The 143,689-nt window shown below is 37.2% G+C and overlaps 4 protein-coding genes across 5 annotated transcripts; all 4 read left to right on the plus strand.

Moving 5' to 3' along the window:
- Positions 1-2,503: 2,503 nt before the first annotated feature.
- Positions 2,504-6,034, plus strand: sostdc1a (sclerostin domain containing 1a). Its single transcript, XM_060888204.1, has 2 exons — positions 2,504-2,891; positions 5,041-6,034. Exons 1-2 carry the CDS (start codon positions 2,684-2,686, stop codon positions 5,466-5,468), a joined length of 636 nt encoding a protein of 211 aa, XP_060744187.1. The 5' UTR covers positions 2,504-2,683; the 3' UTR covers positions 5,469-6,034.
- A 515-nt stretch (positions 6,035-6,549) lies between these two features.
- crppa (CDP-L-ribitol pyrophosphorylase A) lies at positions 6,550-37,519 on the plus strand. Of its 2 annotated transcripts, XM_060888400.1 has the most exons (11): positions 7,024-7,154; positions 7,479-7,615; positions 7,713-7,989; positions 10,284-10,433; positions 13,696-13,800; positions 13,918-13,963; positions 14,924-15,021; positions 17,648-17,722; positions 17,852-17,944; positions 19,603-19,731; positions 37,011-37,519. In XM_060888400.1, the coding sequence occupies exons 3-11, from the start codon at positions 7,768-7,770 to the stop codon at positions 37,113-37,115; spliced, it is 1,023 nt and encodes a 340-aa protein (XP_060744383.1). In that variant the 5' UTR covers positions 7,024-7,154; positions 7,479-7,615; positions 7,713-7,767; the 3' UTR covers positions 37,116-37,519. The 2 variants fall into 2 exon arrangements, with proteins under 2 accessions (XP_060744382.1, XP_060744383.1); XM_060888399.1 differs by lacking the exon at positions 7,479-7,615 and having other exon boundaries at positions 6,550-7,154.
- Positions 37,520-56,125: 18,606 nt separating this feature from the next.
- Positions 56,126-64,917, plus strand: meox2a (mesenchyme homeobox 2a). The gene is made up of 3 exons (XM_060888129.1): positions 56,126-56,923; positions 61,827-61,999; positions 63,959-64,917. The coding sequence occupies exons 1-3, from the start codon at positions 56,410-56,412 to the stop codon at positions 64,175-64,177; spliced, it is 906 nt and encodes a 301-aa protein (XP_060744112.1). The 5' UTR covers positions 56,126-56,409; the 3' UTR covers positions 64,178-64,917.
- A 1,320-nt stretch (positions 64,918-66,237) lies between these two features.
- agmo (alkylglycerol monooxygenase) lies at positions 66,238-107,805 on the plus strand. The gene is made up of 13 exons (XM_060888371.1): positions 66,238-66,515; positions 73,299-73,429; positions 74,236-74,387; positions 86,538-86,641; positions 87,976-88,071; positions 89,431-89,497; positions 89,638-89,703; positions 90,849-90,928; positions 92,035-92,169; positions 96,174-96,290; positions 98,747-98,829; positions 99,780-99,885; positions 106,900-107,805. The coding sequence occupies exons 1-13, from the start codon at positions 66,384-66,386 to the stop codon at positions 106,975-106,977; spliced, it is 1,347 nt and encodes a 448-aa protein (XP_060744354.1). The 5' UTR covers positions 66,238-66,383; the 3' UTR covers positions 106,978-107,805.
- Positions 107,806-143,689: the final 35,884 nt, after the last annotated feature.

Here is a 143,689-nt window from a genome sequence, read left to right on the forward strand (position 1 = left end):
ACGAAAGTAAACGCCCTTTACTCATGCATTCCTCTACTACTTCATTTTGTCAGACACCATTTTACATGCACCTATTTATTTAAGGAAAATATTATAATAAGTCTGAAAATGCTTTACAGCATTTTATTATATACAGCATAAATATTATTTCACCCTTTAAGGTATAACTTTAACTCTCTCATAAAATCCACTGAGGTTTCAGCTCATTACCTGAAAACATGAATATTTTTGTTTATGTTTATGAAACAGCCGATCTTTATTAGCTTTATCGTTCGAGACCCCTACTAGTCTTGCAGCACTTGTACAGTAGGTTGGTTTGGAGAAGAGTAAAAGTACAATGGTGGTGCCTTTATGAGGCTGTGTTTTAACAGTTTTCCTGAACTCTATAATGTACATATTTCTCCTAATCCTTTAATAATGCTTCCTGGTGTGTCATAACCCAACATTCTTTAAGTAATCCACAGAGATGTATTTGCTCTCAGGTCGCATTTAGCCAGGAGGCTTGTTCTTTTGCACTGGAAGTCAGACCGGCAGTGGGTGGGTTAGCTACTGAATTCACTTGAAAAGGCAAAGTTCACATTGAGGGGAGCTTCTGTACATTTCAATAAGGTGTACAATTTGTTTCACATCTATTTTAAGGAGTTGGCAAATATCCAAACACTGCAGTGTTTTACCTGCACATCCCTTTTTTTTAACCTGTCTTAGTATTAATATAGACTTGTGATGTACTGACATCCCATTCAGGGTGTATTCTTGCCTCAGGCCCAGTGTTTCTGGTTCCACCTCAACCCTGACCAGGATAAATCGCTTACTGATGATAAATGAACAAAGAAAGTATTGATATAATAATAATAATAATATTTGCTGCTTTTAAAAATGTATAATCTACTGCAATACGCAATACATAAATAAAACTAAATGTTAAAAAATCTTTCATTGCTCAAATTAAACGTGAACACTCAACAGATCCACACACACACACAAACGCACACACACACATACACACACACAAATCCAGTTACCTGTCATTAGGAGTACTTAATTGAATATATAAATATAAATTGAACCTTTAAAGCTTGTTCCTAAATACAATGTCTTGCATAAGTATTCACCCCTCTCAATCTTTGACACATTACATATATATTGCTAAAGTCTGGTTTTGAAATGGACTTAGTTTGGAATTTTATTCATTTAATTTATACATGTCTAACATTTGAAGAAGCAAAATCATTTAATTGTTAAAAGGTCTTATTGTTCAATTGTAAAAGTTTAACTAATAGCACAAATATTCACCCCATGAGTCGTGCACATTTGAGTATTTTCGCTCTTTTATCACACCCACTACAACTACTAAAGAAGTGAACTGGCTGACAAGTTGAATAGTGTTAACCCCTCTCCACTGCTTCTCTCTTTCTACCCATCCCGAGGCATCCAGAAACTGTACCAGCTCCGATTGTCTTCCGTGCCATGGAGATTTTGGACCTCCACTGAGATGAGGCCGACTCTGTGAAAATCCTGAGGCATCTAGAGATCTACCAGCTCCAGTCAGACTCTGCGATGCTAAAGAGGAGATCTGAACTCCACGTGATCTTTTGCATCAATACAACATTTGTCAGACTGCATATTTATAATCACACCCTCCAGTGTCACCCATATGAGGATGAGGTTCTCCTTTGAGTCTGGTTCCTCTCAAGGTTTCTTCCTTTACCATCTAAGGGAGTTTTCCTTGCCACTGCTGCCTGAGTCACCTCAGACTTGCTCATAGGGGATAAATACAAACACATTGAAATACATCTAATATTAATCTTGTATTTTTGTATTATATTAATCTTTATATTATTCTTCATAATAACCTTTTGTTCTGTGTTTATGTTCTGTAAAGCTGCTTTGAGACGATATCAATTGTAAAAAGCGCTATACAAATAAATTTGAATTGAACTGAATTGTTAGAGGATTAAGAAGACATTAAAATATACAGGGACATGATTAGGAACCTGTGTCCTGGGTCAGTAGGTATAACCACCTTCAGTTGAAGTTACAGTTAAAGTCTTCTGGGTACATGCTTCTATCAGCTTTGCACATCTGGATCCTGATAATTACAAGGCTCTGTAGACTACATCCACTTTCCCAGAGGAAAATTACATCCTACAATACAAAGAGGTATCCTTCAGGATGCCACCCAAGAGAAGTGCACTGGGGTTTAGCAGTTTAGTACTTCAGTACAATAGCACAATATTATTTGGGGGAGTGATCTAAATGATGCTGGGTATCTGGAGAGTGTTTATGTGCTGTGATTTTATTTTCCTTCACAGTTTTCTACTCCCAAACATGAGCTAGTTTATACCGATGACGTCAAATAAGTCAGTAACATCAGGCCAGATGTTACGGACGCGTCCAAATCCGCACACGATATCCAATGGTGGCGTTTTGTTTAGAGGTCCTCTGTATTTCGGTTTAGGGCGTGGCCTGGATTCACATCAAAGCCAGGAGTGCCGAGTGGGCGTGGCTGCGCGAGCAACACGTCGAGCCCTTATTCACCTGAGCTGCTGCGTATATAAAGTTCAAGACATGACAGAAAAACGGTCAAGGCGAGTTGAAACTGCAGCTGCATCATCATCATCATCATCATCATCATCACTGGCACCTTGTCCAAAAGCGCCACTGATTTCCATTTCCCCAAACCATGCGCGTGCACAAGGATGAATCGCGCAACCTCTTGGTTTTGTTGTGCTTTTTGATGAAGACTGGTGCTGCTATGAAGAACGACGCCACGGAGATCGTGTATCCTCACACGATGGAGGATCCCGGAGAAGAACCCGCGGATGAAGCGGCTCTGAATCGCGCACGTGGTGGAGGCAGAGGGTCCGAGAACGCGGCGCGAGATCGAACCGGTGAGTGCGCGCGACTCTCCACAGTGCGCCTTTTACGCACATTTTAGGGCAATGAGAAGTGTTTAGGGAACCTCAAGATTCGGTAAGCAGAACAGAGTAAGTGGTCTGTGGTTTTTATTTTTATTTTTTTACAGCGATGAAAATCCTAACCCACCTAAAATGATTATTATATTTAAGGATCCAAGCACCAAAGTAATCTCAGACCTAATATCTTCTCAGAAATATTCAGAAATAGAAAAGCTCAGTGGCTCCAAAAAATATCATTTGAAAAATCTAAATAATGTGTGGAATTTATTTTACAGTTAAAGGGTCCCCTGATTACAAAACGTTTGAGAAGCACTGCCTGAATGTTCATGGTTCTCAATAGAAAAGAACCCACAGGGATCTGTAATGTAAAGCCTGGCAGCTGGGGATTCTTCTTCAACATGACCTTATTATGGTGGAGATCATGATCAAGTCAGTATAAGTCATTTTATATATATATATATATATATATATATATATATATATATATATATATATATATATATATATATATATATATATATGTATTCCCAGCTGGTTACCAGAGTTGAATAAACACAAGGCTAGACAAATATAAACCATGAGGTTTATATGATCCAAGATGTTTGGGATCCACATTTTGATGCAGTGTAACTGAGTTAGGATGACTCCAATAAATGAATATAAACATTCATATTTGCTTGTGTATCTAATGTCTGAACAGTTGGTAACATAATGGTAATGGTAACAAAATAAACCTGCTCTTAAATTATAATTATTTATATTTATATAAAGGTTTTTATTTGGTTGCAGAGTTTGGGAACCTCTGTCTTAGGGTGCAAACTTGTGGTGCCACTTTGATTAAAATAAGGGTGGAAGAAAGAAAGGTAAAGAGAAAGAAAACATTTAGTTTATCTTAGTATAGCTTATTATCTAATTAAAAATACTTTAAAAAGCACTTGGGATTTCTTCTTAAAATTAAGGTGTCACTCAAACATTAAGGAGAAAGAAGGCTTATTTTTTAATTTTTTTATTTAGATCGTTATATATATATATATATATATATATATATATATATATATATATATATATATATATATATATATATATATATATAGAGAGAGAGAGAGAGAGAGAGAGAGAGAGAGAGAGTGAGAGAGAGAGGTAGGTAGATAGACAGACAGATAGATAGATAGATAGATAGTTGTAATGATTTGCTTTATATCATTAATAAGGGCTAATAATAAGTTGAAGAGTCTAAGAGAGTCAATTATTTATAAGTTAAAAACAACCTGCTGTTCCTGCTGTTCTCTGTAAGACTTTATTCATTTCTAATCACAACATTTAGTTTCTCCCACCACTTTTAAATTTTGCCCATTGTGTTAGATATAAAGTGACAATCACGGTGAGGGTCTGAAAGAGTGAATAAGTGTATATAGATGACACACTCTTTTGGCACGCACCCATATTGACTGGCAAAGATGAGAGAATTCAGAGCACAATACCTGCTGACTGAATCCTGTCAGGTTGTGTGAATGGTGCTGCATCTCAGTTGCTCACAATGTCTCCAGTCGGCACCGTGTTCGTCTTGAATCCCTGCTACCTGAAGCAGGGATAAAAAAGGCCTCTCAGCTCTCCATTCATCACACACTGTCATAGAGAAGGGGGCTCATTGTTGCCAAGGTGTGTGTGCTTGGTGAAAGCAGCTCTGCTTAGGTTACACTGTCAGGTGGTGTAGCCTGAGGGCAGAGGAATGTTCATAGTATCAGACGGCAACGCTAATCCAACAATGGAACAGACTTTTAGACAACATCCTTCTGTGTTAAACCATTTCCTCATATGTTATAAAGAAAGGAATGGAGGTAGGACAGAGATGCACCCCATAATAGCTTTTCTTTCTAGCTAATAATATCTCACCACTGGTTCCTTAGTGGCAATAATATTGAATTCTACATGTATAGAGGTAAATAAACTGCATATATTTAATCCTATAGGGAACTGCTTGATGTCATTGTGTGTGCTATTTTTATACAAAATAAATAAATATAAATATAAAATATAATACTTATAATAATTCTACAATAAATACAATATTTTATAATAAAAATAAAATATCTAAAAATTGCTCCTCACTGTCTAATTCCAGATACTGGTCCGATGGGCTGCAGAGAACTGCGCTCCACAAAGTACATCTCGGATGGCCAGTGCACCAGCATCAACCCCATTAAAGAGCTGGTGTGTGCAGGAGAGTGTCTCGCTGCCCAGGTGCTTCCTAACTGGATAGGGGGTTATGGTAAAAAGCCAAGGAGCCGCCGGGGCAGCCAGGACTGGCGCTGTGTCAATGACAAGACCCGAACTGAGCGCATTCAGCTGCAGTGCCAGGATGGCAGCACCAGGACCTACAAGATAACAGTAGTGACCGGCTGCAAGTGCAAACGTTACCTGAAACAGCACAACGAATCCGCAAACAAATCTGAGAGCGTCACTCAACGCCAGCAGATCCACAAGCCCAAAAGCAAGCGGAAGCACCGGAATAGCAAGGTGAACGGGAACTGGCATGAGTCGGAGTCCTGAGGCATGTGGCTGTGAATGAAAAAACAAAGAAATAAAACTCTGGACTACCTGTGAAAGAAGGACTGCAGAGCTGAAGAGCTCAGGAGCAGTGGACATTGATTATAAGGATAAAAATGTTGAATGGAAATTTATGGCTATTCCACATAAGTGGCTTCAAACCAAACAGCCACACAATCACTGCTTGTGCTTCCCTTACAATCCATAATGACTTTTATGCCAGAGTTTGGCATTTCAGTATATCAAAAATATCACCTGCTCATGACTGTCTCTCTGTGAGAAATCATATCACTGGCTGTACTGTGCATTAAAGGCCAGATGACCCTGAATATCTCATGTTTGAGAAAACTATAGCTGTGTAAATAAAGTAAATACCGTCTCTGTGTGTAATGTCTGTAAATACAAAGCATTTACCTGTGTAACTGCAAGATATTTAGTTCCTGTTAGCAAGTATACATTGATGTAATATATTTTGTATTGATGTTCTCATCATGTGGTTCATCTAATCCTTCATATACATTTAGTAATTTTATGCAGGCATTATATTGCACTATTTCATATGATGGCAATTTCACTGTTTTGTCGTAAAAAGTATTAAATGGTCATAATTTGGATACAACAAATTTTTTGCAGGGTCTGATTTCTTTGGTCTCCTTTCACTGTTAGTTTGCAAAACATTCACTGTGAATGTCACTATGCACAAACATCAAGATAATGCACACTTTAATTGTTAGACATTAATTTGATAATGTCAATAATATTATACATCTTTTATTTATAGAGAACTAACAGGTCAGATAGTTCTATTACTAAATAGTACCCCAAATGTTGCAAAACACATTCATAACAGAATCCTCCTTCACCTCCGGGCTTTTGAAAGGGGGGTAACATGGGCAAGAGCACACCAACAGGTAACACCATCTTCAGTATGGTCATTATCCACATAATAACATACTTTGTTCCCTGCACAGTTGCTCCATTTAATTATATGGCTTATTATTTATGAATATGATTAGCAGGAGAAACAGAACGCTTATTGGCTGTTGCAGCTCATGAAGCCACGCCCCTTTATAATTAATAAACAAATCGACGCACAATAATAATCGTTTCTACGACGGATTCTTGGTTTGCGTCCTGAGACGAAACTAAACAAAAATGTATTTATTATAATAATACACTGCAATGAAGTGGCATACGGTGGTATTTTGGTCCCTGCGGCTTTATATCTGATACCAGGCTAAAGCTAACAGTACAGGCGTCTATGTAAAGGCTGAGTACCGAATACCTCCCTGTTCTCTTTATTAGTGCACTACATAGGCTGGAGACGCCATTATTTCATACCCTCTGAAGTGAACACTTCAAATACGTCCGGGTTTATTTAGAATTCAGTTTTAATGTTGTCCGTTCTGGTTATTAAGCGCTATTTAAAGTTGTGTTTTCGGGCTCTGCTTGCTGGTTAGCAGATTAGCCTCGAATCAAAGACTAGAGGCCTGGTGATCCGCGGCTTTTCCTGAAATTCGAAACGGATCACAGTGATCGAATGATGGGACGCGACGCTGTAGACTTCACGGTGTCTGTGGTTCTACCTGCCGCTGGTAGCGGTGAAAGGACAGGACTTCCGACCCCCAAACAGTTCTGCACCTTCCTCAACAGACCACTCATCAGCTTCACCATCGAAACTTTTGAAAGGTATCTGCACTGTAATCTGTTATAACACAATTAGTCTCTCTGTCAGTGGAACATGAAGGTAGAGTGAATTCCTAGAGCCAGTAAGCTCCCTCCCTCTGTGTGAGTGTGTGTGTGTGAGGATACTAAAAGAAAATGAACCAAAAGCTCTGGCGTGTGTGTTTTTTGAAGTCGATAAAAAAAAAAAAAACCCGCAATGTATTCTGGGATATGTAGTGAGTTGAAGTCCACAACATGGTATCGCTACTGGGGAGAAACCACCCAGTATATCAAAGACTAAAAGGACATTGATGTAAGCTAATTATTTTTTTTTGGCATGTACGACAGATTATTTGCTGTCAGCTAATGTTTCAAGGTAGAACATTTTGGATCGGAACCAAGCACAGCAGCTTGTAAGAAGAAGCAAAGCTGAGGCTGGTTTCTTTCTATCCCAGGTTGTAGAGATTTCATGACATTCATTTCAGGTGACTGACAAAATGATTCCAGTTTATTATCAGCTGAGATTGAGAAATTACTCTTTAATCCTGGACAAACATCACCTGATTTTCTTCTTTTCTTCAGAATCCCATGGATCAAAAGCATTGTTGTTGTAGTTGCTAAGGAGAGCCGTGACCCGATGCTGCAAATCGTCCAGCAGTTTTGTCATACAAAAGTGAAAGTTGTTGAAGGGGGAACCACAAGACATAGATCCATCTTCAGTGGTCTTCAGGCGTTCATTGAGAGCTCAGAGGGCCCCGAGCTTCCCAAGCCAAAAGTGGTCATCATCCACGATGCCGTGCGTCCGTTCGTTGACGAGGAGTTTCTGCTCAAAATCACGTTGGCAGCTAAAGAACAAGGGGTTAGAGTATTCTGTGTGCACAAATGTTCAGATGTGTCACTCCTCATTTACTGCTATGCATACACTTTTAATAATAACTCCTGTACATCTTTCTATTTATGAAATGATTTAATCTGTCAATCCTGTGGCATAAGCACAATGCATAGGATCATGCAGACACATGTCACAGTTAATGTTCACACCAATCATCATCTGTCTCACTGACTTTGGCTGTGGTATGTTTTTTTTGTGCTTGGTATAAGTATTTGAAAAACAAAAAGCAGACAAATAATTATTTTACAGCTGTGATGAGCAGAAAAGCATTGTGCCGCTGCCACAAGATTGGACAATTGCGTGTTCTTTTCATAAAAGAAAATGTGACTGTTTATTCTGTTTATCCAGCATTATATTAAGCCAAAATATTACTTGAATATTTGAGCATTTTACTTTTAACCTTTCTATTGCGTCTATTGTTTATGTCCAGACCAGACAACAATTTCATTCTAAACCAATTTTTGTGTGCTGTGAAAGTCTGGTAACTAAACACTCATTTATAATGGAAGACTAGGGTTATTTGTTAAGTTCAGAAATGTAACGTAAAAATATACAGACAGGTGACACATATAAGGTGCTTTATAGGTGCTGGGTCCACATCCTATTTTTCAGTAGATCACAATAATTCTTCACGACACTAATGGATGGTGTTTTTGATTTTTTTTTAACCATACTGAATGATCTTACCCATAGATAAACAAAGATGTTACTTTATTCACTGTTGCTATTGAAATACAGCCAGTCAAGCAGCCTTTGTGATGAAAGCTGCCCCATCCTTTTCTCACTAATTTCCTGCTTTCTCTATTTAAAATTGAGGTGAAACGAGCCTGTTCAGATTTCTTTGGACCTGCTACAGAGCACGATAGGATTTTATTTGCTCAGTTGTATCACGGACTGCTATTTGGAAGCATCTGCTTGTTATCTTATATAATATAATATAATATAACCATTCACCCCAAGTTCAAAACTAAGAATTAAGCTTTTAAAATCAACATTATAGACAGTATTTCCCGAGGTGGATTTATCCAAGTTTTAATGACTGTAGCATCCTGTGGTTTCAGGATGAAACCATATTTATGTTGTGCTTATTTTACAAATACCTTTGACCAAAAATTTCATGAAAGCATCCTGTACATGTTTCACATAACAGTTTATTGGCTACTCCAGAGGCCGCCCTTAGGCTTCCATTATAATTAGGCTTTATAAACTGATTTAATGTTCTTTTCTCAGTCTAGAGAAGCATGTCGGAAAAATTGTCCATGGTTATCACATATATGCTACAGATGTGGTCGATACGTTAGGTCAAAAAACATTGGAGAGTTCTTCACTCTTTAGTTCTTCAACTTTAAATGTTAAATCATTCAGGGACTAAACTAGAAGTAAAAGCAAAAGGTTTGTAGATACCATAGTGAGGAATTTAAGTCTGGACTATAAATGATATCTTTATGTCAATTGAACTGAATAGAAAGTATTTTGATGCGATTTTCTTCTGCCCTATCGTGGACCCATGTTTACACCATAATATTGCAAAATGTTAAAAGTATGCTGGTGTTTGTCCTGGTTTATCTCAAATCCTAAACAGTAATTCGGCAGCACGCACATTAAGATTAATGTTTTGACCAACTTGTTGAAACAAACCACAGTCTCAGTGGTATTGTGTCATTTTTATGAGGTGAGTGAGAACTGACCAGAAAGATCTCAGAGAGTAATTGCTGCAGGTCACAATGCTATCTATATGTCCAAGTGTGCACTTTATCGCATAAAATGCTGGTAAGTCTGTCACTTGTCTGATTTTCGTTTTCTGTTTCTTCTTCTTTAGGCTTTTACCAGATGGCCTTCATTATCTCTCCATTAGTCCTGATTATAAAGGAATGTCAGATTGAGTGCAGAGACATCCATAAAGCCTGAACAGCTTAAACAGCATTACGTTACACAAAACATACTACTTACCCACTCCTCATGGTGATCTGCTAAAATGGAGTAAAATATAAGGAGCTCAGCACGCTTCCTGTTTGGCTTATGGGTGTCATTATTTACAGGGGGGCTATGTACTTAGGCTTAAACCTTCAATTGTGATTCTAAATTCTTTTTCAAAAGCTGCTTCCTAAGGGAATCTCCCGGAAAGGCAAAGAAAATAGTAGCAAACAGGAGTTCATGTGCAGTCTCATGTCTTAGAATCCACTTTCAGTGTGTATATCTGATGAAGCATTATTCTGATGGCGCTATGAGAATTTGAGATCCGCTTTCTACTATTCCGACAGGCTTCTGGAGCCATTCGTCCTCTGGTGTCCACGGTGATTGCCACCACCTCTGAAGGCTTCCTTGACCACTCACTGGAGCGAACCAAGTACAGGGCCAGTGAAATGCCCCAAGGATTTCTCTATGACGTCATCTATCAGGCATACCAACGGGTAAGGAAGGTCTACCTCAAATCACATTAGAGTATTTCTGTTCATAGAAAAATGTACTACATTTGGATGATGTACTATTTCAGCTGTCCCATCATGCACCAGCACCAGGAACAGATTGTAGCAGGTAACAAAAGAAATGCATATGTTGTGCTGCTTCTCCTTCTAACTGTAATTCCTAATGTACTATGACAAGTCAATTGAACAGTAAATAAATAATCATTTCAAGTACAAAGCAAGCACTGAATGAATTTGGGATTGAACTGAAATTTTGAAATGAACAGATAATGTGATCCAAACTGTATCTATAGAGGAGCATTCTTTATTTTCTTTAGAATGAACACCAGAAATGTTCATAGGGCAAAAAAAGGTCACGAGGGGCAGATTTTAGGACGTTTCATTAGTTTTTTCATTCATTCATTCATCTTCTACCGCTTATCCAAACTACCTCGGGTCACGGGGAGCCTGTGCCTATCTCAGGCGTCATTGGGCATCAAGGCAGGATACACCCTGGACGGAGTGCACACACACACTCTCATTCACTCACGCAATCACACACTACGGACAATTTTCCAGAGATGCCAATCAACCTACCATGCATGTCTTTGGACTGGGGGAGGAAACTGGAGTACCCGGAGGAAACCCCCGAGGCACGGGGAGAACATGCAAACTCCACACACACAAGGCGGAGGCGGGAATCGAACCCCGACCCTGGAGGTGTGAGGCGAACGTGCTAACCACTAAGCCACCGTGCCCCCCTTCATTAGTTTTAAGTTTGTTTTAATTTCTGGAAATGGGACCAGCTAAATTTGTTCAAAAATGTTATGAGCAGGTATAAAAAAATTAAAAAATCATATGCAAAAGTAGTGGCTACTGCACATTTTTTGGTTTAGGCCACTTCAAAATTTGTGTTTGAATCTGAATACAGATATGAATATTTGAAGCATTAAACATACACAGATCATGGTATTGCGCTACACCCTGAGGTTGAATTTATCAGCTCTCACAGACATCAACTCATTCAAAATTTTCTAGATTTCTACATATAACATAAGCTGATTTCTTAATTTATAAATACTTGGTTACACCTAGGCTTGCCCAATCTGGTCAAGATTCCACCTGCCATTTGGGTTCCTGCACTTTTTAGTCCACTTTTCCACACAAATGGCATTTAGTTCGTTTGTGATGCACATTGTAATGGTTTCTCTGCTGTGTCAAATAATCCTGCAAGTTTTTTTATGAGATTAAGTGCAGTAGGTTTTCAGATCCAGTCAAAATGTCCAAGAGTTTCTTCATGTTTGTTGAGTAATTCACTCACATTTGGTTTTATGCACTCTACCATAATCATCCTGGAACGCGGGAGTGTCAGTGTTGTGTTTGGTTTGGACATGAAGTAAAGTTGGCAGTCTAACGATCTGACAAAAATAAGATGCTGCCATTGGTGGATATGACTTATATGACTTTCTCTAGGGTGCACACTTGCAGGATGTGATTAAAAACATAGCTACTGATTTTATGTGGGCCGTATAGTGCCGTTTACAAGATCTATTATCAGTGCCCTTATTCCATCTTACTTATATAACACGTTTTAGGAACATCTGAAGTTGCCAGGTTTGCTAAATTTGCACTCAGGTGATATTTTGTACTGTATGTACAGTATATTAGACATGAGATGCTCCATTAAAGCCAAAATGTCATACATATCCCAGTATAGGCTTCAGAAGAAACATTGTCATGAGATTATATAGTCAGAAAATACATAGTTGGAATACACATAAACACATAAAACCAGCTGTTATACGTTTTGTACGAAAAATACTTTTGGATATTTCCTCATCACAATGAAATTAGTTTCTGGTTACCCTGGCAGTACTGCAGAAAAAAAAAAATTCTTTTTTTTGGCACGAGTGCAACACACAGGCGTAGATTTTAACCCCCAAATTACATACGACACTGTACAATAACTACTCTTCATATGGCTGTGATACGGGTCTGCTGCGAATTCTGGATAATGTAAAAAATATGTGATATCAGCATTGTAGAGTGCAGATAACTTCTCAAAGGAAATGGAAAAAACAGCACCAACCAGCAAATTAGCAACAGAATAGCTAAGCACATCACAGTATATAAAAATTCTAGTGTTGAAAAGAAACACAGAGTAGATTTAGCTTTAGCTATTTTTAACTCTGAGTGTTCACCTCTACTACTGTCTTTGGTGTAGAACATAAGAGCTCTCGAGTACTGATTGTCTCATTGCTTTATAAACGAGAATGAAAGTCCCAAGACATCTGACATAGTGAAGAGGTATAGTCAGGCTTTCGAGGTATATACATGGCTGATCTAATGCTGATATATGATCTAACACTCCTGGGCCTTTTTGCATTCAGCTCCTACAGTGGTGAATGTATAGCTCTTTGCTTTTCAAACCAAAGCTTATACATCTTCCTGCGGTTGACATGAAGTAGTCCAGACTTCGTCTTAACTTCATTTCATCTACTTTTGCTACTCACGGTTACTGCAGTTTGTCTGTTAAATAAAAAAGAGTCAGTGACAGATTTGTAAAATGTGGCCAAGGGCCATGTGTCAAAGCTCTTACAGTGGTCCTTTCTGCTTGAATGATGTATTCACAGTGTGACATCCTTTGAGAATGATGGAGCCATTGTAGAGCCAAAAGAGACACCCAACCCCCAGTGTGTTATACTTTAAAGAAGGCTAAAATGCCAAGGGTTAAATGACTGCAGGACCTGGTCTCTCTCTCCCTCTCTCTCTCTCTCTGTGTCTGTGTGTGTGTGTGTGTGTGTGTGTGTGTGTAAAACCTTTCTCCTTTGCTGAGGATAAAATATGCCATACATATTGCATCTATAATATCTCAAGTAGCTCTCTGATGTGTGAGCTCAGAGCTGTGAGTATTTATCGGCTGTGCCAGTTCTCTCCTTAGAAAAAGAACCTAATTCCAATACAAATCTCATTATATGCCGTAATATGGTAAACAAAACAAAACTCAATTTTGATACAGAATGGTTTAAAAACTAGCATGCTACATGTCTGTGGTAACTCTGGTCTTGAGGGGAGTGGGTGAGTTTATCCTTTCATGTTTTCCATTTTGTTTTGAACGGATACTTAATTCGTACGAATGTTTACCTTTTTCCTCTTCTGGGTCCTTCTCGGTCATCCATAATAAATAAGTAAATAATTTCACTATTTCCTAAACACAAACACATGGTTCTGTTGTTGCTTTGCCTTATGTCCTGATTTTTCTCCACAGTGCAGCGAGTTTGACTTTGAGTTTGGCACCGAGTGCCTGCATTTGGCCCTGCAGTACAGCGGCACCAGTGCCAAGCTTATTGAGGGACCACCGACACTGTGGAAAGTAAGAGACAAGGCCGTCACTTTACTGGAATTTAAATCACGTCACGTTTATTCAGCCCATCCACGCAGAGTGGATTTTAGACATTTTTTTTTTAATTTGAGTTTTACTTTTTTCTAGGTGACGTACAAACGAGATTTGGCTGCCGCAGAGTCGATTATCAAAGGTATTTATTTCAATTTTGCGATCGCTCATCACACAACCCGTGCTTGGGTGAAAACAGCTACTGGTGTTCAAACTACTGGAGTTTATGCCTTAGTAAGCCAGAATCACTGGTAAATCTCTGGGAAATGTCAGCAACACGTTCTACCCCAGGTTTAGAAGGTGCTGTGTTTTATCACTGTTCAGTGATAGTTTGATTTGTGCGCATATTTATATGATGGTTTTGGATCGATGCTTTAAGGGAAATTTCCATGCTGTCAGCTTGTCCCCCTGGCTCTTCTGCCCAGGCATTACTTTGTGCTTGGAGGGCAGCCCTGTAACATAATGCCAAACTTGGTTTGGAGTGGAAAAACAACAAAAAATGCTTTAAGACCCCTTCACCAGAGTGCTTCATTTTCAGCTCCCAGTTAACTGCTTTCTCAGGTGAAGCATTTATGTTGTTGGATCTGCGGCTGCATTTTATCTTTTCGGGGGGAAGCTGTCTTTGTTATGGTCGTATTTGCATGCAATCTCATGTATGTTAAAGTGAAAGGTTGGATTAGTCGCTTGCGCTTAACTCTGCATCCTTCTGAATCCTGTGCCTGATTATTTACAGACTAAACTCTGACCCTTTGATATGTGGGAGGTATTTTGTCCACAAGCAATGCTTGCTGGGTTTTATTACTTGACCCTCTAAAAGTTTATTTTCTACACAATCCTTGATTGCTTACTTTATACTGTTTAATGTTCACTCAGAGCCCCTTGAAGAATGTTCCTTGCATGGATCAGTGCATTTCCTTAATAGACATTTCTGAATGAAATGATAAGGTATTTAAAGTGAACGATGGCATGTTTTGTATTTATTAGCTTGAAATAGACGCATTTCTGAAGGTCTTTGCTTTTCACAGGTGCATCAACTCAGAGTTAAGCACACTTCTGTTTCGTATTATTCAAGCTTAACGTTTGTGTCGTTTCTCATTTCCAGAGTCTCTCTCGCTGTCAGCGTGCCTCATCACAGGAGCCATGGCAGAAACCGTCGAGCTTTCCAGCAGGCTCCAGAAAAACCTGGAATCCCACCATATGGTAATGAGAATGATTTTGTAATACGTCAAGGTACAGTGATTATGATCATAATGTCTATATGACCTCATCTCTGTGCTCAGCAAAAGTAGCATCTGCTTGGGTGGCCTTGGTGTGTCAGATGTTCCTAGGCTAATGTATAATGCATGGAATCCCCCTCCCCAACACACACAACCAAAACACACGCTCCAAACTCCAAACGCTCTCATTCCCACACTCCTGGCTGCAAATCCAAACTGGTATACACAAAGCCGTAACTGCATCACCTGCAGACATCATGCTGAAACGGATACACTGACTTGTCCAAGTCAATCAACCACCCTTCCATTTGTTTGACTTGAAATCCTGGAGCCATCTGAGGTCCTCCACATTGTACTACAAGCTGTGGTTTTCTTGGATTTCCTACGAAATCCATCCGCTGCTGGCGACCTGAAATTAAAAACTGTCATTTTTTTGCCACCCTATTAGTTTATGTGCTTTGTACATATTGTACACCAGAGTGGCAGCGATTTAGCCTTAGACATAGTTTGAACGATTGTAGTCGTTATCTTATATTTCATTTAATAAATGAATAAAACAGATGCAAATGACAATATACTAAATGTGCAACAGTTTCTTTTTGTGATCAATGCACTGATTGTGCATTCAGTGACAACCAGGCTTTAAAATGCTAGAACTTTTCTTGTGATTAAGATCCTTTTTTGGTTTAGGAAAATATGTAGTTTTAAAATCTACTTACTTTATAGTAGAAAATGTTAAAGTGACACAATGTGAATGGTTTTTCCAGGCCGCCACTCAACAAGTATTAACCAGTATAACCAATATGCTTATTTTCTCATCCACTTCCCTCAAGCGTAAACGATTGTCCTGTTTCACGTTACAGCCAAAGAATGCATTATGATTTGTTTGACTTCATCTTTAACAGCAGACTTTTGGCAAGGAAAAAAATCTGGGTCCTCATCAGCAGCATTCTGCACCTTCAAGTTATGTGAAAATCAATCTTCTTTTTGTAATAGTTCCAAGTTTTAAATCATTAGAGCCAAGTGCACATCCTCCTTTTGATAATCTTGCATTCTGCAGAGAGCTCGGTGTCTCATAACGGATTGGCAGCAGAACTGGGACGCTCCTCAGGTGCTGGTTTGGAGTTTCGTTTGTCCTCTGTGTGCCCACAATCCTTGATGTGGTCCTCAGGACTCCAAGCAGATAAAAGAAAAGGAAGAATTGGTGGATGAGGAAGTGAATTTCTCTCAAAGCCATCAGTGATTTTTAATCCACATTACCTGATAGGGTTTCTCTGGTACGAGAAGTGCGTGATACGATCCTCTTCTCCAGGGGCAGGTGGTGTAGTTTGTCTGTGGGTACCTTTTGCTTTGCCAGGAGTTTTTCAATAACCGACTGAGAACAGAGATGAGGTCATAATGTCATTTTTACAAGCGATGTAAGGCATAAAAACAAGTCAGGACCTGCAGTTACAGGTGAATAATCAACAATGTGAAGCGCTGTTACTGAAGTTGATTCATTTCCAATAACAGAATAGAGAACAGTATTTTATTTCTCTCATACCACAGCAGATTTCCTTTATTATTAACGAAACACACCCTAGTATTTAACTATTTGTAGTTCCTTTCAAATGCTTATAGGAAAGTAAATGAGTTTGAATCCCAAGTCCATCAAGCTGCCACTGCTGGGCCCCTGAGCAAGGCCCTTAACCCTCAATTGCTCAGTTGTACAAATTGAAATAAAAAAAATGTTAGTCACTCTGGATAATGGTGTCTACTAAATGAAAGAAATGTAAATGTTATTTGCTTTTAGATGAACATAATATAGTCAAATTATTTAAATGTTAATAACTTCTATTAGACTTTGCTTATAAGCGACTCTGTCAGTGGGTCCTTTTTTCTTTTCCGAATACAGCGTAACATGTCAAAATAACTGCCTTTGGTTGTGTTTCATATAGTACAGATGTATTAGAGATCAGGTCACATATTCTTCTAATTCATTTATATTCCAAAATGTTGTTTTGTTTATTTCCCCCAAAACAGATATTTGCCCTAACAAGCTCCTGACATTAAATCAAATAATTTCTAGATCTGATTAAACATCAGTCAGAAGTTTTTCTCAATATTATCAGCATCGTAAATTGTACAGCTCTCAGCATTACGTCATTTAGTGAGGAGAAAGAACATTCCCTCCATACGTTCTTGTCATTTCTGTGTGTGCAAGCGCTACGGCGTAACAGCCTGTGACCGATCCATAATTAAGGAGGATTCTTTATGTCTAACATGGTTTAGTGCAAGTCAGCACACTTCATCTCAAAAATCTACAGAGCAGATTGAAATGCTTTACTACTTCAAACTATAATTAGTTATATTTCAAGAAGGTTTAAGCTTCCACATGTGTTTCTCATAACTATTTCATATCTACCATTTATTTTCTTATGTCACTGTTGAGTTGGTTCCCATCACAGCCTAGAGAAATGCATTTTATCACTATGTGTGTTCTTTTGACAGAGAATGCAAGAAATTTATTCGTGTTTGTATGTGTGTGTGTGTGTGTGTGAGAGAGAGATGTCCAGGTTAGCTGTAATAATAATTCTCAGTAAGCAGCTGAATCCCTTTGTGTTTTGCAGACACTGGATGTTCTCCCATGCATAAAGGAAAATAATGAACTGCTGCTAAAGACCAGGAACTTCATCCAGATATCTGTACTGAAATATTGCACTTTATATTGTTCAACAGAAACGTACATTATATATTAGATTATACAGAAACTAACCCTGCTGTTAAATAAATGAATCATAATGGAGCTTAATACAATGCATCAATTTCTGCAGATCAGTGGTGCAAGTTTATCTGAAACTGAGGAGATGGTGAAGGTTTTTGAGGAGACGAAGCATGCCCTTTTGTACCCGGTTGTTATTGTATGGGTAAGTGTTTATGCACATCAGAGACTGTATAACAGGTGTTGCAGGTTTGTTGTAATCGATTTTAAAATCACATGGACTATTACGTTTAAAATACATTTTATTGACGCAGACTTTTGAATAGTCCATACATTGTTGTAATGCTCTCTATTCCATTCAGGAAGCTATATAACTATGTACAAAATGTATGATGATTTATTCTATTAAGTGAAGACTAATTACATTAATTGAATTCTGAAAGTTTCAAATCATGTTCTGTATTGTTTGTTGGAAATTGGGCAGAACTGCTAATCCATAATATACAAATAATATAAACAAAAGATCACTGAAACTTCTGCTCAAGCTTTTTGTCACCTTTGTTGCCAGATGGCAGCAACAGGAGCTGGAAAAAAACCCTGGACAATTTGCAGCAGGGTCTTTTTCCAGCACGTCTACCTCAAAACAAATCTGTCTTAATCTTTGGAAATGTCATCTCTTTGAAACTTAATTAAATTCCCACTGTGATTTGTGAAAGGCCTCTTAAACGTGTCTTGAAAACACCCCAACCATTTGAATGTGACTGTGAGGCACAATGCCAGTGGATCTAAGGCTTAGGGAATGCGAGTGTGTGTGCGAGAGTGTGTGTGTGCATGTGTGTGTGCTTTCAACTCTTCAGTGTCTGTCTGCACACAGATGGCACCTGCTTGTCATCACATCAGCGTTTCAGTGGGTTTCATTTCAAACATGGGTCATGTGACTATTGGCAATGTGACCGGCCACTTGACCTCTGACACCAGAGTTTGACACCAGGAAGTGATGTCTGATGTTCTCAGACCACTGAAAAAGTTTCTGTACCAGTATTTCTACTTTGTAATTTGCCATTTTCTGAATATTGAAAATAAAATATGAAACTAAATTGAAAACGCACTTCATCTCTGATCCAGCTCGAATATAAATAGTTTTTTTTTTTTCACAGAGGTGGACCAACAGCGTTTGTGGATTATTGCATAGCGATTACTGTTAGGACCTGATAACCATAACTTTTCTTTGCAAAGCCAAAGGGCATGAGCGTGGAACAGTTAATCAGTTTCATGGTAGCGGTAAAACCCTGACTATAGTAAACAACCATTTTTTGATTGTAGTGTCATTTGGGGTTTCTCTGTTAGTCATTGCTTCTAAGATTGACTACAGATTCTAGTTCTTCATAAAATCTGACATTTTACGAAGAACATCCAGATTTTCAAAAGGCACGGCAAACAATGAAGCGAGCTCATGGAAAATACAGCAGAGGTTTAGTCACAGAATCCCCGGGCCTGTGTCAACTTTTAGTTAGCAACTGGGTGCAGTGGAAACTTTACTGAGCATTTTAATTGCTGCCTTTGAAGTGGTTGTGCTGTTTACACGAGCACCCGACTTTCTGAATAGCAGGAGGATACTGTTGTACATGCTGAAATGGCTTCTCTTGGAAGATGGATTATGGTCTAGACGCAGCAACCACTTATTTGTATTCTACGTTGGTGGGAATGCACATTAACACATGGTTGTTTTCCATTCTGCATTGTTCAATCACCAGATTCTAAATGTGTTTAAATAACTTCGGTTTTGTTGTTAAAAAAAATTTGAAAAATAAATGTTTGGCATCCTAACCCTGCTTTTAATAGTTCTCTTCTCCATGTCTATAGGTTCGTTTATGTACAGACGAGGCGACAGATATCCAAAAGAACGTGGAGCTGAAGGCCATCATGGAGCTTTCTATGAAGGTCAAACGGGGGAATATTTTACTCTACTGTGTGCAAATTCTTTACTCCAAGGTAGGCCACATTTTTATAAATGACATGTAAAATCATTCCAGGTATTGCTCGTTTTACAAAAACATGTTCAAGTTGTTCACTTTGAGATACGAGATCCCACAGGAATCATGTGCATTATATTAAATTGTACAACAGTGATGTTGAATTCTTGAATTTGATTGGTCAAAAGTAAAAGTGAAGTGAAAGTGACGTGACATACAGCTAAGTATGGTGACCCATACTCAGAATTCGTTCTTTGCATTTAACCCATTCAAATTGCACACACACACCATGAACACACACCCAGAGCAGTGGGCAGCCATTTATGCTGCGGCGCCCGGGGAAAAGGCAAATCTCAGGTTTATGTTAAAGCACTCATTCTGTTATGTTATAGTTTCTGTAGTAACTGTCAGTCCTGCCAGGAGCTCACAAAGTTTTTTGTGATTGTTGAAGCAAAATATTCTTTTAAGCTACTACCAGTGAAGACACATATGTTAGTTTAATCAAATTAAAATAACAAGCTTTTCTGATATTCAGTATTGCAGTGTCTGCTAGATTTTGCATTAATTTTCACGATCGAAAGTTGCTAAATCCTGCAGGGACCTAACAATACACACAGGTACTTGTTTGATGGACATGTTAAATAGCTTTAAAAACATGTCTAATTGTTGATATGCTGAAGTTTCCTATGAGGAGATGAATATGTAACATTTTTGTAAGGAGTCTCCAGTGTTAGCACTTTGTAACTCCCAAAGCGAAAGTTGTAACTCTAAAGTTGTCTTTCCATTAATGTGACGAAGGGCATTTTATTCATTATAATTTCAGGACAGAGAAAAAAGAGAGGCTGGTGAGAGAACTACTATTTATAGTTGCTATGACAGAAGTGATAACAAGAACTAACTGTAGACTTTCCATCCATATGATTTTTCTTTTATGTATAAAATACACCTGTAATCATTGACATTGCTGTGGTATTAGAGACCTTAGGGGTGTTTTGAAAATAATCAGACAATAATTAGGTTTGGGATGGGGACTATAACTCTGTAAGCATTCTTCATCATGTTATATTCCCTACATATGAAATCAGCCAAAACACGAGTTGAAATATAATCAGGATGTTTGTTGGACATGAAGAGACCACGCTGTTACAGTATGTGTGGGAAAGTCCATATCACATCACCTTGGCTCGAGCATTTGGGAGCTGTTCATGATTAGTTAGGTGTCTTTAGACGGAGGCCGAGCTTGCCAGGATGTAAGACTGTGGAAGACGGAGCGCTCGCTGCATGTGACGTCAAGGTGCAATGTAATTAAAACAAGCTCCACCCTGCATTTGTCATTTGGAGGCCTGCGTTGTCCTTAGATATGTGAGCATTCCTCAGCCGAGAGTTCATGTCCTATGGAGCACTATCGCTGTTTCCCAGTTTCCCCTTTCCAGCTGCAGTCTCATTTTGGAAAAGGGAGTGGACAGATATAATGTGCTCGGCTTGATGGAACACATCGTGCATACATCATCGCATGCAGAAGTGGCAGAGTGTAAATCTCGTGTAGGCCCAGTAATAATAAATGTGATTCCTCCCAGATGCTTCTCGATCATAGTTTAGTGCCTCTTTATCCTGTTTGCATTTTTGGTGCCACTTTTATTTGCGAACTGGTGTCTGCGTCTTATAAACTATGCTCTGAAGTGATCATGAGAAGGATGGAGAATATAACAGGAAGCAAAATTTTTCATGAGAACTGTTAAAAGACAATCCGCAGTGTTTTTCCACCAAGCCAAATGTTTATGCAGGAAGCTTTCAAGTCCACAAGATGCCCTGTTGGTTTCCATGTACATGTATCGCATAAGAATTACTAAACTCTTTTTTTTAAGAGTCTTATTAAAACCTTGTTGCACTTTGTTTACTTGAATGCTTATTTTTTGTGTCTCAGTTTCTTATAAATAAACCATGTCTAATTTGGTCCTAGGTAGAGCTCTATATCTGCTGTATCTTCTAGATGCTGAAGCATTTCATTATTCAAGGGCTTCATCGACACAGCGTTCTGAACAAGGGGCAAAGAGACGCTTTAAAATCTGCAACAACGAATTATTTTGAAATGTTTCGAATTTTCCCGAACAGATCATTGCTCTGTACCATTGATTTCAGTGACATTTAGTGAGGAACAAAAAACTTCAGTCTTTTTATATTCTTCCATCATTAGCTTTTCTGAGTGTGTTTTGTGTGCTTGCACTAGCACATTACGGATCATATAAGTTGACTTTAATGTCATGCATTTAACATTTGACTATATTGTCTTAGCACTGGATACAAAGCATGTCATCAGGTGTCTTGTATAAACATCAAACAGTTACCTGCTCGCTAAAATTACACTAACTTAAACCGACCCCCAAAAGAGAAAAGAAATAAGCAAATTACAGGCCATTATAGTCCAGAGCAAGGACTGAAAAAACTTTCCAGAAGCACACTGGAATACATCATGACATTTATAGGTTGTGGCAAATAGCTTACAAATGTGTTATATTACTTCTGAGAATTGAAATAAAATAAGGTATGTTAGTTGCTTTTTTTTAAACTCTCACATTTATGGGGTGTCTAGTAAGCTTAAATATTTATCTAAGATATATTGGGATATGGCTTGATTATCTACCATAAAGGTCCTTGAATTTTACAAGAAAGTCTGCACAAACCCTGTGGCTCGGCTGCTTAGCAACTTCTGTTATAAGTTCAATTCCTGCATATTTTTAGCAATTCATACCTTATATGTACCCTTTTTTATTTGTCATTTATGAAATGAAAGTATTGTATTTAAGTTTGTATGAAAGTATTTAAAATTATTCAAATCTACAGCCCACGAGCCAAAGTTGTTCACGAAGGCCATAGGAAATGGAACTGGCAACATTCACACCACCTGATCAGCCAGTACGATGAGTTTTGACCTGATCAATGATTCCAGTGGTGACAGGAAATGTCACCAGATCCTTATAGCTGAGGGTCCTGGTGACCCATCAGTTGCTGAAAAGGGTTGTCATGATGATATATGGGCACACTAATCCCCTGAGTGAGAGCCCTGGTGTTTACTCTCCTCTGCTTCCTTCTCCTCAAAGAGCACAACGAAGGAATCCTAAACCTGAGAGGAGATTATCCACCACTCCTTTTAAAAAAAAGAAAGAGTGAATAAGGGGGGAAACTCTTAAGAGCCATTCTCTTAGCGTTTCTGAGCCACCAGCAAATAACAAATTGTGAAACTGGACACTTAGAAAGTGGGGTCTTTTCGCAGGAATGTGAGGCATTTTGTATTTTCCAGCGTATTCTCACGGGGTTGCTTACACATTCTGTACTGTATTTACTGTTTACATATTTACATCTGTAAGACGTCCTGAATAGACGCAGTGTGTAATATCTGCCCAAGGAGTAAGCACCAGGCTCCAAGTATTTACTACATAACAACATACGGTACATAGATATCTGTGTCAGTTTTGAAATATTTACATACAAAGGTGAGAAATTAAAGGAATAATCCATCCTGAATGATCCACCTTGATAAGGTGGATCAACTTGATAAGGTTCCAAGGCTTTAACTTTCAGGCTAATAACTCAGTCATGACTAGTGAACTCGTCCCCTCGTAGATCGTTAACTAGTCGAGCTGAGTCGTGTATATATATCTACATTGCATTATTGACCTTTGACTGCACTATTTGTTGTCTCCACTACTTCTGCATTGGATTCCTCAATAATATGAAATTTACGATGGCAGACCTGAAGCTCTTGCTCTTTTGTGTTTAGGAGCCAACATCAAAACCTGACCATTATCCCTTATGTTTGATTGTTGACTCTGAACTGTATGAGTTTGAATGTGTTTTGATGAAAGTGATGCAAATGCTATGCCCTTCACTGTGACCAGATCTCTACCAAATGTAACATCTAGGGGAGATTTCAGAGTGACCTTAATGGCTTAACTTTAGGAAAGAACATACTCAATCCTGACAAGCACAAATCTGGAAGCTGTGCTTGTGGCTTATAGTGACCTTACAGAACAGTTATATGTTTTTTCTTTAAAAGATAAAGATTTTTGCATATCCAATTTATATTGACTCATTTGTCCAACGAGTTTCTTTGTAACAGTAACATTAATAGAAAGGTTAGTCTATATATTGGCAAGCCATAAGTGAGCTTTTTTTTTTTTTGTGGGAAGTCATGGCCTAATGGTTAGAGAGTCTGACTCCTAGCCCTAAGGTTGTGAGTTCGAGTCTCGGGGCGGCCACGACTGAGGTGCCCTTGAGCAAGGCACCGACCCCACCCCCCTTGTGTGTGTTCACTGCTGTGTGTGTGCACTTTGGATGGGTTAAACGCAGAGAACAAATTCTGAGTATGGGTCACCATACTTAGCTGTATGTCACGTCACTTTCACTTTTTTATTTAAATAAGGATCTGTATTTTCTCATAAGAAGCACAGCAAACAAACTGTGCACTAAGTAAACTCATTTAAAAACAAACAAAAGGATACATCATACTAATTTGGGATGCTCTGTTTCTAGCTTCAGTGGAAGCATTGCCTCTAACTATGGAATTTCTGTAGTCCTTTGTTTATGCTCCAATGGCCATTCTCTATTCGCAAAAGATTCCTACTTCTGTATTCTTGCCTACTTGTTGCACATTTGTTTTCCATCAGTTGGAAAAGCTAGATAAACCTCCTTGTTTTCCTTGTTTGAGGCTGATCTATCCATGCTGACAGTCTCCGAATCGGCCTCCCGTTCCCTGATGTGTTAACCTGGTGTTAAAGAAAAAAATCCACAGGAGGTCAAAGAAATCCATGGCAACTCGTTCTGCATGTAGCGCGTGATCTTTTTTATGCATGCAGAGCTCCAGATGTGCACTGGCATGTGCAAATGTGAGTCTGCGGGGAAAAATGTTACTCACTGAGCTGCTGTTTACCCAGCTTTGATTTGACAGATTACACAAAAAACCATCGGTGCTCATCAAGCAACTTTCACGAATACTTGTGCTGAGACTCAACATGAGACATTATTCTGACAAACAAACAGTATGTTATTATGGAAGACAGGTCCTTACCAGGTCCTCCGAATTGGTTTGTAAACAGTAAATCGGTAAAAGAACTGATTGTGATGTGTTTGGATCATAAGCCTATGCTCAGGGAACACTTGGTTTAAATTTGTGGGGACCACCCGGGCTGAAGCTTTGCGTGTCCACTGCTCGGACAGTAATGAATTAAGAGTTTAAGCATTTAATGCGGGACGTGCTTTTGGATCGTCTGAAAGGCTTTTGTTTTCCCTCGACACTGACACACCACTGACAAACCGTCAGTAAGGAGCAAGTAGGTTTCTTTAATCCATCATTAAGCAGCTTTACCAGCCCAAAGTGTTTTATTCCCCCTTATTATTCATGTTGCTATTTTTTATTAAAGAATGGCATTCTTTTTTAAACATGTACTTAACAGACTTAATAGAAAGTAAATTTATAGTTACAACTTACACAGAGACTTATATAATGGGTGGATTTAAAACCATCTGTGTACAGTAGTTGTTAATATGGTGAAGTTTTCCGTGAGCTGTTTATTCAGCCTTTTTTTGGAAGGAGTCTCCAGTGTCAGTTAATTTGCCAAAGGTGGAATTAAACTGCTGTTTTTATTGAATTCTTATATGTTACTGTACTTTTAATTTCACTGCAGATTACTCAACAGGATTTCAACATAATTAGTCCTTAACTTAGCTCACCCTGTATTAGATATTATATCGATTATGTGCCTCACGTCTACACTATTATAACTCTCACACTTTACAGAGAGAAATTCCCAGCGGACTTCCTCTTTCTTACACTCCGACCTCTGCTTGTCTGTTAAAGGCAGTTGTTTAGTCTGTGATGTAGGCTTGTTTTGACATCCGTGTAAAAACATGAACTGTACACTTTTCTGAGGAGTGGGTGCTCCTGTTTTGTCGTTACATGCAACACCATACAAGACAGTCTTTCGGCACTTCTTGAAAAGGAAATGATATACGTGACCCTGTTGACTCCTAATGTGATATTTATAGCCAGTGGTCCATTGAGATTCCGAGCTGCGGAAGTTTTGTGTTTCTATGTGGGCTTGGGGATGTCATAACACATATTTCCTCCGTTCCTTCAGACCTGCGAATGTAAGAGAGCATTGTAGTCATTATTGTTTGCAGGTGTGTCTGTCGCCAAGCCACGTACAAACACAGTAATCACTCACTTGTTCAAATAGAAATGCATTCACTCGTAATGCAACTAAAGCTTCCTGTATTTTCTTTGCTCCAGTGCTATGTGTGTGTCCGATTATGTTTAAGGTGCTCTTGAGAAGAAAGAAGAGGATATAGACCCAGACAGGACAGACAGAGCTTTGTGAAATCATGTTTAGTTAGACAGGGAAAACTCTATAGATAACCACGTTCCTTTCAAACTCAAAGCGGAAACTTGCTTTATCACTTCTTCTTTTTTTTTTTTCCTTGTTGAACCATAGTTTATCTGAGCTGCTCTTAAATCAACACCATGAAATGCAGAGTTTGAATAGAAATGCTGGCGAGATTGAGGAGAAGCACTCAAAAGGAGAAATGTGAAGTCAAACAAAACAGGATCGCTCTCTATGAGGTGAGTAGGATTAGGCATGACAGGGTCCTCATAAGATTTGGCGTAGGTCCACACATTTTCCTTTCTACAGAAAAAAGATGTTTTGTAGGGAGGAAATTAAATATGTGCAAATTGAAGTGAGTAAAGTGTATAGAGAGACAAGTTATTTAATCTTTCTGTTCCCTAAGCAGTGACCTGAGGCTAGATTCGAACTTGGAACGTTCTGTAAAAAAAAACTTGCTGATAATTTATGAAGTCAAATTAATCATAACCACTATGACAACACTGCTTTTTTGTTCCATGGCAAAAGGCTCTAGTTTCAGTTTTATGACAAAAAATATAGCGAGTCCCTAGCGGCTGGAATCAATCAAAACCACGTTCGAAAAAAAACAACTTGATTTAAGATTCGTTGTCATTTTCTATTCACCAACGCATCAAATATGAGCTCCAACCCTGCGTGACCCTGCTGCCACCTGATTTGAGCTCATCCATAATGAAAATGGCCATCTTTACATGAGAGGACACTTCACCAAGGACAGCACTAGTATTTAGGCCCATATCAAATCTCTAGAGCTGATGGTATATGAGCTGGAGATTTCTGTCATGGTCTTCCCCTCTAGCTACTGCCCACTGAATGGAGGCTGGAGATGGAAAGGGGGGGTCAGTCTGTACCCAGAGATATCATAATACCCTAAAAGAAACGCACTGTCAGAGCAAGAAACGCAATACTGCTTAGGCAGAGACAGGACTGCTTTTAAGTCTATTGTCAGGCTTTCGTTCTCATGATATAGTTTAGAAGTATGAAGTAGTATATTGCTTTATGATGATGTTTTGCAAAGAAATAATTATATTAGATTTCATCTGTTCTCAGTTTTCTTTCACAACTTTTTATAGTTTAAATAATCTGTACAACTTAATTAGTACTTCTTAATGCAATTTGTATCATACTATGTATTATGTAACTTCAATCACAACCATTAAGGTTATGGTAAATGGAAGAATTTGTAATTTTAGTTTCTTCTGAAATGGAACAACATCCACATTTTTCATGAGCTCCAGTTCACCAATATTTATCTGACTTCAGTGAAGTTCAGAATTTATTTTGCGATGTTGGAAACTTTCTCAAGACGTTAGTCTGGAAATCGTGAATCATCATATGATCATTCTCAAAAAGTCCTTGACCATACAGATTCCAAAGCAGAAAAACTATTTCAACATGCATAAAGGATTTAATACCAATCTAAATGATAACAATTTCTCTGCAATTCATTGTTTTTCATGCTTTCTTTGAGGTGGTGCCCTCTTGTGGTAGCTTGGAAACATTTCTCAAACACACTCGTAATCCAGTCATGAGCGATTTAGTCATTTGAATCAGAGAGCTAGTGCTCAGCTTACTAAATAGTCTCTTTTTCTCACATCCAAATTGTTATACATCTTCCCTTGTTTTTCCACTAAAGGTGATGTTAGGAGGTGTAAGACCTTGCAGAAGCAATGAATCTGGCCAGGGAGTGGTGCTAATAGTAGGTGTTGAGATCCTAATTGCTGAAGATCCATCTTCAAAGCTTTTGCTGCTGTAAGGCAGCGGTGGGCCGCTTGCTGCTGATGGAAAGGTTGATTGCAGCTCTGGAATTTCCAAGGACAGTTAGGCAATGGCTTCTCACTGTGTGGTCTGGCTGGCATAAGGACCATTCACTTTTCTTCAGCACATTTTCCTTTCTTGAACAAAACCAGCCCAATGAGTGCCACTGCATTTTGGTTATTGCTTGAAACAATGCCAGTGATTTTTCAACTGAACTTCTATTAAACTTCTATTCTATCTGCTTTTCTGTTAAACATGAGAAATGTCCAAGATCACTAGGAACTGTAACTTAGACTTGTCTTTTTTTTCTCTTGTTGACTGGATGGATTTAACTTTCTCCTAATGTCAATCTTAAAATACAAAACTTCTAAAATCAATCCACTGACCAGCCTTTTCACAATTGCTACTTTTCACAAACTTAACAGTAATAGTAAGTAGATGAACAAGACACCCAAAATTTGCATGCATCAAATTATAGTTCATTCATACCTTTTTCTTCGGCTTTTCATGGTAAGGGGTTGTGTTACCAACAGGCTGAGAAATTTAGTCCAGACTCTGTTCCCAGCTGAGTCTAGCTTCTTCTGGGGATATCCACAGACATTCCTAAGTCAACTAGGAGCTCTCTCCATTGTGTGTTCTAGGTCTATTCAGGGGTCTTTTTAGCCAAGGCATCATGCCTTACATAGCTCTACTGATCAGGGGCTATCCTTATAAGGTACCCAAACCACGTCAACCAGATCTTCTCAATGTGGAGGAGCCGTGGCTCTAGTCTGAGGCTCTCATTAATTGTCAAACTGTCAGGGAGGTGGGGATAAAACAGACCCAAATGCAGGATAGCTAAAATAAACAGGGTTTATTAAATAAAAAACACAGAACAGGACAAGACAACAGCAGACACGACTAGAACACGACAACAGAAGACAACAGAACAACAGAGGATTCCGCGCTGCCATAGGCAACGCCGCACGGTTAAATACACATGACAATCAACACATAAGGAACAGGTGTGCAGAGGCGGGCAGAAAGAGACAAGGGTGGGGCAGACACGTGACACAAAACATAAACAGATGCACGTTGCCAAAGTCCGGGCTCCTGACACAAACTGGGAGTCCTGACACAAACTCACAATTGTCTCAGACATTAGACCCAACAGTCGTGGGGAGAAATCACTTTCCTGTCACCTGTATTTGTCACTTGATTCTTTTGGTCCCTACCCATAGCTCATGACCATAGTTGAAGATGAGGATGGAAATGGATATTGACTGGTAAACACAGAGCTTTGTGTGCAAAGTGAGCTTTTGAAGATCAACCACTACAGACTGGTACAGCAGCTGTGACACTGCTGCCACTGACCCAAGCCAATGGTCAGTCTATCTCATAACGTTTTTCTATCACCTCTAACTAAGACCCCAAGATATTATAGAGTCCTGCGTCTGGGGAAAGGTTGCACTTTTCACCTTAACTGAATCTCTCACTATTTTCAGGAAGAGAACCATAACCTTAACAACCATAACAAATATACCTGATTAGCATACTACCCTAACTCCTCCCAAAGCTGTGCTATTCAGCTCTAAATGTGTGATTCCCCTATGATTGAGGAAATCCTTTGGATCTCATTTTTAAAACTAGTGACCACCATGATATTTTTCTAGTCCAAGAAACGACTGCCACAGATCTCCCTGCAATAAGTGTCTTAACCAAACAACCCCATCCTTAACCGGTGCCTTCAGCATCTCCAGCTGAATCTCATCTGCCTCACAACCTTGCACTATGCAGGATTACCTCCGAAAGCAAGGCATGTCCATTCCATTAAGTAGGACCTCAAGATGCCCTTCCATCTCTTGGAAATCTCTAAAATTATTCATAGTTATCTTCAGCAGATCTCACATGGAGACACATGTTTTGTTTACAAGCCCCAACTCCCAGAATCCCTGGTGGTCCAATGTATCAAATTTATCATCTTTATTAACAGCAGGTTTCTGCATTTTGGTAAAGCAGCTTCCGGGCTCGTTTATTTTATTACACCAGCAGCAAAAATTGAGTCATTTCAAGTGCTGAGCAAGAACAAAACCATTTGAAATCAAAGATGAAAATCAATTATTTTTTCAAATGCATTTTTCTCTCAAGTGCACAATTTACTTTACATTGTTTCAACAGTTTAATTTATCATCCAGTTTCCCAGCCATGTTTAAGACCGATAAAAATATTGACCAGTACATTAGCTTTGATCTCAATTCCTGCAGGATTTTGTACTGTTCACTTTACTAAAGTTTTGAGTCTAAATTCCCAGATGAATCAACCTGCACTATAAGAGGACATGTGCCCCAACTTGGAGCTGCATGAAGCACCAGCGAATGTTTTATCCATTTTAGAAAAAGCTGGAAAAGACACCAGGCATCAGTGGAAAGTTCTCTCATTACAAGTGACAAGTTATTACGTCTGCTAGATGGAGACTTTTAAGAGGAATTAAGATGTGCATATTGCATTCCCTCTTTTCTTTAAGTGCGAGCCATAACAATAGACAGAGTCGAGCTCATTAGTCGGGTTTCTGCCGCTTCCCCTGGACTGCTGTCAGTTCACAGTGGAAACGTAGTGAAGCGTGAGAGTATTGGGTGCTTCACACATCAATTCTTTTCCAACTCTGACTGATTTATGGAGCACAGAATTCTCAGTGCTGGGTCATTTCAGATTGGAGTGTTTTTCACCGCTAGCACGTTTCTCTGACTCCTGTGGGCTTCGATTTTTCTTTTATAAAGTAGTAAGGCTTTATGAGAGAACCAGAGTAGAAATCTCATTTCTGTTATTAACCAGAGAATAACATGAGAATATTTGATCACTGAGAATTGTACACCTTTAACTCGGCAGTGGATAAACATAAAATATTGGCAGGACAGGAATACTTTAATTTAAGATCTTCTGGCTTGTTCTCAATAGCTTTTTTATATTTTTACTGTTTACTTGACCATGATAGCTTGGTTAGTTTAGAGCAGAATTACAATAATCCTGTTTAAAGAACTGGGCACTTTTAAAGGCCAAACTATTTAAAAGGCCAAACTGTTTACATTTAATTAATAAATTGGCTACTATTGAACAAATTCACTGGAAAACGAAGGCAATAAGGTAAAGTCATTCAAAAAGCCAACTCTGAATCAGAACCAGGAAATTCTTACTTACTCTGACCTTTCTCATGATATATGATTCATATTCCACCATCAATATTCCTCAGTGGAAACCATTCAATATAGGATCTTATGCAGGCGTTGAATCTTTGATCCTCCTTGGTGATCTTATGCTGGCTTTCATGACTTAACTTATTTTCTTTTTTTTTTCATTTTCATTTCGCCAGTATTGATGTCGTCCCAATAACAAAACCAGCCACATGAACAGTTTTGTGTTTAGCTGCGGTTAATTTTTGCAACATTATAGACAGTACTGTAAAACATTTGCTGGTGAGCGGAAAACTTTGCACTACGCAGATATGACAGAAATTTGCAATGCCCTACCAAAAAAAGTTCTGCAACTCAGATTTTCCTCCATACATATTTGATGTATGGAAATGTCTTAAGTTGAAAATTTCAAACAGTTAGAGCTGTCAGATATAGAGACTGTGTAAAGAGGTTTGAGGTACGATGGCTTACAGTGTATTGAGTATTCCTGTTGACTGCACACAGATGTCGTGGCTTCTTAGCCAATACTTTTTAAAAATAATTATGTAAAAATATAGTGAGTGTTATGTAAGGAAAAAACAGGAAACCTTTTGGACATTTTTTTAAATTGGTGCCAAAAGTAAAAATTTAAACAGTGTTGCATGGCACGAGAAATGCTGGGATTAGATTTATGATTTCAGCTCTTCATTTGATGTGCTTAGAGAAAGCAATACTTTAATCAATAAGCAAGTAGTGAATCATCGGCAAGTTCACAAAAGGACCCTCTTGTGGAAATTCTGTGTCATGAGGCATGGATTTTAGATCATGGAGAGAATCTGCTGTAGGTGCATTTGCTACTCATTTAGTTCCCATTGTTGGTTTTTGAGACAGTGGAGATCAAAACCCATAACTGTGTGGTTCTGAAATTGTTCAGTCACGGTCAAAGTATGGCTAGTTGCCCTATAGCATGGTGTCCTGTCTTATTTGTAGAGGGACGGTGTGGCTGCAAGTTTTTCTTTGTTTAATCAAGCAATCTTGGTCATGAAATCATTCAGCATGGCTTCGATCTATCAGGGAATCAGCAGCCCAGTCCAGGATGCAGACATTACACATCAGAGTAATCAGTTTTTATTACTGACAGGCAAGTCAGCTGGTGGTCTGCAATGTTTTCTTATTCTTATTAAGGTTTAACAACCATAAAAAAACCCCAAAACTACTCACTATTGATTTTGGGAAAATAAACAGTTGTTATGTGATATGATGCAGCTCAATGCTGGAACTCATTCTGAATCGTATGCACCTCCTGCTGCACTACACACATGAGAATTTACTAGAATAAATCACACCACAGAAAATTGCAATTTTACTTTACACTTTTACAAAAGCAGGAATACAAATTTTTACATAAATAAATGTAATGAATTGAACTGAACTTGGGCCTTTTTGCCAAGGTTTCGAACATGTGCAACTTTAAACTATTTCTTAGAAATGAATAACTACTGCATGCGAGTCAGAGCCTACAATTATTTAAGGCTGTAATAATGCATTTAAATAACCGAGCAGCTCGCTCTGCTTTATTACATTACATTATTACATTATCTACAGAGATGACTGGAGGTTAACGTGCTCGTTCTAACTGATCCGCTTTACAGTAATTCACAGGGATTTGCATTGGAGACTCTCCACAAAATCGAAGCCAATCAGATTTACTGTACCAGAACAGCTAAAAGAACATTTTTTGCTCTCAGACTCCTGATTCATGGTCTTCCTTTCTTCTTTAATTTTCAGTTTCTCACCATAAGTTAAGATTAGAAGTGTAAATCTTGTGACAAAAAGCAGCTAAACTACTAGTTAAAGAAGAAAGTCAGAGCTAGCTAGCTAGAGCAAGTAAGTAAGTAAGTAAAGTTTATTTATATACTGTAGCACCTTTCTCAGATAAAATCACAAAGTGCTTTACAAAATATAACAATAAAACTTAAATGGACAATAAAACATTCTTGCAAAGTAAAAAAGAAAAATTATTAGAGACAGAAAAACTTCAACTCTAAAATAATAAAACACACTACAACAGGGATGAAACCATAAAAGCCCAGTCAGCTAAAAGCTTGTCTAAATAAGAGTGTCTTCATTTGCTTTTTAAAAGAATCAGCAGAATCAGCCACACGCAGAGACAGGGGCAACGTGTTCCACAGTCTGGGGGCCGCAGACTGAAAAGAAAGATCCCCCCCGAGTTTTAAAATGGGTTTTAGGGACCACAAGCAGATTTTGACCTGATGACCTCAATGCTCTCGAAGAGCCATAAGGGGTCAACAGGTCAGAAATGTACTCAGGAGCATTCCCATGAAGGGCTCTATAAGTGAGGACCAAAATTTTAAAATCAATTCTATATTTGATTGGTAACCAGTGAAGAGAGTATAAAACCGGTGTGATGTGGGATCTTCTGCTGGTTCCAGTTAAAAGCCTCGCTGCTGAATTCTGAACAATCTGAAGACGATTTAAAGCACGTTTGTTAAGACAAGTAAAGAGTGAGTTACAATAATCCAAACGCGAAGAGATAAAAGCATGTATAATCATCTCTAAATCTACATTAGACAACATTTTCCTCATTTTAGAAACATTCCGTAAGTGATAAAAACAGCTTTTAACCATCTGTCCTAAATGTTGATCTAAAGACATGGATTGATCAAATACAACACCGAGGTTCCTGAGGCTTGACTGAACAGAAGAGCCCAAAGAACCAAGATGTTGCCTGATCTGTGGAATTTTCTTATCAGGGGCAATGATCAAAGTTTCTGTCTTTTTCGGATTTAGTTGAAGGTAGTTACTGCCCAACCATTCCTTAATACAAGACAGACACTCCAACAAGCTAGACAGCAAGTGAAACTCAGACTCCCTGAAAGAACAATATAACTGAATATCATCAGCATATAGGTGTTAGGACACATGCTTAAAACACTGAATTTTCTGAGCAAGAGGTGTCATATACAGTAAAAACAGCAAAGGACCTAAAACTGATCCCTGTGGTACTCCACATGATAGAGGCACAGTGTCAGACATGATCTGATTTATCACAACCGAAAAAGTTCTATCAGTAAGATAAGAAGAAAACCACTGGAGTACAGACCCAGATAAACCAATAACATTTTTCAAACACTTTAGCAAAATTTTATGGTCAACTGTATCAAACGCTGAGGTTAGATCCAGTAAAACCAACACTGTGTACTGGCCCGCATCTGCTGCCATCAAAATGTCACTTGACACTTTAAGAAGAGCTGTCTCAGTTGAATGCACTTTGCGGAAACCTGATTGAAACTTGTCCAAGATTTGATGGTAATGCAGATAAGTGGAAAGTTGATTAGCTACCACTTTTTCTAAAATTTTGGAGATGAACGGCAGTTTAGATATGAGCCAGTAGTTTATAGGGTCAGAAGGATCCAGGTTTGACTTTTTTAGAGTGGGGTTCACTACAGCTTGTTTAAAAAAGGAGGGAACCGTGCCAGTAGAAAGAGACAAGTTTATCATATTTACCAGACAGGGAGCAAGCGTATCAGTAGCATTTAACAGTAGAGTCGTTGGGACAATGTCAACGGGGCTAGAAGAAGGTTTCATCTTTTTTAATAAAACCTTAATGTCCTGTAGACTGACAGGAGAAAAACGGTCCCAAGAGTGGAGAGGAGAACCTCTATTATAGGTGTGCGAGGAAGGAGAAATACTGTCCCTAATGTCCTGCACTTTACTGACAAAGAAATGCAAAAATATGTTACAGTCAGCTGATGAATAAACTGATACTTGAGGAGCTGGGGGCGAAACAATATTTTTAATTGTGTCAAACAGGACTTTAGGATTTTTCTTATTTGCAACAATAAGATTTGTGAAATAATCAGATCTGGCCTGTTTAATCATAACATTGAGAGCTATGATCAGCTCCTTAAAATGTAACCTGTGCACTTCAAAATTAGAGGTTTTCCATAAACGCTCCAGTTTACGACAATTTCTCCTGAGACTAAAGATGCTTTCATTCAGCCAAAGACAATGTTTTTGTGGGGAAATAAGACTGCGTTTAAGCGGTGCCACGTTATTTAAAACGGACACACAATGATTATTAAATGACTGAACTAATGACTCAGCATCAGTACACTCATTAAAAGAACTAGGATCAAATAAAAAACAAAACTTATCAACAGCAACTTGATTTATAATAAGTCGTTGAGGGCACACCTTAGATGGATTAGACTCCAAATAAAAAGACAGATCAAAGAAAATACAACTGTGATCACTCACTTGAATATCATTAATAGATATTTGATCCACACACAGGCCCAAACTAAAAACCAAGTCCAATGTATGGCCCTTTGTGTGTGTGTGGAACCAGAGACATGCTGTATGAAGTTAAAAGACTCGGTCAAAGATAATAGTTCTAATGCCGTGTTACAGGAAGTGTCATCTATGTGAATGTTAAAATCACCGACTATTAACACAGACTCCAATTTAATAATATTAGATAAAAACTCAGCAAACTCATCTAAAAACACACGCGCAGGGCCAGGAGGTCTATAAATTAAAACACAATGAAAAGTAGAGGGAATCAAAGTAATGTGTTATTAACGTCCTATTTAAACAGAGAGTACACAAACACCTAACAGACACTAACTGTCTAACTATTAGTGCTGCCTAGGCTTCAAATGAGAATTTGAATTATTTGATTTGCTAAAATATGAAATCACACCAAGCTTGGTTAATAGTAATTAATAGTATAAACACACATTTAGGGAAAGCCGGGTTCCAGTGTAGTCTTAAAGCAGTTTCCATCGGCCAACCAGTACATGAGACTGGGAAGCACATTAGAGCTTTCAGTGGAATAAATATATTATAAACCCACCTCTGATATATGGATAAGGTATTACACCCCTACCCTAGCAGATAATAATAAGCTTGGCAAACTATATGCTATGCATTAAGTGCATAAATCATTATAGAAAAGTAGCTATTTGTTAAAATCAAGCATTAGAGTTACTACGTGCAGTATGGACTCAATGCATTCGACCTTCTTTGAAATCAAAACATTAGTGTCAGAAGTGGGATTTCCAGCATGAGCCACATGAGACGTCACACGATTGGAATTCATTAAAAATAAACTACAGCAGGATGACACAGTTTATTCCTGAGTGAAACTGACTTGAAAGTACGCATTCCCTTTGAGTTCGACAGAACAGAGAAAGTATATTACGTGGAAAACCCAAGATTTTATCCAAATGGAATTTCCATTTCATTTCTGGATTTTCATTTTGATTTCGTTTCCACACAAAAAAGCAATTCAGGTGACAAGTTAGGAGCTGGATTGATGTTATTTGTCGCACGGCAATTAGCAGGTGGTGCAGAGCACGAAACGAGAAAGGAGCAGCACTCATTAAAACCCTAGATGTCACATGAAATACTATAGACTACGCCAAAAGACACCAAGAGACTATCCAAGGAAGATAAACAATTTCAAGAGCTTGACTGACTTAACAAATAAAAGCTCTTTTGGTGGCTTTGATGTGTTTTCTGCCTAATATCACAGGCTGTAAATTGTTAAGATTCCAAGGAGCTATCGTGTCAGACATTTTCTCCATGAAGGCCACTGGTTAAGCTAAATATTAAACATGTGTGTTACAGTAAAGAACCTGCCCAGATTATGTAATAAAGCACATTCCCCATCATTTTAACTGCTTTCTTACAGTGATGGGGTGGGTCTATTGACTCATTCAGGCTTTGTGCAAGACTCTGTGGTTATCTCTGCATTTCTTTGTGTTTTGTTGCTGGTTTTTTGTGTCTTTTATATTCGTGACTTTCTTGTCCTGAACGGAACTACGAAAAGTGGTTTGTGCTCTCTGTTTACACCCCATTTATCCTTTGCTAAAGGGCTGTTAGTTATGACACCTGTGTAACCTTTTGTAATGTGTGTGTGTGTGTGTGTGTGTCTTTGTCTGTTCCTTCAGGTCCCTGAGCTCTGGGAGAGGTCTGTAGAAAGACTCACAGAGATCACAGAATCTCTTATCAGAGACAGAAACCCAGTACTTACTGGACAGATGCTACAAGCCTGAGGCTCCGTGGTCTCTCTCACACACACACACACAAACACACGCACACAAACACATAATACAATTGTAATTTTCTTTTTGGCTTTTTTCCAGTTACATGCATGTTATTATAGCTAAACAATAAACGAGTGATATGCCTACACCTATACACTCACAGCCCCACCTCAACCTCAGTAACCCAGAAGATATTTCACCCCCCCCCCCCTTTTTTTCTCAAAGGTTGTATGTTTTGTAAAAAAAAAATAAAAAAAAAATAAAAAAAAAATCCTCCAGCTAAACATACATTTGGTACCGTTAAAAAAAAAGGCCTCTGCAACTCATCCATGGACTACATCTAATGTACTATCAAGACATTATAAAACTATAATGTGGAGGCTGGTTAATAAAAAATACATCTGTTTTAAGTACCATTTGTCCTTTTTTTGACACGTTTCATTGCTAAATTGCACTTTCACATTCTCGTGAAATATTTGTGACAAAAACTTGTATTTTCCGCCTGAATTCAACAGAAGTGTGTGGGTGTGTAAGACTGCATTATGATTACTGATGATGTTTCCCCAGGCAACCTAGACAACCCAACAACAGTGACGGAAAAATGAGACGGATGACAAAGCGTGAGGTTGCCCGTAGCTTTTGTGGTCACGCAAGTCAAAAACATCACCAGGTGCAATGTCAGTCTGAATCAGGCTAGTTTAATAAGCGGGCCATGAATAGCAAAGAAATTTATCGATGGCGTCACATCAGTGCAGATGTCATTTGGTTAAGGTTTCTTGTTTAAAATCAACTTTTAACAGTCACATTTAAGTTCTGTTTCCCTGATAGCAGCTACAGGATCATACAGGCACCCAGGTACAGGTCTGCCATTTAGCTTCATAGACACGGATTAGCTTGTTGCAGCAGATAATTTCTATTCTTTTTACAGCTTAAAATATTGAGGCCAGAACTATATTAAATTAAAACTGCATTGTATAAAAACATAAAGAATGGCCAAATCATAAAAATGATAAAATCCTTACTCAGTTAAAAGTACTGTTACTATAGTGTACTTTTCTTTTACTGTAACTACTTGAATAGAAAAGCAGAAATAAAGACTGCTGGAAAGGAAAGAAAACTTTGAGAAAGAGATGATATTTACTTTCCCTGCATTACTTATTTCACATAAACAAATGTACATTTTATGAGAAAAAGAAGCAGGGATGATGATGATGATGATGATGATGATGATGATGCAAATAGATCACAAACCATTGCATCACAATGTGATCGGATGTCTACACATGCTATTAGATGAAGGGCTCTTTTAAGGGTGTCTTTGTTTAGTTAAGGGTTGCTAAAATATACTTTCTGCTAAAGAAACCTCATTGTTGCAGGGATCTACGCAGAGCCTTTAAGGATTTGCCTCAAGAGGACAGCCTAAGAACCCTCGAGTGTTATTAATGTGACTTTTTTTTTTTAAATAGTGTATATAACAAAGTTTAGGATTTATCCACATGGTGTATTACTACTCATAATAAAACTACTCATACAATTACAAGTACAATAGGTTTAGATATACTTAAGCACATGTAAGATAATAAATGGAGCATGTTACTACACACCTCAGGATCGTGTGAGCTGATAGGAAATCACTTTAGTGGATTTCTGTGGAAATTTCAGCATTTCAGCAGGAACTGACAAGAACAATGAAAAATTTTACAGCAATTCCCAAGAAGTCAGAAGGAAATGACAGAAAAACCTCACTATCTTCAGGGTAAGACAAACTTAACATTTTCTTAAGCAGTCAGTAATAAGGTCTCTACAGAAGCTGTACTTCTGCAAAGAACTTTTATCTTTACATACTCTGTGGTCTTCAGGTTTGAGAGGACCAGAAGTTAATGAAATACTGACCTCTTGTGGGAAAGCATGAATTATTCTTTCTCTACTGTTACACAATATTATCACCACTAGGAGCAGTATAGTCATTTCTTTACAAAAACCTTTGTACCTAAAGGTAATTATATAAGGCAAAGTATTGCAGTAGCCTCCACTGATCACAAACCCATTCACTTCTCTTCTGTCCTGACCAAGTGGACAAAAAGCTGGTGCCACTCCATAATTTAATTTCTGTCTCTATTGACCATAACCATTTTTTTTACTATTTCCTTAAACACTGACAATTACAGACCAGATTACAAATTCATTCATTCATTCATTCATTCATTCACTCACTCATTTTCTACCGCTTATCTGAATTACCTCAGGTCACGGGGTGCCTGTGCCTATCTCAGGCGTCATTGGGCATCAAGGCAGGATACACCCTGGACGGAGTCAGATTACAAATTATTTTTATTTATTTTTTTGTATAAAAATTCTCTACAAGTTTGATTATTTCAATCCCATCCAGACAGACAAGTGCCTCTTTAATTGGAAATCTTTTTGACAGCTGACACATACAGTATTTAGTCACCTAGTGTGCATATCCGATTTAAACAGTTCCTGTTATTAAATCAGATTCTGATTAGAAGAGCTATTATAATGACAGCTGCAGGCATAAACCATGTGGGATATATTCACATTATAATATTATCTGTTATTATTATACATTTTCCCACTATATCACAATTGTCTTTGCTTAATAGAAAGACGAATGAACAGCCTTTATATTGCTGTGAATTCATTTAGTGCTAAATGAATATAATTGTAAATAATCCTATAATGTTTTCTATAACTGTTGAAGCAACATATCAAATGTATATGTTTGGAACAAACCTGGGTTTACAGGGCGTTCACTTCTCATCAAGAAACACTAAATGTTCCAAACAGGATTTTGCATATATATTTTTATAGCTAGAGTTTGGTTTTAAACTCTATTTTAGGACAGTGATCTGACACTCATTAGAATCACCTTCATTACTTTCTATTCATTGTTAGCTTTAAGATCTTTGCTTTTATTTCCAGTTAAAATATTAGTGTCAGAAATGGTGTTTTGCCTCATGAGCCTGTGATACTTCAGACAGTTGGCTGTTTTTTTTAACTGTAGACCGTTCTGATGACAGCAGGGTTCTGGACTAGCCCCTAAACTTGTGTCTGCACATTGGGGCCATGCAGGGACTCACACTCCTTCTGAGCCAACCGCTGATTGCTAATTGATTAAGGCTTTGGGTTTCCCGTTGGCCAAGCCAGAGTGTGAGGTAATTATGAATGGCATGATGCCAGGAGCTCTTATCCTTCCCCACCTCTTATTCTTCAGACTACTCAGGGGAAATAGCCATGAGAACAGAAATGGCCTAGATGAAGACAGGCTTTAGGACCCAGACCATGCTTCCTTGTGGTGTATTGAGAGCACTTTAATGGCTATAGCGTGGTCTCAGAAGTTACTTAAATGCCTTCTGTTTTATATCAGAGGCCCTAACCAACGTTAGCTTGGGGAAAACAGAATCTTCAGTGCTCAATGTTAATGCCAAAAATGTTCTTATGTTCTTGGTCAGCCTGTACTGCCTCACTGACTCAGATGTCAGATTGGTCAGTTGTTGTGTGTGCACTAGTTTAATTTGTTCCACATTTCCATGTGACATGCATGTGTGAAGTGCGGTTTTCTTGCCATGGTCCTGGGAATCAGCAGGACTTGACGAAAGAAGAGAACGAGTCTCAGTGTGAAGTCACACATCTTGACGGAGATTGATGAACCAGGTCTAAGATGCTCCACTTCATGAGCTGCTGAAGGCACATGGTTTTTGCCAATTTGGTATTAATGCTTAACAAGGAAATATTTCATTATAATTCAACACCAAGGCTTTGCATTAATAACAATTCAATGACACTGCCAATATTTAAACAACTGACTAAAGATGGCTTCCATTAATGGAGCACACACATCTATCTATCTATCTATCTATCTATCTATCTATCTATCTATCTATCTATCTATCTATCTATCTATCTATCTATCATTAGCTATATAAACACACACACACACACACATATATATATATATATATATATATATATATATATATATATATATATATATATATATATATATATATATATATATAAACTTTATATTTTAGGAAATCACCCATAGTATTATTGCAGTCACCTGCTGAGTAAAAATGTGTCAAAATCCTGTTAAGGCAATCTGATTCCCATGTTCTCACATTCCCCAGCTGTGTGGGGATTTTTTGAGAAATTCGGTGTGATAGCTGCTAATTGAGAACAGCTCTGAAACAGACGCTGAGCTGCTCGTGATATTTATTCATGAGAGGCGCTTCGGTCATTTTCTGATGTTAGAGCTGGTCCATGTAAAATGCATGGTGTGGAATAAAGGAAGTTCAGCTGAGGTTTTTGCTCCCTGTGGACTCATGTGTTTTGCCTTTAGCACTTTAAATTCGATTGTGTTTTCCACAAAACACTGACATATTTTGCATCTAAACTAAAAGTAATAAATAAAATACTGAGCTATGAAAATACATGAAAGCATCATTAAGCCTTATGTTTTAGGTGAGGCCTCACCATGGTGCTGGGTTCAACCTGAGCTTAGGTTACTGTCTGTGTGGAGTTTGGCATGTTCTTTCTCTGTTTGTGAAGAACACAGGTTTCCTCCTGGTTCTGATGTTTTCTTCCATGCCTGAAAAAACACGCCTAGATGGATATGCTACATTAACCAACCCTAGGTGTGATTGAGTGTGTGAACAGTGATTCCTTTTTGGGATAAAAACAGTGGGGTGATACAAATGATACAGTGAAACAAGCATTATTAGACCATCATCTACATGTCTTGTCATGTATTTATTAACTCTTTTTACCAGTGTCCAATAAAAAAAAATGTCTGCCTGTTTTGTTGTTTTCATGTTAAGCACCGGATGTCTTGGTCATATATAACTCCATATTGGTGGTTAATATGTAGCTCATATGAAAGTAGACATTAAGGGTTTTCAATATATTCAAACAAAAGTTACAAAAAACAACTCAAATTTTCTTTCCCATTTCTGCTCTGTGAGATGCCCCAATTGCTTATTACTAAGCATCAAAAATCTTATCTTCAACCACTCAGATTCTGTGTAAGGTTATCCAACAGAGGAAAAAACACACTGAAAGCCAACAGTCCTGAATCATTTTTTATATGACTCGCGGCTTTAAAAAGAAATTCATTTCTTTATACCGATTGAAAATCTCTGGTAAAAAGGGTTAAAATATTTGGTAATACTTATGAATGTTATTTCTTAGCATTTTTATTCCTACCATTAAATTGCAACTGTTATTTGCTCCATTTTACCAGCTAGTAATTATTAATAGTAAAGTAACTATTACTTTGGAACACGGGAAACTTTAAGATCCAGCATCGAAAGCATTTACAAGAAATGATGAGTCATTATCATCTACATACATATTTAATAACTGCTAGATACCGTCTAACATACCCTGTAAAATATAGGAGTGTGAATACAGACTTCCATTCTTTCTCCTGACACATGTGTTTTTTCATAAATCTAAGCTTTTTGTGACACTCTCTTTGTCTGAAATATAAAAATGTGGAGCGGAGCACGTGTGGAACGAGAGGCCGTGTGTATGAGAGATAGTCTCTGTGCAGAACATGACCATTTCTCCATGGTTGGCAGCCTCCCACTATCCTGCTGGAATGATTTATGACTGAGAATCACTCACACTCACCACTTCCTCCGAGCAGAATCTGCAGAGACATCACTCACCGTACGCCGTATTCTCTACTACACATGCACACACACACACATATGCACGCACAAACATGCACTTACCCACTTTTGTTGTTTTGGCCGGTATTTCAACACACTGGATTTGAAAATGACTAGGTTAAAGTGCAGATTGTCGACTTTAATTTGAGGATACGTACATCTATATTGGGTGAACCATGCAGGAATGATGTCTCCTTTCCACATACATTGCTTCATTTTAGTGTGTCTGTAAGTAATCGATTACTGGCTTCTAGGCTGTTTCTTGGCCCACTTTATGTCTTCAGCTCATGAACATGTGAGAGTGATATGAGACATTTTAGATGCAGTGTATAAATGTATTTTAGGCATGATGAGAAACAAATAAGTATTAGAAACTGTATCTAAATACCATATTTTCCATAACTCGCAGCCTCTGAGTTTTGTGGCCTGTGTGTATGATCATTTTTATGATGTTTCATTTTGGAAGGATTTGATGTTAGCACCTTCAACTGTACAGGCTGAAGTGTTTTCATCACCTTTCATCTTATATCACAGCAATGTGCCAACGATTACAGGTTTTTATTTATTAAAGAATGACACATCATAGTAGACATTTATTCATCTATAGACATTTATAGTCAACAGTCACTTAATAATGTGAAATGTACAAGAGACACATTGGTTCCTGTTATCACTTTCTAGTCGAAGCAATAATATAATATACATAACGTATAATCTTTACAGTTCCTTAGAGAATATATGCAGAAACTTCATAGGCAAAATTCTAATAATAAAAAGCTGAAAATATATTAAATTAATGCCACCACTTATTACATTACCTTCATTTATTATTTAAAATTCATTTTATCCTACACATATAAAAACATTTGCATTTCTGTATAATAAATAGTTCATACTAAGTCTGAAGTCCTCAGTTTAATTTTTAACTTAACCGATCAGCCAATCATGTGGCAGCAGCACAATGCATGAAATCATGCAGATACAGGTCAGTAGTTTCACTTAATAGTAACACAGAATGGTGTCAAAAACAAAAAAACGCCTTAACAGTTCTGTGGACAGCAAAGCTTTACTGATGAAAGGGACTAGTTCAAGCTGAGCGGAAGGCTACAGTTATTAAGAAAATAATGAAAATAATGAAAAAACTATGAACTATGTACTATAATAGTACACTGGGTACGAATCTGGACAGGTGATACATCATGTGTTCGACTCTGTAGGATGATTCTGTTGCTTGTCAGGACCTTGTTTCCTTTTATTATTGGAAAATGTCTATCTGGGCTCTAGCACTATTTCTTAGATTGCGTTAATGTAGTAGTACATTTGGAGCAGCAGTACGTTCTGCTGTATCATCCTCACCTTTCAGCAACCGAGCATCCTAACTGGCCGTTCTGGCCTTGACCTGGCCGTAAAAGCTCTGCCTGACTGTACCATTACCAACCACCGTGAGCCATAAATCCTGGTGAGGATTGGCGACTTCATAGAAGTGGTTGTGTCAGCACGCCATTGGGTGTAACAGACTCCTATCTGACCACCATTTAGGTCATTTCCTCTCTTTAAGGTTCCATATTACAGCTCTGAGAAGGTAGGGCTTGCCCAGAGCGGAGCCCAACGCAAAACGGAGAATCTGGGTAATCTAATTAGAGGCTAAGAATGGAAGGCCGCGAGGCCTGAGGCCCGGGTGAAGTGGGGAAACATAGGCTTTCAAAGTATGCACCGCAGCCTGGGATGTGGTAACGTCTGAGGGGCTAATTCTTCCGCAGGACAGAAAACAGGACCCTCGTCGGCTGGGGAGGACGTACTCTTCACGTCGTATGATAATGCACAGAGAGAAAATGAAAAAAAAAGAGGGAATGGTGATAATAGTGTGAGATGGAGCAAAGACGACAGACGGAGAAAGAGAACGGCTGAGGGCAAAACAGCGAGAGACAGCCGTGATTTATGCCCTGTGATTGAGACACAAAAATAAATGCAGGCCCCTTGGAGAGGAAAGCACAGGCCATAAAACAAAGTACACACTCAGGCATTTTCTCTCGCTCAACCTCAAATGACTGCAATCCCTCTCCATGATGTCAAAGTCAATCATTTTGGCTTTTGTCACACAGGCTTTTATGATAGCGAGGAGGGCATTGTTTTGCTTTTAATTCAACTATGGTACAGAGTGAGTACTTACAGGTTTGGGGAGTTCTTTATCAGGACTACAGTAAAAGTAAGGGAAATCTCATTGAAACTCTGCCTACTTTCCATCATTCTTTATTAAAGAATCTGGTTGCTTTTCTTTCCTCGTTGTAAGCTTTTGCAATCCAGAATTGTGTATCAGAGTGATGCTGAGCTGTTGGAATATTACTGCTGCATTTGGACGCCGAAGTCTTTTCAGCTGTAGTAATCAGAGAGAAGGTCCATCAGTCTTTAGGTAAACATGGTGGATAGGCAGGATACAGCCCATTTAGCAGGAAACTAACACATCAAGGCTGTTTGATCAATGTTATTTATACGACTCACCACAAGTGTGGCATCGAGAGTTTTCCAGGCTTTCATGTGCTGGCAGTCCTTAAACACACACGCATACACATGTAGTCAAACACACGCTCAACATTCCGCTTTCTCACTTTTAAAGTGTTTATTTATCACGGAAGGAAATGTAGCGATGTCCTGATTACACAGTAACAGACTTGACTTCATTTTTCTTTCATTAATGTCATGAATGTGGAAGTATGTGAGATGAAATCAGTAAATGAATCCACACAGAGAAACCAGTGACAGTCCGGACACCTTAAAAATGGAACGTAAAATTCCTCATGAAAGAGCTGTCAAGTGATTCTGCTTCATTTTGGATGCGGTTGAGTGCAAAAATTGCATAATATTGGCACATGAATAAGAGGACAAAGAAATGTACTTTGCAGCCAGATGATCTAGTGTGTTCCACAGATGTTTTTACGTCAACATAAGTTACAAATATGATGAAATGTAAATGATTTAAACAAGTACGTCTCTCTTTCTCAATTTGATAGAAATAGTTTGTAGTAATTTGTATGGCCACCGTTTGCCTTTATACCTGTTTACATCCACTTGCCTATCATCTGAACAGCTTTTTCATGCTCTCTGTTGTAATAATAACCCAATTGTCCCAATATCTCTAAGTTAATTAGTTACCTATTGCTTGGTCAAGACAATCTTCAATAAACTATTGATGTATACACACACACACACACACACACACACACACACACACACACACACATATATATATATATATATATATATATATATATATATATATATATATATATATATTATCTTTGTTTTGAGTAATTAAAAAGTTACGTTGCATGTTTAAAGGTGCACTTATTTATTTTCTTTTTAAAAAAAAAAAAAAAAAGAAAAGAAAAACTCACGGACCTGGTTTAAATCGAGGCTTCAGGACAAGAGTCTTATGTGGCTTAGAAAACTGTTTGGAAATATGTATTATAGTCTGGAGCATTTGTTTATGTTTGTTTGGGTTTCTTGTCAGTTACTGAAACTCTCTAATGCCCCTTTGTTCATCCCTGTTCTCAATCTGATCTGCAAACACCCAGTGCAGCCAAATAATCCTTCTGTGAACAAAAGACCAAATTGTGAAGCTAGAATAAACACTGGAAGCACTTTTTCATGATAGAGTAATTTATTATTTGTGTAGTGGATGAAGCTGGACACTGGACAGATATGCAAATGCAAATATATGTATTAAGCTTTGTACTGCTTATTTGTTTACATAAACAACCGATTAATCAAGTAGATAAACATTCTAAAGCATTCTCATAAATCTGTATGAGCTGAATGTCACGTGTTTATGGTGTTATAATGGGTTTCAAGACGTTTTCTGTCCTATTATGTATCTTCAAATGCTAACAATGATAATACCAGAGCTAAAACAATCGAAACCTCATTAAAAAAAAAAAAAAAAAAACAGAACATATGTACTTGTGTCTATTCTCATAAAAGTCATCGTAGTCCTAATGCTAATGCTAATGATAACTGTATTTAGCATGCTGCCTCTATTTTAACATATGGTATGTTCTGGAGTGAAGCTTACTGTACAACACCAACTATTCAGCCACCATAAATACAATTTTGACATTTTTGTTTCCTTTAAGAACTTCATTTATTACTTTTGTTTGCATATGTGTTGTATTGTAGGATTTGTTCTTCATCCTATCCCATATTGTTTCATAAAATATGGTATGATCTTATGTAACACAGTAATACAATAATTAATGTTAGTTTGGAGCAAGTGTTAGCAAGTGCAATGTTGATATAAAAAAAAAAACATGTTTAAGAAATACATGTTTAAGTCCTACAAAAGTCCAATCTCTATTTTCATATGTTTTTATGGCTAAATATAGGGTAAAATATGGCTAAATCTTTCTCTTGTCATTCTGAAATAATGAGAAAGCAAATGAACTAAACTCCATATACAACATTCTACACCTTGAAGGGATCAGAGTTTTTTAAATTAAATTATTATTATTATTATTATTATTATTTTTTTTTTTTTATGAAAACCCTTACTGATATGACCAATAGGAAGCATGACATTTATAGAAGTCTGTAAGGACTAGCTATTTAGCAGAGGAGACTATTTCAGACTGTAATAACAGCCTAATAATTACAGAGTCTTAACCAAGCCTGCTTTCTATCAGATTAGATACTGTTTGATTGTTAAAGCAAAGTTAAATAGATTCAATTAGTCTCAATTATAGGCATTAAAACAAAATCTGGGAATAATCTAAACGTGCCACAGAAGGCAATTGAAGGTGATTTGTTTTCACCAGTTGAACTGGTCAGGGTCTGTACAGCATAACGTTAACATTATCTCTGCTATTAGACTGTTAATGTGCAGTATGTTTATCTCGGCACTAACACCGATAGCTGCTGTGATCTGATACTTTTGGGAAATCAGATGAAAATCTGTTACAGTCATTTTGTACAGTAGAGTGATCTCTCTCTCTCTCTCTCTCTCTCTCTCTCTCTCTCTCTCTCACACACACACACACACACACACACACACACACACACACACACACACACACACACAGACTCTTCTACTCCATTCAGTTTAACTTACTACTTCAATTTGATGTCCAGTGACTTCAGATGAAAATGCTGCTACTGTATATTCATTTATAATTGAATGCAAAAGGTTTTAATTACAAACAAGATCTCCTCAACATTTACATCATTTTCATAATATTCTCTGCATCCTGTTTTTGATTTGAGCTGGCATGGACTCTAAACGTTTGTGTAAATCTTGATGATTAATGTTAGATCAAATCCATCGGCGTGTCAACTGAACACACTCTTAACTGGATGAAATAAAACTTAAAGGAAAATAAATAAGTTTCTTTGTAAAAAGAAGTTAACATTCAACATCAATAAGAGTGACCTAGTGCAGAATCTGAAATATGAAATATTTATGATATTGAATATAATAACATAATGAACAGCATAACATTTCCGTTTAAAAAAAACATTCTTTTTATTTCCAGTTTAAAAACAAATCCCCAGATTTTAAATGTGGTCATAAATCTACAAAGAAATAGTCCATAAATTTAAAAGGGATCCTGTTTTCTTCTCTGACTAATATGTCCTCATCTAGGCAGTGTCATGGATGCATTATTATTTCCTTATTTAATAATAAAATAAATTTGGCTCCATGAAATTTCTCAAAGTTCAGGATTTGTTTTTATATCCAAACCCTGACTGATACTTGGAACTCGGAATTAATTGAAACTAGATTTGTTTTAAAAGCTCCTTGAAAATTCAAGCTATCTGTTATTTAGATATGTATTCAGACAAGCTCAGGGCCAGAAACAGGTGTAATTATAGTGAGATATAGTGATATACTGTAGTGATATAGTTATAGTGAGAATACCTACGCAAGGCACTGTATGAGAAACCGAAGCCAGCGCATTCTTAACCCTTCCAGCATCCTCTGTTCACCTCATGGCCAAAGCTGGCAGACGATTGTGGGGACTTTCATGGAGACACCAACGCATTTCGATATCCTTCCATTGTCCCGCAGCTGCGTCATTGCCTGAGCATGTGGATGGAGGTGGGCTGAGGATGGAGCTGCTTTACTGGCCCAGGCCTGATTAGGGGCTGATGGGATTGTTGTGGAACCGTGTAGGGAAGTGCTCCAGAGTCTTGCTTCCCACTGTAAGAGAGGGAAAGGCCAGTTTAAAAGGCTCCCTTGAGCAATGTGTGTGTGAGTGTGTGAGCGTGTGCGTGACCCCAGCCAGTGAAAAATGCAGAGGTCACTGAGTTCTGTTGGTTGCATCTAAATTTGATTGACAGCACGCAGGGCGAAACTAACCATTTTAGCTTGGCTCATTCCTCACAAGCCATTACACTTTCATTTAACGGAACCTATTTTTATTTCACATGCCAGATGCATATATAGTGATACTGTTTTCCACTATAATCAGTTGACATGTATATTACATCTCATAGATCCAATCATTCAAATATTAGCTTTGTAAAACTGATTTAGACCCAATAACATACATTTTATAGTTAATGTTAAAGTACAAGTGGACTGGAACTAATTTAATTGCAAGTTTATTAAAATATACAAACATTGTGTTTTTTCTCCTAGATGGTGAAACAGTCGTGAAACAGACTGTATTGTGTGAGCGCTCAGTGGCACTGAACTTGAAGTGAAATAATCCAAACTGTTCTCTTCCACCTTGATAAAGTCTGTATAATTATTTGGCATACAAGCAAACTATAATACTAGCCGATTAAAAAGCTCATTATTAAGGCAAGATTTGTGTATCGTACAGAGGTAAATGATTGAACATATGGAAATAAAAGCACACTATTTAATTTATAGAATGCTTGCCAGAAAGGTTCACATGGGACCTGGTTGAGATGAGGGGTATGCAATGAGTCCGGGATCCTCCGAGACATACAAGAATAAAATCACATGCACAGGAGGTTTTTATTTTCTCATAGACAAGAGGTCAGTGTACATACAAAGCATTAACAGCAAAGCATTTATAGGGTTTATTCATCCTTAGTAACTGCCTGGCCAGGGACAAGGTGGTCCAGATTAGGTTTATATTTATTACTAGATATTTTTGTGTCAAAACAAAAATAATAACTGCACACATCTAAATCTAGAAAATATATAAAAATAAAAAAATATAAGCCTTTCTATTTTAAACCACACCCACATGTACATATTGTGCATTATATGCATTTGAAGAAAAAGTTCAGTTTAGTACAGAAAATAAATAAAACAAGATGTTTCCATCATCATCATCATCATCATCATCATCATCATCATCATCATCATCATCTGTGTGAGTAAAGCTGTGCTTAATTTATTCTTTAAATATTATATATAATTATTTATATATATTCTTAACCCTTCCAGCATCCTCTGTTCACCTCATGGCTAAAGCTGGCAGAAATATATATATATATATATATATATATATATATATATATATATATATATATATATATATATATATATATATATATATTTCTGCCAGCTTTGGCCATGAGGTGAACAGAGGATGCTGGAAGGGTTGCTGGATATATATATATAAATAATATAATAATATAAATAATATAAATAATTATGGAAAATACTTTATCCACTTTGAGAGCTGATCACTGATTTCCAAACATTATTTTCAGTGTTTCAGTATATTTACATTTTACATTTTGGATCCATCTGCAGTGCTGCACATAAGGATCTGAGCTATGAAGCTGAAGGTACCACATTTTTTGTATGTTTACGACAAATGGAACTTGAGATTAGTTGCTTTTTTTTTCCAAAAAAATAAAAATAAAAATACTCTTGCGTGAATATTAGACAGCAACTGGTATTTAATTCTCCATTGTGACTAATTAATATGAAAGATTGTTAGATTTGCTGGATCACCAGACACACGTTTGCTATTTCAAGTGCTGATTTAATAAACAGTTTCCTCTAAAAGACTGAAATATAGGACACACACCAGTAAGAGTGTATGCATTGTGCATGATTATAATAATGACACGTGATCTGAGCCCTTCAGCATTTAAAAGTCTTTCATGTGGTTATTTCTTCTTCTTTTCCAGTGACAGGATAAAAATGCTAATGATTACTGAAAAAAAAAAAACATTTAACGAGGTCCAGATTTTAAAATATAAAACGTTCAAAATTCAATATTTTTAGGGGGAATAATATCATATCTAATCAGTTTAAGTTTATTCTGCTCAGAACTGGCAGACACATGAATGAAGCATATGTTTAAAGACAGAAAGACGGCCGTCTCGAGATTGGATTTTCTGATGAAGTTCTGCCTCCACATTGAGAATCCATTAGTCTGCTATTGGAAGGAATGTCCCTCGCTCGACATCACTGGGACTTCCACTAAGGGACTATAGGCACCAAAAGAGAGAAGGAAGCCATTAAATCATAAAAAAGTTGACTCCACTTTTCAAATTGATTGGCCTTATTAAAGCAGTATGGAGGGGAAGCAAAAAAAAATAAGTCTCTGGTGATGTAATTACCTATTGGTGTATCATGAGTAATGGCTGCCTGTGGGCACTGGAGTTGTTTGACAGACAGCATAAAGACGAGACTACGAAGCTGCTTAATGCCAGCGTGGGCATGTACCTGAGCCTGAACCTGGGACTGCTGGCTTTAATAACGGAGCAGTTGAGTGGTACTGATGATGAGTCTGGGCTGCCAGTTGTGTGACATTCGTAGACAAAATATTTCTTTAATTTCATGCTCATAACAGTTTAACTTCCATGATTAAATCATTAATCATCAGTTTCTAAACACAACTCTAGGACTTTCCTCTTATGAATGATATAAATAAATATGTTACATATTTTCATCATCATCATCATCATCATCATCATCATCATGATTAATAATATTAAAATACTGTTCTTAGCATATATCATAACTTGTATTTTAAATAAATAAAATCCCAGAAACATTCTGGACGAAATTAAGTGTTTCTATTTAATACCTAATCCTCAGTTATTACCACATGTACACAGGCTTATATAGAAACAAGCAATCAATATACTGTATATATATAAAATCTTAGTTTCTGAAATAATTTCTTGGTAAACCTTTTTTTTCTCCAGAAATGACATCTGTACATACACAAACTCTCACAAACTCACAAACTCTCACAAGCTTCACAAATATCAATAAGATTTATTTAAATACAAACTGATGTTTTTAAACTTATAAGTTGTTATAGCTGTAGATATAGATTACTGTCCTGTCATAAAACATCTGTAACACATTCAGACTTAACCAAGAGTCTAAGACATATAGAACATATATTCTATACATCATGTAAGAACTGAATTATTACAAGAATATATTAGTAACCTTTATTAAAATTTTTATTTGAAATAAATTAATAAAACAGGGTCGATTAGAAATGACAAAGTTAAGCATGAAAGTCAATACTTTTAAATAGAAGCATTTATATAAGCCTAATAATTTGTATGTACCCAATAAACAAACAAACAATTAAATAAATGCATATATACTGTATATGTCTAAAGGTATGTTTGAGATTATGTATAAAATTTAATTCATTAAAAAAACTTAAGAATATAAAATTATATATATTAACTATATAAATAATTAAAAGTTTTGATGTTTAAACTGAGATGTAATTATTTGAATTATTATTTACTTAATTTTATTTATGGTAAAAAAAATTCCAGTGGCTGTTGTAAGTATCTAAATTAGGTACATTTTTAAATGTTTTATTTGATTTGATTTTTTTTTTCCCAGAAGATTTGTCATTGCTGGTTAAAACATCAGCCAATTCAGAAAAGGTCAAATGTAATTTCTGCAACATAAATTTTGACAGACATCTTCATGTTTTGGCTCCTTTGCTTTGTTGTTCTTCAACAGTAGCTGGCTGTAATTAAAATCTAGTTAATAGATATCTGTATGTTGATTCTATTAGCAGTCGTACTGTTCTGCAGCGAAGTCGACGCGTGCTTAACATTTCTTTCCGATATGGCTGTTCATAATTAATATACCCTATATACGTATTTCACTTTTATCCCTTTCACCTTCTATGTGTCTTAAACTACAGGTCACACATCCTGTTGCATGCTGGGAATATTAAGGTTGTGTGCTGAATAAGAGCAGGCCCACAGACTGTACTCATTTAGCACATACGCCATGGCATGAGGGAGCAATTCCACAAGCTAAACCAAATCATGTGTGTAGCAAGTGCCCAAGTTCCAGCTGATCACAATAATTAATTGGAAATGAAAGCAGAATTGCTTGTGTACTCACCTCAGCTGTGTTGTCGTGGCGCATCACAGTATGGGTGCAGATCGAATGATGATCATCTGCCGACTCTCTTTTCTCCCTCCCTGAAGCCTGGGATTGTGTCTCTCTTCTAAACGTCTGCTAAAGCCATTTCCCCAAATACAACATTTTATTTCCTCTTTCTCATGAAGACAAGACTCTGAGTCCCTGTGCTGTAGTCGCCCACGTGCGGGTGTTACTATCGATCAGGAATACGCTCAGCTGTGTGCTATCGAAACACACTGTAGGGTTATTTTTATGTGGTCAAATTAGAGCACCTGGTTTATGAGTCATCATTAAATGAAAGGAAAAGAAAAAAAAGAGAAGAAAAGAAAGAGGGTAGTGTATTTTAACTTGTGGTCCTAAGGAGATCAAGACATTTTACTGTAAATAAAATCACACTCACATGGATGATTATTATGACAGTATCATGTTTGAATGCTTGCAAGTGCATCACATAGTTATGTTTACATCACATAGACTTTAGTGAGTATTAGAATAATGTGATCACGTTAAAAAAAAAAAAACTATTTACAAACTTATTTATAGCATACATTATATATTAAAATCAACTGAGCAGATCTTAATAATATTCAGAGGTGCCAGAAAAATAAAAGTACATGCCTGACATGATGGAAAATAAACATGTAGAAATAGATTAATCTGAAAAATCAATCAATAAATAAATAAAAAAACACATGCACTATATTTGAAAATGTAAAATGTGAAAATACACAAATGATATGAAAAATCACATGAAAAATAAAAAACCCATGCAGGAAAACATGTCAAAACAGATGAATAATATGCAGAAAATCCCTCGTGTTAAAATAAAACAAACTACACGTGTGAAACAACGGGAAAAGCGTCTAAAAGTCACACGTGTAAATCATGTGATTATTCACATGTGGAAGTGTGTGTCAAAGCCTTCAACTGTTTGCACGTCTACCGCATTTCAACAGGAAACCCTGAATTTGTGCACGTCTACTTAAATAAACAAGAGACGTTATGTTATGACGTAAATATCAGTGTGAGAAAATCACATATGACAAAATGAACCCGAATAACAGCCGAACATGTGAAACTTGAATAATATTTGAGTGAAAGAAATGTGATAAAAAATTATCAAAATAAAAACATGATTTGCTGATTTTTACACACTATTCATTTTAATTAAATCCATGTGTGAAAATAATTAGAAAATGTGAAAATAAAGATACATTAACTACTTAATTACTTATGAAAAATGTTTGAAATGTGTAAAAAAAAAAAAGGTGTGAATTTTAAGTGATTATTCAGGGGTAATAAAGCAGGATCATGTCTGGTCTGATTTCATTAATTAAAAATTAAACACTTTCAAAGATAATAAAGATTGAAGTTTATCGTCTCTTGCTAGCACTTTTTAAAATAAATAAAATGACATAATGCTCTTTTAAACTGAATGAACTCCAAACAGAGTTTTGGATTGATGGTTTACTCAGTCTGTCATTTAGTGAGCAAGTAACGATGTATTCATTAAACTTCAAAAGCTCTTCTGTAAGTCACTCTGAACTGTGGCATCTACCAAATGGTGTAAATATAAATGTTAATGTTATCGGAGCTTGGTTGCACAGCAGGTAGCACTGCAATCATAGATCTGGGAAATGTTTAGTGCTGAGCCTGGTTTAATGTCTTTGTGCACATTATGTCCATGTTCTATCTGTGTCTGGGTTCTTCCAGGTTCTCTGGTTTTCTCCCATCACCTGCAAACATGCCAGTGTGTGAATTAGCCTAGTTAGATTGCTCTTAGGTATGAAAATATATATGTGCGTGTGTGTGTGTGTGTGTGTGTGTGTTTGTGTGTGTGTGTGTGTGTGTGTGTGTGTGTGTGTGTGTGTGTGTGTGTGTGTGTGTGTGTGTGTGTGTGTGTGTGTGTGTGTGTGCATGAGTGTGTGTGAGTGTGTGTGTGTGTGTGTGTGTGTGTGTGTGTGCATGTGTGCATGTGTGTGAATGTGTGTCCCATCCAGTGGATGTACTCCTGCCTCACACCCAGTGTTTCCTGTATAGGCTCTGGATCCTGGAGCCTTGACCAGACAAAGCGCTAACTGAAACTGAGTAAGTGAAGTTAAAGGTTCCTGAAATGTTGAATAATAACACTATAAAACTACAAATAGCACTAAAATATGTTTTTGATTCGTAAACTGACTCACACACTCAATTCCCAAACTGTTACAGATACTAGATAGATGTTATAGAAATCTGTAAATTAATTATTTCAACAATCCTTTTAATGAACTTAAAAATGATGTTTTAGTCTGTAAACTGTACTTCTGTACAATAAAACTCCTTTGTGTAAAATGTAAGATTAAAGACTGATGTACGATACTGACTATAGTAGTAATGTACTGTAGAAGATATGAAAGTATTGATAATAGAAAAAAGTAGCAATAACGTGTGCAGCAATAAAGCAGTAAATTTTATTCTTTTCTCCACATATGTTTCATCACAAGGAGGTGTAAACTGTCTCCTTAAGGTTAATATATACAGTCAGCACGGCTTCAGTAATAATCTCTTGCTGTGTAAATCATCTCCATAGTGAGGAGAGAGAGTAGGGAATATCACCAAACTAAGTGTTAACACTCATGCTTTCCTTCTGCCTTCCACGTCCTCCTCTTCTAAGCCCCTGTTCTTGAATAACAGCAAAAGAAAACAAGGACAAAGACAGGGCACTACAGGTCAAAATCACAAGATCGGAGATGAGCTTCCTGAGCCGTGGCCGCACATTTATCCTGCTGTATATTATGCTAAGTCTGTCATGTGGATGTGGTCAGTAGTGGCAGCGTGGGTTCTCTGACCCAGCCTCCGTCTCACATTACAGCTCTATTTATAACAACCCCCTCTTGCATGGGCTCCCCGCCCAGCATGCATCTGGAAGCCCCAGCCCAAAGCCCATAGCCCCAACTCTGAGCAATGGCAGGAAGCTCCTACCACTCCCATCTCCTCTACACTCTCCTCCAGGCCGTCATCTAAGCTCCTGCTCCTGCTCGTCTCAGCTGCTGCTGCTGTTTACCCAACGCCGCCTGGCAGCTTGTGCTCGCCGCACGCTCTGGATTATCACACACACATGGGCATGCTTAGATGCACATACACACATGCACACACATGTACATATACTCCTTGATTTTCTTCAGGTCTTTTATGAAGGAGAGGGAATTGGTTTATTCATTTTTAACATTTGCTGTGTTTGCTGTGTGGAGATAAACTTAGTAAAACACAATTTTTTTTGTTGCTTGTGATGGATCACACGCTGTTTGGCTGCCTGCGCGGCCCCCACGCTCCTCCTCAGGCCCTGCACCCGGCCTTCGCCCTGCACAGCCGCTCCGAGCACCTTTCAGCCTACCCTGATCTCTCATCTTCTTCCTCATCCTCCTCTCCCTCCTGCGTGGTCAGCTGTTACCCGGGCGATGATGGGCTCTTCGGAGGGCACGGGCACGGGCACCAGCGTGGACCCCCGATTACCCAGCAACATCACCCTGTAACACCCCAACCACAGCAAGGCAGCTGGCATATACCCCAAATGTCCAATGTGTCGAACTGCAATGTGCGCTTAGGCCTGGGAATGGCAGGGACGGACTCAGGCTCCTCAGATATGGCACCTGGTGGCCCGAGTCTCTGTGCCAGTACACCCAGTCTTGGTGGAGCCGTGCCCTCAGGGGTCTCCTGTCTGCCTGGCGGAGAGTTTGGGCGTCAAACGCTATCTCCAGCAGAGGCAGAGAAGAGGAACGGAAAGCGAAGGAGTGATAGTTCAGGTAAGAGAAAGTATGAAGCCAGACTACAAATCATTTAGCCTAGAGTATATTAAATTCATTTTAATATGTGAAACACACAAGATCGCTCTACATGCTCAGCATTTCTAAAGCTTTTTATTTTATATATGTTTCATTTTATGTCTGTTATAAATATACATATATAAAGTAAAATGTATAACTGAAATGTTATTGTAAGTTATTGTAACTTACAGGATCGGCAGCCTTTCTCTTCATTACCTTTCCCTTCATGACTCAGTGGCTATTAACACATTGCAGCAGGCTGTGGGATTATTCAGACTGAGTTTTGTAGTAGCATTTTTGGAAAATTAGTCTCCTGCTGCTCGGAAATGTGGAGCCGTATTTTTGCGAGAGAGACTTTTGTAGGTGTTGGCTGACACGCACAGAAGCAATTATTTTGACTAGAGCCAGGAGCAAAGGCCAGGCTATAACTCTGTGTGGGCATTTGACTGTTCGCATGTTTCACTTTGCACACCATCTGTTTCGTCTCGACACTTTTTAGAGAGCAGAAAATGAGGCATACTGTAAAAAAATAATACTAATTTCAAAGATTGTAAAGGAGAGAACACAACAGCTATAGAGGCCTGAGAGAAAGTAGACTCAGAATAAGCACTGTCTGGATTAACTGAGTTTATTTTATTTATTTATTTTGTGATGTCAAAATCTGAGAAATGATCATAATTAAGGCACTTTGAGAAATTAAAAAAAAAATAGATATCTATTTCTCAAATTTCTCAAAGTGCCTTAATTATGATCATTTCTCAGATTTTGACATCACAAAATAAATAAATTAAAAAACTAAGTATATAAAAAAACTAACCAACTAAATATATATATATATATATATATATATATATATATATATATATATATATATATATATATATATATATATATATAAAACTAGAAAACTAACTATATATATATAGTTATGACATTTTTGTTTTTTATTTTTTTCACATTATTATTATTATTATTATTATTATTATTATTATTATAATAAAACAAATTTATTTATTTATTTGTTTGTTTGTTTATTTATTTGTTTGTTTATTTATTTATTTTCAGCCTATAAGCCGCACTGAATGAAATGCAACAGCAGGTGTTTTCAGAAACAGGAAACTGCAATTCTATTTAATCCAGTCTGAGATTTATACATAGGGAGCGGATATACATCAATAACATTAATAGTAACAGAGCAAATATGTGTTAGAAATATTAATTGTTCAGACACCAAATTTAAGATTAAGCCACTGTATGTGTTTAGTGTGTCACCTTTAAATGAATCTACCACTCCTTTTTGCTTAATGTCAATTATTATATGACATCTAAAATATACAGAGAAATTCTAGTGTAAAATATCGGTGCATAGATTAAACCTATAGTCTTTTTTGATTGACAACAATTTTCTTAACTTTCCTAAAATAATAATTGAAGCAACGCAGGTCACTTTTTCACTGTCATCTGAGCATTTATAAATATATTTACACAGTAAGCTTAATTTAATAAGCTTATTTGAATATTTAAATCACAATTATTTCCTGTGGCTCTAACTCTCTCTAAGCTCTTTTCTGCATGTCTGTAGGTCAGTTTTAATTAGCCAGGCTGTAGGTGGAAGGACACCACTTTAGCAATGATTAAGATTTCCCCTTCATAATGACCTTTGTTGCGTTCCTGTAGTCCATCATGTAGCACAGCAAATGTTATCAGCTGTGATTTTCTGCTGGTTTTAATAGGACTTTGGGGAACTGACTGTAGAGTATGTACAGAACTGCTTTTACTAATATGTGCACTGTTTAACTCAGAGATGTGACAGCAGCCTAATTAAGATCACATCCAATTTAGGCGCTGGTACTCACTTTAAATTTTCTGTAAAATGTTAAAGTATTGTTTTTGGTTACAAAATTGTATTTTGTCCTTCAGCATTATACTTTATAAAAATGTAATATCTTGAAGAAAAGTCTTCTAAATCAATTAAGGTACTGCATTAATTGTTTGTGACTGAGTTCCATCTTCTATATGTGACTGGATCGGTAAGACAGCCCAAAGACAACAATTGCAAAATCCTATATTTTTCTTGTGTAATGGTTGGCTTGTCGCTTTCACTCAGTAACACCTCTGACCCCCGTTTTTTTTTTTTTTTTTTTTGTGTTCTTATTTAAACAGGGCCTTAATCTCTCTCTTAAAGGCTCTCTCTCTCTCTCTCTCTCTCTCTCTCTCTCTCTCTCTCTCTCTCTCTCTCTTTCTCTCACACACACACACACAAAACCATATGCATTATTTTGCTTTCGCCACATTTTTAGAGATTTAGAGACATTAAAGAATCTTCATTATAAGAGTGAGAAAAAGGGTGAGATTTTTAGATGATAGAAACTTTTATTTTATTTTATTTTTACATCAGAAGCTTTTATTTTTTCCTGTCACTTTTAGCAAAAGCTTTTAGAAACTTTTATAGATGTATTTAACATTTTATTTTTTGTAAATTATTTAAGTTCAACAAAATAACATATTTTTTTACTTTATATTGGGCTTATATCCACATACTCACATTTACTCGGTAGACAGGAATAAATCTGAGTAACTATTACGTGACACGGATATAATACGTATAGCTTGGTGCATGCTGAAAAGTAATTATTGTACACTATGGCTGGGGAATAAATAAAAAAATAAATGATTTAAGGGTTGTACAAGTGAGTTTGTACTCAATGTCAGCATATTATTAGGCCAGATAAACTATTTCCACATTGGGACATCTGGATGTGCACTGCCGTGTCAGAGTTTCTTTAATAAATCTTTACTTCTTCAAAACAGAATTCAGTGCTGGGCAACGAAAACCATATGCAACACCAAAACAAAATCGAAAAATTTACAGTTTGACACATTTTTTCAGTTAATATCTTGTATCTGAAATCAATCTCAGTAATAAGGACACTCTGTGATGCAGTTGATGACAAATATATGATAAATCAATTCTAACTAATGTAATGCATAGAGAAATCCAAACTCATCCACAGACATGTAGACTGTCACAGAAAAACACTGCGCGTTTTTTTCCAGCGCTGCTTGTGTTTTTGAAGTGAGATGAAAGTTAAGGCGCAGGCCTAATTGCTGCGGTGTAGCCACTGCATCGTAAAGCTGGGGAAAAGTTGCTTTAAGTTGTGGCACTGTTCGCAAACAACTTCACATGTTAGTCTTTCTTCTTCCACAATGGCTGTGTTTAGCCCACAGTAACTGGCTCTCTCCAGGCCTCAATCAGAGCCGAACGCAGCCAGACGCCCAGCAGCCAGAGAAGGCCCGCTAAAATTACAGACCTCTCTGTGTGCTTACAGAGGTCACAGTGAAATGTGACTGATGAAATGGGCCATGCAGAATGGAAATGGTGTAAGACATCAGTAGTTCAACAGTAGATATAATCTACTGATATAATATAATCACGATGCAATTCTAGCACTTGTTTTCTTAATATCATTATCTTTGGCTGTCTACATAGTTGCTGCTATAAGACAAATGTGACCTTATTTATTTATTTATTTATTTATTTATTTATAAGTACAAATTTGAATGTATGAGTGCAAGGTGGATGAATTTTTTTTCATCACTTAACATTAACATAATTTTGTATGTTACTATGTAGTATGCCGTTGTACTAATTAACATTTGTACCATCTTCTACAAATATATTATTACAAAAAACTAGCACACATTTTTATGAATTGACAAAAAATATCTAATCATTTATATATGAACGAAAGGTGCACATTTATTTTAATAAATAAATAAATAAACAAACAAACAAACAAACAAACAAACAAACAAACCAAACAAACAAATAAATAAATAAATAAATTTAGCCAAGCACAATAGGAAGCTGCTCATCCTAAAACAGTGTCTATTTGAAATCAGTTCCTTTTGGAAATATGTGTGTGTTGGAATAGCCGAGTTGTTCCCATGCCTTGTGGATGGGGCCTCGTTAAAGTGGGCTCTATTTACAGCTGGGTTTAGGATTGCCAGTTGGATTAGCACAGACCGGAGGTTTTGTTGCCTTGATGTGCAATTTGCCACTGAGGCATAGCCTTAAAAACATACCGCAAGATCTAGTCATGAGAAGGGCAAACAGTTCTCTGTTTCTACCAATAAAACAAACAGTAAGAACTGAATTTCTTCATTGCGGTGTAAAAAACAGCAGAGGTCCAAATTTCTTGGGACAACTTTTAGTCTTTCACTCTTAACTTTCCAGGCCGATGTTTGTCATAAGTGGTAACTCAACAGCCAAATATCAAAGAATCTTAAAAGATAATTACACACACACACACACACACACACACACACACACACACACACACACACACATATATATATATACATGTGAGAAAGTAGCATTTCATGCCAAGAAAGAAAATAAATAGCGAAATGTAAAAAAAGAGAGAAAGACAGAAACATTAACACAACTGAAATTTATTACAGCTTGTGAGTCATAGGAAAGAAGCCTGTAAAATGTTGAGGTAAATAAACTAAAGAACCATATTTTTACATGTTATCCAGAGTTGTTTTATTCCGTATTAAAACTTTAAAGGTCCCCATATTCGTTAAGAGGAACACATTGTGAACACATTGTGAGAGGTCCACCAGCCAGAATATGAAACATCACCATTGAGAACGTTATTGCTATAAAACACCAGTACTTGCCCTACTTTTATTAACAATGGCATTTTATGTCAACCACAATCTCACAAGTCAGAAATCCCTTTTTACCCCAGTTTCAGAAGGTATTAATATCTTGTCATGTGGAACTGGAAACTCTAGAGTCATTTAGCATCGCTTGGAAATTCTGTTTTTTATATATCAAGTGAAAATATTTTCCTTCTCTTTTGCTTCCCACCAGAGTCCCAGGATGGAAATTACAAATCGGACTCGAGTAGCAAGCCCCGGAAGGAGCGGACCGCCTTCACTAAAGAACAGATCCGGGAGCTCGAGGCAGAATTCGCCCATCACAACTATTTGACCCGATTGAGGCGTTATGAAATAGCGGTAAACTTGGACCTGACGGAAAGGCAGGTATGACAACATGCACCCTCGATCTTGACCATTCAACATTATGTCTCAAAAGAAGTCTTGAATTTAGTATTTAGTTTGTGTGCTTCTCTGTGCTGCTGTGGCTATGGAGTGAGATTATCATGGGGACTATCATATTCCAGATGTTTCAACAAGGTCCCTTCATCAGGCTATAGTGAAGAAATGGAGACAGGCAAGGGATATGCTCTTGTAGTTAAGCACTTCCTGCACATTCCTCCAAATTGTTCTGCGTAGGAAGACCATCTGTGTAGGCAAATAAATATCTGGAGACAGTCTGATTGGTGTGAGGGAAATTGAGATATGTAAAAAGATCGGATCAAACTTCCTGGTTTATTCTGCAAAACATCTATTCTGCAAAACATTCCGAATTTAAATTCGGTCCCAATTATATATCGAACCTTTGTGAATAAATCTCTAAAGTAAATCTTTCCAAGCCTCAATGACCGTATAACACAGCTTGCAGTGAAGGCTTGACATCTGAAGATTTAGTTTTAGGCACCTTTTCTGGGGTTACGTTCCCTCAGCATAACATTAACCTCGACACACGACGGAGTAAGTAAGCCCCCTCTTGCTATGTGATCCCTGTGTGAACCAGCAACTACTGAACTAGGCCATGAAATCTCTGGACAATTGTCACTCGACTGCAGTCACTGAGGCTAAAGCTACTAATTACATAATAATAACAGCAAACTAATACCATTCACTAATCATAATGTATGTAAATATAATTGTTACAGCTAGTGTCTTAGCTTACTCAGGTTATATTTTTTGACGACTGCCTGAGGGGATACAAAGATCACGTAATAAGTACTCAAACTTCTCAGGAGTGACGTGGAGAACTCTGCATGCTGTGGGCAAAAGTGCAAAGCTTGCAGATGTATTTTAAGAACAGTCGTCGTAGACGGATGACAGCAAGAGCCACAAGTGGCAAATCAGATGGCAAGTGGCAAATCAGATGACTTATCTCACACACCATTAACCCCAATGTTACCAAGAAAAGGTTTGATAACGTAATAAATATGTATTCAAAACAGCTAGGTTTGTTGTGTCTGTTAGCTTAGCAGTTGCCGAATAAGACAAAACAACCCTAAATAATTGATTATCAGTATTGAATGACCTCATTTGGGTTCATTTGTGCAAACTGTCTGAAGAATCTATAATGATCGATAGCACTTCATTTGCTGCCCAGGATCAACCACCAACATTTGCGCAACAGGATGACAACCACATCACATGACTCACTTTATCCACACTATGACCCACCAAAAATAAATTTTACCACAGTGTGATCTGGCCCTCAGGCACCAGCGCTCATGACCAGTGCAGCCTCCCTCCCACAGTGGTGGCCATATAAGAAACTACTTAGTCATCATTCCTGGGAAATGTAAATGATGACAAGAAAGGAAATAAGGGGAAGCATTTGATACAACTGAACAGATGCACTCTGACAAATTATTATTGCTAATATGGAAACAGTCCATTTTGGGTAATGGCAGTATCTTATTGAGTGAGCCCCTAACTGACCAGGGCATCCATGAACGTCTATTGCTACAGCTTACAGTGTCACTGTAGAAACACTCTATACAACTTGGTCTGCTTAATATCCTGAATTTAGTCCACATTTGCCAAAATTCCTCAAACAACATCAGTCACTGTCGAAAACAGGTTCAACATTTTATATTTGCAAATTTTGCTTATCAACCTGCAGAAATAAATAGCATACACTCATGTGATCATGCCAAATAAGCAACTGTCCACTGACCATGTGTTATTATCTTACTTGTGGCTGGTGAGTCATGGATGTTGTGTAGATAGCTCATACAGTACAGTACTATGCCAAAATGAAAGCTCATCGGCAAACCACATGACACAACACACCGTTCAACCGTTATTTCAGTAAGTCTGTTGCATATTTTCAGAGTTTGTTTTTCCCCTCTCCAGGTGAAAGTATGGTTTCAGAACAGACGGATGAAGTGGAAGCGAGTGAAGGGTGGACAGCAAGGGGCGGTGGCGAGGGAGAAAGAACTGGTGCATGTGAAAAAGGGGACTTTGTTGCCTTCTGAGTTTTCAGGCATCGTTGGACTCCACCACAGAGCAGATTCATTGATTAACGAGGACAGCCATGACAGCGATCAGAGCTCTGAGCATGCTCAGTTATGATATGAAGATGTCTGATTTACCCCTGGGATGCGAAACTGGGGTCCTACCGTACCCTAGTGCTATCAAAGTTGCTATTTATGAAGAGGAGCTATATATTGGGTCAGCAGTCCAGGACCTTTAATCCCCAAGGCTGCATTTCAAACCACAACTGGAAGACCTGGAGGACTAAAGGGAATGTCCCTATAAGGATTTTTGTTAGCTGATAGCTGAATGACAGTGCTCATGTATAAAGAACTGATATGTTTCAACAGACTTTTGATTATGTAAAATATGTGCATGTGCTTTATGATTAAAAAAAACAACAACAAAGTGCCTTGCTGTAAATTAACAGTTAAAAATGACAGTTTACAAGTGGAATATTGTAAGAGTTGAGACGTATAAATATGTTACATGGCTACAGGTTTTAATTCAATAAGGAATGTGGGTCTTGTCAGTGAATGTTATTTCTAATTTGGTTAAAATGTTGAACATTCCATAAAATGTGCCTTGTGTTAAAGTGGATCTACAGTATGCTTTGGTTTGCACTGTAAACCATCATTCAGTTGTTTCTACTATATATTCTGAAAATCTTAATGTATACGGAATTGGAATTCAACCCAGCTTGTATGAGAAGCAAAACCCCCCATTTAACTTCAACTTTAAGTTTTAAATTTGTGTAAATATCGGTGTGACTATTTTCTTACCAACCATCTCACGTTTGCTACTTTCATCCTAAATAAAATTGTTGCTGGTTTTTCTTTCAGTCTGTAGTTTGTCTGCAAAGTAGGCATAAAACATGATCAGCAGTGAACTACCCTGTCTCTTTGGAAAGTTAAAAGAAGTTTTAATAACAGGCTGCAAATGGATTTTGACTGCTTTGTCTGATCCTGTCTGAGCTTCATCATAACTAATATATGCCAGGACGGAGAGTGTGGCTAACATGAATAAATCATTGAGGAAGCAGCAGGGCCAGAGTGAATGCTAAACTCAATGTCTCCTCTGGGCAGGGTCAGGACTTCTGCCAGAGGCCTAAAGGGAAATGTGCAGATGGATCATATTCTATTACAAAAGTGCATTTGAGATATTGTTATGGGGTCCAACTTGTCTCACCACAGTGTGTGAGCATGCATCCTAATTGGTAAAAAAAAAAATCACAGTATCTAAACACAGGTTCACCCACCAGGACATGGGATCGAGTGCGTCAGCCACAAGAACCACATGGATGTTTGGTGGTTAGTTTCAATTAGTGAGAAGGAGAAAAATACAAGTAAAGTCAAAGTGCGAAGGAAGTATCGCATTGAGTACTGCATAGATGCAAACAGTGAAGATTAAAACTGCATGCTGTATAACTCCATGTCAGCATCTCGGTTAAATCTAAATGCATCATTGAGGTTGGCTCTGTGGTACACTGTGTACTTTATGACATGATTTTAGTCCTGTAACCCAGTCTTTTTTGTTTTAGGGAAGCATTCCTTCAATAGAAAATGTAATATTGTAAAAATGTACAAAGCCAAAAATCCTAATGTGATTCCAAACTGTGCTGAGATTTTGCCTCCCACATGTTCTTACTAAAGTGAACAAGGTACCTTAGAAGGATATGCATTCTTTTTGTGACTTTGAGGACATGACCAGTGATGAGATAATGACTAAAAATCGCAAAGTTTTAGACGTCAAAGAAATTACTTCATTTGTATTAATTTCAATTTATAGAAACTTTTAAGCAAATTAACACAACTGGTACAAATAGTATTAATTTACATCTTTATTATTATTATTAATATTATTATTATTACTACTACTACTACTACTACTATTAATAATAATAATAATAGTATTATTCCTATTCTTCTTATTATTATTATTAATCAGTGATTGATTATACTTGCTTTCTTCTTCTTCTTCTTCTTTTTTTACAGCCTGTCATAAATGATGCACACACACACACACACACACACACACACACACACACTGTAGGTAGGTTGTCTAAAGTTACGTAATACTTGTGTAATAAAAGTCTTCTAAGAAGCGGAAGTTCAGACACAGAGTTCAGTGTCAGGGTTACTTCTGATCAATGTCCTGTAATATCTGTATTTGAGCCCGTCTTATCTCTCACAGTTCACCCCGGAGGACAAAAGTCAGCTCTGTGTACAGTATGTGAACAGTCACAGCGACACAACAGCAGCTCACACACACAGACACACACTTACACACACACTGAAAGCACAACATGGCGCAGATGGAGGACACACAGGACACCACGGTCTCCTTCTCTCAGGGGACTCGCATGCTCTTCTATCTCATGTCCCCTAACGAGACCTCGTTTGCGGAAGTAGAGAAGGTTCCGGAATATGTTCAGCAGGTAGGTTCCGGTTTCACACTACAGCTCTGGTGCGCACGCGCGCGCGCGCGCGCGCACACACGCACGCACACACACACACACACACTAAATCCAGCTATACAACCTCGTTATTTATTCGTGCAATAATGCATATTAATATTAATATTCAATAATATTTGATTTGTTTATAAGAGCCATTAGAGAACTTTTGACCCATAGACACAATACACAAAACGTACCTTATTTAATGCAGAAATGTTTTTGAGTTATTGTCAAATCAGCTAATACCAGTATGAACTTATTAGCTATTATATATTTTAATCTATTCTCTAATAATCTAGTCTAATCTCTTTTTTAATTTTAATCTTTTTTATATATAATTACTTATATTGTTATATAACTTTTATTATAGTTATATAATATCATATAACATAATAATCGTCTGCAATTTCCACTTTCCACTAAAAATGAATCCTTTGGTGTCTCCAAGCCCCATGTTAGAACCATTATTGTAAAAAGGTTAATATGAAGTTCTACAAAGGGAATACAACTCTTCAGATAACCAGTGATGGGGTGGTGTAATGTGACTATTAAATTAATTTATTCCTCATCTAGCTTATGCCTAAAGTTACTGGTCATTTTTTCATGTCCCCTACCATATAAGTGCATTTTCATTTCAATTAATGATGTACATCTCTTGCTATGCGCTATGTGTTGTTTCAACGGGTTAAAGGGGAACCAACGGTGAGCAGACGTTATTAAGTGGTTGGGCATTCACTTTATAGCAGTGACACTGACATGGTACTGTGTCTGGTCCTATATACCCAACATAAGTGCTATAAATTGATATAAGACAATATACACATTTAGACAATTTAAAATGGTACTATAGGTATCTAATGAAGTGGCTTGTAAAGTACACTAAACCCACTGAACCTACTTAGCGCTTAATTGGCATAAATACCAGAATTGATCTTGATTTATTATCTTGTGACATCTTTAATTTGTTTTCATTAAGTGATTTTCATTATGTGATAAGTACTATTAGGGCTGTTCATTCAGCAACATTTGATAGACTCCTATTATAGAGGTTTGTGCTTGTCATCTTCTAATTCATATATGACTGCACTGAATATATCTCTTGCATATATGTTATATTGTATTACATTTGAAAGCAATGAAAAAACCTCCAATGATTTTTCAGGCTTAAAGGCAAGTTCTTCTGTTACAAGGTGAGGTCTAGATGCTTTTGAATCACCTTGCCTTGGTGTACTCCCATAATCTCTGAAAACCTCAGAGGTGTTAACTGCACACAGGTAATTTGCATAATCTGGAAGCTCCCAGAAAATTGACATAAGCAGCTAAGAAACCTGACTCTCAATGCACGTAACTTTCCCAAAGCAAATGTTGACATAACTTCAGTCTCCAGATCTAAATATGACCCACATTGCTTAATAAACCTCCGGTAAAGCCACTGCACCTGATTAATTTGTACCAGCACCACTCACAGGCACAAAGAGGTCACTGTTATATCAGTGTATTTGCTGTGCTGAGAACCACCTACAGTAAATAATATCTGGTATAAAAATCAAGATAGACATCATTTCAGAGGTAAATCAGAGAGACCTGAGAAACCTGGAGGTAACATACAGTGCTGCATGAATAACTCAGTAAGCAGTTTTGACAGTCTGACTTTTACTTTCTTTCCTTTTTTTGGTTGTTGAAATCATGTTAGGCTTCATTGGTTTATAATTTGTAACATCTATACCGGTTTATGCTTTAGCATTCATTTGACAAATTACAGTTTATGCTGGTTTGTAGTGAATTGGGTGAGAAAATCAGTAACTCCCCTACACCTGGACTCTCCATAATTGCAGGTGTTTGAATAAAGTCACTTGGGATATTGCAGTGTTTGTACTACGTATTATGAGAAATGAACCTGTTGAAATTTCCAAGAAAGTGGATCATAGACCATTTCCAATATGGGGTGAGGTTCACTCTTGTAGCAGTGTGGATATGTGAGCTTTCACCTATAGCTTATATTTTAGTCCCAGTCACGGCAGATCTGCCTGAACCTAACACTGTTAATAGATGTGAGAACTCACACTGAACTTTGCTTAGGGCTACAAGACCAGTGCTTTAAATTACAGGAAATTATGGCAGCGTTAGGGAAATTATGGCAGAGCAAATATGTCAGAATCTGCAAGAAATCGTTAGCAGAAATGTTACTGCTTTTACACTTTAGCTATTTAATTATTTGTTAGTCATTATCTAACAAAAAATGAGCTATTATTTAGATTTTTCATTTATGTATTATGTAGATCATTGCCAATGTAACCTCGTTGCTAATTAAACCAAATGTGTGTGTTTGGGGGAGTGTTAAGTACATTATTACAATTTTACTAATATTATCAAAATAAATTAAAATGGCCAGAAGTTTACCAATTTGAGACAATTTCTGAAAAAAGATCATTAAGGGCTTTTTGCTCTGTCAGGCCTTTGTAGTTTATTTCTTTATTAAAAGAAGGGCTTTAATTATTTATTTCAGACTGATGAGGGATTTATTTCTGTTTGACTGATTTTACATTCTGAAAATATTTCACTTTGAACTATTACAATTGTATTACAATTAATATTGTGTGTTCTGCTCACATAGCAGATCTGACGTGCATTTTCATCATTACTTTTACTCTACCTGCAATTACAAGAGACTTCATCAGCATGAGTAATTGTTGAGGACTAATAACAGGAAAATGTAAGATCTTCCAACTTCTAGTTTTCCTTTCACTTTTGGAGCAGCATACAATTAAAGTAAAATCGAACAGCAGAGTCAGTCGTATCTTTGACAGTAGAAAATGCTTGAAATGAATCTGTATGTTAGTTGTAATTGCTGGCTGCGTGTACCGGTCATAAATCGTGACACCACATCTGGGAAATGGGAGTATGGGGTTTGAAACAAAATCGTTTCTGAGTGTCAGAATATGAGCAGAGGATTCGCCCTCCAGTCCAAAACTATCTGAGGTCTGCCACAGTTGCCTTGCGTACTATCACTATTTTTAGCCTAAATTGCAATCTAATTCATTTGTTTTCAGACACTAAGACTTCTCTTGTCTGAAGCACTTTATGTTGCACTAGATGCCATAGCAAATGCAAATTTGTGTAGTTTCTCACATTTAAAGCCCCCTCACATTTTAATTGTGGGTGTGTTTTGGGTTTGGCTGTAACCAAGTCAACACATGTTTATAATTTAAGCTAGAAAGGTTAATCTTTCAATAGGCCTATATAAACACTTGGGAACGAACAATTAACCACACAGCAGGGATCTGAATTGTTGTAATGTTGCCACAAACATGCTGTGAATAACTTTACTCACTTTTGTTCAACTACTTTATTTTAATACCAGTCTGCAAGCATCTGTACTGTATGTTCACTTTTGTGTGCTGGCTTTTATAAGACAAAAAAGAAAGTCAAATACACATTGTTGTATATCATTTTACCCACATTTGAAAGTCAGACTAAATGAAATAATATAAAACATCCGGCTATTATAAAACAAATTTTGATGGGAAATGTGATCAGATCTCAAATAAAAAGATGCTTAAAAAGAACTGATCCGAAAGAAGAGAGAAAGGTTAAAAACCCCAACATCTGCTTTGCATATGTAATTTTCCTGACAAGATCGGCATCCACAGACAAAGCTTTCTATAAAACCATTAAGGTTCCCTCAACAATTTTCACAAGCCCTGAATATCTTACTGCCTGAAAAAAAGTGCTGTATAAAAGAAACTCCACACCACCCAATATAAATGATCGATGGGATAAAGTTTTTTAAGGATGAAAAAACTATGAATTGTAGAAATGTATCCCAAAAAGTTAAATCAAAACTGCTGACTTTTTCACACTGACATTTTTTCAGGTCAATATAAAACTTTAGCTCTTATAATGCAATATAATATAGAATTAATAAGTGAAAACCCTGTTTATATTGAACTCCATATTGATTCAGACAGATCTCTGTTTGCAGGTTATGCCGTGCTGTCTCACAGTCCCCAGCCAGATGTGGGGCTATGTGTAGTGTTGTGGGTCCCGAGTGGTAAATCCTGCCCTGGAGTGTTTTTATACATACAGAAAGCCACGTTTGCAATTCTGTCTTTGTGGGGGTATTTCTATTCACATATACATGAACCTAATCTTAACTCAGTAAACAAAAAAGGCACTTTCAGGTTTTTTTATTAAAGAAATGTCTGTTTGGTTTTTACATTATTTAAAAAGTTCACATATTCTTTCTATTATAGGAGCAATCGGTCCCCTTAAAGAGACTTAAACATGGGCACACATGTTCAACATACTGTAAGAAAACAGTAAGAACAATATAGGCTGTATCTGCTGTACCTTACTGTGTGTGTGTGTGTGTGTGTCTGCGTGTGTAAGTGCATATGTCTCACATTCCACACCTCGAAGGGGGACCTGACACGTCTTTCTGAGTTGAGCCAGTTCCTTCTCAGCACAGCTAACTGTACAGCGTTATAAACAAAGATGTGGAACGTACTATTCACTGAAGTGAATATAAACTGAAGTGGGTGTGGCATAAGAGACCTTTAGTCTTACCCAGATACCATGTGACTCTTTTTAAAAAGCTTTCCACAAACAAACACACCCTACATCCAGTTTCTATTTATATGGATAGATATCGATTATCTGTCTATTCCTCCTATTCTATGTCTTTAGTAAATATTATCTGTTGAGCCCCAATAATGGATTTGAATTAATTTACCTTCCTACAGGAATAAGAAACAAGAAAAGAGAGTGTTGTTTCAAATACAGGACTGTTCCTTAGAAATGAGTACTCACTGATTCTTTAATGACACTAGGCTCCAAAAGTCTAAATCCACTGTTATTCTAGGGAAACAGCTCAGAACATTGACATCAAAACATCAGGGGTGTGATGACGGCTTGGAAAATATCTAAAAATCAGCTGCAATGTCATTCTCAATTCCAATACTCACTCTGAAATTAATGAGGCACTCCATAACTACAGTAGTTGTGTGTCAACAGTTACACAAGAACAAAAGCTCTGACAAACTACTCATCATTATCATTAAGCCTCACAGACAAGGAAAGTGACTACTGGGTTACACTAATAACTGATTGAGTATTAGAGAGTAGTGAAAAAGATTGGCTTTATTTATAAGCATGTGTGCGTGTGTGTGTGAGTGTGTGTGTGTGTATAAAGGTATATACTGAGATTTTCAGACCTAAGGATTAGTGAGGGACATAAAAGCAATGCTTGGATATTTCTTTTCACAGTATGGAGTGTCTCCAAAAGTAAAACATTATTATTAATTTTACTTATTTATTTATTTATTTATTATTTTATATTTTTCTCTTGCATGATGTCCAACTAGGCCATTATTTATATTTTTGCAGATATAACATTTCAGTTGAAATTTCATGCTCTTCACAGTTTAAAGCAATTACCTAATCAAATTTATATAACAGTAATAGTGTTATAGTAATAGTATATTAATATAAATAATTCTATTTACTGTACACGTTCTTTGGTAACTTCCACCAAAGCGATACCGTCTATATTGTGCTCTGTTGCAAGTTTGTTTAGCTTTCTTTGCTTATCTGAGCTTCTTGTTCCAGTTGAGTTCCTTGTACCTTGTTCCAGCTAATTTCCAACTTTTGGTTGAAAATTAGCAGTGTAAACCTGTATCCATTTTAGCTTATTTAACAGGTAGATACTTTCATTGTTGCTTGATTAATATACATAAATTAGACAAGAAAACATCTACCACATAAATATATGTGGATGGTAAAGCGTGTTAATGTGTTGAAGCATTGTGAGATTGAATGAGCTGTAACATGAAAAGATGTCGTGCTCAGAGGAAACATGTGTTAGCACTTTCCAGATTAATAGCGGTTGTGCAACAAAGGAAAACTAGCCAGTGGACAGGAATGGACAAAGACTATACTGGGAGATTCATTCATTCATTCATCTTCTACTGCTTATCTGAACTACCTCGGGTCACGGGGAGCCTGTGCCTATCTCAGGCATCATCAGGCATCAAGGCAGGATACACCCTGTACGGAGTGCCACCCCATCGCAGGGCACACACACACACACAGACACACACACACACACACTCTCATTCACTCACGCAATCACACACTACAAACAATTTTCCAGAGATGCCAATCAACCTACCATGCATGTCTTTGGACCGGGGGAGGAAACCGGAGTACCCGGAGGAAACCCCCGAGGCATGCGGAGAACATGCAAACTCCACACACACAAGGTGGAGGAGGGAATCGAACCCCCAACCCTGGAGGTGTGAGGCAAACATGCTAACCACTAAGCCACCGTGAGTTATACTGAGGGATAATGAGCTAAAAATAAAAAATAAAGAATTAGCACACAGATGTATGAATTATTGGTGTTCACTTTTGTTAATACTGCTTGCAATTATGAAATATGAACATAAATATTGGGTCTGCTTATGCTTTAATTTACCCCATAAGCCTGTAAGATTAAAAATCTTTTTTGTGCTAATATTTTGATTTAAGGCACATTTTATTTTTTTAAATGTCACTATTCAATTCAATTTTATTTGTATAGCATTTATAATTTTTTAACAATGGGCATTGTCACAAAGCAGCTTCAAATCTTCAACTCATTACTTCAATGTATTAACCTAAAACTTCAGCTTATTACTCTTACAGTTGGAATATCTTAGAGAGAAGATCTCTTTAGAATAGCAAACCATTAAAATGACAATTCCTGATGGTTGTGTTGTTTAGGCCACTCCATTCTTTGTTGGAATGATCTTGTTGGAGGTTTTGCTGGGCTGGCTGAAGACTGGGAACATTCCTATCCAAATTAATGATGGGACCACATCTCTGTCAGCAGGCATGATGTCCCAAATGCCCCAGTGAGTTAGTCACATTGCTTTAGCTTTGATTTTATGCTCTGTATTACTCAGTGAGTGATTTTTCTATTTAATGATGAAATTCTTTAATGATAATAAAAAACTTTATTTATAAATCATGTTTCATTCATGTATTCATGCACTGTATATTGAGTAAGCCTATTTAATGGTGTAAGTAATGTAATTGATTTCAGTGGATACAATTTAAAAAAATGAAGTGAAAATATAGAAACAAAAATATGCACAAGAAAATAAAACTACTGTAGGATTAAACTCAGAAGAGTTAAAGTAAAAATCTAAAAAATAAAGCACAAATCAAATACAGTACAATACATGTATTTGTGTAATAAAAGTAAAACTAAATAAATAATTATACTATGAAATGAACAATTTTCAGACAAAAAAAAACTGTGAGGTTTTATGCTTTTTTATACCAACAAATACAGTTTAAAGTGAGACAATTAAACTTCCCAGAAGAAATGTATTAGATTCCCTAAGATGCTTAGAAGATGTAGTTTCCTGCTGTTTCCTGCTTTTTATAGTAGTTTTTGTTTTAAGCATCAAACATTTAATTCGATTTTTCTTTATTAAAAAAACATGAATAAGGCAATTTTTAGATAATGAAATAAAAATAAATTGAAATTCTAATTGATAGATCAGAAGAAGTATTTTACATTACAAGTGTAAGAGCTTGATCAATGCATGGCAGTGATAACATGGTGTCTGTATTTTTTATTGTAAACACTATAAATGTTGAAAACTTCTTAGCAACTAATCTTTGTGTCAATTGTATATTGTGTTATTCTCAGGCTCTTTGTGAGAAGTTTGGAGGTTTCCAGTTACATATATATTTGGAACAACTTCCACATATTGGAGTTACCTTGGGACTCAGCTTGGACTTGGTGGCTAGCGTTCCTAGGTGTGGACTTCGGATACTACTGGCTTCATCGATGTAGTCATGGTACGTCATGCAAATAAAAGCCATACGTTTATAGGTAAAGCCAGAGGATTATATTTGTCTCATTTGCAAATTAAATAAAGTACATATTAAAGTGCACTCATATGCAGCTTATTGTGTTGGGGCTCATATATAATATAGAAGGTTCTAACAGTCTCTTCTTATGCTTTATTTAGACACACTGAAATTTTTAAAATTTTGAAAGTCTTAAAATTTTGAAAGTCTTAAAATTAGTATTACATGTAAATTATATATCTGCAAATGTTGTGCAATGTCAAGTACAAAATGTACTTGAAGCATTTCTGTCCTTTAGACTTTGTAGTATGTTCAAGGATTCACGTTTATATTACATGTATATGATCCTTTTCTGATTGTTCCTTAAAAGAATTATTCACTGGAACGAATGGCAAAATTTCATACTCAAGAAAATAAAAAGCCTATGTGAAATAATAAAAAAAAAGTAGCTATAGTATGTCATACTACAGAACAATTAGAGGAACTAAGTCCAGGAAATGACTTCAGGAACGTTAAGGCATGGTAAGGATATTAGGTGTTAGCCTTTACAAATCCATGCAAACCATTGTCTATAAATCCGTCACTTCAAAACTCATCTATAGATCTATTTTTATCGCTACAATGTTTTTTGGACATTTCCTTGAAGCAAATGTGATCTAGTCTTAACGGTATGCTTAAGCGGAAAACACTCCTTTAAGTCGCCAGCAAAACAGGCAGGCAGCTGCATTCCTGAGCCAATACTGCTGCCCATTACAACATTTCTGTTAAAGATAAATATAACCATTATGTCAAAGGCAAGCTTACCGGCCTCATTTCTTACCGCTGTAGCTAATAGTGGTCATTGGTCTTTCTTGCGAGGGTTAAGTGCATGTTTATGTAACCTCAATTTAGGCTAGTTCGCATTTAATTCGAATAGCACACCAGTACATTATTAAAATCATGTCTCTCCAGACGTCACTGAGATGGAGTGGAGTGATGAGGTGCTTGTGGTTGTCATGTTATGTTTTCCATTGTCCAGAGTGCATGATGGTAAATTAGGAAATGCCATTTATATCAGCGGTCTCCTGTCTCCAATTTGTACAATTTTTGAAGTTGAAGGAAATTATTTGTCTGGCTTTCCTGTTCCATCATCATTCTTGAATATCACAGGATTGGACATGACTTCTACTAAAGACATAAAGGCCTTTTATCTGTTTAATATCAGTGCAGTGGATTATTTATAGACTATTGACTATAGTGTAAGTGCATTAAAGCCACATGTTCACAATAATGCAGATGCAGATGGGAGGTTACTGTATATGATGAAGTGTATGATAAACTCCACTTATTACCCGAATGCTTTCTTATTAAGAAAAACATTGCACTAGTGTAATATTGATTCAGGGAAAGGGAGCATTATTTTGTGAATGGTCGGGGTGTAATTTTAAGCCGCCAATTCAATAGACACAAGCGTATGCCAAGTTTGCTAAAATCGAATCCTGTGAGTGTAGCGTTGCCATTTTCTGACTTTGACACAAATGGCTTCAAACTGGTTTTCATACTCAATTTAGCTTCCAGTGGAGCATGGGAATATTTATCTAAAATCCTTTTCTTTTTGCACATGCAGGCAATAAATCTTTATTTTGAGCAAAGCAACAGACAAAAGGCAAAAATATGACTATCATAAAACCACCCAGACCCCAATTAGTGCCATTGTGAAATATGAAGACTTATTTTATTTATTTTAATGGGAATTTCATTTTTTCCCCTTCATGTAAAACACTTAAAAGTGGCCCTTATTTGTTTGGAAATGGAAAAGAAGTAAGGCAGTGCTTTTAAGTGAAACCCTTTCTTTTCTGATGCCATCAGTATTGAGAAGACATTACTGTAATATGAGAAATAGTCTAGGTTTAAAGTCAAGCTCAGTATGTCCTACATCCTTTCTGAAAATCAGTTCAAAATGATAGAATATTGTTTAGGTGAGAACTGTGTACTGTTTTACATAATGGGTCGAGGGTTCAGCTCTCTGTATATAAAGTGTAGATTATAAAGAATCCATTTTATTCTATTTTATATAGAAAAAAACTGTAATTAATGTAGGGATCTTGTAATCAGTGATGAGGTTGTGTAATATAGCCAGACCAAAGTGGGTTATACCTTTAATACCCCAGCAAGTTGCCAAAGATTACAACATATATAGTTATATTTTATTTTGCAAAATGTTAGCTCTTGTTATCACATAAGTTATAGAAGCTTTAAACATTTTTGCTTCATTTAGAAATCAGTAAAACAAATTCATGTTACTGAGAAACTGCAAAAAACCTTTGAAGACTTTCCAGAGTCTGAAACGTCTTTCAGACGTCTTTCCTTTTGACTCTTACAAATCACTGAAACTGTAGAAACCTCCAAAATAAATAAATAAATAAACAAATCTTTACAATTTAACAATTACACACATTTTAATGTACTGCATCTTTTATACAGGCTTCTGTTTAAGTAGTTACTACATTAAAGATATTCTATAGTAACATATTCAAATGAGTGCATTAACGCTGCTGTTACAGAAAATTAATCAACACCATCTGACTAATCAGAATCGAGAATTCCACAGCACTGGTATAAACATATTGTATAAACAATATTAATATAAAAGTCAATGATCAGTCAAAATGTCAGTATGTTTGTTGCATTTTCTATTTGTAGCTTTGGAATATATGACAAGTCAATAAGTCATCTGCCTTATTTTCCATCTGTTACATGATTTTCCAACTGCTCTCGGTGTATGTTCCAAATGTTCCAGTTATTGGTGCTTTCTTTGTCGTCTTCCTCTGGAGCAGATCTGAGTCGTACACTGCAGCTGCATGTGTGTCTGACCCCTACACACTCTCCGGTCTGACCACACACTGCTAGTCTTGAGCAATATGCAGGACAAACATGGTTTATAGCTCTGCCTGGAATCTTGTCAATGCTTTGTTGCATTTGAGGGTTGATTTGGTGCTTTGTTTTTTGTCTAATTTCAGAATAAGAACCAATTTAAAAATGCTGTCAGAAAGTCTCAGGGCCCCTAACCTGTATGGCATTTATTCTGGATTTGGTCAGGAAGAATTCAAATGGAGTTAAGTATGACTTGATTGTAGCCGTGCTGTTTCTGGTTGTTTTCTCTCTTATGCACCCTGACATGGACCAGCTCTGCTTTTTTCCTGCTTCTATATCCAGAAAGTTCTCTGGAGACCTCGGCATGACAACCTGTCCACAAGCAGCTGTGAAAAGGAAAGCCATTGTAGTCTCTTTCATTTCAATAGTGTAGATAATCAGAGAAAATAATAGTGGAGGAGAAAGGAGAAAATACTTCTATGCAGGTTCTACATAGACACTGTTCTTATGTCTTCTTCAAGGCTTACTGAAAATCAGTAGATGGTTTGTAGGACCAACCAAGGTTTACATTCATCTTAAATTGGCAATCTTTGAACCAAAGTTAATGGTTTGTGTATTAGTATATGTGTCTTGTCACCATACCATGATTTGGTTAAACACCCCAAAATGCCCTTTCCAATGTCCAGGGGCATTGTCATGCTGTGCACAAACTGTGGGCCACAAAAACAGGATTTACATAGTCTGCATTTGAAGAACTCTGGGGTCCAGCAGAGAGCCCTGACCTCAACCCCACTATTCACCATTAGGATGAACTAAAACTCTAAGCCTATGTCATTTTTTCTTTTCTGACATCAGTGCCCAAACTCTTGTGTTTGAATGTGGGGTACAAATCCCCATAGCCACACTCCAAAACTAGTGCAATGCCTTCCTGAAGAATGGACGCTTTAATAGCAGCAAAGCAGCAACAAGTCAATATTAATGCCCATGGTTTTGGAATGGAATGTTCAATACTCAGGGGACACATACTTTTGTCTGTATAGACAATGTGCAGGGCAATTTAATGTGCAGGGCAATTTACTATATAATAACAGTGTATTTACAAGAGTTATATAAGAGTTATGTAAAAGAGTTATGTTGTATATTATTCACACATAATTCTTTATCTGTAGTATTTCTTATTACATGCCTTATTTGCATTTGTTATATAATTTGTTACACATATGAGCTGAAGCTTTTTTCTTATTTTAAAAAAAGCACACTTGCTTTCTTATCAGGTTGTTACTCATAAGTACTTATAGGTTAATTTTACTATCAGAGAGCATCATTCTGTTATTAACCCACAATGATTACATCACAATGTCCAATGTTCATTAACATTTGACTGTTCAGCTAAGAGATGGTGTTTAAACACTCTTTATCTAACAAACAAAATGTTTTACAAATTCTTTTACAAATACCGGAAATGTTTGATTAAAATCTTGCTCCAAAAGATAACACTCTGTACTTTTGAGTGTGTGGAGATTTTCCCTAGCTGACACGGTGGTGACAGCGATCCGTTAGCGACTGCAGACAGCAGCAATCACTAGGACAAACAGATCACGTCAGTGGCACAGTGGGGCGTCCCGGAGGCCAGCAGGTCTGGATGTTATTGTTTTTAGAAGGAATCCTTGCGGTAGAAGGTGGCGGGGGTTAACCCTAGGTGACAGGGGCTTCATAAATCTTCTGTCGCCACTGGAAGTCCCCATGCACTCAGGTTGGAGGGCGTACAAAAGAATTGAGCCGGTCAGGATGTGGAGTCTGGGCTTTAGACAAGTAAGGTGTACCTCTGGGACACTGAAATAATATCAACAATCAGCCACTATGCTGCATGAATTTCAGTGTGTGTGTACAGTATGTATCTGTGTGAAACCTAGGCCAGTACAGTCTATGGGATGTATCTTGCTGTGTTGGAGGTTTTCTCTGGAGACATTGCTGATAATTCTGCTGGAGGTTCACATGTAAATCTACAGTTATTTTTAATCAGAGATCTTGGTGATGTTGTCCAGATCCCTACCTCGGTGTTTGCTTCATAACCTGGCTAGGTTATGTGATAGAGAATGCTTTTTATTTTTTATTTCTATATACAGCTGACTAGAAGCTATAATTTGACCAAATTTGCATACATTTCAAAGAAAGATCTTTCCCTAAGTGGCAGTCTGTGGGGTTTAGTCACCTTTTGCTCATCACTGTTAACATGGAGAATAATCATCAGGAAAAATGACCTAGGATTTCACCGAAAGTTGTATGAACTTGACCTTTCTCTGCATGGATGATCATAATGTAGATGTAACGAGCTGCTGCTCAACCAGTTTGAGTAAATTAATCTGTGCAGAGCTGATTGGCATGTGGTGGCAAAATTTTTGCAAATATCAACATGCTTTGATGGTTATTCAGATTCTGAGTAGTTTGATGAGCCAGTATATAAAACGATATGTAATACAGTAAAAGAATACTGGAATAAACAATTACGTCCAAGCAACTTCGGTTCCTGGACCCCTAAATAATTTGGGAAAAGATAATGTAAGGAAAATATATTGAGTATTATTATTAGGTCTACAGCTGCAGAAATTAAGGTTATTTAAACTTCACCGTATGACTCAGGATATCAGGAGCATCTTCTGATCATGAGGCTTGATATTTTTTGTATGGAAAGCAAAATATTAGTATTAGTATTAAATTGTTTGTTCTATTTGCTGGTGGTTGAGCAGCAGGTTTTGATTCCTGGGCAGGGAACCATCCCAACCACTGAGGGGTTAACTCTCAGTGCCGGCCATAAGCAAGGATAAAATAGGAAGAGTGCGTCAGGAAGGGAAACCGGTGATGAAAAAACCTGTGCCACACTCAGATATGTAGATCGGATGATCTGCTGTGGTGACCCAGAACAGGGAGCAGCCAAAGGATGACAACAACAACACCATGAAATGTTCTTCCTAATAATACATATTTTGAGGTCATTTTTGCAAATGTTTTGCAAAAAGACGACAGCGGCTATTTATTTCATATTCAATTGGCATAGCTGCTTGGAAAAAAAAAATTAAAATCTCAACACACTTTTCAGTTTATGGCTTGGAAAATATTAAATTTGAAAGATACTTGATCCTGCTCCATAGTTGAAGTATGTGTAAGAAACATGATAACCAACTCCTTGTCCTTCTCAGTATTGTATTTTTAGTCATAAGCAAGCTTTCAGCAATTTCACTGACAGCTCCTGCCTAGGACACAGGATATCACTGTAGTGCACATGAAGCCTGAAGGCTACCAATTGAAACTACTTAAAATAATCCCGCAACACAAATCTCTGTAGGTAGGTCCTTTACCTTATTGTGTGTATGCTGGCAGTTTGAAATTTATCACACCTTTAAAATCTTCCTCAACTTCCAGAGGGTTCGTCTTGTAAGTGGAGACAGTGTGAAGTATTGCGGTGACAGCCGAGGGATTGGCTGGCCCGCCCGCCTGTTTGTGTTGGCATTTCTTATTAGCACTCGGCCTGTCCTCTCCAGCTTGCCTTTCACAGCCCATTGGCAGTGTGAGTGACGTGGCATGCAGTCTCTTGCCACTCTGCAGCAAAGCGCCTCATTTAGTGCACCACTGCTGTGTAGGGTGGCGCTGTGGCAGACATGCTGGTGGTTTCTCACTGAAATCTCTCAGCGGGTGTTCTTTATGTGAAACAGAACAAATGGTCATGAAGAAATGGCAGGTTTTGGCTTTGTTTGTAAACCCTAAATGTTCTTCTTATGCAGACATGGAGGCTAGTAATAAACTTGATGGTATGTTCACTGGTCTATCTGAATTATAATTATAGCAATAGTTTTATTTGTTTGTTTATTTGTTTATACAAAAATCTATCAAAATTGCAATAATTCTTTATTTATTCTTTTTTTCTCTCCATTTATAGTTACATTTAATGTTGGGGAATGGTATAAACAGGTGTTAATTCACTAGCCTGGAAGGAAAATTTTTTAATGTTTGTCATGTTTCCCATGTGGAATACATTTTCTGATAATGGGGCTCCTTACATAAATGTTAAATAAATGTCTGCTTACAGAAAGCTTCACAGTTTCATCGACTATCATTTTTTGTTTCTTTGCTAATTAACATGTTTTTAATTTGTTTATAATTAGGCTTAGTTTAAGTGGAGCTGAGACACGTTCCTGTGTCTCAGCTGTTACTACAGAGATGATATTGTATTAGAGCTAGTGCATTAATATAAGCCTATAGTTTAAACTATTGTAGGAGCTCCTCTTATAGAAAATTAATCTACACCTTTCAACCACAGTTGAGAATTCACTTCAACAGAACTGTGTTATAAGTATGTACATCACAGGACACCGAAGATGATTTGTTCATTTGTATTCTATCAGTGTACCGGGTCTAGATTTGATTGGACTAAAATAGAAGAAAATGCATATATATACAGTATGTAAATAAATCTTATTCTTGTTATATATTTGTTAATGACTGTATTTTACTTGAGCATTAATTACATATTACTTGAAAGTACACTTGTGAGTTTTCACCCAATCATACAGTCTGAGCGATTGAGGAAGTTTCATCCAAGAAAAAACAAAGTGAGCAATTCTGTTTAAAATGAGAGATTAAAGCTGTCCTGGAATCAGTTAAACTGGCACTTAGGAAAACCCTATAAATAATTTCATGTGTAGGTAATGTTATAAGACCTAAATAATTAATATATTCTATATATATTCTACTTAATATATATGGAGAGATTATTATAGGGAATGCAAAGCAAACAAACTGCTAAAAGCTAGCTTTAACGGTACTGTAAATGAGACAAAAGTCGTATAATATATAATAAATTATATAATTTGATAAAGCACAATAAAACACACTTTTAATCTTAAAACTTTACTGGGTAGATAGAAAAGTGTGACTATTGTGTACAAAAGGTTTGCTGAGCAATGAAAAGTAATAATAATGAAGCTTAGTCTTTTGCCTACAGTATCTGACTGAATACAGGATTCACAGTAATTCTCAGACTGAAGAGAAGAGAATCACACTGGAACGGTTTGGATGAGTTTATTATAGGCTTCTAGTAACATTGTGTAGAAAATGACAGAAGATTTCTCCTCTTCTATAATCTTTCTCTCTTCTGAGTCACAATTTCAAGATATACAGGCTTTAATGGCTTTCATCAGGATGCATTCACCTTTGATCCTTTGCATTTTAACATCAAACTTAAAAGGCACATGTTACATAAGCCTTAAATTAAGCATAATTAAGGGAACAGCACTGATGAGTCAGCACGTTTCATTCAGTACGCCATTAGTAGTGCACAGGAATGGTAATGTTTGCAGTTTCAGCCCATAAAACAGACCTGGCATCTTTAGCACCATTAGCTAAGCTATTTATACAATATGGGGAACTGCTTTAATGTTAGCAGATAAGTAGTTAGCTCAGCTAATGTTACCTCTTTAGCTTTCCTTTACACCAAAACAGGTTTAACTGTGGCAGCCATACAAATTTTCTGTTACACAGTAAATTGAAGATTACTATTTAATTTACAATCTGTGTACAAGTTCTAGACTTTAATGTATGTATGGAAGTAAATTTATTTAAGTTCACATCCATATTCTTGAATGTTAATGAAATATTGGCTTGGTTGTTTACATGGAAGTAAATTCTAAGCTTCCTAAAACAATTCCGAAAACAGTAAGTAGCTCTCATTTCAACTATCATGTGAAGTTAATGTGTTGATGATTTTTCTAAAAAAAAAAAAAAAAAAAACATTCAAAGCTGTGAAGCTTTCAATTACTGTACATTCAATTACAGAGAAACAATCTTTCCAGGCAGACTTGGTTTAAGATAGGTTTAGAGCAAATGTATTTTTTTTTTTCCTTTATTTTTGGGTAGCTATTTTGCTAGGGGCTTGTTTTTTATTGCAAAATATAGTGTACTGTTGCTATAGTTACCATGCAATCCAATAATATAACTGTAGTGATAAAAGATATGATTGAATGTTTAAAAGTTTTTTTTTTTTTAGTAGACACGTTTGATAGCATGCTAACTAATATTATATCTATATATCGGGTTAATCGGTAGTCAAGGATGTTGTATTTTGTAACACAGTGGACAAGTTAGGTAGCTAAAATGGCAACATTATATTTTGTAAGTTAACAGAAACTTAGTGGTACTGTATATCATATTGTGTGAAATGTGTATTAGGGTATGCTAGTCAGCTTTGTTATATGTGTTTAATCTAGCAGCCAAATTTAAAGCTACCCTTTTGTAAACTAGCACATAATTAAAGCTAATTGGCTAGTTTGGAATTGGTATTGACATCATTTGCTAAAAAATAATGTACATTTCTAATATGAACTATATAATAATATGTGCAAATAATCTCTATCTTATAAATAAAACACACCAGTTTTGTGAGATTTGTGATGATAGAGTAAATTATACCCATGTGCACTTTTCAAGTTACACTTGAAAAAATAAAAAAAACACAATAAAAAAATTCAAGCTCTGGCAAACTTTATATGTGCAAATCCAAGTATTTTTTATTGCAAAATATCACTTTGCACTTTCTGTGACTAGATTTGTATAGGTCCATTTAGAAAGTCATGCAGTGCTATGCAGCTTACGTGCTATGCGCTCACAGACATAGAGAAAAGAGACAGAGTAAATGTGCAGGCCTCAGTGCTCAGTTTTGGTGGGAAGCGCTTTTTTGTGGGATGGGTTCTCATCATTAAAGCGCTTCCCATCTGAATACAGACTGCCAAACTATGCAGTGTCCAGCCGAGCCCCGCTCATAAGGACACGGATTGCAACGAGGCCTAGCTGTACACACTTCCTACCAGTGACAACCCGGCATCAATCTTCTTCTCTTCCACCCTGTGAGGGGAAACAGAGGACTCGAACACTATCAAACAATGGCTGGATTATTTGCCAGTGTGTACTTTTGTGATAGCACATTCATCTGACACATGACAGAAGCAGGAGGTGGAACGTATAATGTAATGGCTTTTGATTAGTCTGTCACTTTGTTAATGACTTGGCATGCTAGATGAGTGCAGCGAATATTCGTCAACATGACTAGGACCAGGTGTAATGATCATTCGGCATTTTAGAAGGAAATCAGTGCAATCAATCAAAACAGTCAACGCTGAAGACGGCGCCAAAATTTTCACCAGCTGTTTCTTTCAAATCCACATTTCCCTTCCATATCATTTTAGAGAAACACACAGACACAAACATATGATCTTAACTTGAAGCGCCACATGTAGCCTTGACTAGAGGCCTGGTGGCTCAGCATCAGTGGCCTGATGAGATTTTCTGAATGGAAACTGCGCTGCTTTCCCCAGAGCTCATGCACTCCGGCTGCTCGTCTTGGCTTCATCCAGGTGATTTTGACATCTTGGCTCAGTGCCGCTGGCTGCTGGAGGGCAGAAAGAGAGGAGAGAGTTATTCTTACGCCCTCACAACTTTATGTTTTTTCAGCTGGACTGCAGGGAACTTTACCGGCTCACCTTTTCGACTGAGCTTGTATTAACTCTGTTAATACTGAAGGTGATATTTAAAACGTGTTAGACATTAACAGTGTCACATATGTTTTAATATTTTAGATTTTGTGTGCATTGTTAGTGAATCGTGTTGGTAAAAAGCGTTAATCTCTAATGTAGCACAATGTTGTGTTTTAAATAGAAAACAAGTGGAGAATGTAAAATGTCTAAATTGAAAACTACCTTGAACACTAGGGCTTGTAAACTAGGTTTATGTCACGTTTTAATTACAGGCATTACTTGTTTTTGTAATTGCCAAAATCAACAATGGGTAATTTCTCACGATAAGCAAAGGACTTAAAAATGCTTTATTTTTATAAAAAATATAACTTTATTTAAGTAAACAGATTACTCTGCCAGGTTGAAAGAATAGTTAGTGATGTTAGTGATAGTTAATGCTTTGCAAGAAGCATTAAAAAAAACTTAAAAAAAAAAATACAACCCTTCCATTTGTATTCCTGAGAAACCACACCCTGAAAAAACACGAGGTGGAACTTTGTGAATTAACAGGCAAGTACAGACACCTCCTTCTCCTGAATGGCTTGATGTTGGTGGTCCACAATATTTCATTCATTCATTTTCAGTAATTGCTTTGTCCTGCTAAGGGTTGCTGTGGATCTGGAGCGTATACTAGGAAATCTAGGCTTCAGGCATAAATACAGACTAGATAGAGTCTAGACTGGTCACACGACACCATTTATACATATTTACACAGAGGTGTTTTTAGGATAGCTGATTGAATGCTGGCAGGTTTTACAAGATGGAAGGAAACCTGAAGAACCCAGATGGAAAAAAACTGTGGACATAGGGAGAACACACAAAAATACACAGAGATGTTAATCTCAGCTCAGGAGCAATCCAAGGAGCTGTGCACTGTTCACTATGCAAGCCTTTTTCATGTGTCAGTGATTGTTTGATTTCATGCAATAGCTTTCCTGAACGTAAGTAATCCAGACACTATGACATGAAGATTAATAAAGTCCAGGTGTATACTGAACCTGTGGCAGGTTTTCAGCTAGCACCTATAAGGATTTTTTGCTTTGTCCATTTAGAAATAGAACCCATACATTGCCACATCATCACTGGGATTAGTGCATCCATTTTGACATTGTGTTCATTGCCATAAAAATGACTAATTTCTGAATGGGATGACATGAACAGCTCAAAGTGCAATCTTCAAAACTTTGTGAATATTATAATTCTGTAAAACCTTACTATTATTTGGAAGAAGTTAAAGTTAAAGTATTCAGCTGAAAATTGAATTTAATTTAAATGTCTTTTCCCAGCCCATTGTGCAGTGCTAAAGCTTCACAGAGCCATCTGGGTGGTCTGGGGACAGCTCTTAAGATCCTTTGAAACTTAGCAGGCGTGATTTTGTGGATCCAAGAATGAGGGCCAATTCAGAGAGATTAATGTTGCGGAAGCCCTTACAAAATGCAGATTATACACTACAGTGTTACAACTGAGTGCTTGCTTTTGTGCCCTTCACTGAAGCTTATTACACTTCAGTGGCAACACTAAGAACTGGCTCACTTTTTACTCGTTCACACAACCAGCAGCAAAGGCAGAGGTCATAGTTTCTATCCAAAGCAAACACAAAATCAGAAGATATACTGTAGTTTGACTTTGGGGTTTTCTCTCCTCTGTCATTCACAGTTACTGTAGGTGTTCTGACATGTGTTTTGGTGAAAACGCATAATTGTGTATGTGTGTGTTTTTGTAGAGCTTAATATCCTGTGGGCTGCTCATCAAGTTCATCACAGCTCTGAGTACTACAACCTGACCACAGCACTTCGGCAATCCGTAACACAGCAGTTTGCTTCATGGGTAACAATTACCATCTGCTAGAGACTCTCCTTTAGAGCCCACTGTATTGTCTGGATTTCTTCCTGTTTTATTATATAGTGCATTGTATTGCATGCAGTCACTTTCTACTTAGTTTTTAGTGTACTGTATGAACACAATACACAAAAAAATTTTGTTACGCATTTACACAGTGGTTTTAGTGTACTGATTTTTCCATCAAATTACTTGAATAGCACACGATAGATAGATAGATAGATAGATAGATAGATAGATAGATAGATCATCTACCAGAAGTGCAAATAGTAGAACAATGTGCATAGGAATAAGTGAAGATAAATATAAATATACATGTACAACAAACAAATAAAGGAATGGCATATAGAATGTGCATAAATATATTATGTGCATGTGAATATTATTATATATGCTGTGCAAATGTGTGCATTATGTACATTGTATGTACAACAAAAACCGAGATAATACACAGTGTATATACAGATAATATACATAAGTTTATATAGACTATGATAGGCAATATCACACTATTATTATTATTATTATTATTATTATTATTATTATTATTATTATTATTATTATTATTATTATTATTGTTATTATTATTCCAACACAAATCCACTGTATAACTGATGCACAACATTTCTGTACTAAGGTAACTGATTCCTTCAGCTCAGATCCGAATGTACTGTACATGTAAGAATGGACATCTGTGCAGCTAAGTTTGTATATGATGCCATTAATAATGTTGTTTAATGAACATCAATCTAGAAAGTACTTGTAGAAAGTACAGATTTAATATACATACACATGTTAGTAGGAATTGAAATTGATGTGGTGTTCTGTTATTGAAGCTCGTCCTCATTAAGGTTCAACATGTGATTCTAAGATTTTTTTTACTCACCTGTACACAGTGGATATGAGTTATATGAGTTATTGTCTTCAAAAATTCTCTATCAGAAAGATGTTTCCACCTGTTGTACTGCTGCTTAATTTGCAGTATTCCATGTTGTACCTGAGGAAATCCACAGTTTCTGAAATGCTCCTTTTTTTCCCTCTAAGTGACCTTGGTTTCTTCTGCTGCCTTTATGTTAAGTGGAAACCTAATGTCTTCTCTTAAGTTGTTTAACTGCATGCCCGACTCTTTCAGCTGCATTTTAGAATGGAAAAATATCTATTTTTATTTCTACTAAATTAAATTTAATGATATAGGGCAGACTAGGTTTATGCAAAATTGTATAAAGAAAAGTAAAATCTGTTTTAAATCTGTAAGTGTATACTGGTCCTAAAGATTATTAGTTTATAAAGTTATTTTATTTGTTTTGATTATGTGTTCTCAGGTGTTCTACCTCCCCATGGCATTGATCGTTCCACCGTCGGTCTTTGCTGTGCACATTCAGTTTAATTTGCTCTATCAGTTTTGGATCCACACTGAGGTAAATCTATCCATCAATCACATTTAAGAGTTTAGCTCAGAGAATTTGCAACATATAGCCCCATGATATAGTTTCAAGCACAGTGTATACAGTGAAAAAGGCATCCGATAATGAACTGAGGCTAACGGTTTACTTTCACTGTCTCAACGCTTCATCCACCACAAAAAACCTACTTTATGTATCACTTTCCAGGTTTAAAACCTATGTTCAAAAAGAAATAATAAGCTTTTATGAAATATTCCAAACAGAAGCATAACCATACCCTTGCCATTTGAGTGAACATTGGCCCATTGGTTTTACAGTTTGGGGGAGTCATTTGGGGAGTCGTTTAGAAGGAATGGATTTGGAATCATTTCCATCTTTTAGAGCACCATTAGTGAAAACAGTCTTCACATCCGCAGGTTCCTGAAGGATATAATTTATGCCTTTTTTATGAGCTTTTTTGATGTTATGTAATTTATTGGCTTGAAATTCCCAGGCATAATCCAGCGTTAAAGCCGCGGCTAAGTGGCGAGCAACCTTTTTCATTCAAGAAGAAATTGAGCTGGAGCCAGACCAGTCATTATAGAGAAATAATGATCCACTGAAAAATCATGTTCACTTGCACAATCCCCAGCTAAATCTAGACCTCAGCAGGTTTACATTTATCCATCAAAATCATTATTTCCTTCAAACACCTGAGGGCAAACTAAACACCTGTGTAACATATAACTTTAGTAACTATAGAGATCAAGTTAAAATGGATTGGTGTAATGGGAAATTAAACTGTTTGTGTGTGTGTGTCTGTGTGTGTGTGTGTGTGTGTGTGTGGGAGTACACGTGTGTGCATCTGTCTGCATGTGTGTATGCATTGTGCATATATATACATGGGCTGGGAAGAGGGAACTTAACAGCTTTTGGGCCTAATCTTAAATCCATACTAATTCCCTCCAATTTTGTGTTTGCTTTACTTCTAATCTATATTGTTCTTTCCATGTGGAAATCTGGCTACTTTTCCCTTTCCATAGTTAGCAGAGCTTCAAGCAAGCTCATCAGACAAGAAAACACATAATATTAATGATGTTTCGTGTCAGAATCCATTAGCAAATATGTGAACCATGCAAGCGTTTGGGTCCTGCACAATTCCTCCTCAGTATTATTGGCCAAAACAAAGACAAGGCAATCAATAGGAGAGATTAATCACATGTGTGCTTCACAAGCTAAAACTGTTTAGCAACAGCTGGCACTGCATGATACCCCCAGGCTGGATGTTTTTTCTTTTCAGCCACTTGATTACATGACACTAAACAATCACATTCTAGAAGCACTGTTTATTAATATAAGACACACAAGTATTTTTAAACTACTTTTTCTCATTAGATCGTCAAGGATCTCGGTCCTCTGGAGTGGATCCTAAATACGCCTAGTCATCACAGAGTTCATCATGGTGAGTTACACCCACAGTAGAGCACTTTTCATATTTCATTTAGCATGAGCTGGTTTATATTTTGCTGTTGTAATCACTGTATACCAAACAATGTCAGCTTTAGTGATTTGTTCCTTGTTTATTCTGTTTGCATTTTTCAGGGAGAAACCGTTACTGTATTGATAAGAATTATGGAGGAACGCTCATTGTTTGGGACCGAATGTTTGGTAAGAGTTTGTGTATGTGGTAGACTAGAGTGCTTAATTCTTATTCTGGCTCCATGCAACTATACAGTAGACTCAAACGGTGCACTGCCAAGGCTTAACAAAGGACATTGTCTCAAAGCAGCTTTACAGAACATAAGAAATTTAGTACAAAAAGTTCTAGATTAATATAAGACATATGTAGAAATAGTAATTATATGAATAAATATGAATAAATATTAGACAAATATGTTTGTATTTATCCCCAATGAGCAAGTCTGAGGTGACTGTGGCTACTGTGGTTAGGAAAAAGTCTCTTAGATGGAAGAGGAAGAAACCTTGAGAGGAACCAGACTCAAAAGGGAACTTCATCATCATTTGGGTGACACTGGAGGGTGTGATTTTAAACTGTTATAACACCAGAGAGTGTTATTATGAATGATGTACTTTCTACAGTCATATGCAGTCAGACAATTGTTTACAGATTAGGAGATGGCTGTCTTTATAGACCACATGCAGTTGGCATCTTCTCTTTGAATGTCTGAAATCTTCATGAAGTGGAATCCAACTCGAGCTGGTGCCTTGGGATGCTTAGAAAAAGGAAGCAAGTGAAGTGGAATTAGCATATGAACTGCTGTTCATAATATTCGCAAGCATTACATGATTTATGATACATGATTTGATCAGATGTACTGGAGCACAAGGTTATGGGCTGTATCATGTATATGTCTGGATAAAGAGATATGTCTTTAGTTTACATTTAAACTGAGAGAATGTGTCTGAGCCCTGAACACTGTCAGGAAGGTGAATCCAAAGTTTAGGAGCTAAATACGAAAACACTCTATTGCCTTAAGTAGACTTGTCCAGAGTTTTGTGATTGCAAAGAGTGTGACGAATGTTAGGAAGATGACAGTTAAAGACTGCTTGAGATAATCACCAGACAACATGTAGTGCACTCTAAATGTAATTTTTCACATACATTGAATTATTAATCTGTTGTAATATAATAAAATATCAGTTTGTCTGTATGCATGTAGTGCAAAAGACTCAGATACAAAAAAAAAAAACTGAAATAAAATATCTCATCATCTGCTTTTCATATACAGTATGTTTAAAGCAAGATATAAAAGTGAAGTATTTATCAGTGCATTATCAATGCTCTCTTGTAGGAACCTTTGCTCCAGAAGATGATAAAGTCATCTATGGACTCACACACCCCATCAACACTTTCGACATTCTGTCTGTTGAGGTACGTTACCACAAATCAACCTTTATAGAAATAATTTTTTGAATCCGTGCCCTGTTTTCCGTGAGCCATATGAGTTCTTGCCCAGTGACTTTTAGCTCAGCGTTTCAGAGTGCAATGCTTAATGTAAATATGAGCTGTGAGTTCTCCCACCAGTGGAAAAGCTACACCATAACCATAACATTAGTAGTACACTTTAAACAAGAGAGGCAGGAGTGTCGGCAAGAAACCATGTGCAATTTGCCTTTGATTATTTTCTCTGCACTTTCCCTTGGAGGCGAACGACAAACGCAATCTTATCTGTAGCATGAAACACTTAGACACTGGATTCGATGTCAAACGTAGTAACAATAGTGTTTCTCATACATTTTTGTTTGAAGAACCTAATAACCCTAAGCTATAACTCACACATTGACACAACATTTCCCTCAGGGGGCTTTACTACTCCACCCAAACTAATGCAACTGACAAATTTTCAAGCCTCCACCAAAATGCAGCAATACTGGACTATCAGCAGAGCTTTTTAACTTTGTATAGTCAGATAATATGATACAGGACTTCGGCATAGGAAAGTACAAGGAAAATGTAGGGGAACCATATACAAGTTTATACATGACATCATCATATTTTTTTTTAGTTCATATACAGAAAAACAAATGCAGGACAGAAAGGGAATTTTTTAGGATTTTTACCACCAGGATAACATACTCAATAAGATACAACACTAAAAAACTGAACTGGTTTCAGACTCAAACTCAACAGGCTTAATGACAAACACATTAAAGTTTCTGTTCATGTTGGTTATCAATAACTCTAATAGTTTTCCCTGTGTATAATATTTATTCCTACTCAGTTATTTAGACTACCTTTCACTTTTACTTTGTCAGCGTTTTATTAAAGTACTTGAACAGAGCGTTACTGTGTAAATCCACTTTCAGTTCTAGTAGCAACAATAAACAGCTTATTGCCAGAACTTGTTTTCTTGCAGCTATGAGATTACATTTCTCATGTAAACAATCTCACTGTGAGTTTTTGTTACACATATGCCCCTGTGTAATGAGTTCCTCAAATCATAAGGGTTTTGTTTCTGCCATGTTTTCTTTCTGCAGTTTGAGTACTACGTATACCTGTGGCACCAGTTCCTCAATGCTGATGGTATTACAAACAAGCTGTCTGTTATCTTTAACGGACCAGGATGGACACCGGGCAAACCGAGGCTAGGAGATCCCGACGATCTACCAGAGGTTGGCGACATCTTGGTTTTATCGTATACCCTATGTCTCTAATTATACAATAAATTCTTCATTCACACAAACGGTAGTAGACCGAATGGCATTCATAAAGGACAAAAGTTTTAAATGTAGTTATCTTTAAGTTTTTTTTAAGTAGCTTAAAAAGCTTATATGCTTTTAAGGAGCTTATATCATAGCTCTGTTCTCGATTCTGATTGGTCAGAGGTTGTTGATTAACATTTTCTAGCAGCGACTGTGACAAAAAGATTAGTCTACAATGCAATACATCGCTAATAATGGGATTTTTCTGATATTTTATTGTTTTTGTAGTAACAACTTACGCAGGTACTTGTATAATGGATGCTTCATTAAACCATATAATAATTAATGATTATTATATATGATTGTTTATATGATTTTTTTTTATTGACAATGAAGGAGTCTTCCTTGTCAGCCCTTTGTAGCAGTCTGAGATACAGTAAACATGGGACAGTACTCAAGACAGGATTTTGTATTTTAGTTACCCTGTTCAAGACAAGCTTTACAAACTTCAAGAGTGTCTAATTATAGCTGCCATAACATGATTTATAACAGAAACCTGTTTTGTGGATGGTCCACAACATTAAATATAACTATACAGATTTAAAAACTATTCTTTAATAAATAAAAGTGTCACTGTTTGAAAATTGCTCTTATATAAGCGGAGTTAAACCTTTTATTAGGTGCTGTTACTGGAAAATGATCAACTTCAGGGTGGTAGCAGTAACACAGCTATGCAGCACGTCAGGCTGTAGCACGCTAGCTTGTTGTCGATTTTATTCCTGGCTTAATTACTGTTGAAGGGCAGTTTGGTGGTGAATTCAAGCTTAAATTAGCTTGAGAAATCTTGCTATTCTTGAATGTTTATATCTTGTTTGCTATCCACTGCCTACAATTTCAGTGACAGAAAAAAGACTTGACAATGACTCTTAATAAAAAATGACACACTTTACAAGTACAGCCGAGTGCCAAAAAAGTCTCACATGCTTTTGAAGCACAATAAGCTCAATTTTCACATGTCTTTAAAAGCCAGGCCCACAACACAGGATTGAAGTCCCTCCATCAGGAGCTGTGGCGGTTTGCTTTGAAATGGCGATGTGTGTGTGTGTGTGTGTGTGTGTGTGTGTGTGTGTGTGTGTGTGTGTGTGTGTGGCACATTTTTAGCCGTTCTTATTTCACACATGAAACAAAGCCTCTTTTTTCCCCCTCATGCTGCAATTAAAGCAGCCCTAAAGAGAGCCTGGTGATAGAGAGCATGTGGTGAGTGCTGGAGTTTGACTGAAATACCTTGAAAGGTGCTGGGCTGGGAGAGCTGGGCTGTGCCTGTTCATACTCCTGTTCAGGAGGGAGGTTTGTGCTGGAGGAGTTGAGTTTTGAGGGAAAACAGAGCAGTGAGCTGCTGGAGCCAGTAGGTCAAACCCAAAGGCAACTACAAAGGAAAGTGTCTTAAGAATCATAAAAATGAATCTAAGGTTATTAATATTTATAACGCATGCAAAATTTATCTGTGGAATAATTTATGATCAATAACATATGATTGCTGCTTTTGTTGTTTTTGTTTTAAATATCCTCCAAAAAAGTATGCTCAAATATCTAAATTTGACATTTTAAGAGACTTTAACACAATGTTAATGATTTTTGTTAAGAAATGACTTCTTTAAATGCTCCTTTATCTGCCTTTAGTAAATGAAAATCTTTTCAACATGTAATAGAGCCAAATTATGTACTCCTGTTTGTCAATTAAACAGCTCGACAGAAAAACTTGCAGCATTCTCTCTCTCTCTCTCTCTCTGTCTCTCTCTCTCTCTCTCTCTCTCTCTCTCGCTCTCTCTCTCTCTGTGATTATGGCAAAGCCTGAAAGCACAAAGACACAAAGACAAAGTAAGACCCCAACAATAAGTCACAGGTGAGAGTAATTATGGGTTACCTGATGGTTCTAACCACCTTCGCTCCACCCATACCCAACTCTCAACCACATCTCCGCCGCCACACTGTGTTCCCCTGCTTCGTACAAAAGAAATTCTTTTGTAAATACAGTGTCAGCTAAAGTGTAAATACAGCTTGGGTCATGTAGTATTTACAGTTCATTCAATGCAGTTCTACACTGTTTTACCTCATCCATGATTCTCAAATTCATATATTTAATGCTACTAACAGTCCAAAGCAACACTATGTACGTTAACCAAAAACCTCAACTTGTCTGTTCATAGAAGATTTTTTCAAATAGTGAGGTAGAACATCCAGGTGGTCTTCAGAGTTTTCTTAGAAAGCAATGGCTTCCTGTGTGGTTACGTGCAAGTGATGCTTACAGAGCCTAATAGGGTTCTTGTTACTTGTTTAAAATTTCTACAGCATGTGCTTACAATATTCTTCAAGGTCATCTGTTCTTAAGGAGAGAAATCACAATTCTGAACTACTGCTGGAGGTCCAGGTTTCTAAAAGTATTTTGTGACCCTTTCTATTCTAATAAGCTTGAACCTAAGGGTTTTTTCTCCAGATTCCCTATGCTATGGAAGCCGGTTAACAAAAATGATGGGTTTTTATATGGTTGTAGAGGTCAGACCCACACCTGAACTGACTGGAACATCTGGATCCAATTAGCCTCCTTTTCATGGGGGCCTTATAGTAGAGCTTCACATGTACTTACATCAATAGTCCTGATTCTTTAAACTATTTCTCTCTGTGTGTGCTTTTGTTATACTGACATTTTCAGAACATATTTAGGAATGTTGTGCTGACAGCCAGAAAGTTTCTCCAACTTTTTTTTTCTTATGAAAGACTTATTTGTTATTTAATGAACAATAGTATTGCTACCTCCCAGCTCCAGGGGCTTGGGTTACTTTTGTATGCTTCTTCCTCTGGTTTGGTTTCATTGTCCAAAAACATGTAGACTGGTGGATTGATACAGGTTTGTGTGCTTGTGTGTGTGTGTGTGTGTGTGTGTGTGTGTGTGTGTGTGTGTGTGTGTGTGTGTATGTATGAATGTGTGTGAAGGATGGGAATGGTATTCCATCCGGGCTGAATTTTCATACCTTTGCCGAGTGATACTGTACACCAAGACCTAAACTTGGATATGAGTCAACGTTAATGTGATAAAAACAAGTTTTGATATTTGTTTTTGCATACTGGGGATTTATCTGCACTGTAGTGACCACACCTTACATGAAAATCATGTAACTCATGCATTTCTCAGAAATCTATTATAGCTGTGACCCTAACTGTGATATCAAAATACTGTATATTATGTTATACAGAGCTGCTGAGCTACCTGTTACAGTAATGTATCATGGAAATCTGAGGAATTGGCAAAACATTTGTACAATAGTCATAAAGACATCTCAGAATCATCAAACGCCATTACTTAAGACATGATGGCCCAATGGTGGCAGCTTGTCGTAGCTGGAGCTTAAACCCCAATTCTCCGATCAACAACCCAGAGCCTTAACTGCTTGAGCCACCACTGTTATCCGGATGATTTGGTTAAACAGATGATAATAATTGCTAATGTGTGCATGGATAGTGGTGTCTGGTATATTTCTGTGTATTTTATTACTTTACTCTTGGTTATTGTATTGTATTTCATTTACTCATCTGTGTCTTGTAGTGACTAGACATGACAATCTTTCTCTGTAATATATTGTAGTATTCTAATATATTACCATTATACCATATTATTTCTTGATGAAAATAACAGGTTTTTCTCTTTCAGCAAACTCTACTTAGCTAACGCCCCAATACTCACTAAATATGACAGTCATGTTGATGTGCACATATCAGTTTGAATTCTCATAACACTCCTACAATATCATAGCAGCAGCTGATTATTTATATCCTCAAATTTATGAATACTGGCATGCTACCAAGTTCACAAAATGCTTGGTGGAAGACAGCCTTTAATTTTCATTGCATAGTGACGAAGGACACAGAACTAATGAACTGTTACTGAAATATCGTTCAAATATGCTATATCTTTTCAGGTCACAGGAAAGGAGGTTCCTCACAACCCAGAATGGTCAACTGTACTTCAGGCTTATGTGCATGTGCAGTTCCTTCTTGTACTGCTCAATTATAACAACTTATTTGAAACAGAACAAGTAAGTGACAAAAGAATATATATTACATCACAGAGATATAAATGTCCTTGGTTTACCTTAAATGTTGATAGTTGAAAGAGTATCAATTGTCTTTGCTAAGGCTTTTATGCCCATGAAAATCTTTCATCGTCTTTAACGGTTCATTTAAAGCTTTTAATTTACTCTGATCTTAATATAATAACATTAGGCCTGTTATAAAACCACAGACATCTCAGGCTTTCCCTCTAATTATCCCAATTATACAGCTTTTCATATAGCATATGGACAGACAACTTCGCCTGTTATCTTTCTCCACCTCCATAACAATGACCCAGACATCCCCTGTTGGTATCATTGGAAGTGTATGTTCCCTAGGCATAGTTTTGGTTAGCCAAACTTCATGGATCCACCCTGCTTCCCCGCTGAAATGAAACAGCCAATCTTTCCTGTCATTCCTACCTCTGTGGTGTTCTCTCGATGGTGCCTCGCTGAGAATTCTCTAGATCCCTCTTTCCCCCTGCCTCCCTCCTGCCACCAACCAATAAAACAGCTGCCGGTGGTCCAACAACCAATACAAACTTTCTTAGAGCCAAGTCAACCATTTCCCATCGCCTGAAAAACTTTCCTGTTGCATCCATCAGGTTTTCTAGAGAAAATAACTAAGTAATGCCCTTGGGCCAAGCAATAAATAATGTCAAAGTGTGTATTTATACCTCTATGTACCATGCCAATTTATTTGCACTGACAAGTGATGCTACAGCACAGCTTAGTGGTACATCAAAGCTAGAAAAACATTTAATTTTAGGACTTGGCGTTAACTCTGAACTGCATCAGCCACATGAGACCATCAATCTTGCTAGTTGCTTGACTTCCCGTTAATTGTTGAGTTTGCAGAAAAGTGACCACTGCTGAAACCCTAACTGCTTAACTGGGCAGAAACAACAGTGTAGATTAGTTTGCACTTTGTTGTACAGAATTAATAGTAGTGAGGACAATAATGGTAGTAACTTAATCTTTGCCTTTGGAAGAGAAGAAACACAAACAGTGTGACGGTTAATGCAGTGACTAAGAAAATACCTGGATGGTTTAACTTTTTCTACACATTGGCTTGGTGTTATTGTTGAAATAGGATAGTGGGACAAATAAAAAACTAGCATGGTGAAAGGATTTTGAAAACATAATCCAGACCTTAGAGAACTGACTCACAAATGTTTCACAAAGCTCCCTCCGAGACCTGGGCAATGTCACACATCTGTAATTCAAGAAATATCAGCTTCCTAGCGATGATCTTATGGAGCATAAACATCTGATGTGGTTCATGTATGAGAAGCCACCCTAATGCTCTTTTCAAATAAATTATTTTTACTGTTATATTATTAAGCCCTTACAAATATATATTTTTTATTATTTTTTTTTAATCTTAATCTTAGCTTTCTGTTGGAGAACTTACATTGTCAATATAATTCTGACCATACTGATATTGGAAGTTGAGAAAAATATATACCCAATATACAAATTAATAGTGGGTGATGTGGTAACCAGTACATGCTCAGCTACTCAACGAGTGTTATATTTTAGGTTTGGTGAATTGTAAATAGTTCATTACAACATGACAAGGTGAATGTCTTTCAGTGTAAACTAAGCTCCTGGCTTACTAGGAGTTAACTAGGTGGTTATTTGTGTTATGCATAGTTTTATATATATATATATAATTATATAATTATATATATATATATATAATATATATATATATATATATATATATATATATATATATATATATATATATATATATATATATAATGCATAGTTATCATCTACGATAATCAGCAAGTAGTCTAATAACTTCTTTTTGAGATATCAACAGTGATTTTTGTTGAAGGAAAAAAAAATATTTTTTTTTCCTGATTCAGATTTATGCTTTATTTGATGGTAAATGTGCAGAGATATTCCAAGACCTTTTTAGTAGTATGTTGTCATTAAAAATTATAATTAATAATACTAATTTGCTTCCGAAAAACAATAGAAGAAAAATTCACAGTAACTCTTCTGTATTATACAACATTGATACCTCAGCTGCACTAAATGTGTTCACTTCTAAAGGAGAGTCTAAGCTGTGAGGACTTGTACTGTACCCAGGAGAGAAATCTTTTCGACGGCCCTTGCATATGAGGTTTAGAGAGAAAACATCCACCAAATGTCATCCATGTATCTATAACAGAGGGAGGCCTACAGTATGTACTGTAAGTTTAGAGGTCGAACAGAATTAGATGCAGTTGTCTGTGCACCTCATGTTCACTGGTGTTCATAATACCTTCCCTAATGGGATTTTCCCTGCCTAGTTTAAATTAAAGGGTCACGAACATAAACATAAGGAGGTTGTGGGTGGGATTTGGAGGTGAATTGGAACAACTGAATTGATATTCACTAGTGTTGCATTGAGAGCATATTGTTCTTGTATTTGCTTGGTTCTCTAGATGCTGTCTCAGACAACTGTGCTGCTTATCACTGGATACATATTACTCACACTTACCACCCTCGGGTATATCATGGACCAAAGGTACTGAGATTTTATGTTGTGCTTTGTCAAGAATGGAGATTGTTAGGAACAAAACATTTTGAAAAATGATATGTGCAAAATACAGCATTATGATACTTGTTACCATTGATGTAAGTTGAGTAATGAGAGCAAAACGGCCATAGTAAGACATTACACTTTCCCATATGGTAATGCTAACTTTGTCTTTGAATGTTTTAACACTTGGCCCGAAACCTCATGTGTCCTCTCAAAGATTGATTCTGGGTCCATTTTGTATTTTTATACATCTGGATTCTTTCCAAAACCATGGTTCAGTTCCGTTCCTTTTCTAACAAAGTTAAAGATAATCTTTAATCAAACTTCATGTATTTTTTAGTTTAGTGTAGTCATTTATATTTGATGTTGTAGTTACTCCATACTTCAGGATGAGGCAGAATAAGTCTGTTCTAAACAGAAACAAATACATACAGTATATGAATAGGAGGCACACTATTCACACACTGTTCACACATAAGTGGTTTTATTATGCAGAGGCAAGCAAGCAATTAGACTATAAGCTCAAAAATTGACTGTTAGCATGAAAGTGCAGTGATCTTTGCGGTTAGTAACTGCCTGCTCTGGGTCATGGTGGTTTAAAATAGGTTACTAATTTGTTTACATTATAGAATGTAAATGAGCCTTCAAAATATTTTAGAAAATATCGCAGGTACAAAATGAAAAACAAAAAATATCTTCACAAACAGGAATAAAAACCTTATTTTTTTGAGTGTTATGAGGTGGATGAACCGTCAGAGCCAGATTTCACAGACCATACTAACATATATTTATATTCCATGTAGAAAAAATAATCATGATGCAAAGGCCAGTACAGTATTTTCAGGTAGAATGTGGTTTGCATGCAAATGCTGCAGAAAAGGGCAACAACCTTAGAATCAAGACCGTGTGTTGTTCTTTTTATTTATTTTTTTCAGTCCTAATGCTGTTGCATGGGAGATGTCACGCTGCCTGTTAATGTTGGCACTCCACCGGCTTGGTTATATCAGCTCTACGGTGCCTTTACTGGCACTTGCAACAGAGGTAACTATCTTGAACTTTTATACAAAATATATGAGACAACATAGACATTTCCTCTTTGAATTCAGCTTAGCCGTGCACATATGATATAAATAAACAGTGTTTAAAAATAGGTTGTGTCACACCAGATTGCCCTAATTAGTGTAACTGCAAGTGATGGGAGGTGACTTAATGGTAAGTGTGGGTGTGGGGTTTGTGAGTGTGTGGTTCAGCTGTAAAGCAGTATAGATGAAGCATATCCACATACACATAGCATGCAGCCGCCTGTTCTGTCTTAGTGTGTGCATCTGTGGTGTGCTCAGTGTGTGTGTGTTGGTGTGTGTGTATGCATGCGCATGAGCTGACACCAGTTCCCACTATGCCTCACTATGATGTATAACCCCAGATGCATGGCCCAATTGACCATAAAATTGCCATGTGTTCCTGACTCTCGCGACAGGGCTATGGATTGCGACTGACCCCTCATTACTACCCCAGCACCTCTAACCCTCCATTTCTCTCTCCTTTAATTTCTCTTTTCCAATCTCTCCATTTCTCTCAACGCCTGCTGAAAGTAGAGGCAACACTTCTGGAATCAATTAGCTCTGTCTGTGGCTAACCGGAGAGAGATGATGAGATTTACACATGAGAGTAAAATTGTTCCTTTTTTTGTGCATGTGAGACCATACATCTGTAGACGTAGGTGCTAAAACGCCCACGTTTTCTTCCCTGAAGATTTGCAAGAAATAAAAGAGTCTGACTTTGAGAAAAGTTCCCACATACAGCATAGAGAAATCTTTTATTTTGTTCCAGCCTGTCTAAAACAAAAGCAGCATACTTTTACCAGTTCAGAACAGGTTGAAGTTGATTTTATTAGACGAGCACAAATGCCCTATCAGTAACATTAATAACAGGTGTAATGCTGGCTTATCAACATACTGGTTACATAGTCTGTCATGCACTGCAGTGTCATCTATAGCAGTGGTATCAACAAATTGAACAACTGTAGATTTAAACAGTTGTGTGCCAAAGCACACTGGATGACATCAGTCACAGGAAGTGAAGTGTAAGTCTGTCCAAAGACATGTCAAATTTTGCTCTGCTGTTACATTAACTGAGCAAATCCCCAGCCACAGGACAGCCAGATTGCACTGTGTCCCCTATCTGGCTATATCTGCCCAGTAGCTAAACATCTCTAAAGGCAAATATGCACCTTTATATATTTATTATTTTCCCATATGTGAATAATAGTATCTCTTTACTTTCAGAGCTTGCTTGCCCACCCTCATCAATTGCCTGAGTTTTTCGTCCCCTGGGTAGTTCAATGTGTGTCTGCATTAGTATGTATTACCCACTTAAGTTCTGAAAATCTTACAGCATTAGCCATGAATCTTTCATGTAGAAGATTTTAACATGCTAATATCAAAGCAGTGTATCTGCAATCTTGTGTTCAATCTGAGCATCAGATGCTTCAGCATTCGTCTTTTGGCTCTCCCGGTCACTTCACTTATTGAGAATAAGAAACAAATATTCAGATTTAGCACCAGGGTCTGTTTTTGTATGCAAGACAACCACCGAATGTTCAGTTCATTCCAATGTTGCATTGCTAAAACAGTGCTTGCATCTCGCTCAGGCCCAATGCCAATTCCTTCAGTCTTGGTTCTAGTGTTGTGAAGTCGTCCCCTCTTCCCTTTCTAGTTAAGCTTTCCGTTCATTTCTGTTCCCGCCACCACAATGCTTACCTTTTACTTCCTAAAGGGCCCTGCAGACTTGTCTGGTGTTTACTTTACTCTCTGCTGCAACCTACAGTGTCAGAGGCAGGACAATGAATAGATAGCAGTATTTATATAACCCACAAGATTCATCAGTCATTATAGGCATTATGCATCAGTTCAGACTAGGCTCCTTAAGTGCTTCCTCAACTTCGACTTTGGTCTTTGCTATTGGTACTAAGCAAGAAAATAAGCAGACTGGAGCACTCCTCTTGTTATGAAGGAAACTGCACAAGGAACTAAAAGTGAGCCAGAACAAAAGGGAACCAACAATTAATATATTGAATGATTTTAAGATGATTTACCATTTCACAATTTATATGTTATATGATAGGTCCACATATTAAGCATATTTGAGGGAAATAAAAATAAACATCATGTTAAATTTTGTCAACTATGTGAAAACATTAACATCAACATTAACATAATAAGTGTAACTTTTAAAAGATACATAAATAAACTACATGAATAAGTAAGATGTTCACAGTATTTCCGATGCCAATTTAACATATTCTCAGGTTCTCTGCATATACAGTATATACTGCAGGCAAGGTAAGGCTTTTAAAACTCTTAATCTTTTCCAGCTTTGTTTCAGAACATAGGTTGCCAGAATAACTGATCTTGATTTGATCTAATCCTTGTATTTGGAATGAAAAAGTTTGGATTTTTGTGAATCTCAGCTTCTATGATTTGGCTTTCTGGAACATTCTCCAGTTATGAATTTTGCCAAGTGTACAAAACTATACAGGTCAATGGGTCTACAGAAAACCCTGCTATAATCTAAGAACCGTTCAAGATAAGTAGTAATTGTGCAATCTTAGCATTTCTTTCTTTTGGCTGTCATATATCAGGGCCAGTAGAGTATAAGTCTTTCTTGTGATATATATATATAGTGGCTATTAAACCACAGGATGGTATTCATTATTGAGAGAGCTCCTCATTAAAGCAGCAGGATTTGCCCATAAACTCAGGTGGTGAGATCACACTTCTAGCACACAAGCACACGCGTCTCTTATGCTCTTACGTTTACACCCACACAAGCTCTTTCACTCTTGTTTACACGTATATGCTTGCATTATAAAGAGCCACGTGGATTCGCCTGAATTGCGGATAAGTGATGTCACACATGCCTGAGGGTTCGGGATATGAGAAATTCCAGACGTTGCATGCCTAGCAATAATTAAGGGAGCTTCTCTCCAGACTGTGAGTGGTGAGCTCATAGCAATTTAAGAGCAGTGCTAATAAAAATACACCTGTCTCTGAAAGGAGTCTTAACTTTGCAATGCTCTCACCAAGAGCACTTTTCACCCTCGGTGCTGTCTCAAACAGTATGCCAGTTTGATCATTTAAACAGTATATACTATATAATACTTGTCTAAATGATTGTGAAGCCTCCAAAAAGTCATTAGGAATAAATATAAATATAAATGTTATCAATTAACAACTTTGTCATTTTCATTTTGAAATGTTATTTTTTTGTAAAGCTGCTTTGAGACAATGCCCATTGTTAAAAGTGCTATATAAGTAAAATTGAATTGAATTAAATTAAAAACATGTACTAAGGTGCACTGATGTAAATATCAGTACATCAGTAACATTATGCAGAGATGGCAATCTTTCACTACAGATTAGAACTGTTTCTTCCTGGAACGTTTCTTTTTTTTTCTTATCTTTTTTTATCAAATATTTATGCACCTCATTTCTCAAGGGAGGAATATAATTATACATTTTAAAAGGAAAAGGTTATAACAATATTATCAAGGTCACACCATGCTGAAGCACCACTAAGGACAGCATGGCCTTATCTTTCTACATCACCTGACACACTTCAGGCAAAAGTAGTCTACAGGTTTTTAAATGTTCCACCGTTTGTCAGAATATGAAGCTTGCTTTCTTTTTCCATAGTAATATAATAATACAGGGAGGAAGTGCCCTGGGTTTGAATAATAGGTTTCTAATGAATTGGATATTTCATCAAGTGCACAATAAAAAGTTCTTCTAAAGCCCAAGTAGTTTAAATAGTTTAAGATATTAAATAGTAGATATTTAACATATAACTTAGTGTGTTGTAAATTTGCAGATGACTTTTGTGAGCAGAATTCATCATAAATATTTACTGCTTACTGTAATTTGAGCCTGATTACATCTTACTTAAGACTCTGCTACTTAAAAAAGTTCAAAGTAAATGTGTGCATCTTCATTAGACCCCTCAATGAGCACTAAGTAGCAGTAAGCTGCATTATAAAATATGCTACTATTAGATTGTATTAATAGAATTACAGCAAATATTTCATCCTGTTTGCACATTAAAAAAAAGTCCAGCAGTGACCTAAATATCTGACTGTTTTGACCTTGTGAAGACATTTAGCTGGTTCCCACAAAATAAAACTTTTTTTTATTAATAAGAAACAGCTTTTATTGGGAAAAAAAACTAAAAGCTAAAATGTGTCCTTTTGTCTACTGAGGGTAAAGATAGAGTTAGATTTCGATATATTCATGTAAGGTCAACACAAACAAAAGTGTGTGTGTGTGTGTGTGTGTGTGTGTGTGTGTGTGAGTGTGTGTGTGAGTGTGTGTGTGTGTAAGAGAAGTGCCTCGGTAAGCTTGGGCCACAGGTTTAGTTTGCTAAGCCGACCGCTGTAGGTCCCTTACAAGTCCCACGGGAGCCATCCATCTTTGTCCTTCTCTCAGGAATCCCACTGAAGTGGTTTACACAGCGTCTACAGAGACGTGTATGTCGTGGCTGCGGCCTCCGTCATTACTGCATCAAAGTGCTGTGGGGCTAATTTGGCCCAGCGCAGCTCCTTCGGCCCGATTCATCCTTTGCAGACACGGCTTCAGAGCGCTGCTGGTCATGTGGGGGACTTTGAGACCTTGATCCATATAATATAAAACTGAACTTGGTGTTCAAAATAGTTACCACTTTCTTCTTAACAACAGTCTATGGTCTGGAAAGCTATAACTAGCGTACGCTATAAGGCTAATTGGCTTTCAATTGTTACCCAGTGTGAAAAAGTGTCATTACTATAATGCCTGATAGAGGGTTTATCAACAGGGTTTAATGCAGGATGCTGAGTGAGTCCATGTTGGGTATAAAACTAGATTGCATCTTTCTTGCTAGGGTGATTAGTGTCAAATTAATTTATGATGTGGACGAGGCACAAATTCTGCTGTTGTTTCTTTTTTTTCCTTTTTTTTTTTTATAAATGACCTCCAAAGCAGTACTCCAGAGTTTTTCTTAGCTGATCACTGTTCTCTGTTCCTTCACAGTTGATCTACTGCTTATCTATTTTTATAGAATGATTTCTTGAAATCTTCATCCAAATTCTAAATCTGTATAATTTGTCTGTTCGGAAATGGGAATACATTTTTAGACGGTCTAATTTCTGTCTGTCTGTGGTGCAGAGCTACCACAGAAACTTCACAAAAGTGTAATTAACCAGAATTAGTATTTTGTGTAACTCCGTTTTATTTATTTATTTTTTAAATATAGTACAGATCTGTCTCATGGCAAGGAGCAATTGTTGAGTTTAAAAGTTTAAGAGTTTTCAGATTCTAGACGATCGTATAAAGCGTGACTTTAGAGTAAAATAAGCAGGATTTCTATTATTTTCTCAGTTGTGGAAACAGTGGAATTCTTGTCCATTGTAGTCACACCTGCACTACAGATGTGGTGAGTAGGGATTAGATTGGATTAGATTTCTTTAATCCAACTGAGGAATCCAGATTAATGTTTGTGTGTGTGTCTGAAAACAGTGTGTATGTTGGACAGTATAGGATGGAAACTTCCTATAATGAGCTGTATATCACTGGGCGGACAGCTGTGCTTCAGTCTTGCTTTCCTTTCACTCAGCAGCTTCTCTAGAGACTCTGGACTGAACACAAAGTTCAACATCTACTCTACAAATCTTCCCTTGTCTTCTTTTTAATATGTGCATGTTTTGCATGGATGTGTGAGCGAAGTGTTGAGTGTGCGGCTATGAGAAGTTTAGTGTGCACATAAACAATGGCTATGACTACAGCATTATTAGAGCAAATCATGTTAGTTATAGTGTATCTATCAGCAACAAAACACATCCCGAATACTTCGAATATTCTAACGTGTTAAAATATGACAAAGACAAAGAAGCAAAATGCACTGAGCTCTCTAAGGAGGAAGGATGTCATACTTTCTTTCACTGTCAGTCACAGCAACACAAGCACATCTGTGTGAATCTCACATTAAGAAAAAATGCAGGAAGCATCTTTTTGTCCTTTGCTTATTAATTTTCCTGTGGTAATTTGTAGTGTTCCTCTTTAATTTCTAGATTTGTCTGCCATTTTATGTCACCCTTTTTACTATTATTTTTATTTTTTATTTTTAATAAACAATAGTACTGTTGTACTGAAGAACAATTGTTAAAATATTGGTAATATAATATAATATAATATAATATAATATAATTTAATATAATATAATATAATATAATATAATATAATATAATATAATATAATATAATATACAATTAACCATTTTTTTAACCATAATTCTAATGTCATCTTTTTAAGTTCATTTATTAATTTAACATATTTTCTGCTAAGACTGCTTTGATTACAACGTTTTTTTCCCGTCTCACGCTGAGGTGATTTTTTGACCTCGTAAGGCCGTGCTGGGTGGATTCAGGTAGTGAGGGTCGGGAATCACAGGGACATTCCAAGCTCTGCGGCTGTCTCTCATTCTCTCGGAGGGAAACAGCTGGGGAGCTCAGAGGAAACTCTCATTCTTTCCCATCAGAGGAGAGGAGTTGTGATGGACAGGATTCGCTTTTGGCCCGAGTTAAGAACACGGATGCAGTTTATGGTCTAGAACACAGGGGAGGAGCGGTGCTTCCATGCGGGACACTTTTTGGCAGAACCTCCTGGCTTCTTTCCTCAGTGACCACCACCATTAACCTCCCGACACAGAGCTGTTGCATCATGGGAGATTCTTTGGTCTTAATGTTGACCTTTTGTTATTCTTTTTTTCCCCTAATAGCCTTTTACATGTTAGTTGTTACAGAAACACATGAGTAAACATTTTGGAATGTAATAGATTTGGAACTTTATAACTGCAGTGTTCTTCATGATCATGAGCAAACTCTAATCCTTAAAGTGCTGTTTGTTTCTAAAATGAGTCTAGTATTGTGGTGATGTATTTACAGGGTTACAGACAAAATTCTCACAGCATGGTTGAATAATTTATATGAACACAGTGCCAAGATTTTGACCTAAAATTTTTTTCCTGCAGGTTTTTGCTTCTCTTTCGGCAGTCTACTGGGCTCTTCAGTGTTTCAGCAAGCTGGCTATCAAGGAGAAACATTACTGAAACTAAATGAACAAACACAGAATGTATTTTTATATATCCTGATTTGGCTACAGTCTTTAATTAGAATATCATCTACCAAACAGTGTAACGGATGAATTTGCAGCGTGGAATATGATTGAGCTGTTTATAACTTTTCTTACATCTGCAATGAGGTCCAGGAAATTACTACTACCACTATTATTATTATTATTATTATTATTATTATTATTATTATTATTATTATTATTTATAATAATAATACTATTAATAAGTCATTTTTCATTTTGAATGCATCAACAATAGACCATTCATATGAAAATATAAACAAAATACACTAAACAGTAAATGTACCATCTTCATACTCATATGTTTTTGGGGTGAACTGGCAACCCAGGTCTCCTCAACCAACATCGGTTCCTGACTTCACTAATCCTCTTGTGTACAGTATAATGTAATATAATTTCAACTGCATTTGTTTATGTTTGAAAACCAATTGTTGAACCGACTTTTATCATTTTCTGAAGCTTGCTTGATTGTACAGCTGTATAACAGCCCACAAGGTGGCATCAAAAACTGCATCACTTTCATTACAAGATCACTTTTCATTTCTATTGAGGTCATTCAGTAACAGATCGAATCGCACTGAACTACACTCACTTGGGCTACACACAGCATAGCAAATGAGAAAAGAAATAAACAGAGGTGCAATCATGTGTACATCCAGCTTCCATCATCCACAACTTTATATGCTGAAATAAATACGAAACTCTCTTCTGACTCTTATTAGTGTGGTAGTCTGTCCATTTCTGATTGAACAAATCATTATTAAAATACATCATTCAAAATGTAGCCTCAACTGTTATTTGAGACTAACTGAAAGCAGTCAACAGAAGCACATTTAAAATACAGACAAACAATTACAACATTGTCCAGTCCAGTTTAATAGATTATCAAAATGTTTTTAAGATGTTTTTCCTCTTACCAGTCATTCACTGTGATTACTCATTGTGATCCTTTGTAATATGACACATCTGTGGTAATAGTTTGGGAAAAGCTTCATCGTTAGATTGGATGTTGAAAACTCCAGGGAGAAAATTCAGCCAAAACAAGACTCATTGTGTTCATTTGGCAGGCAGTTTTATTCAAAGTGGAGTACATGAGAGGATACAATCCAAGTGTTGAGTTTTCAGTGAACTACTGCAAGAAGACTCTTCCACTAAATGAAAAACAAGTGCAAGATATTTGTACAAAAATCAGCGAAAGTGGTTATGTTCCATTTAAAAACACATTCAGAAGCATAAACAAAGATATGTTTAAACTAAAAAACAATGGGGACAGGGATATAAAATACATATATATGTTTAATTCTGACTTTTCTGGAAAAGGCATCTTTTGCCAACTTTTTATGCATCAAGGAACAATTTTATAGAAGGTGAAGGAGTTTGCTAAAGTTCTCAGAGTCAACATTATTAAACAGTTGAAAGGAAAAATACAGAGCCAAAGATGTTTAACTTCTCTGTCAGTTCAACTGGTTGGATAATATTATATGTAGGTGGAAAGGTCATAGAAGCAAAAGTAAGCACCTCTGGACAGGTGAGTTATGTAAGATTCCACAATGCATTTTCAGACTAATGATAATAAAGATAAGGAAGATAAAATTTAGATAAGAAAGATAAAAGACCTGAAAAGAGTTTAGGATGAAATCAACAGGAACTGCAGTTATACAGAGAACAATAATTAATAAACTGAAGGTCTGATGTGTAGTGTGTGTGTGTGTGTGTGTGTGTGTGTGTGTGTGTGTGTGTGTGTGTGTGTGTGTGATTCCTGCTTGTTTTTTGTTGGTGTATTGTTGTTGGACTTTTAGACTTCACTGTTATTAGTTTTCACATTTGTCAGGTGACTCAAAAGGTGAATTATTATTGCAAATCAACACCAAAGTTTCACCATTTTATCCAACTTGATGCTATTTTTATTGAATATTACTTAACATAAGGTCTGCGGAATGAGCTTTAACAGTTCTAATAGCATGCGTCTGTGCTTTTTTTCTGGTGTTACTTTCTGGTGTCATTTCTCTGCTTGAATTTTCTTTGTGACATAAATATGGGCTGTGGACAGAGCAAGCAGTTGTTCAAGCTGTGTAATTGTTATGAGTGTAGCAGCTACAGAATGTAGCTCAGACTGCGCTCTTTAGTTTAATTAGCCTCCTGATGTGGTTCTCATCTTCCACTTTTACAGGTGAAAATGATCTCTTATCTCCATCTGCCTCTAATCCTCTAAGCTTTAAACTGAGATGAGCACTCTTATGAGTGCTGCAGTGTCCTTAACCCTCATGTTCTGTTCACTACTTAACCCTGGACATCCTGCTGAACGAGAGCAACACCAACCTCAAATTCCTCTGATAGATCTTGATATTTTCAGATATGTTATAAGTGATAATATAAATATCATGATATTTCTAAAGAAAGCACGAGATGCTGCAGATAACAGCTATACAGTATATGCACAGACTGAATGTGTGCACCTGTTCTGTGTTATTTATACTTGTCCTCATTTCGTTCTTGTTGTTTGTTTTTGTTTTTGGATGGATCCTCACACACTAAATGCATTACACACGTGTATTCTGGCTCTAAGGCACATTGCAGAAATCATACAGGGATGTTTTCAGAACCTTTGGTATAAACCATTGAGTGACTATAACTCATATTACAGGTTTTAATTTTCTTGATGTTTGGGTTTACACTACAACAAATTCAGCAAACTCCTTAGGCACCCTTCCGAATCTAAATCAACATACTACCATAGCAAACGTTTTTTTGTTCTTCTTGGTGTCTTAAAAACCATCACAGCACGAGAAGATATTTGTGACTTTATCTTGAATAAGAATTTAGTATATCAGAGATCACTGAGAAGGTCTCTAGCAGTGAAACAGTGATTTTCCTTTTTGATGTTAGACACTAATCTGTATCTAACCACATCATATATAATATTAATTATTATTTGTTTGTTTGTTTGTTTGTTTGTTTGAGCGCAAATGTCCAAGCTCTCCTTTAATATTCTGAAGGTCATTAAGTGCTTTGCCACACTGGGGCAGTAGTGCTCTTCTTTAATTTATCAACCTGCAATATTTATGTGTCCTCTAGATGGCATACATGCTTTACTAATTTGGTTTTCATCCATATAATATCTCTACTGTATAGTTCACTTTAGACCTGTATGTCAGAAAGCAGTATATAATATCAGTTATATAAATTATTAAAAATATCAGTTTTATAAATTATTTGAAGTCTGTGTAATTTACAACAACATTACATCAGGTTTATAATAAACACAAGTGTGAATATCCTACACACACACACACACACACACACACACTCAGAGGCTCCTTATATGTTTTGTGTAAGATACAGTATCTTGCATGTTGCACGTGTAGTCTCGATGAAGATCAGGACACTGCTTATTTGTGTCTTTGTTCATATTTCAAAACAATGGATATTTAGCCTCAAGTCCAGCTTAAAGTCATGAAGTTAAACTGACTATTAATAAATAATATATAAAATAAATTGTATATATATATATATATATATATATATATATATATATATATATATATATATATATATATATATATATATATATATATATATATCTCTGATGGAATCTTTGTGTCATTTTTATGTAGTAATAAAAGATCTTAGACTTAGACTTCACTGCTCCATTTTTGCTCTGTTTTATTTATTTATTATTTTTTTATCACTGGTTTCACACATTCTTTTACATGTAGACTTTACACATGTTCATGATTTTATTTTTTCAAGTGATCACGTGCAATTCCAGTGCATGTCATGATGAAATGCAGCTTTACATGTTTTCCATATTTTAATTACACTAAAATATATAAGCAAGAAAAAAATATCAGTCAATTATTTAAAAAAAATTTGTAAAAATAAATTCTCTTAAAATTATTTTCAACATATACACAAATCATGTTCTACTTGTATACAACGTCGTTTTTGAGACTAGGCTACAGTGTGCATGGCCGCCGTATAGCTCACATATCATCTCTGTACATAAAGCTAACACCAGCGGTGTAGGTTTGATTGTAGTGTTTTAAGCTCGACTCACTCGGATCAGCTGTGAAGCACAGAAACTGAGAGCTCCTTTACACGAAATCACATTACAAACAAACTCTCAGTGTATGCATTGTTAATTACCAGATTAGCTTAGTTTAAAGAGGTGCTTAAATGCTCAACAATGCAACTTAATCAGTTCCTTTTCTTTCTCTTTTCTTAAGGTTGTCTCATCAGCTTTGCTCGTTCTCTCTTATTTAGATCTTGCAGCACATTAAAGTTGAAGAAATTGTACAACAAAGTGTGATAAATGCTTCAGATGTCTCACAGGACTGTACTGTTATCTGCTGTCAGATGACTGGAGGTGTCAGTTTTCAGTTTATACACATTCCTTATAACATGATTCACAAGCTATTGTAATAGGAGCCTCATAGTAAAGCAGGAAAAGCTTATTAATCAAATGCAGTCATTTAATCTGCAGACAAGCAAACTGAAGTTTTAATCATGGGCCACTACCAGTCTGATTTGTTTACTACAGTCTGATCATTTTAATATAAATCTAAATGATCCACTGCATTGTGTTTTCTATGCTGCATTCAGCACCAACTGTGGTTGGGAAATTAATTACATTATTTTTATTATTTTTGTCTCATCTTGTGTTATAAAATATCATGTGTTTCTCGACCTTCTTCATTTGGAGATCTGGTTTAAGATCTGTACATAAAGTTAAAATATTTTATTGCTTTTAATGTTTTATAATAATAACGAATCCTAAATCACACAACATGTACTTCACAATAAGGGCGCATAAACCTCAGTATGGAGGATCACACACAATTAACTCTAATGAGTGAATTGTATATGACACATTTTTTTTCCACAAGAGTCTTCAGATGGCTTCATTAATTAATGAAATCTCCTGATGTTTGTACTTTCTGACCTTCATAAGATCGGAGTCAGACGTGATTTTGGATCAGGAGACCTAAAAATATGCCTAAATATGTGCTCCAATTTATGGGTGATAATTTGAAGAAATGTATAAATCCCTGAGACCTAGACCTAAAGGTGAAAATCATTGTTTAGGTTAAATCAGTTTGCATTCAGATTGTTTAATACTTATTAATTAATAACTCATTGAAACTGTTAAGATTTGTTATGAAAATGAAGTACATACCTGACATTGTGTGTTATCAGAGGCCTATCAGATGCTGAAGTGACTGGATATCTGGGTGAAATGTAAGGGGAAAAAAAGATAAATCATGTCTTTGGCCATCCATCTCAGCTGGTGGCAGCTAACCAGTGTAATAATCAGGATTATTATTTATAATTAGAGGAAGTAATGGATCACTCCTTGCTGGATGGGGGGGGCTCATTAATTCACCTGGGCCTGCTGGGATTGTTTCGACGGCTTGCACTTTAAGTGCTTCATCTGTGTCACAGTCCATTGGAAGGTGTCTCTCACTCAGAATGAGCTTTGGACACAGGTGGCTGACTGCTTTTATTTCTTTCAAAAGCGCTTTATAGATACTTCACGTTTCATGAAAGAAACTTTGTTTTATATTTTGCATATTACTTTTTCACAAAATATTACTTTTTCACAACTAATCACAAATAATCACATAATCACGTATTATATGAAAAAAAACCCACACACACACAAAATACAAAATATGTTTATATTATTAATGTGTGTGGTTTTTGCATAAGAGAATAGGATCACAGTCTTCCTGTGTTCGTAATACTGGGTTGTTGATTTTTAGTCTATTCTTAAATCAGGTATAACGGTTCCTACAAGAGAAATGAAGTAATACACTAAAAATGCTTTCTACTACAAGTGTAGTATTGCAGTGTTTTTATTTGAAGTTATATAAGCGGTCACTCATGAAATTGGTGAATATTAGATAAAACTTTTAAAATCAGCTGCACATTAGTCTCTATTTAATGAGTTCAGAGAGCATCGTGATCTTTATCAACTCTAAAATAGGAGAACGCATGATGCAAAGCAAGTTATAAAAGTCAAGGTTAAAGTTAGAATTTGTTCCTTTATTTATGAAAGAAAAGCCAGCCATGCCGACATTCACTCATTAAAACTCAGATCAGATTGCACTGAACTGAATTGTCAGGTCCTACAAAAATGATCATTTTCAAGTGCACTGGCTTTCTTTTGTTTTGCTGAGGCTTCATTACCCGGAGTGTCAGCACGGTGGCTCTGTTGAACTGGCTGCCTTCTGACTAACACACAGAGCTAATTGGGTTTATTACTGATCATATTAACCCAGGTCCTGATTACTCAACTTCTCATTGCTTTAAATTAGCAGTTCAAATCTGATCTGACTGTATGATTGTTCTAATGAACACAGAAGTGGAAAAATAAAAAAAAAATCGATGTTCACAGAAAGTCTTACACCTTATAGCAAATTCTATAAATTCTGTAAATTGAATCAATGAGTCATTGTTGATTAATATGTTCATTGTTTGACACTTTATATCTGTTAAAAACCCCTGTTCCTTTTGAGACCCTGTTTATATTACACACACTCACACACGCACAAACACACACACACATATATACTGTATATGTGCCCTCTGATATATATATATTTCTACATAGAAGACTTATTATATATTAATTTGTGTTTTTGAAAATTATTATTTGACAATAATAAATAATTATCAATAAAAAAATTACTTTTCTAAGGTTGTCAGTCCTCATTTTTTCTTTCTTTCTTTCTTTCTTTCTTTCTTTCTTTCTTTCTTTCTTTCTTTCTTTCTTTCCAACTGGTGAATAGTTTACATAAATGTTAAATTGAGTCTGTTTCAGTTCAGGCCAGTGTTTACAATAGATTTTCTGTTGTTGCTGGATATTAATACTGAATAACTCATGCAAGAGAGGCTCCTGTTTTTGGTGGTCCTGCTTCATAGATTAACTTTATTAGAGGGTAAGATCCGACATCACTGTCGCTTGAGAAAACAAAGTGATGCAAGGATGTTTTCGGTGCTGGCAGGCGGCTTGTAATACTATTCGCATGTTAGTGAAGGCACAAGACTGCTCTCTGCATACCAACAATGGTGTCATGTACACACACACAAACACACACACACACACACATGGCCAGACACCTCTACCAGTGAAGGCTGAATTTGTCATTAGTATGCACAGGACATGGCTGCATTTAAGTGTACTGCTGTCATAAGTGTGAGAATATTTCATGCTAATCTGTTGTGAGTATGCAATTCAGATGACCAAGTAGAAAAGGAAAACAAAGGGTTATTGAGATGACAGAGTGACACTGTAAGGAGAAACTGACCTTATCTGGTAGTCTGACTTACCTTTAAACCTTATATATCATGCTATAAGCTTTGACCCCATGGCTGCTCATGCTAACTCTATATGAAAGTGACAGAATAATCTGAAATATTCACTTGTGTTATGAACAAGTGCTGCCTGTTAGAGCAGAGTACAAAAAAGGTATTGTATATTTGACCTTGTGAGCCATTTCCATTGTGAACTATTGATTTTTTTTTCTACGGTTTGTGAAGCTTTTACTAGCCAAAAGTGGCCGAGTATTGATGCGCTGTACAAAGAGACTTGTTGCACTAAGATTAACCCTATGTCTGTGCTGATATTCCAGACGACCTTGATTTGGCCTAAACTTGTTAATATTTGGTGAAGTATACGTAATATGCTATGCAGTAACAAGGTGACTGGCTGCTCTGAGTTCCAACCACAGAGCCACAGATCCCTGAACTGCTCCTGTCAATTACAGGCCTTCATAACATCATTACAGCAAATTAAGTGTTTGTTTCTTCATATTCAAACATGCCCAAAGTAGCCTTTCATGTGAGCAGTCGTCTGTTTGTAGTCTAATGTGGTTTTCCATGCCTGCATGTCCTAGAAGAAACATAATTGAGAGGCCTATTTGATGCACAATTCTGCCATGTAAGGCTCCTCATTCAGTTAGTGCTGTTATTATTGTGAAGGAACGGAAGACGATGGACAGAGCATCATCTCAGCTGATGTGATTAGCATTCGAGCAGGCTTTGCTTTTCAAGTGACGTGTGGAGTGGCAGATATGTTACCCTGCCAGATGTTCAAGCCTTTTAGACAGTTTTCCCTAAATATTTGAGACATCTGTTGACATTTATGAATGTAAAAAATGTAGTAAGTTGTTTACATAGAGTCGAGAGAAAGCTCTCTTTTATTATTTATCAAGTTAAAAATAGGCAAAATAAAACAAAGAACAAGCATTCAAAAAAAAAAATAAACAGAAAATTAGTTTGAAAAGTAGTTTGAATTAATTTGCTTAGTTTGAATGAGCCAAAAAAACAAACAAACAAACAAACAAAACAAAAAAATCTAAATAAAACAGGTGGAATATGCAACAGGAATTCTATTTCAAATATCAGCCAAAAGGTCTAAAAAAGCTGTTCACAGGATACAAAAATTTGTTTTGTTTCTAAAAGCTTGATATAAATGTTTTATTTTTAATTAGAAAATATTCAGATCACATTCACATTTATATCATCAGTTTGGGTTTTCTTCCCATTATGATTGAACTTTTATGAAACTGTGAATCAATGTTCCTTCATTATCTTTCTTCTTCTTCTTCTTCTTCTTCTTCTTCTTCTTCTTCTTCGTCTTCTTCTTCTTCTTCTTCTTCTTGCACTTCACTGGCTGTATCAGACATTTTCCCAGATATTTATATCAGTTGCAATTATCATATTAGAGATGGACTCTCTAATAGATGGACAATGGCCATATATTATATCTATAATAATTTAATATCATATTTATAGCAATATTATATATTGCCAAAAAGGCACGTTGGAGATTTGTGGAAAAGATTCTTTGGTCTGAGTGTGACCTTTGACCTCTTGCATAGTAGTAACTCCTCAGTGCTTTATGTTGAATGCTGCTGTTCTGTACAGTGAAGCCTGGTGGTGGTAGCATTATGTTGAGAGTTTCGCTTGGCCACTTGCTTACTTGTCTACCTCCTTGCCTAGTTACTGACTTTTTGGTCTCCTCTAGTCAAATGCATGGTTGTATTATATTTCCTTTTTTTATTAAGGAATCTAACAGAGCTTTGTGGGATATTCAAAGCCTGAGATATTCATTTAATAAAGAAACATTGATACTGTATCTTCTCAGAATATTGTCCTGGATTTGATTTAGATAGCTCCACGGTCTTCACAATGCTGTTTATTTATGTATATTAATATATAATAAATTCTTGGGCCTTTCAACACCACATATATTTATTGTATACTGAGACAACACTTAAGACTTCTAATGACAACTGTTTATACCAGTATAAATTATAGGGATTCAAAGCAACTGGGGAAATTCTTTCACAACTTTTACATTTGTTATTTGTTACAAACTATATACATTTTTCTGTCTCATTGTGGGCATTTCTGAATAAATTCTTTACAGTACATATTTTCCCAATTAAGTTCATTTTGTTTTCAGATTATTACACTACAGAATGTGGGACTCTTCAAGAAGGTCAGTATTTCTGAACCCATCAATGTCCAAGTTTGTTAAGTGTATATTATTTGCTATAGTTTTTATTGTTTAAATTTTAGTATTTACTTTATTCTTACTTCTATTTTGAGGTTTAGCTGATTTTTGTCTATTGTTAGATTTTTCACTTGGATTTTGATAAACGCTGATGGCAATAACACTTTTTTTTTTTGCATCAGATTTTCATCTTCACCTGGAAAATTCCACTAATAAAAATAAATGTGTTTTTTTTTTTTTTTTTTTTTTTTTTTTAGTAATTCAGTTCTCAGCAGTATGGCCCCATTAAATATTGCTTTTAGTCAGAGGCATAGGCTTAATCATGTTCTAGTTAATCAGCCCAATTTCTTTCTTTCTTTCTTTCTTTTTTTTTTTCTTTGCTAACAGCCATCAAATACTCTTCAATTTTAATGTCGCATCTCTTTTTTCTCATTTTGCTATGTTTGGAACAAACAGTGACATATTTATGACTTACTGAACTATGGCTATTAAATGCTTGCCTGCATTTTCCCAACAGCAAATAGGATGATTATGCTGCGGCAGAAAAGCCATATTAGTAGTTACATCACCTGAAAAGAATTGTTTGTTCAGATTATTTTTTAGATGACTTTCTCCATGTTTAGTCTGCCAGAAATTGCTTCAATTTTTTATCCATCAAAACAAAGCAGAGTGATGGAAAAGGAAGATGTGCAAATGCACTGGTGCAGTAGGGACACATAATGTGCATCAGGGTGTATGTGCTCATGAAGGAGGCGAAAAATAGAAGCTGCTATTTCGTAGCTCTTGCCTCTGTTCATATGTTGCTTTGATGGACAATTTGAATCAGTAGGAAGGTTTAGACAAAGGTGTGAAATTTAAATGTTACAATGCTAAATGAGTTCAAATGAGTGCTGGATAAAGATTAGTCTACTGTTATTCATTTTTAGTTAAAATGTCCTTAAAATTTCCTTCTTAATCCTTAATTCTTTCTTCATCATAAGAACAGGGATTTGAATGTTAATTGTCATTAAATTTGTAGCGTTTTGTTTATTATACTCTGACATTGTCATTTATCTTTCAATTCAATCTGATTTCAATTTTATTTATATACTTCATTTAACAAAAGAAATTGAGCATAACAAGCAAGCCATAGATGAGGAAAAACTCCCTGTGACGACATAAGGAAGAACCCTTGAGAGGCGCTATAATGAACCCTATCCTCTTCTGAATGATTCTAAATAATTACTCTTACACACTAAACAGCATAAAGCAAAAATTAATCACTGTGATTATTGTGACTATTAAAGTCTTTACGATCAATGGAGATGTTTTGGTACAAGTCAATATACAGTATCCAGATATGTTTATCCATTGAGGCAAGGGTAAGACTTGATTCTGTCTTTTGGGTATCTATGTGGGACCAACGGCACACCAATGGCAAGTCACAAGTGCAGAAATCTGCAAGCATAGAAGCAGGAAGAATCAAGCTGATCCAGAGGACCAGAAGAGCTACAACAGTAGAGATGTTTCAAGACTAAACCATATTATCAGCAGCGTAAAAGAGTATTTTTTTAGACCTTGGCAGAGAAGAACATTAATTATTTTATATTATATTTATATAACACTTTAACAAGACAGTTGGAGTTGAAGGTTTACATACAGATATCCAAACTGCCTTTTTCACAACCTTTGCTTTTGTTAACTAGTTTTCATTTATATTATTTGACAGAGTGGCATACATTTTTTCTATTTTGTACATCTAAGCAGATGAGGGTTAAGGCCCCACTCAAGGGCCCAACATTGTCAGCTTGGAGGCCCTGGGATTTTAACTCGTAATGTTCCAAATAGTAAACCTACACCTTACACATTGAGCTACCACTGCCAAAGTGTGTAAGCTTTTTAAGGTGGTCCAAAATCTACATACATTTTGTTAGTCTATGTGGCATTGCTTTATTTAAATTACTTTGAATCAAATATGGACCAGCAAACAGGACATACTGGGCAAGGCAAGACTCAAAACCAGGAGACGTGTTGGTTTGTAAATGTCAGATATACAAATAAACAGTATTTTACTTTGTAATGTCTGTCTTAGTGAGAAGTGCAAGTTTGAGTGATTGAATAAGATTGGGGACAGGTGTGTTTGTGCAATCAACTCTCTGGTGACTTTGAGAGGATTAACAGCAGTGGTTTCTGGGGTGTGTTGCCCAGGGCAGCCATGTTTGTAGGCTGCGGTCTGTTCTGAGAAGTAGAGTTTGTGGATTTCATTGACGGGACAAATACTAATTCATTTGCTGGAAAACACAGGTGCAGGCAATTTTAGCATTCTGTTAAAAGTTGATGTCTTAAAGTGTTGCTTTAATATTTCAGGAATATTCCCCTTCCTCATTGTTTTCTGAAGTGCTCCAGTCCCTTTTCCCAGGAAAAAACAATCCCCACCACAACATGATGCTACCACCCCCATGCTTTGCAGTTGGAATGGAGTTTTTTGATTTAAAAGCCTAATTCTTTTTTTATACATAGTGCTGAAACAGATTTGTTTCATATTACCTGAGAAAACTCCACAAAATGTTTAGTTCTTCAGTATTATACCACTTTTAGAACTTTGTCTGTGTGTAAGTTACATCAAAGTGCTTTTGTAATAGATGTGCATACTTTTGATACCCGATACCTCCAACATCTTCATCAGTTTCTTTGTTGATGTCTTGACCTTTTGAATCAATGTTAGTTTATCCATAGGTGATCTGTACCTCTATCCTGAATGATGCAGTGTCTGTGTGGTCCCACGATCTTTATAATCCTCCTTAAATAAATCTGTCTCCAGTCAAATGTTTTAAAATGACTCCAGATATGAATAAATGAGATGCTCAAACTGATTGGCAAAATAAATGGAGATTACATGCCTTTATCTTAGGTGTATGTGAACTTTTGGCCTAGTGTAGAGTGTAAAGTTTTACAGTAATCACAATGTGGATTTTCATCAAGGTATGGATTTCTTTGTGGATTTCAGAGAGAAAATCACTTTAAAACACTAAATGGATTATGGTGATTTTTCCATTGGAGCATTGGCCTGAACTTAAGTACACAGGACATTTTTAACATTATCAACAGTTGTATCTATTAGGATAGTTTGAATTATTTTAGGGTATCTATTGAGCAACCAGATGAGTCTAGTGTCCATTTAAAAAAGTTGAATGAATTATACATTATGTTTTTCCCAACTATGTATAAGAGAGTCTAGTAACATGTAGTTCCTGGTTCAGTCGACTTCCCACTATTGCCCCTATATCTCACTAAACGTGTACACACACACACACACACACACACACACACACACACAGTCTCTGCATGGACACCAGTCTACTCCATTAATCATGCGAGACTACAGTTTATGAATGGAGAAGTAAATAAGACTTTTAAGTAATAAGACTAAATGAGGTAATCAAGAGAGCTGAGTGCTTTTTGAAATGCCAAGCGCGTCTATTACATTAACAAAGCTATTTGTCATCATTGTGGCATGGTGTAGAGCTTCTCAAATTGACAATGAAATATGCTGTAGACATTACAAGGCTCTCGTCTTACAGAACCAGCGAGCAAGCATTTGCGTGTCGGTGTGTCTTGAGCCATCCAGAATGTAATGATGCTTATTACACCTGCCGCATGTCAGCTATTAGGCAGAAATGTCAGGGGAAATGTGGTAATTGACATTTGCAGCTCTGACGACTCGCATTTTGGGACATTCGTGCATGTTGAGAAAAAGGTAACGAGCGATGCATGCCAGCACAAATGTTAGCCAAATAATGCTAATGCCTGATGCCAGATTGAGAGGAATGGTCACCTAATTAGTCAGAGAGCATTATCGCTTTAAGGAATCCATATTATACTAGACTCCTGAGGCTAAGTACCCAAATTGGTACCTAAGTTAAATTCTACTGAAACTATCATATATTAAATTATATAAATCATCAAATCTGTATTTTAAATATAATAGAGTTATTTAAATTCTTTCTCATTTTGTAGGTGTTATCATGGTAATGAAATATAAGCATGTTTTGAAAACTTCCAGGCACAAGATGGCTTAAACCTTGGCAGGATCAGCACGACTCCTCTAGTTTCTCAGCATGGGTTCAACATATTCACTGTTACACATCACCTTGGTGGAATTTGAGTTTGAGAGTTGACAAATTTAGCGGTTGTCAGAGAATTAAAGGAATGTGAAAACCTCTGTGGATTTGAGTGTTATATTTTCTTAGCACATTTTATGTCAAAATATGCATTCGTTGAAAAAAAACGAAAAAAAAAAAGTGAAACTGATAAGGATTACAGAACAAGTCGAGCTCATAATACTTTAGAGATTATGCAAATGTGTGACATCTTTTCGGTAATGATCTATGTGAACTCTGATAGCAAGTAAGCTACGCAATAACCAACACATGCAAAACATTTTGATAACAGCTGGCAAAGCATCATAAATACACCTTGACAGGTTGTACTTTAATGTCAAGCTATAGAATTTTTATTAAGTATTATGTCAGTCATTACATGAGTGATATATTTATTACATATTTGATATATTTATTAGAAATAATGCAGGCAAATGGTTGGCACACTCTGTTGAATTGCCAAATCATAGCCTCAGGATCTCTGTTTCAGGTTACAGTTTGTGGAGTTTTGCATATTTTCTCTGGTAAACTCCCAGCTCCCAATAAATATCCAAATATGAGCTCTGGTTGGCCTAAATCTAAATTATCTTGCATCTCATTTGACGTGGATAAAACAACAAATTTCGTTATACTGTGACGTTAGAGTTTGACGAGCCAAATTAATTTAGTGGAGTTCTTTATATCATATCAAGCTGTTCCAGATAATAAGGCCTGTCTTATTTGAGTGATCATCCTGTTCAGTGATATTGCGGATAATTAGGTACCATTTAAATATCAAAGTTGAATGATCTTTCCTGTGTAAAAGAGCCTGTTGTCGTTTCAGTGAAGAGGAGCGGGAGCTGAGGACAAGCCCCAATCATACAGGAGCTCCTGCCATAATGTCGGCCATTTCCTAATGACTCTGAGAGCTCGTGTCAAAGTCATTACTCTCGCAGCGACGGCCCATCTTCTGCCCGGACAAGCCGTAATTGGAATAACTGTTGAGCTATGAGGGCACATTACACATGTCCTTTTATTAATTTGGACATGAGAGTTTTGCGGTGGTAATTATTGGGGTGGGGTATTCGTTACAGAATAGAGGTTGTGAATGACTAACTGACTGACTTTCAGCTAGTGCCATGGAACTCAGCATGGAGTCTGCGGACCTCCTGGGGTCTATGAGCTCCAGTCAAGGCAGTTTAGTATTTTTTATTTTACTGATTGTGATGATATGTTGGTAGAGGTCACAATAAATTACTCTCAGGTTTGTTCTAATTACAAACTGGATTGATTGGTCACTTGAACAATTGGATTGTTATAAAGCTCAAAAACAAATCGATCAGATGAAAGAAATCTAAATCATGTGCTGGTAATATATTATGACAAGCATTCAACAGTGAAGTTCATGAGGGAAAAGGTCTACTGGCTCCAATAAATAAATATAATGGAACATATTTACCTAATGTGTCTAATAATTAACTAGTTGGATTATATTCCTAAAATAAATATTTATGATAATAAAGACTTCCATAATTCTTGTAAGCTGAAAGAATTCTCTGGATTTAAATCATAAAAAAAATAAATAAATAAAATGTGCACATCCCTCGGCTAAGGAGCTGAAGGCCTTGTCTTCCTTCTTTGAAGCTGTCATTAAATTGAGACTGAAATCAAAGTCCAGACACTACCTTTGCTTTCTTGTTTTTATTTATTGTGCGGTTTGTAAGAAAAGCGGGATACAATCCTGAAGATATAACTGTCATTTTATCCTGTTGTGCTGGAAAAAAGGGAGTCTTTTGGGATCACACACATGCCTTTGCTCCTCACCTCACTGAAAATTTCAAAGACGTCAGGAAGAAGGGATTGATTTTTTTTTTGGCCTTCTCATAAACATTGTGCCGCCAGCTAGCAGGGGGCCCTCTTCATGGCGGCTCGTTCAGATAGGATGTGTTTTAAGTTCAGAAGTACAGGAGAGTTCCTTAAATAAAATCAGGCATTTGATTACTGCTTTTTAGTGAAATCAGTACTTATTTTTCTTTGTAAATCGGATTGTTTGTGAACACAATTTTTTTTTTTCCCCCAGAGACTCTGCAACATATATAAGGTATGCAGAAACACGTAGACCGTGTAGTAATGATACGAGTTTGAACCCATAGCCTGGAGGGTCAGAAGAAGAAAGAGAGCTCTATCCAGTACAGTGCACATGACTGGAGATGTGATTGTGCAGAAGCTGGTTTGGTTAATTAACTTGTACAGAGATGCTGCTCCGTGTTTAGGCCTGTTGTCAATACTCATCATCTAGTGAAGAATCACAAACACACTCTCTGTTAATGCGCATACATATGCATGGAGCTTTTCAGTGTGGCAGAGGATATACTGTATCAGAAATACTCTTGACTATATGGGTGATATTTCCACAGATATACATTAGCTTAAAATTTGGATATGATTATAATTTCTGGTGTTATTGGCTTCTGGGGTAAAATGTTTCTTTTTCTGAGTTTAGATTTTTGGTATTAACATTTGTTCTTAAGTAAGGTTTCTGGCCAAATTAAAGACCATGAATTGCATCAATACAGACCAAGATACATTCAATCAAATAAATAGAAAATACAATAATAAATAAACAAACATGTATACCCCATAATCATTATATGGATATCATAATTGTAATTAGTTTCAATTCATTACACTGTTATTGAACATTACATATTATCAGCAATATATATTATATATAATGAAGGTTTTCTAAATTCTGAATACTAGAATACTATATATATATATATATATATATATATATATATATATATATATAGAGAGAGAGAGAGAGAGAGAGAGAGAGAGAGAGAGAGAGAGACTTTATATTATAATGCATCACAACAAAGAACTGACCTATAAAGTTGAAAAGAAGGTAAAACTTATCTCTCTCTCTCTCGCTTGCTCTCTCTCTCCCTCTCTCTCTCTCTTGCTCACTTCTTTTTACACTTCACCAACACTGCATCTTAACTCATCCTGCAGTTTCAGCTGCCAGATAAACCTGTGAAGGCACCAGCATGTTTACATGGTTGTCACTCATCTACCTCAGCAGCCTTCTTCATCTATTCAGTTGTTCACTTACACACAGGAATGTTGCTGTTATAGATCATAACCCTTCATAAAAATAAGCAAACAAATAAATAATGTAAGATACTTGGGTAAAAACAGATTGTGATAAAAAATAATAAAGGTCTGTTAGATTTTAAAACAGCAAATGTGGAATTTACGACATAATTAGATGGGATTGCTCAAATTCAAATTAATTTGTATAGCGCTTTTTAACAATTGACATTTTCTAAAAGAAGCTTTACAGAACATAAACATAAAACAGGGGGGCACGGTGGCTTAGTGGTTAGCACGTTCGCCTCACACCTCCAGGGTCGGGGTTCGATTCCCGCTTCCACCTTGTGTGTGTGGAGTTTGCATGTTCTCCCAGTGCCTCGGGGGTTTCCTCCGGGTGCTCTGGTTTCCTCCCCTGGTCCAAAGACATGCATGGTAGGTTGATTGGCATCTCTGGAAAATTGTCCCTAGTGTGTGATTGCGTGAGTGAATGAGTGTGCGTGTGTGCCCTGCGATGGGTTGGCACTCCGTCCAGGGTGTATCCTGCCTTGATGCCCAATGACGCCTGAGATAGGCACAGGCTCCCCGTGACCCGAGGTAGTTCAGATAAGCGGTAGAAGATGAATGAATGATGAATGAACATAAAACAAAAGGTTAATATAAAGATTAATATAATACAAAAATTCAAGATTAATATAAGATATATTTAAATGTAATTGTATTTATCCCCAGTGAGCAAGTCTGAGGTGACTGAGGTGACTGTGGCAAGGACAAACTCCCTTGAATGGTAAAGGAAGAAACCTTGAGAGGAGCAAGACTCAAAAGGGAACCATCCTCATTTGAGTGACACTGGAAGGTGTCATTATAAATATACACTAATTCAATATTGTAATGAGAAACTGTAAGGCTGTGGATCGATTTGCAGTGTACTTTAATAATATAAACACAAAGTCAAACAGGCAGGGTCGGAATCGGCAAACACGGAAATCAGAGGGCAGACAAATATCGGCAACGGTACACAGGCAGAAGGTCGGGACAGGCAGCACGCAATCAGACAGGTCAATAGATGGAAACAGAATCGGAATCAGACAATCGGAAACACGGAAACGCTCAGAATGACTGTAGGAACAAGTTGAGACTTCGCAATGAGGTCAAGTTCACGTAGTCTCTTTATAGTGTGGGAAATTGGCAGCAGCTGGCGGTGTAATTAGTCCTGGTGCGCCGGTCTGGGAATTGTAGTCCGGAAGTGACTAAAACTCCGGTGATGCCTCTCTACGTTGATGTTCAGGTGTGTGTGGTGCGCTGTCCACAACAGAGCACCCCCCTGCGAGCGGCTCCCAATGCAAGGGCGCTTGCGGCGCGGGGGTTGTCCTCGTAAACGGGGAGCTGGTCTGTCTGGATGCCGCCGATGGAAGTCGGCGATGAGCAAGGGGTCCAGGATGTCCCCCACTTTCACCCACGAGCGTTCCTCAGGACCGAATCCCTCCCACTCGCCCGGATACTCCAGGCGCCCCCCCCACCCCCGTCTCGGCCGTGGGGAGCTTGGATAGTGGGATCAGGCGGCAGGCCTTCGAGAAACGGTCGATGATGGTTAGAATGACCGTATGGTTGTTGGATCGGGGTAGGTCTGTGATGAAGTCCAAGGCGATATGGGACCAGGGTCGTTGTGGCATGGGGAGAGGTTGTAGCAGGCCTGCTGGGCACTGGTGCGAGGCTTTCGAAGTTTGGCATACCGCACAGCTCCGAACGAACTCGCGCGCATCCGAGGCTAGCGATGGTCACCAGAACTGGTTCTGGACCAAGTGGGTTGTGCCTGTGATGCCGGGGTGTCCGGAGGCAGGGCTGGTGGTGGTTGGCCTGGGAGATTTCGGTCAGGATATCCCACTGGATGGGCACGAGGATGCAAGTCTCGGGAAGGATGGGTTAGGGGGGCGTGGTCTGGTCCATCTCTCAGTACACACGTGACAGAGCATCAGCTTTAGTGTTCTTACTTCCTGGCCTGTAGGTCACCGTAAACTGAAAGCGAGTAAAAAACACGGCGTGGTTTCATGCGTTTGGCGGTGCGTAGGTACTCGAGGTTGCAATGGTCTGTGAGGACGGTGAATGGGTGCTGTGCGCCCTCTAGCCAGTGCCGCCACTCCTCGAAGCGTCGACCTCTACTAGGAACGGCTGGTCGGGATCAGGATGGTGGAGAATCGGAGCCGAAGTGAAGCTCTCTTTCAGTTGTCGGAACGCGGAGCACGCTTCCGGTGACCAACTGAGGTGGGCTGGTGCACTCTTGGTCATAGAGGTGAGGGGCACTGCGATTATGCTGAACCCACGGATAAAGTGGTGGTAGAAATTTGCGAATCCTAAGAAACATTGTAGTTCTTTGATCGTTCACGCCCGGGGCCATTGTAGTACCGCCTGCACTTTTGCGTCATCCATGGCGACCCCCTCGGCGGAGATGATGTAGCCCAGGAAAGCTGTCGAAGTCTGGTGGAACTCACATTTCTCCGCCTTGGCATATAGTCTATGTTGCATTAGGCGTTGCAACACCGCCCTCCCGTGTTGAACGTGCTCCCTCACATTTTCCGAGTAGACGAGGATGTCGTCGATATAGACGATTACCCAGCGGTCTAGCATGTCATTGAAGACATCATTAATGAATGACTGAAAGACCGCTGGACTGTTAGCAAGGCCGAACGGCATGACCAAATATTCATAGTGGCCCGATTGGGTCGAGAAGGCAGTCTTCCACTCGTCTCCTTCTCGGATGTGGATGAGGTTGTAGGCGCAGCGGAGGTCGAGTTTAGTGCAGTACCGCGCTCAGCGGAGCTGTTCCAGGGCAGACGGAATGAGTGGCAGGGGGTACCGGAACTTAACTGTAATCTCGTTTAGGGCTCGGTAATCGATGCACGGTCTGAGACCCCATCTTTTTTCTTGACGAAGAAGAAGCCTGCAGAGGCCGGGGACACAGAGGGTCGATGAACCCCTTCTTCAGTTCCTCCTCGATGTATGCATTCATGGCCGCTGAATCGGGCTGAGAGAGGGGGAAGATTCTTCCTCTAGGTGGTGTCGCGCCAGGCAGGAGTTCGATGGCGCAGTCACTGGCACGATGTGGTGATAGTTCAGTGGCCTTGGTCTTGCTGAACGCCTCTGCGAGGTCCTGGTACTCGAGTGGGAGTTCGGGGATATCGGAGGCGGCAGGGCGGTGTTTGCGGTGTTCGTGGTGTTGAGTTGGAGGGGCCCCCCCATGGCTCGGTGATGTGACGTACACGCCCTGCTCCAGCTCGAGATGGACAGGTCGGGCCAGGAAATGACAGGATTGTGGAGCCTGAGCCAGGATAATCTGAGGATAAGGGCGTGTCGAGGAGGTGTGGATAATGTGGAAAGAGATGCGCTCGTGATGGTGGTCCCCACCTGCAGGCTGAGCTCCCTGGTGAGGCGTCTATCGCCTCCACTGCTAAAGGGGAAACACAGGGAGTTACTGGGACGTTATGTATGCAAGCGAAGTGCCAAGACATAAAATTCCCTGCTGCACCTGAGTCGATAAGAGCGAGTAGTTTAATTTTTTCTTCTCGCACCTCGAGTTCTACACTGATCTGTGCGCAGCTCTGTGACCGATGAACGGCAGGATCTCAACTCACCGGGTTATTATGCCTATGAGGTGGTCTAGTCGGGCAGGTGGACAGTCGGTGTCCGCGCTCTCCGCAGTAGAGGCAGAGCTGCTGGCAGAAGCGTGAAGTCGACGTGCATCAGCTTGGGGTTCTCGGGGCGCACGGCGCGTGCTGCAGTGCGTGCGGGACCTCGGCGGGAGCACATCAGGTTGTCAAAATCGATTGAAAGCTTCACAAACTCTGCCAGACTCCTCTCCTTGTCTCGGCAGGCAAGCTCGGCTTGAAGGTCCGGGTTTAAGCCCTTGCGGTATAGCAGTCTCAGGGGGCGTTCCTCCCAGCCTGCTTCGGCGGCGAGAGTGCGGAAGGCCAGCGCATATCCGGCCGCGGTGCGATCGCCCTGGGAGATGGCCAATAAGCGCTCCTCCGCGCTCTCTCCTGTAGCGGAGTGGTGGAAGACCGCGCGAAACTGCGCGAGGAAACCCTCGAAGGTGGGGAAGGCGTTCTCTCTCCACACTGCGGTGGCCCAGTCCAGCTCCTTGCCGGTGAGTAGCGAGCAGACGAAGGCTACGCGGCTGGCCTCGGTCAGGTACATGGCTGGTTGCTGTGCCACGAAGAGCAGACCCAAACATCATACAAGGGTTAAAGACAACATGGAGTTGCATCTCCTCTATGTCTGAATACTTCATGAAGTCCAACTGTAGCTAGTATCTCTCTAGAGGTCTCAGGATCCTCACAGGTTTGGCGTCATCTCAGTAAGGGGCCAAAATCTTAATTGCGTGAAAGACAGTCAGAGCTGGAACAATTTCTGGATGCCTTGGAATGTGTAGAAAGAGAGAAGCAGTATAGAGGAATTTGCATAGCTGCTGTTCATAATAATAAGCACTATATGATAATGTGCATTTGATCAGATTTATTAGAGCACAAGAATATGGGAATTATTATGTGTACGCCTGACTAAAGAGATACGTTTTTAATGTACATTTACACTGGGAGGAAAACTATTCCAAAGTTTGGCAGGTAAATACGAAAACGCCCTACCACCTGTAGTCAACTTTGATATTCTGGGAACTACCAGATGTCCTGAGTTTTGTGATCTCAATAAGCGAGAAGGATTGTAACGTGTTAGAAGGCTAGTTAGATACATGAGAGCTAAACGTTTAGAGCCTTGTTACGTAAGTATCACGTAAGCAGTTTGTAATCAATTCTGAACTTAACAGGTAGCCAGTGTAAAGATGATAAAACTGGGGTTATATGATCATATTTTCTTGTCCTGGTAAGAACTCTGGCAGCTGTAGCATATTTATTGAGGACCCAGAGACAGACCCAGACTTAATTCCAGAACCAGAGTAATAAAAAAAGAACTCATTTATATGAGTACTCTAAAGTGAAATGCTTTTCTTTGTCAGATCCTAGATTGTTAGGGAGCAGAGGTCATAGGTCATAGTGCACAAATAGAGCAGTTTTGAGCCCTACAGAGGCCGTGTTTTGAGCTGGGACTTTCACAATATTTTTGATAGTAACAGTCCAGAGCCTTAACCTCTGATCCACAACTACTCCAATCTAAACATTTCTTACATTCTCTAAATACTTCTTACCATTCCTGTAAATACACATTTCCCACTAGTTTTACATTAGTTACTAAAGGAGTGGTTAATATTGGTAGAAGGATGTTGGAGATGGAGCTACCAGGTAAGAGATCAAGAAGAGGAGATATATGGATGTGTTAAAAGAGGACATGAGGTTAACTGGTGTGAGAGTAAAGGATGCCGAGGATAGAGCTAGGTGGAAACAAATGATTTGCTGTGGCGACCCCTAACAGGAAAAGCCGAAAATATAAGAAGAAGAAGAAGAAGAAGAAGAAGAAGAAGAAGAAGACTGAAGGAGTGGTTAAAGAATAATCTGCTTCTACTGAAAAAAAAATTCCCTTCAAGAAAAGGTTTCATGTAGAACCATTTAGAAAACTAGAACAATTACCAATCTGAATAATCCTGAACTAATGATGCTCTTATAAGAATAAACCTTTTGCATCATGTAAATCAATCCCCAAAACACACATTCACTTCGCTGTTCTCAGTCATCAAGCTACTAACACACACCGTTTAATGGGACTTTCATTAAATCTACTGTCCAAGACTGCAGTGCAATTATCAAACCTATTTTCCTGATTTCACAGTTTGATCCTAGTTTCTGTTCTCACATTTCATGCCTTTGCCTTGCATTTACTGTACTGCTTGCTAATCACCTAACCATTACCTTTCTTTAGATTCTACCTTTTGATATTTTCTGTTTTTCTGTTTATAATTAAATTAAACTTTTACCTGAAACTATGCCTGACTCTGCAAGTCTGACTCTTTTTAAAGGAATTGTCCTTATCACAAATGCTCCCAGTAAAACCCATTGATCACACTAAGTACCTTAGTTTCAGTGATATACATAACATAAATGTAATACCGTAACAGAAAGGTAAAAAATCCACTGTGCTTCCACATCTTATGTTTTAATCACCTGGAAAATGTGTAGGTTAAAACTTATTAGCTGATATCATAATGCATGATGCAAGCTGGATAATTAGGTTTTTGCATTAGTATAGACTAAGAGAAATGAATTAGCTTTGATTACGGTGCTTTTCTAACACTTTTTGCACATCATGATTGTTTGCTTGATAAAAATTCAGCTGAACGTTTGGGCTATGGGATACTCATTTTCATTCAAATGCAAGAGGGCTGCATGTTGTGCCGTGGATGAAAGTTATATGACAGTTAATCTGCCTACTTAAGCCTGTTATACCAACAGTCTGAGTGGTGTGTATAGTATGGCAAATGGTGGGATTAGAAATGATTAGATCGTATGGTCACTGAGATGTTCCTCAGCAATGTGAAGCACATTAAATTTAACCTACAACCAAAAAAAACCTCGTTTTCCAGACGTCAATGAAGATTACTTTGTATGATTGTTAATCCTAATTAGATATACAGCATTTGGCAGACACTCATATCCAGAGCAACTTACATTTCATACATCTGAACAATCGAAGGTTAAGGGACCCAGTGCTGGCAGCTTGGTAGATCTGGGATTTGAACTACATTTACATTTACAGCGTTTGGCAGACAACCATTTCCAGAGTGACATACAAAAGTGCTTTTACGTAACGATCAAGGAACTCAACCTAGGCTACCACATCCCAACATATTTATCTGTCAGGCAACTATGAATAAACATCTAACAATCTGGACACAAAATCTGCTTGTTCATTCTGAAGAGTGTATCCATTCTGTCTGTTTTGACTCTCTGGATTTGATTGCAAATAGTAAAACAGAAGTTGCCTCTTTTTGAAGTAATTTCATTGTGAAGTAGAATTGCTGGATTGAGCTGTAACATTTGTGATTAGCTAAAAATGTGCTCACCTTCTAATGACGAACAAATCTGGAATCTATTCTGCCATTAACATTTCATGTCCCAATAAGTCAGCACAAGATATGAGGAGTAATTGCTGAGGTAATTGAATTTGCTTGGGTAGTTTAACATCATTTGTCCATCATGGTGATGACACGAGAGCGCTCAGGAGAGTCTCTTTATAATCAGATTATAATTACAGTCACATATTCATATGTCTCAGGCAGGCCTTTTGTGCACCAGACAACATAATGGCAATGCCCCAGGATGGCTGATGGAAAGATAAAACTGAACAAACACAGCCATATTCTATAGGATTTTATTTGGAAAGATAGATGTTACTGAAAATGGGTTGGAAACAATGAGAAATGCATATGCATACCCTTAGTGAGCATAAAGATTTTTGTTTTATATCAGTGTGTCTTTGAAAAATGATTGAGATATTTTAAGAAAATTATACCATCTGTTATTTGAATTTAATAAATAATTCACAGGAGGGAATGGGTTTAGGATCTCTCTATTACATACTTTCCTTTCTCTCTCAATAATGCATGACTGTAGTTTGGAAGGTATTGAAGATTTGGTAGAATTTTGTAGGATTTATCTAGATACTCAACAATATGAACTATAATGCTGATATATCATTTTGTTCAGAGAGCATAACACATGCAGTGGGGTTTGTGTGTAGTTGCTATACTCTCACTTTATTGTATTTAAAGGATTGGATATTTACACCTGCAAGCTGATTAACCGCCTGTGACACCTTTGTCTTGAACCAATTTCCTCATTTTCCCAGTTGCTCAAGTACTTGTTTACTTGATAATGACATGTCTTCAACCTGACCTGCTCAGTGACATTTAAAGGCGTCATTTACAGGGTCCCTAGAATTAATTAGGCTTAATTAGGCCTTTTTTATACTATATTTATTCTCCAAGTTATCTATGTATTTGATTTAATGCCCAATTGTATATACACACACACACACACTCTCTCTCACTCACACACACACACACACACACACACACACTCTCACTCACACACACACATATGTATATGTATATATGCATTTGTATATATATGTGTGTGTATTCACTCAGTCACAGATATGATCAGCTTAATGAACATATCTAAATATGATCAGCTTAATGAACTATCTAAATTACAAGTTTTTCAAAACTATTGATGTTTATGAATATTGGTCCCACAGACCCGAACATCATACAAGGGTTAAAGACAACATGGAGTTGCATCTCCTCTATGTCTGAATACTAATGATTAATGAAGTATTAATGAAGTTTTTAATTATGACATGGGAGGATTTTGTTGATGATGGACGCAGACCCAGACTGGCTTCTTGGTTTTTATTTGCACCTCGGGTGATTACCAGGAAGAAGGTGAGAAGCTTTGACACTTTGCAGATAGATTAATTTACTGCTGCAGCCAGACCAGGGGGTGATAATGAGGTCGAGGATTAAAAGCGGGTGATCAGTCCGCCTTTGGCAATGTGAAGGCTTGTTAAAGTACACTGTTCCTTTTTGTCACTGATCTGCCATGTAATTATAGGCTAATCTTTGCCTCGGATATGTGTCAAGTTAAAAAAAAAATCTGCAAAAAGGACTTTCAGTTGTCTTTGTTTGTTTAACTCTGCCACTGTCTTATGTAAGCCTTTACATCTCAATAAAGGTTTGAATTCACAAATGTACAATATGTACAATATGTATAGGCTTTGTAATAGAAATTTAGGGCTTTTAACTCAGTGGGACTTCAACCAAAGCCATGCAGAGCAATAAAACTGGTGTTAACCCTCATAATAGCCAGCATGTCAATCATAGTTACATTCAAGTACATTTTACTTCTATCAGTGGTATGATACTGACAGAAGAGTAGCACTTACACTCTCTCAGGCTATTTTTTTGAAGCAGTTAACTGTTCAACGTAGTCACCACTTAATGGAGACACATGCAGCCTGAGGCGTTCCCCTTAAATTATTCCCTATTTAACCTTTCCCTGAGTAGCAGGGTGGCTGAGAGGGAGCAGAGCGTTTAGCATAATGAGGGTGCTCATCAAAAGGCCATTGCACAAGCAGAGTCCATTTGACCCACTGCATACACATTGTACACTCATACACACACACATACAGACACACACACACACACACACACAACAATTCCACAGGAGCCGTGAGCACAACCGGCACGCACACTGCTTCTCATTTCAGATGAAATCGTTGGTCTAAGCAGCATGTCATCTATAATTAATGGCCACTTCTGAGTGTAATTTATTGAGATCTCACCTGTGGCCCTGTTCCTCATCCCAGCTGGACTCTATCCCCCACCTCCTCACATTTGCCCCCCTACTTATGGCTTAAACAACCCTCAACACCTATTCATGTGATACAGAACTGTAAATTGATGGCTTAAAGTGTTACACTAGGCAAAGCAAGGCACGTTTATTTGTATAGCACACTCTATGCACAAAGGCAATTCAAAATGCTGTACACTTTAATGTACAATCAAAATTAAGTCAAAGAGCATTGAAGGATAAACAAAAAATCTAAAGATATTAACGGCAAATAAAGTTAAACAAGTGTAAACCACAAAAATAATGATAGAAATTAAAAGCCTGGATTTGAAAAACAATTTAAATAGAAATTCACTTTCAAATTTAAATGCAATTTAAAATGTTCACATCTAATATGTGTTCATTTTGGATTATTTGTTAAAGACAAAGGTTAAGTGTGATATCTGCTATGGTGATAAGGAATAATAGCTTCTTTCCTGATAGAGGTCTACCAAGACTGAAGTTACTTTCTGTTCAACTTATTAATGCACAATAAATTAATCTACCATAAAGGATGCTCTGTTGGTAATTACTTGTTCTAACATGTTGATACGTACACTATGTCAATCCCATGCTACTTAACTTTCAAACAGAAAAGGACCAACCACAGGAGCACTGCTATTATACGGGTCAGGGATCCTTCTCTGCACATCACTGACACTAACATGGTAGTGTAGAAAAGTCAGAAAGATCAGGTGGAACAGTTTTGAGGATTTGCCTCATTGTCACTGATGAGCAGATCCAAAAATTTCCAGCCAACAATGCTGCTTAGAAATGAAAAGTACGACCCAAGAAGCTCTCATAATTGTGTCATAATCTGGATCTCCCTTTTTTCATTATGGCGTCAAATCTACTCTTGCCAGAGCCCTTACCTGCACATTACACACAGTGTACATTGTCCTTAACCATTACATGATCCCAAGCATACATAATATTCTCTTACTTTCTCTCTCTTTATCTCTCTCTCTCTCTCTCTCTCTCTCTCTCTCTCTCTCTCTCTCTCTCTCTGTATACATGCTACCTCTGAGCTCCCAGTGTTCTTGACCACTTCTATTCCCCAGACCTGTCTGTTCCTCCCTGATGCCTAACTTCTGATTGGAGTCTTGTCACTTTGAGGTATTTACTGATGCTGATTATAGCCCCACCTGGACAGCCTGGAGATACACGGAACTGCTGTGGATAATAATACCACTTGGAGACCACTACAGAGGCTTTGACATGATGTTGCTGCAGTCGGTTTTGCGCTCCAGTCTCCATCACTGAATATTTGTTGCTTTAGCAGTATGGAATTTAAGTAAAATCCTTCATGAATTCAGAAATTACGTTGATGCTCATATTCATAAATTATTCAAAAGCTCCTGGTTGCACAATTCCGACTGATTACAAGGCAGTGGGTCAGCATGTCAGGTTTATCTAATCAAATATCCAATAAGTACCAACAATGCCGAACCTGAATCTCTCAAAACAGCACCTCATTGCTATTGCCATGCTATTACGATTCACCAGTCACTTGATATGAGAGCATAGGAGGTGTTCCTCTAGTGAATAGCAACTAGCTACAGAAAGAACAGACCCAAAAACTTAATGTTTTAGAGAAAGGGTATTAAAATGATTGTTTTTTATTAAATTAAAAGAAAATTAAATAAAAAACAAATTATTATTCAGGTATAATTATAAAAGTCTGTATTCATGCATTCGTTTTTATTTATAATAGTTTATGTTGTCAGATTGCTGTAGCTAGTCTGATGATTTGCCTTCAACAAATAATTTATAAAACTTCATCTGGTTCTATAAGAAGTGTTTAGAAAACTAAATTTGCTGAATGCTGAAGTTTTACATACTCTGTTCAGTCAATAATATCATCTGGACCACTTGGTCCAGTGATGGACCAGTTTTGGAACTGTGTTTTACATTAACATTTACTGCATTTGGCAGATTTTAGACTAGGATGCTATGCTTTTAACTTTTGGAGTCCAGCAACTGCATTTGAGGCCTCCATCATGTGCTGATCCTGAGCCCCTGCTACAGTCTCCCCTCCTCCCCACTGCATCTTTGGAAGCAGTAGTTTCATGTGGAGACAGAGACTCCTGCGGGGCTGCCAGCTGTCAGCAAGCCTCTCCTTTATACACTCCAGCCATCAATATCCTCCCTCTGCTGGGGCAGCCTGATATACACCTCCAGTACGCTGGACACAAAATGATTTAGTTTGAAGTATCTGTTACAGTGTTAGGGCACTGGAGCTTTAGTAGAGCGTTGTGAGTATATAATGACTTCAAATGTTCTACATATGTGTAAAAAATGACTTGACTTTATTTGGCTTAAGGGTTTTCCTTTACTCTGGATTTCCAGTCCTTACAATACTTGTGGTTCTTTCACATTGTACAAATCAGTTCATCTGAGCCTTGTGGAAAGAAGCACTCATGTCAATGTGGTATTTATCACCTTTGATAAAGAAGAAATTAGTGTGAAAATAAGGTCGTTGATCACAGACGGTTAGATAAAGTGTCAAGGGAGAAAAAATCAATAGCCAGAGCGCAACTTGCCATCCATGAACACGGGACAAGACAGCAAAAAGCAAAAGTTGCCTCAGGTTGACAATGTTACCGTGAAACTTCACCTCAAACCTATTATTAAATGCCACTTCAATCTCTGAATAGACTCTCAAACTCATCCGGTGAAGAAAAGCTACTTAGAAGCACCATTTATGCCACAATCACAACACAATTATGAGGTGTATGTTACAGTGTGTGTATGTTCTAATCTTGCAGGTGTATTAATCCTGAGTGTAATAACTCTATTGATAGTTTGTTCTGCAGACCTGATCGTACAGTATGTAGCTCCAGGGGTCTGTTCTTTGGATAGGAGCTCTTACCCTGTCCATCACCCCCTGTGTGTGTAGAGCACAGTAAGAGAACTGAACAGATGGGAATCCGATTGAAGAGATGGGTCGCTTCTAATTACCTAATGAGCAAAAGGATCAGCTTGATTTGTCGCTCTTGTTAGGTTAAGTGGAGAGAATCGACTGAGGAGCCAGTCTGCCATTTTGGCTCAAGTCTCTTTTTCCTCTCCGTTTTCTCTGCACAGCTGTAACCACCAATAATACATACTGGTAATGAAGCTAACATTCAGTTCTCTTGATATATCTGCCTAGGTTTAGTCTCGTTGTTTACAATTTTACAGAAAACACATTTTAGGAAGACAGCTTCAATTTATGAAGCATGTTACTTTGAAGAAACTTCCATTTGGTTTTTGATGAACAATTCAAGAAAGATAAATAAACTCTAATGTCAATAGTCATGAACATGACTGTAACCCTGGACATTTATTATGAAAAGGAAGCTTTTACAACCACATGTGAGAAAACATGAGTCTGTAAGATTGCTTTCTTTACCAGTGTTTTGTACCAGTGCAATGACTTCCCTTGGGAATTTTTTCTTCCATTCTAGCATTAGGCGTAACGTATTTCAAAACATCACACATATTTGGGATCATTAAAATCAATAAATTAATCATAATAAGCACCTTAATCAGGGATGTGGCATGTTCCTTTACTTAAATACTACAGGTTCTAAGTCTCTTCTGCATGCAGCTCAATAACAATTAAGTTCAAACATTTTAATGTCCTCTTACATCCAAAAAGGGAGAAAATTTAATTCCAGTTCCACTGTATCTAATCTACTCACGGAAAAACAAATTCACTAGAAGATATATATACTGTATATTTTACATTTAAAATGGTAATTGACTTTGATTTTGAAATGATTTTAATTGTTCTACACATCCACATCAGTGTCTGTCTCATCACGTTATTATTTACTTTTAAACTTTTAAAAACTTTGCCCGCTATCATCTGTTTGAGAGCGTATATTGTTATATAAGAAAGTTTTAACGTCGATGTGAAACATCTGATATTATATATACAGTACATAACACTACTTCTTGTTCAGGGTCCCCATAGCCTGATAGCAAGGCTTTGGACAGATTGAGGTAATACAGTGTCATAGGTATAGTATTGTTAGAAAATTTAAGTTTTTTATTCCTGGTTAAAAATGACCCATTTTCTGTCATTTTTGTTTGTTTTCCAGAATACCGATGGAATTTCTTACCCTGTCACGCAGATCAGCAGTGGACTGTAAAAGAGAATACAATATATATGAGCCAAATATTGAGTCAGTAAAGTATCAGTATATTCATACCTGTAAGCACAAGCTTCACTGGCGTCGGATTTGGAATTTATCTTTCGGCGCCCTCATACTGTTTGCTCCAACTGCTGCCGTACAGAGGACAGGTTGAGAGGAGGGTCTGTGAAACAAACCCCAGCAGCTGTTGTAATTCATGTTCTGTGCGAGGTGTTTGTGTACGTTGTGTACAGGAGTGTTCTGAATGCTGCTCGCAGTATGAGGGCCATGTTTTTCGTCGTCTCTGTGTGACCCCCCCTTCCCCCAACCCTCTTATTGACCATGTTGCACATTATAAATCAAAGGCGGCCGTGGCGCTCCTGCAAGTGGCTAATGAAGGCTCATTTTTAACATCGCTAAATGGTCCTGACAAAGAGTCTAATGAGGAAATCAATAATTTAGCGATTGTTGCTTTGCTTATACTAATACATCCCGCTTGTTGGGCTGGAATCCAGTGAAAGGCAGGCTATTTTTTTACTGGGCCGTTTCTGCGCATCAGCATGTTTTTTTTTTCTTTGGAGATTAATTTTCTGCAGGGGTCTTGTGACTGATGGGAAGACATTTAGCCAATTTTGTAGATGCTTTAAAAGGCTTTAGAGGTACTAAAAAGTCTCACTCTGAATTAAACCAAATGACAGGACAGTCACTTCCTTTCTAATTACAGAAATATAGATTGTTTATAAAGCATACTTTCTTTCTTTCTTTCTTTCTTTCTTTCTTTCTTTGTACTACTAAAAATCCATTTGCATTACTTCTAAACCCTTAAACAGAATGTAAAATTGCACAGAGGAATGTTCTTGGCTTTCACCTTTTTTAATATTCTGTTTGTTTGTTTTTTAAGTTTTATATTCTTTACATTATTATGATGAAACTTGATATTTTTCTGTGATGATTAGTGTGCACATGAACCAGGTTCCATTAAGGCTACATGCTGAGTGAAGACAGGGCTCGGCTCTGTGACCTGTCTTTAATTGAAGGGCCACTTAAATTAACCTCTTAGGTCTTTCAGTGGACTTGGAGCACGAAGAGTCTGGCTCATGTGGTTTAATGGAAGTCTTTCTGAAGCTTCCTAGCTCTGAGGTTAAGTGCTTCTTATAAGCAATGATCTGAGGTGTAGTTTCCCTCATAATCATATTACTGAACCATCTGTAATTCTGTAATTACCTTATGATTATGCAAATGTGGATTGCTTCTGTCAGTACAACCCTCACTCCTGACTTGCTCTTTTTAGCTGTCTAGCATCTCTTTTATTTGACTTGTGGACAATTTTTTGGGTTCATTTCTGATTAATTTTTGCGCTTAAAAAAATACAGTAGTTGCAGTAACATGAATATTTTGGCATAGCATTGTAAGACGGCAGTCTCATGTTCGAACTGTAACACCTAAGTCGCAAGCTTGTGGATTTATATCTGAACATTATGACAACTGCCTTTCTAGTTCTATGTATTCTGGTATGACAGAGTAACATAACAGTAAAGATGTGGTTTAGTTTGCTAAATATAGTTAATGATAAAAAATCAATTCATTTAGACTGGCGTCTTTTGTGAAGTCAGCATTTGTTGGCAGTTAAATAAAGAGGGTTTCTAATTTCTGCTAATATGATTTTTTACAAATGCTCGTCTACAATAATATTACACTGACTTATTTAATTCAACTTAGACATACTGTACTGTACATTTAAGAAGTGCACTGAGCTACACAAATACACTTGATCTATGTCCCAAGTATTATATAATATAAGGTTCTAATGTTCCTTAGCCCAGATATTTTACAACACAACCTTACCTGTAGATTTTAATATTACTGAACTTTTATAAAACTGACAGAGGCAGTTCCTATGACAGCAGATACCTATTAAAATAAACCGTTATAACTGTTTATATAAATTTATGTCAAATACCTAATGTGTTTCCTAAACTGTAAATGTTATTACAATAAAACAGGGTATACTAATTAAGCAGTTTATTGTGACAAGCTTCAACTTCTACTCATACCTTCCACTGGGTAAATAGAATTTCAGTGAACTAATACAATACAGTACAATACAGCATTATAATGTCTTAAACATCACAACCCATGTGTCTTTCATAACTATAAATCTATCAGATTTACTGAAATATTCATAGTAGGTACTGCATAATGTGCTGTTAAAAGAAATGAATAATGATACTGAATAATAAGATGAGAGTTAAAGGGATTAATTGGTATCATACTTCCAAGATTACACACAGATGTGATCTTCATCTGCTACTCTGAGCCTTGTATAGTCAAAAGTTCTAAGTCAAAAGCTTTACAATGAAAATGCAGATATAATCATTAGAACAGAACAGAAATAATTATTCCCTACAGTATGTCTTTTTTACACAGCACTTGTGCACTTGTATTTGTAATAATTGCATGCTTCAATCTTGGGGACCATGATCAAACTATCTCTTTTGTTACCTTGTCTTGACGCAGAGCCTCAGGTAATTATGTGCGAATGACCTGCTGGGTGTGATATTGAGTGATAATGAAGATGGGCCTTCATCCATCCATCTCTGCCTCTTCCTCTTGTCTGAAAGCTCTGCACACTCCAGACTTCCATTACTTACAGGCTGGGAGCCTGCAGGACTCTGGCTGTGAGCAGACAACTCATCTGACCTTTCTGACCTCTGGAGCTCAGTTTACATTAGCTTCTGATCAAAGATCAACGTTAGTCACTGAAGATCGTTAATCTCTCGGAGGAAATCAGACATTGGTGACATATAAAAATGTAGCCAGAGATTGTATATTACCATGAATTGTGCTATGTGTTCTTCTATTGTATGTAGTCATATCATATTTGTCTATTTATATATCTGCACAGTCATGTGGTTATTAATGACTTCTAGAATAACTCAATTACAAGGGCTAAGCAATTTATAATAGAGCCGTCTGAGGCACATTAGAGTTTTCTTCAGAATATAATTAAATAATAGTTAGCCATGCTAATGAGGGTGGTAAGTGGTTTATTGCACATCATCATACTTTATGCTTGTAAAATGTGATAAAAATCTGTGCAAAATCTAGAAATTTATAATTAGAGGACTAAAGACACTCAGCGTTACATTTTTGGGGTAAATTATGAAAAGAATCTAGAAAATAAAACGCTAACAACCATTATGGACTCCAAAGAGCTTATGTTCGGTGTCCAAGGTAAAGCACGATTGCAGTGGTATTTCTCAGTCATCTGATATTACCAAAAATTAATATCAATTCAAACAAGCAAAACACTGATTGGTTTTGAAAAATGCTACAAACAGTACAAATGCTAACACCGCTCCCATTCATAACAAAAGTATTTCTTATGGAACAAAAATGTTTCTTGGCACCAAAAAAGGGACAGGTTGCCAAATATCACAATGGCACAATGGCACACACCCTTATTCACACACTACAGATTTCAAGACGCCAATCAGCCTACAACGTATGTCTTTGAACTGGGGGAAAATTGAAGACCCAGAGGAAACCCCTGAAGCACAGGGAGAACATGCACACTCCACACACACAGGGCAGAGGTAAGAACTGAACCATCTGGAGGTGTGAAGGAAACCTGCTAACCACTGATCCACATGCCTCTGCTATAAGACATATGAAAAGTGATAGTCATTGGTTATGCTATTGGACTACTGGTCAGAATGTTAGGAGTTTGACTCCCAGGAACACCATGGTTCGTGGGGATGTGGTAGCCTAGAGGATTAAATGTAGTCCTAAAAATTGGAAGGTTGTGAGTTTGAATCCCACATCAACCAAGCTTCCACTTCTAGGTCCCTGAGCAAGGCCCTTAACCCTTAGTTGTATAAATTGTTGCTTTAGGTAAGGGAGTCTGCCAAATGTTTCCTTAACCCTCAATCATTCAGATATTTAAATGTGTGTTGCTATGGATAAAGACACCTGCCAAATACTGTAAATGTAAACACGATATTTAAGGTTTTATCATGCCAAATTCACATAGCTCACTGAGTTGTGATATTAGAGGACTGTTTTTGTCCCTGTGTGTGTCCCTGACTAACTGAAGCCAACTTTAAGGTAACTTTTCTTTCATGATTAATATTTCACCAGTGCCACGTCGAATTAAGATGTGGGGCCTTTGTTTGGGATGAGGTGATCAGCTTCATCAGATCAGATCTTTCTCATCTTACCTCTATTGTTCACCGTTTGCATTGTCACTCACTATCTCAAAAATAAAAATCATCTAATACAGAAAAAATATCTGCATCAAACCTGTGTTCCTGAGAGAATGCAGAAGCAGGGAACTGGGGATTCATATACAGTGATACCTCGAGATACGAGTGCTTTGACATACGAATTTTTTGAGATAGGAGCTGTGATTGGACCATATTTTTGGCTTGAGATACGAGCAAATTTTTGACATACGAGCATCCGAGCCACCGCCGCCGAAACAATGATCCCCAACAACCACATGTGCTCTGTTTCCCCCGCCTCAGGTTCCCGCGCCTCACTCGGTTAAAGCCGCCTTTCCACTGCACACGTCAAACGAAGGCCGGTAAACCGGAAGTCATTCATTTCCTATGAAGAGTCGCAAAGGCGCTGCGTGAGGTGCCGATCATCTGCGGATCCGTAATTTTCAGATCCGTTTTGAACGTTGAATCCGTTAAAAAATTTGTACTTGTGCGACTACACCGCATCTGATATGCCGACCGGACAGGTTTTTATTAAAACGACCGGCAGATGTTAGTGAGGAAAGAGTGACAAAAAAGGCAAAAACAAGTTAAGAGAAAAGCGATGAAGAAAATTAAGCAAAATTTATGTAAAGAAAACACAAATTGTAGCAGTTAAGTTTAGTTAAGTTAAGAGAAATCAAGCATCGCATTAGTTCTGGCAGGCCACTCGTCAAGCGTGCATCAGCTGTTAATCAGCTGTCCATGACGCGCACCAATCCGGTTACGACATCCATATTACCCGACCGTTTAAAATGCCATTCACTAAGCCGCTTTCTAGCTGCTGCGATTTAAACTCCCTCCTCCAACCCCGACTCCACCACGCTCCAAATGAAGTTTAGTTAAGTTTCATTTAAGTGTAAAGTAACATTAAGAGTGCGAGTAAGTGAACGAAAGTGAAAGTGTAATTCCTCCTAACTCCTCCGCCTGTTTACTCCTCCGCCTGTTTACTCCTCCCTCAACCTCCGTGCGCATCTTCAGTAAAGTAAAACCAGTTTATTTTTTTAACATTCTCTTTTACTACTGTATGTTTTTATACAGTATTTGTCATTTATAAATACAGGTACTGTACATTTTTCATATTCAAAACACATAAACAAAACAACTGGAGTGGAATTTTGCGAGCTGGAACGGATTAATGGGATTTCAATTAATTTAAAAGGGGAAATTGTTTTGAGATACAAGCAATTTGAGAAACGAGCAAAGTCACGGAATGAATTAAACTCGTATCTCGAGGTATCACTGTACTGATTATATTGTTCAAATTAATAAATACAATTTTATTATGTTTATTATATTTGCATTTAATGAGTGCTTGTATCCATGGGCATATCGAACAGCAACTTTATAAGTACTTTGGATTATATAATAAACTCATCCTTATGCTAGTTCACTAGGTTGGGGAATAAGAATACCATCATTTTGTGAAAGCCAGATGTTTTAAATGATTTGCATTATTTAAAGAAAATGAAAAATAAAGAAAGCGAGCCAACACAAACCTAAAATAAAGACAAATAAAACTACTCATTATTGCAAAAGAAAAGTTCAGCTTGGCTTATGGAAACATTTACACAGAACTTTCCTAAAATATTGATAAATGAGGATCATTGTTTGTATGAGAATTTACGCAAGTCATGTGGGATTATTAATAAAAATCCAGTTTGGAAACTTTACCGTTTTGTCGTTCTTTTACAATTTAGCTGAAGTTTTGTGGTTCTCTTGTGGAATTTTGTGAGCATCACAAATATGTGTGCTGTGTATTTATGGGAATTATTTTGCCTGCTTTGGCCTACAGAACTACTTACTACTGATAACTTGATAAATGAGGGTCATTATTTTAAATGACTTATTATTTGTAATTTATCGGTGTGTTACTTTTGATTTATCTGTCAGTTGGATCCAATGCTATCAAATCTTGTTTGGTTTCATTTACATACTTTGAAAGTACAATTAGTACATAATATGAGGGCATCAGTGGCTTCATGAAGCATGTTTAAAATGAAAACAACACACACCCCAATGTAGACAGATGTTAACAAGCAAGAATGGGACCGAGGACAATGCTAGCTGCCATATGTCATGAACCTAAATCTGTCAAATATCACCTTTCTCATCTTACCTCTATTGTTCTGTTCACACTGTTTGACCAAGTCTGGAGTATTACCAGAGGATGACTGCAAACATGTCCATTTGTTTTCATGAGGCATCAGAGCAGCTTTGAGGGT

Source organism: Tachysurus vachellii, chromosome 15 (genome assembly GCF_030014155.1).
Source record: "Tachysurus vachellii isolate PV-2020 chromosome 15, HZAU_Pvac_v1, whole genome shotgun sequence".
In the NCBI taxonomy this organism is placed as follows: Eukaryota; Metazoa; Chordata; class Actinopteri; order Siluriformes; family Bagridae; genus Tachysurus; species Tachysurus vachellii.

What these genes read in the sequence shown, in the direction of transcription:
- meox2a (XM_060888129.1), top strand. Translation starts at nt 56,410, where the DNA reads ATGGATCACACGCTGTTTGGCTGCCTGCGCGGCCCCCACGCTCCTCCT. An exon ending in GCGAAGGAGTGATAGTTCAG is followed by an intron (nt 56,924 to 61,826) that starts GTAAGAGAAAGT and finishes GCTTCCCACCAG; the next exon opens with AGTCCCAGGATGGAAATTAC. An exon ending in TGGACCTGACGGAAAGGCAG is followed by an intron (nt 62,000 to 63,958) that starts GTATGACAACAT and finishes TCCCCTCTCCAG; the next exon opens with GTGAAAGTATGGTTTCAGAA.
- sostdc1a (XM_060888204.1), top strand. Translation starts at nt 2,684, where the DNA reads ATGCGCGTGCACAAGGATGAATCGCGCAACCTCTTGGTTTTGTTGTGC. An exon ending in CGCGGCGCGAGATCGAACCG is followed by an intron (nt 2,892 to 5,040) that starts GTGAGTGCGCGC and finishes GTCTAATTCCAG; the next exon opens with ATACTGGTCCGATGGGCTGC.
- agmo (XM_060888371.1), top strand. Translation starts at nt 66,384, where the DNA reads ATGGCGCAGATGGAGGACACACAGGACACCACGGTCTCCTTCTCTCAG. An exon ending in CACAGCAGTTTGCTTCATGG is followed by an intron (nt 86,642 to 87,975) that starts GTAACAATTACC and finishes ATGTGTTCTCAG; the next exon opens with GTGTTCTACCTCCCCATGGC. An exon ending in TGTTTGGGACCGAATGTTTG is followed by an intron (nt 89,704 to 90,848) that starts GTAAGAGTTTGT and finishes GCTCTCTTGTAG; the next exon opens with GAACCTTTGCTCCAGAAGAT.
- crppa (XM_060888399.1), top strand. Translation starts at nt 7,006, where the DNA reads ATGATGGGACGCGACGCTGTAGACTTCACGGTGTCTGTGGTTCTACCT. An exon ending in ACCATCGAAACTTTTGAAAG is followed by an intron (nt 7,155 to 7,712) that starts GTATCTGCACTG and finishes TCTTTTCTTCAG; the next exon opens with AATCCCATGGATCAAAAGCA. An exon ending in ACCTGGAATCCCACCATATG is followed by an intron (nt 15,022 to 17,647) that starts GTAATGAGAATG and finishes TGTGTTTTGCAG; the next exon opens with ACACTGGATGTTCTCCCATG.